At 35.2% G+C, this 111,718-nt stretch overlaps 8 protein-coding genes and 5 long non-coding RNA genes across 17 annotated transcripts; 6 read left to right on the forward strand and 7 right to left on the reverse strand.

Annotated features, from left to right (window-relative positions):
- Positions 1 to 324: 324 nt before the first annotated feature.
- On the reverse strand, positions 325 to 27,533 carry LOC124448432. 3 transcript variants are annotated; one of them, XR_006949059.1, is made up of 3 exons: positions 27,523 to 27,533; positions 24,470 to 24,473; positions 325 to 561 (listed from the first exon to the last, which is right to left on the reverse strand). It is a non-coding gene; the product is annotated as an uncharacterized LOC124448432 (long non-coding RNA). The 3 variants fall into 3 exon arrangements; XR_006949060.1 differs by lacking the exon at positions 325 to 561 and adding an exon at positions 7,391 to 7,493; XR_006949058.1 differs by lacking the exons at positions 24,470 to 24,473; positions 27,523 to 27,533 and adding an exon at positions 727 to 1,072.
- LOC124448433 lies at positions 2,837 to 3,275 on the reverse strand. Its single transcript, XR_006949061.1, has 2 exons — positions 3,236 to 3,275; positions 2,837 to 3,073 (listed from the first exon to the last, which is right to left on the reverse strand). It is a non-coding gene; the product is annotated as an uncharacterized LOC124448433 (long non-coding RNA).
- On the forward strand, positions 4,250 to 6,172 carry LOC124448431. The gene is made up of 2 exons (XR_006949057.1): positions 4,250 to 4,443; positions 5,746 to 6,172. It is a non-coding gene; the product is annotated as an uncharacterized LOC124448431 (long non-coding RNA).
- LOC124448430 (U3 small nucleolar ribonucleoprotein protein MPP10-like) lies at positions 21,739 to 30,079 on the forward strand. Of its 3 annotated transcripts, XR_006949056.1 has the most exons (8): positions 21,739 to 22,430; positions 23,587 to 23,800; positions 24,573 to 24,714; positions 26,213 to 26,280; positions 27,043 to 27,174; positions 27,278 to 27,388; positions 28,745 to 28,993; positions 29,541 to 30,079. XR_006949056.1 is itself a non-coding variant. In XM_046999445.1 (7 exons), exons 1-7 carry the CDS (start codon positions 21,742 to 21,744, stop codon positions 28,817 to 28,819), a joined length of 1,431 nt encoding a protein of 476 aa, XP_046855401.1. In that variant the 5' UTR covers positions 21,739 to 21,741; the 3' UTR covers positions 28,820 to 28,995. The 3 variants fall into 3 exon arrangements, 2 of the variants coding, with proteins under 2 accessions (XP_046855401.1, XP_046855402.1); XM_046999445.1 differs by lacking the exon at positions 29,541 to 30,079 and having other exon boundaries at positions 28,745 to 28,995; XM_046999446.1 differs by lacking the exons at positions 27,278 to 27,388; positions 28,745 to 28,993; positions 29,541 to 30,079 and having other exon boundaries at positions 26,976 to 27,114.
- A 7,138-nt stretch (positions 30,080 to 37,217) lies between these two features.
- On the reverse strand, positions 37,218 to 38,669 carry LOC124449078 (ribonuclease P protein subunit p21-like). The gene is given in 6 exon segments (XM_047000020.1): positions 37,218 to 37,322; positions 37,325 to 37,381; positions 37,931 to 38,012; positions 38,251 to 38,266; positions 38,349 to 38,449; positions 38,558 to 38,669. Coding segments are annotated over 6 exon segments (429 nt in total). The 5' UTR covers positions 38,648 to 38,669; the 3' UTR covers positions 37,218 to 37,239.
- A 74-nt stretch (positions 38,670 to 38,743) lies between these two features.
- LOC124448423 (protoheme IX farnesyltransferase, mitochondrial-like) lies at positions 38,744 to 55,915 on the forward strand. The gene is made up of 7 exons (XM_046999441.1): positions 38,744 to 38,992; positions 40,146 to 40,368; positions 42,172 to 42,296; positions 44,271 to 44,341; positions 45,504 to 45,595; positions 47,035 to 47,265; positions 53,772 to 55,915. Exons 1-7 carry the CDS (start codon positions 38,843 to 38,845, stop codon positions 54,113 to 54,115), a joined length of 1,236 nt encoding a protein of 411 aa, XP_046855397.1. The 5' UTR covers positions 38,744 to 38,842; the 3' UTR covers positions 54,116 to 55,915.
- On the reverse strand, positions 55,755 to 63,222 carry LOC124448424. Its single transcript, XR_006949054.1, has 2 exons — positions 62,990 to 63,222; positions 55,755 to 58,261 (listed from the first exon to the last, which is right to left on the reverse strand). It is a non-coding gene; the product is annotated as an uncharacterized LOC124448424 (long non-coding RNA).
- On the forward strand, positions 60,045 to 60,940 carry LOC124448425. Its single transcript, XR_006949055.1, has 2 exons — positions 60,045 to 60,223; positions 60,443 to 60,940. It is a non-coding gene; the product is annotated as an uncharacterized LOC124448425 (long non-coding RNA).
- Positions 63,223 to 75,394: 12,172 nt separating the features above from the next.
- On the reverse strand, positions 75,395 to 76,291 carry LOC124449079. The gene has a single exon (XM_047000021.1). It carries the CDS (start codon positions 76,289 to 76,291, stop codon positions 75,395 to 75,397), a length of 897 nt encoding a protein of 298 aa, XP_046855977.1.
- Positions 76,292 to 77,757: 1,466 nt separating this feature from the next.
- On the reverse strand, positions 77,758 to 81,212 carry LOC124449080. Its single transcript, XM_047000024.1, has 2 exons — positions 81,042 to 81,212; positions 77,758 to 80,976 (listed from the first exon to the last, which is right to left on the reverse strand). Exon 2 carries the CDS (start codon positions 80,818 to 80,820, stop codon positions 77,758 to 77,760), a length of 3,063 nt encoding a protein of 1,020 aa, XP_046855980.1. The 5' UTR covers positions 80,821 to 80,976; positions 81,042 to 81,212.
- Positions 81,213 to 81,902: 690 nt separating this feature from the next.
- LOC124448237 (galanin receptor type 1-like) lies at positions 81,903 to 83,951 on the forward strand. The gene is made up of 2 exons (XM_046999234.1): positions 81,903 to 82,161; positions 82,503 to 83,951. Exon 2 carries the CDS (start codon positions 82,579 to 82,581, stop codon positions 83,689 to 83,691), a length of 1,113 nt encoding a protein of 370 aa, XP_046855190.1. The 5' UTR covers positions 81,903 to 82,161; positions 82,503 to 82,578; the 3' UTR covers positions 83,692 to 83,951.
- Positions 83,952 to 84,297: 346 nt separating this feature from the next.
- LOC124448238 (neuropeptide FF receptor 2-like) lies at positions 84,298 to 86,082 on the forward strand. The gene has a single exon (XM_046999235.1). It carries the CDS (start codon positions 84,576 to 84,578, stop codon positions 85,605 to 85,607), a length of 1,032 nt encoding a protein of 343 aa, XP_046855191.1. The 5' UTR covers positions 84,298 to 84,575; the 3' UTR covers positions 85,608 to 86,082.
- Positions 86,083 to 96,348: 10,266 nt separating this feature from the next.
- Positions 96,349 to 101,030, reverse strand: LOC124448899. Its single transcript, XM_046999849.1, has 7 exons — positions 100,747 to 101,030; positions 100,227 to 100,286; positions 99,727 to 100,034; positions 99,476 to 99,630; positions 98,745 to 98,926; positions 97,557 to 97,802; positions 96,349 to 97,027 (listed from the first exon to the last, which is right to left on the reverse strand). The coding sequence occupies exons 1-7, from the start codon at positions 100,820 to 100,822 to the stop codon at positions 96,618 to 96,620; spliced, it is 1,437 nt and encodes a 478-aa protein (XP_046855805.1). The 5' UTR covers positions 100,823 to 101,030; the 3' UTR covers positions 96,349 to 96,617.
- Positions 101,031 to 111,718: the final 10,688 nt, after the last annotated feature.

The following is a 111,718-nucleotide window of genomic DNA, read 5'->3' on the forward strand; positions in this document are numbered from 1 at the left end:
ATGTTTTTGCAAATAGGTCGTTATCCGCAACAAAAGCTTGGAACCTTGTCGTCATCGCAAAACGATAACATTTTATAACAATTTTGGCAAACTGTTGTTTTAAACGTGAATTATTAGTAAAATAGCATTCTCGTGCAATACTATTCCATATTGATTTTGTGAAAGTATCTTGCTTGAAAGTCACGCATTCGTAGTGAAAAAAGACGCCACGATTTTAGCCGAGTGGGCCTTCTGTTAGATGTCTATTCTGTGCTTAAGACTTAAGTTCATTTCCATTACACCGTGGCGTTAATATATTCACAGGCAGTCAAAGAGAACAACTTGTTGTTATGAAAATATTTTAATTAGGTAATATTAATACGAAGTGCTAAAGCATTGAATGCAACAGCAAGAAATAATCATACATTTAATAACTAGTCATGGATTTTTCTTTTGCTTTGATTAGAGGTTTGAATTGTTTACACATGCTGTCTAGCAGTTAATGAATCTTTGCGTGCATTATAATAACCGCTATACAATATGACTTTGTTCACAACATGATAAGTCCTTGTATTTTCCTGTCTAAAATTAAAATTAAAGGTCATTAAATGCTAAGTATTGGCATTGGGTCAACTTATAACGTTCATCATGAATGCTTTTAGGGGAATTTTCTTCCTTCGCCCAATTCAAATAGGTCTTTTTCTCCTTAAAAACGATTTATGTAACTGAACATTGTTTATAACTAACCATCTTTTCTAAGAATGTAGATTCTGTTGTACTAAGTTTTTGCTATTAAGTCAAATGATCTTGTTACTGTTGTATCATCGTGAATATCTATTTGGAAAAATCAATCATGTTACACAACTCGTAGTGAAGTTTAACTGGTTTAAGTAATAGGTTTTAAACGAAAAAGATCTCTCTTTACATCTTCAGTCTTTATCTCATATGTTTATCAAGTTTATCTCCTTGCACGTAAACACATCACGTTTTGAATTGTATATAATTCCTTCTATTATTCGGGGATTGAATAATGCAATAATTATTAGCGCGTTTCAAACGGTCATTACTATAATTGATGATCAAGGTCACTGCAAACTCTGGTCTAAAACAAACTGCTTCTTCGATTTATAAAATAGGATGTCTTCTTTCAATCCATCTCTCACATACTTGTATTTACAACGTTTGAACAGAAAGTTTAAATATATGTGTAGTATATAAAAGATATAGGATTTTATCTCCTTTTACCAAGTAAAATAGTTAAAGAAATATAACTCTGTCATACTTCTATTCCAAGTGTTGGCACTGCATGAATTACGGCGTTGAGTCGATATATGGTTGCCGTTGTGTTTCATTTCATTATTAAACTCAAATTGTTAGTTTTATTTTTAAAAGTAAAAGTACACAGCAGTTGAAATTGTTAGCTCTTATTCAACACATCTTTTATTGTAGTTGTTGCTCTATTTAACGAGGGTAAGCCCAAGTTTAAAATTCTGATTTTCTTCATCTGTCGCGAAAATACAGTACCCCATGACTAACACGAAGTCATTGAACTAATCAAAATCTTTTTTGGGTCTTTCCACGCATGGGTGTTACTAATGACACGTATAATGAAATAAGACATGATTTACTTGCATAATATACTGCCACATTAGAAATTGAATTGCTGTGAGTTCCATGGCAGCTATTATAAAATGCAAATATAAGCAAACACTGTTCACGAGTAGCACGAGTGAACACGTGATAGAACTCATGGTATTCTTGTTATTGTTTATTCTGTAATGGAAATATCTTGTGTCGAATGCCTTGGTTTAATACAAAAACCATGATTGTTTATAGTGATAAGCACTGGTGAGAGTAGCTTCGTGTGATGTTGTGTCGAGATTTTGGATGAAAAATATATTTTACCAAAGTCTTGAGCAAATCAACTGTATCTTCTTACAAAAGTTCACAGATCACTGGTTCGTTATGAAATAATTCTATATGTAGAAAAATATTATAATTTATACGTTGTTCAATTAACTCTTCTAATGATCCATTTCCAATTTTGTGTTTAAAATTTCATGTAGTTACCTAACCCATATCATTCTTTATTAGTTTATGATGAAGAATCGTTCAAAAGGATAACGCGTTTAATTTATATCTGTTTTAAATCATTATCTCTTAATTTAGAGACGTCGCAAAATTTTTCGTAACATTATAAAGTGTCTTTTTATTTGATATGTCAAAGTCGAAATAAGATACAGCATTTGCCTGCCTTCTGCATATTATTATAGACTTGGCATAAAACTTTTCATGTTATTATCCCATGACAAACAGTTTCTAATAATGAACAATAATACGTAAATTCGAAATACTACCCGATCAATTTATATACACGAGATTATGTTTAACTTAAGACACAGAAGAGATATGTTAACAGAAAGTCCAATCGTATCGGAATTTTTGATGTTAGTGTTCCCTACTCTTCTGAAGCAAGTTCTAAGGAGACACGCCTTCCAGCAAGATAATTCCGCTAGATCGCAATAGAAAATATAGATGTTTTTGCAAATAGGTCGTTATCCCCAACAAAGCTTGAACCTTGTCGTCATCGCAAAACGATAACATTTTATAACAATTTTGGCAAACTGTTGTTTTAAACGTGAATTATTAGTAAAATAGCATTCTCGTGCAATACTATTCCATATTGATTTTGTGAAAGTATCTTGCTTGAAAGTCACGCATTCGTAGTGAAAAAAGACGCCACGATTTTAGCCGAGTGGGCCTTCTGTTAGATGTCTATTCTGTGCTTAAGACTTAAGTTCATTTCCATTACAGCGTGGCGTTAATATATTCACAGGCAATCAAAGAGAACAACTTGTTGTTATGAAAATATTTTAATTAGGTAATATTAATACGAAGTGCTAAAGCATTGAATGCAACAGCAAGAAATAATCATACATTTAATAACTAGTCATGGATTTTTCTTTTGCTTTGATTAGAGGTTTGAATTGTTTACACATGCTGTCTAGCAGTTAATGAATCTTTGCGTGCATTATAATAACCGCTATACAATATGACTTTGTTCACAACATGATACGTCCTTGTATTTTCCTGTCTAAAATTAAAATTAAAGGTCATTAAATGCTAAGTATTGGCATTGGGTCAACTTATAACGTTCATCATGAATGCTTTTAGGGGAATTTTCTTCTTCGCCCAATTCAAATAGGTCTTTTCTCCTTAAAACGATTTATGTAACTGAACATTGTTTATAACTAACCATCTTTTCTAAGAATGTAGATTCTGTTGTACTAAGTTTTGCTATTAAGTCAAATGATCTTGTTACTGTTGTATCATCGTGAATATCTATTTGGAAAATCAATCATGTTACACAACTCGTAGTGAAGTTTAACTGGTTTAAGTAATAGGTTTTAAACGAAAAAGATCTCTCTTTACATCTTCAGTCTTTATCTCATATGTTTATCAAGTTTATCTCCTTGCACGTAAACACATCACGTTTTGAATTGTATATAATTCCTTCTATTATTCAGGGATTGAATAATGCAATAATTATTAGCGCGTTTCAAACGGTCATTACTATAATTGATGATCAAGGTCACTGCAAACTCTGGTCTAAAACAAACTGCTTCTTCGAATTTATAAAATAGGATGTCTTCTTTCAATCCATCTCTCGCATACTTGTATTTACAACGTTTGAACAGAAAGTTTAAATATATGTAGTATATAAAATATAGGATTTTATCTCCTTTTACCAAGTAAAATAGTTAAAGAAATATAACTCTGTCATACTTCTATTCCAAGTGTTGGCACTGCATGAATTACGGCGTTGAGTCGATATATGGTTGCCGTTGTGTTTCATTACATTATTAAACTCAAATTGTTGGTTTTATTTTTAAAAGTAAAAGTACACAGCAGTTGAAATTGTTAGCTCTTATTCAACACATCTTTTATTGTAGTTGTTGCTCTATTTAACGAGGGTAAGCCCAAGTTTAAAATTCTGATTTTCTTCATCTGTCGCGAAAATACAGTACCCCATGACTAACACGAAGTCATTGAACTAATCAAAATCTTTTTTGGGTCTTTCCACGCATGGGTGTTACTAATGACACGTATAATGAAATAAGACATGATTTACTTGCATAATATACTGCCACATTAGAAATTGAATTGCTGTGAGTTCCATGGCAGCTATTATAAAATGCAAATATAAGCAAACACTGTTCACGAGTAGCACGAGTGAACACGTGATAGAACTCATGGTAGTCTTGTTATTGTTTATTCTGTAATGGAAATATCTTGTGTCGAATACCTTGGTTAAATACAAAAACCATGATTGTTTATAGTGATAAGCACTGGTGAGAGTAGCTTCGTGTGATGTTGTGTCGAGATTTTGGATGAAAAAAATATATTTTACCAAAGTCTTGAGCAAATCAACTGTATCTTCTTACAAAAGTTCACAGATCACTGGTTCGTTATGAAATAATTCTATATGTAGAAAAATATTATAATTTATACGTTGTTCAATTAACTCTTCTAATGATCCATTTCAATTTTGTGTTTAAAATTTCATGTAGTTACCCTAACCCATATCATTCTTTATTAGTTTATGATGAAGAATCGTTCAAAAGGATAACGCGTTTAATTTATATCTGTTTTAAATCATTATCTCTTAATTTAGAGACGTCAAAAATTTTTAACATTATAAAGTGTCTTTTATTTGATATGTCAAAGTCGAAATAAGATACAGCATTTGCCTGACTTCTGCATATTATTATAGACTTGGCATAAAACTTCATGTTATTATCCATGACAAACAGTTTCTAATAATGAACAATAATACGTAAATTCGAAGAGACTACCCGATCAATTTATATGCACGAGATTATGTTTAACAAGACACAGAAGAGATATGTTAACAGAAAGTCCAATCGTATCGGAATTTTGATGTTAGTGTTCCTACTCTTCTGAAACAAGTTCTAAGGAGACACGCCTTCCAGCAAGATAATTCCGCTAGATCGCAATAGAAAATATAGATGTTTTTGCAAATAGGTCGTTATCCCCAACAAAAGCTTGGAACCTTGTCGTCATCGCAAAACGATAACATTTTATAACAATTTTGGCAAACTGTTGTTTTAAACGTGAATTATTAGTAAAATAGCATTCTCGTGCAATACTATTCCATATTGATTTTGTGAAAGTATCTTGCTTGAAAGTCACGCATTCGTAGTGAAAAGACGCCACGATTTTAGCCGAGTGGGCCTTCTGTTAGATGTCTATTCTGTGCTTAAGACTTAAGTTCATTTCCATTACACCGTGGCGTTAATATATTCACAGGCAGTCAAAGAGAACAACTTGTTGTTATGAAAATATTTTAATTAGGTAATATTAATACAGTGCTAAAGCATTGAATGCAACAGCAAGAAATAATCATACATTTAATAACTAGTCATGGATTTTTCTCTTGCTTTGATTACAGGTTTGAATTGTTTACACATGCTGTCTAGAAAGTTAATAAATCTTTGCGTGCATTATAATAACCGCTATACAATATGACTTTGTTCACAACATGATACGTCCTTGTATTTTCCTGTCTAAAATTAAAATTAAAGGTCATTAAATGCTAAGTATTGGCATTGGGTCAACTTATACCGTTCATCATGAATGCTTTTAAGGGAATTTTGTTTCTTCGCCCAATTCAAATAAGTCTTTTTCTCATTAAAAACGATGTATGTAACTGAACATTGTTTATAACTAATCATCTTTTCTAAGGATGTATATCATGCTGTCATTGGCCAATTGTTGAACAACTGGTAACAGCATTCCATTTTGGACCATTGTAAAGCTTCGGCAAGTTGGTGGTGGAGCCATATTCATGACCTTGCTGAATTTGACCATTGCAGCTTGCCCTCGACCAATTTCTCGAAATGCTAGGACTACTTGGACATTAACTTTGTGTGAACAGCCTTGCTTTTTAGATGTGTTGAAACTATGCTTCCTCACATTCTTTATTCTTACATTGAAGGACAATATAATGTGTATAGCCTTTCCTTTTCCTCAAGTCAACATGGGATTCCACACTGCTTTCGCAATCAGGGCATTTTAAAATTTCATCAAAAACATCAAACAGCAAAGACAAGTCCATAAACACGGTACCTTCTTTTGCAGTGTGTAGATTATTAAAAGTTTCGCCAATGCTCCTCGTTTGATGACTTATTTTCTTTCCAGAAGGTCCAGGGTTTGCGTCATCGTTTCCGCCATGTTTTGACTTCTTTGCCATTTTTCATGGCAGAGTTCTAACAGCTTTTCTCTTTCTATTTCGACTATTCCTTATTATTTTTCACTCCTGGCCCAGGGATTATTATCGGAATAACAAAAGGAAAGGTCCGAAATACTAACAAAAAGACTTTTCTCCTTAGAGATACAAAATATAATGTTTTTTGAATAGCAACTTTTCGAACAATGCGAGCACGCGATCAGCTCATTGAGTTCTATAATAACTGGAGGGGAAAAGGGGCCTGGACCCCGTGGTCAAAAATATGGCGGTAATGGCGGATTTGGTCATAGATATAGTAGGTCTAGATTACTGACGAGCCGCCGTATTGCGTGACATCCATTAAAAATCCAAGATGGCGTGGGAACCGGGCAAAAAACATAGAGTCACTAAAGGGCAATTGATGTTTTTCGCAATTTACTTCTTCTCATTGTTTTCAAACTCTTCCGATGAAGTTTTATTGGAAAAAAATCTTTATTTCAAGTGTTTTGAAACCATTTTGGACAGTTATAATTGAAATACGGGTGAAAATATCGCTTTCGAATATTGTGTAAATTGGTCGTTTGGTTGTCTCGAGTCGTTCGTCCACTAAAATAAACAGATTTTGTCAGCTTTAGCTCCCATACTGGTTTGTTACGCCTTGAAAAATATCATATTGACAATTTATAGAAAGTTGGGAAAATCAATCTGAACATTTATGACAAAAAAACAATTTATTTACGAAGGTACTCCCACTGTACTCGTACTGATATGTGAGATTCATCCACAGTTTAGCGAGGCCATTCGACTTTGAATGAATGGAGAGAGGAGCAAGGAGATACATAACACTGCAGCACTATTGTTTACTGACTAGTTGTTAGAAAAGCTGTTAATGTTGGGAAACGTAACTGAAGGAAACTTGCCTCATTTCATTGGCTATACTTATGAGATCTTACAGCTAAGTTGTTATACGAAAGAGAAGGAAACATATGTTCAGTAGCTTGTTATATTACTGTTTATTTCAAAATCTGACATAGTAACATTCAAACGCATAACTCAAGATACTGTTACAATACAATTTTTGGAAAGAGTTATAAAGCTCTGGATAAAGTAATTATTTTTTTTACCAGAGCTAAGGTGTTTATTGAATTTATATATTATCTTATGAAATATTTGATATAGATATCATTGGTGGTATAGCCAGACTGAACATTTTACTGTTGCTATGTAAATTTCACTGCATCATTGTTCATTTCATTAAGAATCTCTTGTTTTGCAGTCAGTGAACACAGTGACATTAGGATAGCATGACCAAATAAAATGCTGGCTATGGCACCCAGTATATTTTATGACACCTATGTACAAAGATAAGTAAAGAAGATAAAAAATTACGGATATTTCACCATTCAATACATGAAATTTTACGTATAAAGAAAATTGCCATACAGTTACAGTTTTCAGTTACATACGTGTGTACAGTAAAATATTTGTACACCAGTTCTCCAAACTCTACTCCGAGAGAATAGTTTGTAAAGGAGCGCCATCTAAGCGACAAAAGCTGACAAAACTCATCCTTTTTGGAAACGATTAAGACTGTGTCTGTTAAGTGCCAACACATATTTGAAGAATGAAAGAACGAATAGCATCTTGAAGTGAAATTTATGTAAAAAATATGAAGATTAATGTTCCCATCTTTTTGTATGTATTCAATATGATGTCTTTCAACGTAGACGAACCAGTACGAGCTAAAGCAGTCGAAATCCGTTTATTTTGGTAGACAAACGCCTCGAGACAACCAAACGACCAATTTACACAACACTTCGCAAGCAATATTTTCGCACGTATTCCAATAATAATTGTCAATATGGCTTCAAAACATTATTAATAACGCTTTGTTTCCAATAAAACTTGATTGCAGGAGTTTGAAAACACTGAAACGAAGTAAACTGCAAAAACAATTGCCTAATAGTAGCCCCAAGTTTTTTGCCCGGTTCCCGCGCCATCTTGGATTTATCATGAATGTCACGCTGCCGTCTTAATAAGTCTTATATTACGTCACACTCGTCAGCGATCTAGACCTACTATATCTATGATTTTGGTTGTCAAAACTTCCACTTTGAGAAAAATTTTAACATTCGCTCCTCCCGAATTCGGAACTCTATTACTGCTATATCAATGACAACCAGCGAAAACAACCAAGATACCGTAAGCATAAAATATTGAAAATAATGCTTCAGGTTTTGTGAAATAGACACACACATTCTAATGAGGTAAATCTACTGTAAAATAACGTATATTTTGTAAAGTAATGCTTTAGCTATGTTAGAAATAAATATCAAACGGCATTCTTTACACTCGCAATACTTGTGTTTTTGACTGTTTGATAACAGCTTGTTGCAACTGTCTTTCTTGAATAGATGGGTAAATCTTAGTTAAAATGTCGAAAAAGGAGTTAGAAAAAGTTAGCTTACCCCTACGACTTAAGTCGACTGGAAATATATTATAAGTAGGTATGTAATTTTTTTGAGTTTTTTTGGTAGGATTGATTCTGGGTGTCTTATAAAGTATTATGATATTCTGATAAATCTGAGAACTTTTGAAGTAAATATCTTGAACTAGAAGAGCAAAACAATGAAATTCAGAAATTCTATAATCATGTTGCTGGTTCTGTTTTGAGCCAAGATATTAGAAACTGGATTGTCATTGACAACCATGGATCTACTACTGAACAGAACTACATTAATTTCCCATTGAAAATACGATTTCTTAAATTAAAGTGCATTGGCTTCTCTGACATAACACTTTTCTTATTGCTGCATGAAGGCAAACCTGTTTAAATAATTTTAATGTAGATGAAGATATTTAGCAGGTTGTATAATTGTTAATGTACAGTCATTATTTATAATGTTATGGCCTCGTGTAATGTATGTCAAGAAGAACATATTAATTCTCAAAAATGCTAACCTTCTTGCACTACTTTTCTCTTGTGTCCTTACAAATTACAGTTACCTATACTAATTTTTTCTAGGTTCAAACAACTTGACACACTTTTGAATTTTACATTATGCCTTTGAATTTTCCTTTTGCCTTTTGGTAAAATATCAGTGAATGACTTAAAATCAAGTTTATCTATAATAATATCTTGTACAAAGAAACTATACATAATTGGAAAAGTCTCATGTTGAAGACAGATGTCACTTCTTTTACTAGATTGCTATTCTTATTCTTTTAAATAATATCGGAATTCTTCATAATACATAAAAAGTTCTTTGCCATCAATTTTTGCTTCTTCCCCATTCAACGTCATTGCAACCAATGCATCTTATGTGAATTTTTAATCACCTGGAATTGAAAAACGTATGGATTTTGTCAGATGATGCAGTACTATACTTAATGTTTCATGCATTTCATTATAAGCTTTTCTTGAGCAAAAATTTCAAGGTAGGAGCATAATTTGGAACATTATTGAACAAAGTAGTTTTTATCTTGGTTTTGATGTACTAACCTGTTTTCTATGACAAACAATTCATTTACAGAGACACCAGATGGCATTTAAAACTGTTAGCATAAAGCAAACCTTTACACACCATCATCATGATTGTCCATAATCCTTCAAATTGTTCAGGATAGCTGTTTAAGACAAGTATATTTTATTGTACGACATGTACCAAAGAGTTCATTAATTAATCCTGCACTGCATTTGATTTCAATACAGTTCTGTTCTTAATATTTGCTTCATATTTTCAGAAAAATATCATGAAAAAATCCTCCATTTCTCGGAGGTAAAGTCAGTTGAAACAAGGAGTTTTAAGACATGCATATCTCGATAGGAATTGGTTGCTTTGCCTCGTCTAGCAAGCGATGAAGTAAAGAACAAATAAGACTGGATAAACATAACTTAAATTATAATTTAGAAGTAAAAACATTCACAAAATATATACCATCACACTTCAAGTATTGACTTAAAACAAAACACTGAACACTTTTAATGGTAAACAATCTGACGTTGCTTTTCTGGCATTACTTCAGCATCCGTATATCAAACAAGTTTGCAGTATGTTTTAAAAATAAAATTTCTAAAAGTTTTTGTGCTTGGCATTGATATTTTATGTAATCGCAATTGTGGTTGTCAAATCCGGGTGGGCGAAAAAATTTTATTTTATGAGCCCGCGTCTTTCTGCTGACTTTGACAACCAAAATCCGCCATGTTTTTGACCACGCGGCCGCGCGCTATAATTTCTACTAATTTTGTTGACGTTTCCTATGGAATGCCATAGCTGTCTTATATGATCAGTTTTCAATATATGATGATGAGACTTCATTATATGATGATGAAACTTCATTATATGATGATCAAACTTCATTATATGGTGATCAAACTTCATTATATGATGATCAAACTTCATTATATGATGATGAAACTTCATTATATGATGATGAAACTTCATTATATGATGATGAAACTTCATTATATGATGATGAAACTTCATTATATGATGATGAAACTTCATTATATGGTGATCAAACTTCATTATATGATGATGAAACTTCATTATATGGTGATGAAACTTCATTATATGATGATGAAACTTCATTATATGGTGATGAAACTTCATTATATGATGATGAAACTTCATTATATGATGATGAAACTTCAATATATGATGATGAAACTTCATTATATGATGATGAAACTTCATTATATGATGATGAAACTTCATTATATGATGATGAAACTTCATTATATAGTGATCAAACTTCATTATATGATGATGAAACTTCATTATATGATGATGAAACTTCATTATATGATGATGAAACTTCATTATATGATGATGAAACTTCATTATATGATGATGAAACTTCATTATATGATGATGAAACTTCATTATATGATGATGAAACTTCATTATATGATGATGAAACTTCATTATATGGTGATCAAACTTCATTATATGATGATGAAACTTCTATATATGATGATGAAGTCCTTTAATTGAGCCCGTAGTTTGTTCGTACGGAAATTTTTATAAACTTTATGTTGTTTATGCGATCTTACGAAAACATAAAAATATTTTACGTTAACGTCACGATGGCCTCCACCTCCACGCCAGCTTTGCAGATGAAGAATATTTTGGAAACTTTAGGACTTGGCTCATTATATGCGAGATTCAAGGAAGAAAAAATCACTCCCGATATTGTTTGTATGCTCTCTCTATACGATTTTCATCAGTTGGGTATGTATTTATCAAGTGAAATAATGACTCTGCGAATTGAATGCACTAAATATGATACAGCAAAGCCAGCTAAGTTGAAACGAGATGCAGAAAGCGCTAAATATGAAATACCAAAAGCATTATTAGAAAGCTACATTGACGAAGGATTTCTTATTAGTGAAATAGCTACATTGCTATCAGTCTCAGAGTCTACAATTTATCGACGTATGCGTGAATATGGACTTAGCAAGTATGAATTTACTGAAATAGATGATGGCATGCTAGATAGCCGTGTACGGGAAATAATTTCGGAGTTTCCCTTTTGCGGAGAAACAATGATAAAACAATTTCTGGTTGGCAAAGGCATCAAGGTGCAGCGAGGACAATTGCGTGACGCCATACATCGCATTGATAGTTATGGTGTGAATGATAGGAAGAAAAGGAGGTTGCATCGTCGAGTTAATAATGTGAAAGGACCAAACCACTTATGGCACGTTGATACGAATCATAAACTTGTAAGATGGCATTTTGTTATTGTTGGTACAATTGATGGTTTCAGTAGATTACCAGTGATGCTTGACTGTACCAATAACAATAGAGCAGATACATCAATGTGACGTCACATATCACATTATGCAAAAACATCAATGTGACGTCACATATTGCATAATATTTGAAACACATTACAAACGCCAGAACGACATTTTAGTAAATAATTGAGTACAGATGAATATGAGCATAGATGCCAAAGTTAAATATTTCACAATACCTTGTCCACACAATTATCATTCTACAAATCTTAATGACGTCTTCTGATGTCACTGATATTTTTGCATAATTAATAAAGTTACATATCCCAAGAAAGAAGTAAAACAAAATATTTCTACTGAGGAAGTCATATTTCTACCGATCTTAGCAATGTAATCACGAAATAATGTAATAAAATTTGTTTTTTTAGCACTTTAAATTGATATTACGTAGGAATATAGGATAAAACATTCCAAGACACGCCTAGCAACAGCGTGTATATAGATACGGTTCAATCACAAGCTAAAAATTCAATTTCAATCTCTTCCATCACCATTTTACTACAATATAAGCTGCACAGTGCGCATGATTTAGTTCAACATTTTTGAGTGTGCTGTTCAAACTACACAATTTTCAGGTGCGCTTTGGAGAGTACAGCGCTGTTACCTGTTGAGTGGAAAGTTTGAGATTGTTTGCACGTAGCTTTACAAAAGGTGTCCCAGAAGAAAGGTAATCCAACTTTAAGTCGCTTGTGTACAAACACGAACGTAAAGTTTTCAATGTCATATATACGAGTGTTTTGCTTCAGTCTGTAATGTTGTTTGTCATATAAGCGAAATTGGATTATTTTTCACCTCTGCGTCAAGTTGGACAAAAGATAAATTCATTAATAAGAAGGACCAAAACCTTAAATTATTCGGCATCAGTCAAAGCGAAAAATTGCGCGCAATATTACCCATGATCAAAACAAAATGGAGTCAACAATACACGAGGATGTCCTCCGATCCGAAGAAGATACAAAAGCATAAAGTGCGATTATAGTCCCAGTAAAGAGATTTTGTTGGGATAACAGCAGGGCGGATCCAGCTCTGACCATGGCCCTGTGCCATTTGAAGCCAGTAGGCGCAAGACAACTAAGGATCTGGAGGCATGTTCTCCCAGAAAATTTTGAAATCTAGACTCTCAAACGAATTCCAGCATTTTAATGTAAAATATAACAATATTTTAGTTATAATCTCATCTAAAAAATTCTAATATCGCTTCGGATGTTTGACTTGATTGTCTTCAGCTTCTTTTGTTTGGCCATTTGTTTCACCAGAAGACTGTCTAAGCTACTTTGCCGTTTTGCAATTTCCGTCTGTTTTTGGTGGATGTAGCTTCCAAGAAGACGGAGCAGAAAAACTTTAGGAGCCAGAACTTTATGATATATTGGCTGCTGACTTTAATAAGGTTGGAAAGTGTGTTTTAAAATAATGGTCTCCAAGCTGAAGTGCAATTGGTTTGCACAAAGTAACAAAATGATTTTGTGGATGGGATTTTTGATCTACCAAATAAGAAGGTGGCAATAACCAAAAATATACATCAATTGCACTCCCGTCAACAAAATCTCTTGATATTTGTACAATTGAACATTTGCCAACTAATCCCAATTTCCTTTCACTTCAGCATCATTAGTAATTTAGTATGACTGAATATGGATTACTGTGGAAGAAGGAAACATACACATCAAGGATGAAAAGGTGTAATTATTCCCTAATTCCACTGTTTCTTATAAAACTGCTGCAATTTCATTCACATTTCTAAAGAGGTTAGAGCTGCATCGGATATACACATGGCAAAGGCATTTTTAAGTGAAGTGAATGCACTATTCTTTATGCTGGGACAATAATCTCAGCTAGAATAGTATTTTGTTACAAACATTTCACAAAGTTAGAAATCTCAAGTAAACAAGTGAGTCTCATTCCCAACTAATGCAATAGAACATGCATTGAACAGACAATTCCCATTGGCTAAAGTGAATTAGTATTTAACTATCAATGGCTTCTTTGTTATACCAAGTTATCAACCTGGAAACAAATCTGCTTTGATGTAAATCTTAGATTAGAATAATCAAGAATTAACCAATGACTGTTAAAGATAGACTAATTCCTTCCATATTGATTATTTTGTCTTTGTGTTAATTTTCAACATCATGATAAAGTCAAAGTCACAGGCAGGTTCTTTAAGATTTGGAACTAGACTAGGCATATCGAACTTCAGCGACTTATTGAATCATCTACTTAGCATCAATGATTCTATATCCCTCACGAAAGAAAATAACAGTTATCGTATATTAGTTTCTTTAACCAGATAAAATAAAATTCCAGGAATACAAGGATAATACATTATTGATTGGTTGTTTTAAAAGGACTAGCTTTGTCTAATATTGGAGTAAAACATTTTTTTAACAGCAGATTAGCAATTAAAATTTTTAGGCCGTACATTGCAGACTGAGTATGCAAAATAATGACAGCTTAGACATATATTTTACATGATACACTAAATTGAATAGCTGAAAATTAACAGATTGATCATATTTTCAGGCCAAGATGCAAACGTAAATAAAATATAAATTAATACCCCAATACATGTAAATTCTTACCTCACAACACCCTGATCTTTCAATTTGACTTTCAGGGAACTGCAGTTTGAAAATGAACAAGTTCGTCGTAATATCGCCAAGACGACGAATTTCCTCGTTGATTATTTTACCACGAGTGTTGTCTCAAGTTAGACTTTCACCAGAAATAATTTCGCGGCGTTACGCGAAGGACCCAGCTTTTCAAGAACATCGAACTTTTAGAAGTTTCCATTGATCCTAATCTTGAGTAGAACCAGAAGTAAGCGTTTTTCATCGACAAATAATCGAGCATTGCAAATGCTTGTATTTTTGCGCAATCAAAATACGAACCGTGCTAAAATGCGAACATGACCAAAACGTTTGTGATGTAACGCGGCACCGTTGTAAAGGAATATTTTAGCAAGGATTTGCGAAGGTTAAAGGTTTATCCGGCTAAGATTACAAGTTTTAAGTTTCATCATCATATAATGAAGTTTGATCACCATATAATGAAGTTTCATTACCATATAATGAAGTTTCATCATCATATAATGAAGTTTCATCATCATATAATGAAGTTTGATCACCATATAATGAAGTTTCATTACCATATAATGAAGTTTCATCATCATATAATGAAGTTTCATCATCATATAATGAAGTTTGATCACCATATAATGAAGTTTCATCATCATATAATGAAGTTTCATCATCATATAATGAAGTTTCATCATCATATAATGAAGTTTCATCACAATATAATGAAGTTTCATCACCATATAATGAAGTTTCATCATCATATAATGAAGTTTGATCACTATATAATGAAGTTTCATCATCATATAATGAAGTTTCATCATCATATAATGAAGTTTCATCATCATATAATGAAGTTTCATCATCATATATTGAAGTTTCATCATCATATAATGAAGTTTCATCATCATATAATGAAGTTTCATCACCATATAATGAAGTTTCATCATCATATAATGAAGTTTCATCACCATATAATGAAGTTTCATCATCATATAATGAAGTTTGATCACCATATAATGAAGTTTCATTATCATATAATGAAGTTTCATCATCATATAATGAAGTTTCATCATCATATAATGAAATTTCATCATCATATAATGAAGTTTGATCACTATATAATGAAGTTTCATCATCATATAATGAAGTTTCATCATCATATAATGAAGTTTCATCATCATATAATGAAGTTTCATCATCATATATTGAAGTTTCATCATCATATAATGAAGTTTCATCATCATATAATGAAGTTTCATCACCATATAATGAAGTTTCATCACCATATAATGAAGTTTCATCATCATATAATGAAGTTTCATCACCATATAATGAAGTTTCATCACCATATAATGAAGTTTCATCATCATATAATGAAGTTTGATCACCATATAATGAAGTTTCATCATCATATAATGAAGTTTCATCATCATATAATGAAGTTTCATCATCATATAATGAAATTTCATCATCATATAATGAAGTTTGATGACCATATAATGAAGTTTGATCATCATATAATGAAGTTTCATCATCATATAATGAAGTTTCATCATCATATAATGAAGTTTCATCATCATATAATGAAGTTTCATCACCATATAATGAAGTTTGATCACCATATAATGAAGTTTGATCATCATATAATGAAGTTTCATCATCATATAATGAGTTTCATCATCATATATTGAAAACTGATCATGTAAGACAGCTATGGCATTCCATAGTTTCCCCTCCAGTTATTATAGAACTCAATGGATCAGCTTTGATATGAAATTCTGAGAGTTACCATGGTGCAAAATTGCAACCAATCACGATGTAACTTAACGAGAAGGCTTTGAATAACATCCACCAAAAGTAGAAATGAAAAATTCGCTTTAGAAGGGGAGTTTTTAGGGTGAAATGTGGGTAAAATCCGTTGCTAAGGCGTTGCTATGAACAAAACTATAAGAAGACAGCTTGGAAAGCATTTTTCGTGGGTAAATGATAGTTTTAACGAAAAACGATTAGAATATTCATAAAAACCACAGCATAAAGTACCGATAATGATCAAAAAAAAATGTTGAGTTTTAGAAAAATAGTGCCTTCAATTTGTATATGACCACCTTAAAGAGGACAATTTGGCCGTGTATGCATAGGCGAAACTAGAACGCTAATTGAGGGTGGTGTAAATATTCATATATTCAGCTCGGCCCCTGCTGCTGATTTCTTTTGTTGGTGATGTTAAATTCAATAGAAATCAGCAGGGCAAAGCTGAATATATGAATATTCACCAATTAGCGTTCTAGTTTCTCCCTGCATGTATTCAGTCATTGTGACAAATCATGCAGACGTTGTGGCCACAAACGAAACATCTAATTCAGCATACAACGTAACATTAAAGTTATCTGTTGCGGAACTTTACGAAACAGCACATTTTGAATTTTGGTTGAATTTGCCTTAGTTTAGAAATTTTAATCTTCACTCCCAAAAGTTTACTCTATATATTTATTGAATTTTGCTTTTACACAAATCAACAGGAAAAATAATGGAATTAAGATCAATGGCAGTTTTATTCTTTGACTTTTTAAGAAACGTTTTTTCTTCCTTCTCTTTTCCAAAAGATGTTGATGTTCCTTGATAGACGTCCTTCTTTCAATTAGTTTTAACCAGTGGTTTTAATGGTTTTGACCCTTGTGAGTACAGTGAGCTCTAAGCGGATGCAATCAATGAGAACGGAAGTGAACAATAAAACTAAGAGGAAATTTGCTATATTAATTTTTATTATTTCAAAAAAGTCGTCGAAATCATTCTTAAATTACGTGCAATTATACAAGGTGTATATAAAGCACACTGTTTTGAAATGGCTCAATATTTTAAATTATCTCTCAATTCTTCCTAAGTAGAATTTGTTTCAGCCAAGGCAGTTACCTCAGACATAATATTTAAACGTGAGAGGGGTGAAGTTTTATCTTTGTTGGAATAAAGAACATCCATCTTTTAGTGTCAATATCTTGATGTGTTAGTTACGTCATGGCCGCCATGTTGGATGATTTTTTCAACAAATTTATTTGCAAAAGATTTAAGGATTTACCAACAAATATAGTATTATTAACAATGCAAATGCTATAAAACATGCCAAAAATTCAATTGGCCACTGCATGTTCCTTCACTCCTAGAGTAGGGGTTGCGCACCACTTACGAGAAATGCAGTGCTGTAGAACTAAATTTATCAGATGGGGGCTCTCTTGATAAAGCTGAAGCTATGAAATTATGAAAAATTAACCATTTCAAAGGTAGAAGGGGGGCTTCACTAAATGTGAAGCAAGTTAAGAAGAGCCTACAGTTAACGATCTTTTCTACCACAGACTCAATATACTCAGTCAATTGTATTGAACGTTGAAACCCAATAAATTTTTTATATACAATGCTTAATTAAAAAATGATATTTGAGCAGTTATTATGATTGCTGCTCTTTGAATACATTATCAACTCTTAACGGTTAGCTTTCGTTATCCTCCCGTAAATACTTGATGAAATCTCTCCTGTCTAAGAGTATAGGCGTTTGCTTGTTGTTGTTGTCTTGTTTGTGTATGTATTACCATTAATTCGAACGAAAACAATTTTAAAACGCTTGGAAATCTTGAGCAAGGTTCCACCATACTACTTTAATACTTTTACGTTTTGTGTCACAATGAAAATTTCTTGAAAGCATAGAAAGCTATCTGTAAAGGCTCTTAGCAAATCACAGTCGAGATTTAACCAACATTTTATAATAAGAACACTTTTTTGTACTACTATAAGTCTATAACACTACAACAAAAGGTTACAATGAATGAAATGCCCAATTTTCCCATTGCCATTTAATTAGCATCTTTTTAAAATCTATTCGCTGATCAAGTCACTGATCTGATAATAGACTGGATATAGCTTCTACAGATAGCAAAAGTGAAGCCTAATTATATATGCAAATTCACTTCCGGGTACCACAGTGAGATACAAATTACTATAGAAATGTATGGGGGATAACGTTTACAAACATGAATTTTTGAATATTTAAGACCTTTCGCGACTCCTTACTAACCTCAAGTATTAGTCATGAATGGATTTGCCATCAAAATGATTCTGATAGCTGTAAAATATCGACTTTAGTGTTGATTTAAAAGTTGTACATGCGAGAATGTATTTTGTCCCATCGGTGCCAATGGAAGATAGTTCACTGCTCGCTTTTCAATTTCTAAGGCATTTATGATCTAATATACATTTCAATTCTTTAGAAATGAGACGAGTTACTTTTTATCATTCTTCTTTATGTCGAGAGATTGTTGACATATTATTTCTGTTTTAACTTCATTTTTTCATGAGCAAAGTACTACTGATGCTTAAACAAGACAAGTTTATTTAGTTTCTTTCGCACTTTACCTTTAGTTTCCATTTTTGTAGTTGTTTTTGTCAAGTGGTATCAAACATGTGGTAGCAAACATGAGTTCGTTACCTAGAGTTCGTTGACGCACATGTTTGCTTAAAGGATATTGTTCCGTTTGGCATAAACTTCAGTTAAACACAAGTGTACCCATATAAGTTCCTAAACATGCTGTACACTCAATTTTACGAAAAATTGACCCAGAAGGAACCTAGGGGAAAAAGGGTCATCGGCTTAAAAGAAGAACTTGCTATAATCCGTCTTAACTACAACGTGATGAATGATGGTGACTAAAACACCACACGAGTACATACGAGCACGTCCGAGTACATACGAGTGACATACGAGTACATACGAGTGACATACGAGTACATACGAGTGACATACGAGTGACATACGAGTACATACGAGTGACATACGAGTGAAATAAGAGTGACATACGACTATATAGGGTTAGGGTTAGGGTTAGGGTTAGGTTTAGGGTTACGGTTAGGGTTATGGTTGGGGTTAGGGTTAGATATATATATATATATATATATATATATATATAAGTTTGAAAATTTGTAATCCAGGCATTTAATACATAAAAGATAAAAGTTTCTCCGGATTTTAAGTGATTTTTTTTTTATTTTTATTTTCATTCTGATGAAGGCTCGAAGCAACGAGTCGAAAGCTCAATAAAAATCACTTAAAATCTGGAGAAACTTTTATCTTTTATAAATACATATATAACTCTAACCCTAACCCTAGCCCTAACCCTAACCCTAACCCTAACCCTATATAGTCGTATGTCACTCGTATGTCAGTCGTATGTCAGTCGTATGTACTCGTATGTCACTCGTAAGTACTCGTATGTACTCGTATGTACTCGTGTGGTGTTTTAGTCACGATCCGTGATGAATACCAGTAACGGTCCAGCAATGCATCTGGCACAACAGCAGTAAAAAAGTGCGACATCCACTTTAAAAATAGAAGCAGTAAAAAAACATGATGTCTGTGCGACATCCACTTTACATCATAGTTGTAGTCAATATTTCGTGTTTTTCGCTCAAAACTGGCCATGAGCCTTTTAATTGTAGCAATGCTAAATGCTTAACATACTGTATTTCATGATGTTTTCTTGAAAACATGCGAATTTCTTCATACTTAAATCCTTCATAGAAATTAAAGAAGATAAGTCTTTCAATGGAAAATTCTTCGTGCAAGTAGTCTGAAAATGTGAAATTTATAATAAATTGGTAAAAAATGCATTAAAAGAGTTCTGAATCCACCGAATCGAATCGTTTGAAGCCACTTTGAAATTAATATTTTGTCGGCATATTGTATATTGTTTTATATTTCACTTCCGCAGTGGAGTTTTGTTTATTGCCGTGAATTTTGTTTATTGACGGGAGTTTCGTTTATTGCTGTGAAGTTTTGTTTATTGCCGTGGAGTTTTCTTTATTGCCGTAGAGTTTTGTTTATACCGTGGAGTTTCGTTTATTGCTGTGAAGTTTTGTTTATTGCCGTGGAGTTTTCTTTCTTGCCGTGGAGTTTCGTTTATTGCCGTGGAGTTTTGTTTATTGTCGTGGAGTTTTGTTTATTGTCGTGGGGTTTGTTTATTGCATTGGAGTTTCGTTTATTGCCGTGGAGTTTTGTTTATTGTCGTGGAGTTTTGTTTATTGTCGTGGGGTTTTGTTTATTGCATTGGAGTTTCGTTTATTGCCGTGAAGTTTTGTTTATTGCCGAAGAGTTTAGTTTATACCGTGGAGTTTCGTTTATTGCTGTGAAGTTTTGTTTATTGCTGTGGAGTTTTGTTTATTGCTGTGGAGTTTGTTTATTGCTGTGGAGTTTTGTTTATTGCTGTGGAGTTTTGTTTATTGCTGTGGAGTTTTGTTTATTGCTGTGGAGTTTTGTTTATTGCCGTGGAGTTTTGTTTATTGTCGTGGAGTTTTGTTTATTGTCGTGGGTTTTGTTTATTGCATTGGAGTTTCGTTTATTGCCGTGAAGTTTTGTTTATTGCCGTAGAGTTTTGTTTATACTGTGGAGTTTCGTTTATTGCTGTGAAGTTTTGTTTATTGCCGTGGAGTTTTGTTTCTTGCCGTGGAGTTTTGTTTATTGCCGTGGAGTTTTGTTTCTTGCCGTGGAGTTTCGTTTATTGCCGTGGAGCTTTGTTTATTGTCGTGGAGTTTGTTTATTGCCGTGGAGTTTTGTTTATTGTCGTGGAGTTTTGTTTATTGCCGTGGAGTTTTTTTTATTGCATTGGAGTTTCGTTTATTGCCGTGACACTTGTGGACCACCGTAAATTTGTATCTCGCCGTGGTACCCGGAAGTAAAATTTGCATATATAATTAGGCTTCACTTTTGCTACCTGTAGAAGCTATATCCATGGCAATAAACAAAACTCCACGCAATAAACAAACTCCACGGCAAAAAACTCCACGGTAATAAACAAAACTCCGGCAATAAACTCTACGGCAAAATGAATGCACAGCATGTTTAGGAACTTATATGGGTACACTTGTGTTTAACTGAAGTTTATGCCAAACGGAACAATATCTTTTGAGCAAACATGTGCGTCAACGAGCTCCTAATTTATCTCTCAAGGTCATCATAGTTGTAGTCAAAATTCGCGTTACTAATAGAGGGTCTGTCTAAAACCAGTTTATTATCAGATCAGTGAGATCAAGTGCGTTGGTCACGTGCATGGGCATTCTTCGCGCGTGGAAAACGACAGCACGTGGGAAAAAAGATGGAGGTCGAAGAAGAAAGTCTTCGTTCTTTAAATTTGTTGATTAAAAACGTGGAGAAAAATGTCGAACACTTTATAACTCACGATGAAAATCAAAGTTCGAAAATTCTTTCTGGCCTACGCGAAATTTACTACCTCACTAAAAAGGAGGAAGCTGTTTGTGGGCGAAGTATCAAAGGATGTCCTTTCGAGAGACTACAACTTGATGATACGAATTTCGATGTAGAAATAATATGGCAGCAAATACAGCTTCAAAATGAGTGCCTTTTACCTAAGTTGAGTGTAGAAGTTAAAACTTTGGTTAATAAACCAGGAACTGTATTTTTAAGGAAAGAAAAACCGAAAATGCTAGCGACCGATTTAAGAACAAATAAAATGGAAAGTGATTCTCAAATATTGGCTCAAAGTGATTCTGAGAAGGGCGATTGTATTATTGATAATGATAGTTTATGTGTTGAGGAAGTCAGACATGAAGGGTTAGAAATCCCAAACATTACAGACAAAGTCCAAGCCAGGATGAACGAAGGCTCAGTGGTGGATGATACATTTTTTAAATTGGATGAGATGGAAAGATTCTTGGAAAGTAAATATGCTGGTGATGGTGAAATGTCAGATGAAGATGATGATGAAGAAAATGTTGATTATTTCATGGATGTTAATGAATCAAAGGGATTGTCTAAGGATAAAAGGTAATAGGTATCACAACATCGTATCATTATGACTGAAGTTGTTCAACATACAAAGTTTTATCTCTTACATCATTTTTTCTTTTGTTTAATTCTCAACATCAAGAAGCATGATGCCTTTTTGCAATAATTTATTACGATGTTAATTCTGAAAATAGTTAGATGTCTACCTGCACACATTGCACTCTTTTTTAAATTTTTGAATTTTAAGAAATGGTGCTCATTGCTGTTGCTTTACTTGAGTTCATATGTATTGATTGAGCTAACTTTTTCGAAGGGCTGTAACCTGTAAAAAGAACATTGTTTTGTATTACATCATTGTGATGTGATTCTTGCATTCTTATCATAAAAGTGGCAAGTTTTTAGTTTTCTTTAGAGCAGGTATAGTTATGTGCAAGAACTTGAGAACTATAGTTATCATCAAAAACTTGACAATTCAACTTGGTATCTAGTATGCATTTCAAGTCTTTTTTACCATGACTTGGTCTTTTTTTACCATGACTTGGTTTTTTTTACCATGACTTGGTCTTTTTTACCATGACTTGGTCTTTTTTACCATGACTTAGTCTTTTTTACCATGACTTGGTCTTTTTACCATGACTTGGTCTTTTTTACCATGACTTGGTCTTTTTACCATGACTTGGTCTTTTACCATGACTTGGTCTTTTTACCATGACTTGGTCTTTTTACCACTTGGTCTTTTTACCATGACTTGGTCTTTTACCATGACTTAGTCTTTTTACCATGACTTGGTCTTTTTACCATGACTTGGTCTTTTTTACCATTACTTGGTCTTTTTTACCATCACTTAGTCTTTTTTACCATGACTTGGTCTTTTTTACCATGACTTGGTCTTTTTACCATGATTTGGTCTTTTTTACCATGACTTGGTCTTTTTACCATGACTTGGTCTTTTTACCATGACTTGGTCTTTTTTACCATGACTTAGTCTTTTTTACCATGACTTGGTCTTTTTTACCATGACTTAGTCTTTTTACCATGACTTGGTCTTTTTTACCATGACTTGGTCTTTTTTACCATGACTTAGTCTTTTTTACCATGACTTGGGCTTTTTTACCATGACTTGGTCTTTTTTTATACAGTCCGTGTACTTTTATGACCAATGTAAAATCTAATTTTCAATCACGATTTCTTTCAGCAATGCCATTGAAAACATCATGTATTCTGACTTATTTGATTATCCTGAGGATCTTAATACCAAACTGGGTGATGATAAAAAGGATGACAATGAAAAACACATTCTTGAAAAAGTGGCAAAGCATAATGATAATGAGCGTGATACAAACAAGCTTAATGAGGACAATTTTAACGATGGCAGATCCAAATCAACTTTGGAGAAACAGCAGGAAAAGGTAAAACTTTATGTAAATCATTGTATATATAAAATGCATATGACCTCATTTTGTGTTTCTATTGATTCTGATGGATCTCAAAAAGCTGTTTGAGAATTTGTAAATTTTTGGGTAAAATGTAGATTTACAAAGTTACAACGGCTCAAATACAGTTTTTGGGAAAAAAAAGGAGCAAACACTGCAGGACTGAAACCCAGGACTACATCCGAGGAAATTATTTCAGTCAATTTTACAATATGCCTTTACTGTACTTGCGTAGTGTTTTCATTGAGTATTTATGGAAAATTTATGACTCTCTTACAAAATAGTAAGAAAGCCTCTTCGATTATAATTGTGCAATAAAACTTTATTGAATTTGGTTTTTGCATGTTATCAAAACTATTTGGAGCTTGATCAATGTTATCTGCCTCAGCTTTGCTTTGACTCAGGTCTGAATAGTCATGCTCAACCTCATTTAATATTTGTTAAAAATGCCTACTGCCATGGCAATTGGGAGTAGTGTTTAGTGGAGCACTTCGAAAATTTCTCAATCATTTTAAAATAGAATTTAAAATCCCATATAATGTGGTTAGAGTTAGCTCCCAAAATCTAATGCAAACTTGTCCACCTCCACCCCCACCCCTACAAAACCATGTTAGATGAAAACTAGTCCACCTCCACCCACCCCACCCCCCTACAAAACCATCTTAGATCACTGCTTGATGATGCAAAGAAATTTTGTGGAGATTTATTAGTTGCTTTATTGAAACATTGCTGCAATGGTATTGTTAAGGTGAAAAAGCAGATTGCGGCATTGGAACAAAGTAATATTGCGACAAAAAGTTGGCAACTATCAGGAGAGACATCGGCATCTGTACGACCGCAAAATAGTCTGCTGGAGGAAGTGTTGCAGTTTGATCACACTATGGCTCCTGGTTAGTGAATAATAGATCTATGGAAACTAAATATCTGAAATTTTTCATGTTGCCCTCTTTGGTATTTAAAGGCTGAAACACACTAGGCAGTCGCTTTAGTCACGCATCTTAAACTACCGCTCTGCGTGGTTACTAAGCTGGTAGCGTAGTCGCGTCAGCTAGTCGCTTTGAAATTCAACATGTTGATTATAAGGTTAAATAGTTGGAGTGTTATTAAACAAAAAAGATTGTAGCATAATGCTTTATCCAACAACTACAAACAATAACGACCTTATCCGACAACATTTGAAAATTAACCTTCCATTCCTCTTCCTTGTAAACGAGACAAATCTACTCAAAAGTAGAGAGCCTTACGCTACAAGTCCCGGGCTTGTGACCGGTATAGCAGAGTAAAAAGGTGAAAGGTTTATTATAGATTAATCAACTGAATATTCCTGTTCATTTTTGTTTGGAAGCATGTTAAACAGTTCACATGGACTAAGCTCGAATTCCATATTAAATATCAGTAACATAATCTGGTGTTAATGTTAGACAATACATCATTGCCCTTCAGTGAAAGCATCCCTCTTTTCACTGGAAAAGAATGAATCTAATATCGATGTTAAACATATTGTAGATTGTCACTAGCATCCCGCTTGCCGACATGAATGAGTATAATTATAAGGTTAAATAGTTGGAATTTTACGTATTAAACAAAAAAAATGGTATCATAATGCTTTATCTATTAGTGGAAGGTTAATTTTCAAATGCCTTAGATAAGGTCGTTATTGTTTATGGTTGTTGAATAAAGCATTATGCTACCATTTTTATGTAGGTAGAGGACAAAATAGGTGAATTTACACTGGAATCATTCAATTTTTATATGACTTATCGAATAGGGACGATAGGAGCTACAAACTAAAACTTATTAACCTCAATGCACAGAATAAGATTGTCCACGATACACGCATAATGGGCTATGATCATATTGGCGTGTTTTAACTGGCTTGTTCTCTTTGTCCACATAGAAGTTTGTACTTAGTAAATATTCATATATTAGTAGCTATAATAAACGCCAAAATAAAGCTTAAGTGATGTCTGTGTCTGTAAGAAACAGAAATCTCTGCCATGTTCAATAGACGCCACGTTGATAGTCGCGATGCTCGCTCACATGTTTGTTTCTGTCGTTCAACCTACTGACGCGTGCGCATTAATTCGCTTTGGACGCGCGACTGAAGCGACTGCTTTGTGTGTTTCAGGCTTAAGAAATGGAAACATTTTCGTGTTTCTTTTGAGTTTCAGTAACACATGGAAAGTTTAGGAGAAACTAAAAGTGTGTTTATGAGCAATTTTGATATTCTCCCAAACTTTTACTATTGTTTCTATAACTCAATAGGAACAAGTAAATAAGAATTTATATGTACGTACGTAACCAAGCCTCTGTAGCGTACGATACTGACTAGTGTGTATCTTGTGCCATTTTAAAAGTGCTTACTTAAAGTGTATTTTCATTATATAGCTCCTGTTATAACAGAAGAAAGAAGCAAAAATTTAGAAGATATTATTACTCAGAGAATTAAAGATAACGTAAGTTGTTCAAGGAATTCTTTGATGATTATCTTTTGGTATATCCAGGAGGTATTTGATGATCACGAAACTCTCCGTTAATGAATGACGCTATCCCGCATCACGTTATTCCTTCTGGGTCACACTTTCCAGTGTTAGTCACGTTATCCTGTATTGGTCACGCTAACCGTCCTATTTCACGCTATCCTGTATTGGTCACGCTAGCCGTCATAGGTCACGCTTTCCTGTATTGGTCACGCTAACCTCCTAGGTCACGCTTTCCTGTATTTTCACGCTAACGTGCATTGGTCACGCCATCCTGCATTGGTCACGCTATCCTGTATTGGTCACGCTATTCTGAATTGGTAACGCTTTTCATTTGGGTCACGCTATCCTGCATTGGTCACGCTTTTTTGCATTGCTCACGCTATTCGGCATTGATCACGCTTTTCATTTGGGTCACGCTATCTTGCTTTAAGCCTGGTATTCATTGGCGACATAAGCTTAAGTACAAGATTATTAAAACTCTCCGTTCATCTAATGCTTATTTATGCTTATTCTTATGCATGCTTTTGCTTATGTCGCTAGTGAAGACCAGGCTTTGTCACGCTATCTTGCATAGGTCATGCGATCCTCAATGACATCTCCTGCATCAGTCATTCTTACTCGTATGTCTCATACTATCCTTCGTGGGTAATGTTATCTTGTTTTTATAGCGCCATCGTGCATGGGTCCTTTTATTCCCTCGGTATCACATGCTATCATACGTGGTCTCTTCTATAGGCATGGGATGACGTGGAGCGAAAAGAAAAGCCAGTAAAGAAAGTTGAATACAAGAAAGCTCACCCAATAAGTCAAGAGAAAAGTAAAATGAGTCTGAGTGAAATATATGAGAGAGAATATCAACAACAACAGGTATGTTTTGACTTAAGAAACGAGCAATTTGTCATAGATTTTCAAATGTGAATCTTGAAATTTTTTATAAAGTTTTTTGTAAGATTTACATGTATTTTCTTAGAATCCAGGGGGAGAAAAGGAAAACAAAGAACATGTTGAAATTAAGAAATTGATGAAATCTCTCTTTTCGAAATTGGATGCTCTAACCAACTTTCATTTTACACCCAAACCGGTGAGGCTTAAACACTTTAAGTACATGTATTCTTACATGTATTCTGCTGCTTGTCTTCTTACATGCATTGTTCCATGTATTTTTTAATGTATTCTTACATGTATTCTTACGTGTATTTTTACATGTATTCTTACATGTATTCTGCTGCTTGTCTTCTTACATGTATTCTCCCGTATATTCTCACATACATACATTCTCCCATATATTCTTACGTAAATGTATTCTCCCATGTATTCTTACATGCATTTTTCCATGTATTTTTACATAGAGATTCTAAATAATACTAGAGGTGGCATCTTAATATCTATAGTTAAAAATATGGTACGCGTTTTTTGGGTGGGCAAAATTCATTCCCGGATGTTAAGCTACCGTGGAAAACTATGATTTTTCACTTTTTTGTATATATTATGCGTAAATACTATAGTGATTACTACCACAGTCTAATTGTTGAACAATTCTTGCCTTTTTATCGTAATTTTAGATGGTTTCAGCCACTCATTCAGTAAATTATAAGTCCGTGAGTCATTGCTTGATAGGAAGACCTTGTTCGTCTTAAATTCAACTGCTAACAGACTTCAAAACATACATTTGTCATCCATACCGAAAAATTATTAAAACGGTTGAACTATGTGATTATGTAGGTTGTAAAAAGAGAAAAACAGAAAAGAATAACATAAGTTTTCATTGCGTATAGTTTAATTAAAACATACAAAGCCTACGGAGATTATAAACAACAGATAATCATAATAACAGCTCGCTAAAACAATTACTAACGCTTTAAACTGACAAATTTTCTTGATGCTCGTACTAAAGAGCAAAAAACTTACTAAATATATTAAGAAAGAATCCAAAACTCGAAGCAAACGGCAAAAAACGTCATTTGTTTACTTCGTGTTTTACCGGGACATAAATTTTCCCCCTAATTCACGCGTCGCCTAAAAACGTCATCAATACCACCTCTAGTCTTATTTATAATCTCTATGTTCTTACATGCATTCTCCCATGCATTTTTATATGTATTCTTACATTAGATCTTATATGTTTTCTTACACATATTCGACATGCATTCTTACATGTATTCTTACATGCATTTTTACATGTATTCTTACATTAGATCTTATATGTTTTCTTACACACATTCGACATGCATTTTTATATGTATTCTTACATGCATTTTTACATGTATTCTTACATTAGATCTTATATGTTTTCTTACACACATTCCACATGCATTTTTACATGTATTACATGCTTCCTTGCTAGTATTTTTCATGCATTCTATTTGCATGATTCAATTCAACGTGAAACGTTTGTAATGTACTTTTTTGGTAAACCATGATTATTTTCAATCTGCAGTTAAAGTCTGAAGTGACGATCGTATCCAACGTGCCGTCAATCAATATGGAGGTACACACCGGTAAACGTGAATGAGGCGGCACTACTCGCTCCAGAAGAAATTTATGACAAACAGAAAACTGAAATAAAGCTCAAACTGAAATGAAAAACAAGACAGAACGCGAAAGCGTCGTTTGAAGAAAGCGAAACAACGTACAGCTGCAAAACATAAAGAGAAAATACAGAAAGTGATCGAGAAAACAAATCCAGGTTTGTAGGAATATCATGATGATAGTGTCATTAACTTTTTTTGGAAATTTTTTTTGTGCTGTTTTTGTGCTCTGGGAAGGAAATAGACAATGGATTGAGTGGAACAGTATCGAGATTAAATTTAAATTTTTTAAAAGTAAAATTTTTGTCGAGCTAACTTTTTTCCAACAAAATTTTCAGTCGATTGTGGTTATTCTCTTTTTTGGTGGTGAACATTTCATTTATTGGAATGTAGCTATAAGCTAAAATGTCTAATCAATGTGTAAAATTTGTATCGAGTTCGCTAGTTTCTCGTGTTTAAGAACTCGCTACACTTGTAAAAATATGGATATTGTCGTAAGAAATCTCCACGACTTCAACGATAATGTAAAGTTGAAATATTTCAAACGCTCTTTTAATTTTGTTGTCTGTGGGATATGTTAAAGGGAGCTCGTTGTTTTGAAGTAAGTCCTGTTGCAATAGTGATTTGTACAACAAAGTTTATTGCTGTGAAGTAGTTAAAGTTGCTACAGTGATTTGTTGAACGAAACTTATTGTGCTTTTTTAGGTCTAGGCAATAAATACAGTAAGAAGAAAGCGCTGGAAACACTAAAGAAAGACAAGTCCAGCATCATCGTCAACGGCAAATCTCGAGATAGCTCGCTGACGTCATCTTCGGGATTCTTTGCTAAGCTTCAAGATAATGTACGAGAGGAAATTGTGAGGAAAAGCGAAGGAGGACGTCAAGTTAAAAAGGCAAAAGTATCGTCCGCTAGTTGTAAGTTTTGATTGAAGTCACTGTTGTAATTAATGCCGAGATGGTTTGTGGTTGTTAGCGAAGGTTTTCCGTTTTGGAGAAAGAAGCTTTACTGAGGCCTTTTTCACTGAAATAATGCTACGCGTCTTTTTGCAAAATTTGTAGGCAAAATTTGTTTCCCCATCCCATGTTTACAATGGAACCTTAACTGTCTTATATTGACGTTGAGTCAAACAATACATCAATTGAATTTTTATTCAAAACCAACAAATATTACTTATATTTGCTCTTATATTGAAGTGACATTTTATAATTTCTAACCGAAAGATTAAAACTGCGAGGAATCTGTACTGTCCTGATTATTATTAAATATTTAAGAAATTGAAAGCATTTTCTGAGTTTCTCTATAGAGTTATAGAAACACGCGGGAAAGTTTGGGAGAAGCAAGAAATTGCGTGGCCCGCACGAACACGAAGTGCGAGTGTTTTCGAACACTTTCGAGTTTTTCCTTTATAATTCCATAGGAACAAGTAAAATGTTTTCTATTTCCTTCATAAAGTAGGCTACTTTAAGTAGCCTTTTAAAAGCAAGATTGCAAAAGTAAATTTATTGATCTTAATTACATTCGTATTGTTTGTATTTTTCTCTTAAATTTTTTCCGCACGAACCACACAACCTACGAGACTGAAATTTCCGTGTTTCTTTCTACAGAGATATAGAAACACGCGGTTTTTTCAGCATTCTACCAATCAGCGCCCTTGCTTTCTTTCAAATTTGCCGCCAAAACCACGCAACCTGCAAGATTTTATCAAAAATGAAATTGCCATGTTTCTCTAGAGTTAGCTACACAAACACCGGGTTTTTTCAGCATATAGCAATGAGTGCCCGTATTTTAAAGGCTATTTTACAAAACGCTCTATGAAATAGTATTATAACCTATTGCTCTCAAATTTTCTCGGGTATTTTTTATGTCTCTAAATTTTCCTAAACTTTCCCACTTGTTTCTATAACGCAATAGAAACACGGAGAATGCTTTTGTTTTGAAACATGGTAGCTATGATGTACGAGTGAACTCGTTTCCTTTAAGCATCATCCTGTAAACTCAAGATTTGAGTTATTTTACCAAGAGATAAGATTTTCAAAAGCAATATTTCAGCTTTACTTCAAAGTCATTATGAAGCAATGTGATTATTTACATCATATGTTGCACTCCGCCCTTAATCAAATACATTGTCGCCTCATATGATCATCTCCAGAAAAAAATTTTAAATTTTAAATAGAGTATGCTGTATAAACACCGCGGTTAGAAAGCTTTTGCTGTATTTTCTTGTGATGTGAACACAAAATTTACTTGGATGAAGTTTATAATTATTTTGAAGGACGGCACGTTGCTGTCCAATTTGACAAACGAAAATTATTCTTTAAAGCAGCTACCTACATACGTACGTCGTTATTGACACAACATATTACGTATTTGCATGTCTGTTTTCACGGCGTGTTTGTCCACAGATGTTCAAGGTCACCCACAGCTTCCTCAGTTTAAATGAACGTAACTGCCTACTAATATGTACGTATTTTAATAAAGTTATTGGCGTTCAGTGCTCATAAATAAACGATGACCCACCGACAATGCATTAAAGTAAAGAACAAATCCCATTTCCCAAATCTATGTATTTTTCATCAAAATGTCTTACTTTATCGGAATTTTACAAATTTAAGTGTTTGTGTTGGTTCTTTTTTATTCGTTTCAAAGTTCCAACTGACTGTTTTCTTGAACAGGATGTTAAAGAATACATCTTTTACGTAAAAGTATTAATTGTTTTTCATTCTAATTTATTCAATAAGCAAATACCACATTGTGCAATTACGATTTTGTCGCATTGTTTCCCACGGAACGGCTTCAAAATTCATAAAATTATCTAAACGGTGTAAGTAATTTCAAAAAGCCATGATACAAACCAATGTTTAAATTAACTGTTTAATAAATAAAAGGTCACTTAATTGCATCAAAGTAAGCCGCTCATTAATTTTTAGACTCTTTTATTTTTGCCGGTCAGTGGCAATTTAGCTAAACAATGACATGTATAGCTATTTTCTATTCGTCCTGAATTTGATTGCTTGCTGATCTATTAGGCAGCCTGGAGGGCATATTTCTTACAATTTAATGGAATATACGTGTTTTTAATTCAACTTCCATGCTATATATATGTCATCCAGTGTTCCTCCCTTCCCTTTGAAATGAGAAATACCTCGGAAATATGGAGTGTGTGTATTGCCCGAAATGTCATCTCGAACAATAACCATCGTGAAACTTGTGACGTCAAACCTCTCACAGTTTCCCAAAAATCATTTTAATTAACGACGGAATTCTGCTTATAAAACAACTGACGTTTTTGCGCCATTCATTGCATTCGTTGTCATTGTGTTGTAATTACAAAGAAAAGAAAAGGTTTAATTCGCTAAATGTCTTCACCATTGGTTTCTTGTGTTTTGGAAAAAACTCTTTTTTTATTGCTGACAAAAGCACGCGATAAATTTGCCAACAATCTTCAGCAAGGTGATGTCGTCGATGATGTTCTTGTTGAAATGCTCGAAAAGAAAGTTGATGAACTCAGTCGTAAGATTGGCGATGATTATCGCAAAGATTTGCTAGTCAGTGTCAGTTGGTTAAAGAAGGCGTCGCCGAGTTATTGAAAGCGTCATCAAAGGCACGAAAAAAGCTCAAATTGAATCTTGTATCGGCGTGTGAATCGCCAAAAACTCCACCGATAACTTGTGACTTATTTTCGCAATTTCACTTTAACGACATAGTAAAGCTATCCAAAGTTGTCGAAAATCTCAAAGTTTATTCGAACAACGAGTATCGCTACGCCAGTGCTCGGTTTACAGACGCACGAAAGAAGTCACACACAGTTTTCTTAAATAGGAGTTTGACAAGCGCCGATCGCGTTTTGGCCGCGCAGGTTCGAATCGTATCGGAATTATTAGAATGCATAGAAACACCGGAAATGGCAATCACATCCTGTCAATTGTTTCTTGAAGAATTTCATAGGGAAAAATTTGTCTCGAAAATTTTTTCGGCCTTCTTCAAGGGTGGTTTTAAATCCCATTTCCGAAGAAAAAAACGCTTCAATTTGGTCGAGTCGGTAATGGTTATGAATTACATATTCTTCAACTATTGTCAGACTTTTTCTAGTGAAATGGGTCAAAGGTTGACTTGGGTTAGTGGAATTATGCTTTCAGACGGACGTGTTTTTCAGCCTATTATCCACTGGCACGAAGTAGTAGCCAAGATGTCATTGTGCAACGACACCTTGAATCAACCTAGAAAATATTTCAGTCTAAAGGAAGCTATACATCCAGTTCTGTCTGCAGTCAATGCTCGCGGAGAAATCGTCACGAAATCGGTCGGTGAAAGTGGGGATGACGAGATGAGCATTATTTTGATTCTTATGAACACGATACAAAGACCGTGCCATTGCCCGAGTACAAAGAAATGGATTCTTGGGAATTCCCAGAGAAATGTCGTATTCGTGGATTAGCTTGTGATAATATTGGCAACGTGTATGTGATTTGCGCCCACTTTATGTGTTGTGATGGTCCGGTCAAGTATAGACTAGTCGTTTTAAGCCCCGACTTTGCGACGGTTCTTCGCGAAAGATGGTTGGAATTCCTGGATTCTGAGCAGGGACTTTTCTTTCGTGTTGCGTTGACCTACAGCAAGAATATTGTTTTCATTCACTGTGATTCTTTGTTCCTATGCAACAATGATGGCGTGTTGCAGAAAAAAGTTAAAATTGATCCCGGACTACTGCCCTGCTTGAATATTTCACATCGCAACGAAATAATGATTTCTTCAAGCGATGGCACAGCAATTGACTTCTACTCGGAAGATGGATGCTTCAAGTGGAGTACAAAGTTGCCTGCGGGCCATTTGGTTTTCAGCATTTCCTTCCATTACACGCTTTCAAAACTTGTCGTTGTATCCTGGTTCAGGAAAGGAAATCTTTCCTTTTGCTTACCTACAATGCGTCGGGTAGGCTGGATTCTTTCACTCGTGTGTCAAGAAGAAATGATTTTGAAGGTGAGCATCCTTGTGTTGCATCTCATCCTAACGGACATGTTGTTTTAATTCGAGCTAACAGTATTTTATATATATGAAGTTTGCTTATGAAAAGTACAGCTTTCACTTGGAGGTTCCAGTGTTCCGCCAAATAATTTTGTAAGTCGAAATACCTTCATAACTGTTGTATTGGTTTGGTGTTTCCATCTAACAGAAATATAAATGGAACTTCGTTTAAGGTGTTTTACGTCGCAATAGCAGATCCAGATTAGTCTAAAAAAATTATAGTTGCTCAATTTTAAATTCACAGTAGCTACTATCGGAAAAACACTATCGGTTTTGAATTTTCAAAGAATATTATTTTACCAATGGATTTGCCTGTAAGGTACTTAGAAATGTAAACATATGCCAAAATGTGCTGTTGTAATTTATTTTGACTTGCCCTAGATCCGCCAATTTTACGTCGTAAATGTTTTATTGAAAAAATTTTCACATAAGCTGGACCGTACATTGATTATTCCCATAAAATACCGATTGAAATTTAAGATATACTTGACAATTTTAAAACTTTTGGGGGTCTGTGGCATGCTCCCCGGACTTTGGGGAAAGAAATTATACTAACCGTAGAATTTCAAAGACGTTTCTCCTACAAAAATTCAAAATTTGACGCCCGTTAGCCATTTCAGCTAAAATTCAACAGCTGGGGATGGGTGTCCCCTCCCCCCTGCCAGCACGCTACTGACTTCCTCTGACATGTTAATATTTATATATTTGATTATTTGTTTATTTATTTATTAATAATTTATTTACTTATTTATATATTTATTGCTTTATGTAAATACGGTAATGTGTTTACCTGGATTCTAATATACTTTCAAAGTAAATAACTCCTCTATACTTATAAAAATACATGAAAAAATCCTGATTGCGTTTTTCCTTATGACAATGCTTGACTAATATAATTACAATTAGCACTGCAATTTGGCATTTGGGAGGATTTAGCTCTTCATACTTTTGCCAATAGTACTTGTAACACTACTCTCTTGTTGGTATGAATAATAACGCTACTTAATGTTTCTCAAATGTGTGATCAATTAAATGGCCGGTGGCCCGATCCAAACACATGGGGATATTGCTCGAATTAAAACCGTAAATAACACTAGCCCTCGGCATATTTTTCCACACTCTTTCATGTTTTGATCGGATGGACAAAGCGAAAATTATTTGATCACCAGAGCACGAGTATACGCCTAAGGAGGCGTCTTGTTTATAATAAAATAACCTTTTACATACATGAGATTGAATAATTGCTCAAAAAACATGTTTTTATCCAACCATAACATTACGAGATTCCATGAAGTTTATTGTTGATGCCTTGATGGAGTCACAATTTTGTCAAATTAGATTCTAATTTTTATAAATTTGTTGCTATTTTCTGTTGATATGACTAACTGTAAGAAGACGATGAATGAGATAATGCATGAAAAAACTATGGCAACATTGTTGCTTGCTAAAATTTCCTTAGAATAATTATTAATTAAGAGACATAAATTATTTTAGGATTGTTTGCGAAGTATTATGAAATTTTAAAATTTTATGATAGAAAATGGTACAACTTTTATAACTACAGCATACAAATATAAAAATGTTAACTAAAATCAATGTTTAAAATATCCATGATCGTTTTCAAATTACTAGCTTGAAAAATAAAAGAAAGAAAAAAAGAAAAGGGAAAGTCAGGTGTAAAATTTTATTGTAATGTTACCCAATTCCTTGATCAACCAATGGACCAAAAAATATTGAAGAGTGTTGCAAATATCTGAAAATTGCGTCAAAAAAAAAACATTTTTCTAAAATAAGAAACGGAAGTTACAATGACAAGACCTGAACTTTTTAGTCTGTTTTAGTCATCCGGAAATCAAAGTAAATTCTGACTAGGGGAATTTTCATAACATTTGTCTTTCAAAGGATTTATATATTATTTTGCGCATTCTTGGGTGAGACATTGATTCAATTTAAAATAATGAGTTTTTGTAGCTGGTCCGGTGGCGAAAAGTACAAGAATCACTTCGAGGAGGGTACGTATGTGATGATATTGATATACGTAACGGTACATCGACATAAAATAAAACTGATTCATTGCTTCATTTCAAAGTTTCCTTGTTTCATGTATCGGCTTAATCTGTTTTAATAATTGCCTAGCATGAAATGTCCGAGTTTCCCTATAACTTCAGCGGTAATTATGAACTTTATAAAATGTATTAATTACGTCATGTCGATGTGAAATTGAGGGAAGGATTTGTTTTATGGATATGGTTTACATTAAAATAATATTTCCATGTTAATCTTCCAGAGTTTGCATACGGTGATGAGAAAATTTTTGGAAGCGTCAAATCATTAATCACGTTGATTCATTTTTAAAGTGCGCATCTCGACAATTTAGTTGCCTTAGGAAGGGTTGTTATTAAACAATACTGATTTTTCTGATTAACTCACCTGCTTACCACAGCTAAAAGTTCTCTTTGACTTAAGCTTTGACATACCAATAATATGATACTTGGGTTGAGTTTGTGTTAGAAGATATTACATAGGTTTTCCCCAACAATCTCTTGGTTTCCATCACCATCTCTAGGGATATATGTTTGCTCAAAGTGTGGACATGAGCTCTTCAGTAGTGTAAAGTATTCACATTCCAGTCCGTGGCCATCATTTACGAGACCATCCATGAAGACAGTGTTGTCAAACGCAAAAGGCTTTAACACATATAAAGTGCGGTGTGGAAAATGCCGAAATGGGCTTGGACATGAGTTTGTAAAAGATGGCCCCTCTCGTGGCCAGTCTAGATTTTGAATATTTTCATCTTCTCTGTCCTTCAGGAAGCAGTCAGTTGCATTAACTAAGGACAAGGGGGCACAACAAAAGAAGTAAGACAATTCTGTAGAAGATACTTACAATGCATGTTAGGAAAAATTGAAATCATCCAGACAAAATCATTATTATTAATGCAAATATTTCTTCACAATCTTATATATCAGCAGTTTTCACAAGTTTGTCGTGAAGGATTGCAATGAAACTTGATAATCAAACATTGTAATGCTGAGGTATTTTGACCAACTTGTATTCTTGTTACTTATACCATACTTAATGCACATGGTAATATCTCCATATTTGGAAGTAAAGCAGTATGTTACATCACTGTCTATTAAACATAAATACACAATATTGCAATTAATTATAATTCAACAGCAACGACCTGTATATCAAGATGCTCATTGTGAAATAGTGCATATCTCACCAGTAGTGTGGTGTATTTTCCAATGTTGATAGTTCAGATATATGGAATGATTTATACTAACTTCACCCATAAGTTCACACAATGTACTTCAATGAAGTGAAACTAACTTCTTTAACAAAACAAAACAAGATGATGATGATGTATTGTTAAATTTATTTCTCATTTGTTCTGATGTTGGATTGAGCATCAACTTTCTGATCTTGCTCACTCCACAGCTGATAATTGGGCGTGCATTGAATCTTTTCAAGGTTCCACAGTCCAAACATTTCATCACAACATGCGTCTCCCTCTTGGCTTAAAGTAAAATCAACGAAAATTTATCTTGACTCTGTTAGCTTAGAAGTTTGTTGATGGCTTGTAGCATCGTGTCTGAGTTTTTTTGCAACTGAATATTACAAGCAACATTTTAAAATAATCTGCAGAGATTCAACGTAAACATTGGAATAGTAGTCTTAATTAGTCCTGCTGTGTAAATTTTTCTGTTCAGTCACTGTGACAACGTGATTTCTAAAGAAATTAATATCATAATAATGATATTTGATAATTTACATAACAGAACTAAAAATTGTGTGCTGGCTATGGCGCCTATATGAAACATGCTAAATTAACTTTTTTTCAAATGTATCTTATCTAACTTAAACTTAAAATTAACTTTTTTTGTCCTAAAGCTTTTCTTCATAATAACATCTCATGCATGAGTATGATCAGTTCAGTCTGAAAATTAGCTACACATGCAAGAAATTTACTTTAAGGGATGCGAGTAAGTGTTATAAATATCTGTATCAAGATTTTTAAGTTGCAAGTAAGGCCAGGTTGTATAAATGTATAATTTGACTTACGTACCTCTCACTCTGACCCTTGAGGTATAACCAGGTATAAGTAATGAATGGCAGTATTTGCAAATTGTTCTTTTATGGAAGGATCTCTATTGAATAGCAATCAAGTAAATTGAGGATGTTTGGGGTAATAATCATGATAATGGTCCAAAACATCAATAATTGGGAGGAGGAGTTATATTCACATATGCATGATATGCAGTGTTGAGTTCTTTAATTGACCATTGTTTTCAACTGATTGTAACAATATAAATGCCCCCATGGTCACAGTTACATAGAATATAAAAAAATTGTACCACATGGAAAGGAAAGAAGATTTTAGTAGACATTGTTGCTCCCCGGCCTGTGTTGCATTCGATAGAAAACACAAGTTACGTTGAGGCGTAAGTCAGTGACTTCTAAGAATATTTTTGCTAAGAACCTACAGCTTCGATAGAAGTTTGAGGCCAATGCCCTTCATTGTGAACGCATAAAATCGTGAAAGCTCTAAATTTTCTGGGTTCTCCAATAGCACTGTCTGAGAAGCCTTAAAAAGATAAATTACGCGTTAACGAGCGGGACTTCCTTGTAATGTGAATAATTTTAAACATTAAAGGACAAAATTATCTTTACAAAACACAGCACATAGCTAAACCTGATATAAAAAATTCATTCTTGAATAGGCTTCCCTATGCGCTAAATATTTTTCCACCTTCAAATCTTTTACTTTTCGTTTCTTACCCATCTCATCAATGTAAAGAAATCTGGCAATAACATTTGGTTACATAATGTAATGTATAACCTATAACCACTGATCTTTAATACAGAAGGCTCAGTATTATAGCAAAGTTTATCATCACCAGAAGAATTTGTCTCTACAAAACCTAATATTTTTTGTAATTTGTCTTGGTTAAGAGAATGGTAGTAAGGAGACCACGTTATGTTAAAGAACCAATGCCGCTTGGCATTTATTCGACGTTTTTTGTGCATCAGAGCGAAAGAAAAAAGGAGTTTGGGCGACATTAGACAGTTATGTACGAAGTCATTGAATAAATCTATTCTTTCTACCAATGCATTTGGAGTTCGTAACGTAAGTTTTATTGCTTTTTGGCTGAGTTTACTTACCATTTGCCTACCCACAACAGCTGGTCTTATCGTCATGTTTGTAGGGATAAATTAGTACAAATTTTAATTCACGTGTTTGTTGCAATCAACTTTATAAATAAAATTTTGTCGTAATTCTTATTTAAGCCGAAAAATAGTTATGCTAGAGTTTTATCCAAGTTGAATGTTTGCACATCAGGGGAATGTGCTTTGAATTTGTTCTACTTAATTTAAAAAGGATTTAAAACTTTTGCTTCCTATTAATATTAGTCCTATCCACCCCATTATAGTCTTAGTAGTTCAGGTTTTAAATTAACTTTTTTAGAAATGAGAAAAAATAGGGTTTTTTTCATAACATTATTTATTCAAATAAAAAGGAATTCAGCTCTACTTGAATATTGTTCCTTTCCTGTGCACAGCATCATAACGTAGATTTTTTTAAAACACTTTGATGGTTTTGTTGTATTTGTAGGCAGTTGAGGGGAGGTTATATGACTGAAACCCAAAACCTGCACTTCTCCCTTTTCTTCATGATGCTGTCTTACAGCAAACTTACAAAATTGTAAAATACAAAGTATAACAGATTCTGCACACAGACATCTTGTTTTCTTGATATTCAAATTTAAAGCAAGAGTTTAGACACAGTGTAATTTATATGTAGTCTTTATTCCATTCTTTATAAAAATGAAAATCACCTATGTTCTCTGTGTTTAAACTTTATCTTCAAGTGAATATCAAGGAAGTGAGTTGTCTGTGTTTGGAATTAAACTCAATTGGTAAGAAATATCTATGCAGAAAATATATCATAAAGTCATCTACCTATATCAACATATCTACATTTGTCTATCAATAAAATCAGTAAATGCCGAGTCATGTGGTGAGCATGCAACATACACACAGAGGTATATAAGGAAAGTTTCTAGTGCTTATGCCATCCACTATGTACAAAATGTGGGTACAAATTAATCAACCCTTTCCGGCATGATGTTGCTTCATAGTGACAATCATGAAACACAGTGAGACTCAGTTGATATCGTATCTTTTATGATACAAAATTTTGCTTGAAAAGATTGATGTGCCTCATTTTAGTATGTTTGGATATGTGTAAGTTAAATCATGATTAACTGTCACCTTTTTAGAGTGTGAAGGGATCATTTTGTAACTTTGTACAATACACAAAAGAAGTTAGATGTGCATCAGAAACATTAAATAAGAGCAGTTCTGGTATAGCACTTGGACTTGATCCTGGTGTTAAGACTGAGCATGTTCAAGAGGATACGTTGTCTGTTGATAGTTCATTGAAATTGTCATGGAAACAGAAATTTGGTTATTACCTTCGACTATCAAAGTATCGTCTTACAGGTATGTAGTTACAATATCAACAACATCTTTTTTATGTTTAAATAGGATTTGTTGTTGACGAAATTCTTGCATCAAACTCCATTATCTTGTTGTTCAAAGTTCAAGATAAGTTTTATACACATGATGTTATATAGAAGTACAATCCTAAAACATCAAGATATGCTTTATACATATGATGTTATATAGAAGTACAATCCTAAAACATCAAGATATGCTTTATACATATGATGTTATATAGCAGTACAATCCAAAACATCAAGATGTGCTTTATACGCATGATGTTATATAGAAGTACAATCCTAAAACATCAAGATATGCTTTATACACTTGATGCTATATAGAAGTACAATCCTAAAACATCAAGATATGCTTTATACGTATGATGTTATATAGTGGTACAATCCTAAAACATCAAGATATGCTTTATACACATGATGTTATATAGAAGTACAATCCTAAAACACCAAGATATGTTTTATACGCATGATGTTATATAGAAGTACAATCCTAAAACATCAAGATATGCTTTATACGTATGATGTTATATAGAAGTACAATCCTAAAACACCAAGATATGTTTTATACGCATGATGTTGTATAGAAGTACAATCCAAAAACATCAAGATATGCTTTATACGTATGATGTTATATAGAAGTACAATCCTAAAACATCAAGATATGCTTTATACGTATGATGTTATATTGAAATACAATCCTAAAACATCAAGATATGTTTTATACACATGATGTTACATAGAAGTACAATCCTAAAACATCAAGATATGCTTTATACATATGATGTTATATAGAAGTACTATCCTAAAACATCAAGATATGCTTTATACATATGATGTTATATAGAAGTACAATCCTAAAACATCAAGATATGCTTTATACATGATGTTATATAGAAGTACAATCCTAAAACATCAAGATATGCTTTATACGTATGATGTTATATAGAAGTACAATCCTAAAACACCAAGATATGCTTTATACGCATGATGTTATATAGAAGTACAATCCTAAAACATCAAGATATGCTTTATAATATGATGTTATATAGAAGTACAATCCTAAAACATAGTCTATAATCAGTTATAAACAATTCATCTTATTCAACATTTCCTTTTTCATATGTACATTAATTTTTTCGTGTGTAGTCATTGTCAATTTCATTCATGTGGTAGGATAATATTCAAGTTATAAAATGATTAGTGTGGGCTTGGTAGCTCAACAGGTAGAGCGGCAGATTGGTATCCCAAAAGTGCAACTTCAAATCTTGTCGAAGTCACACGTTTTTCATGTCCATACAAAAACCGTGTTAGGATTTATATTAAGTATATTCTGTGGTTAAAGATCGAGAGATTTCATCTAACAAGCAATAAAGTTTGCAATTTTTTTCAACAAGGGCATCATTTGATGTGCAAACATAAAGTAGGACATATATTTAGCTTTTCTTATCTATACTAAGGAATTTGCCAAGTCTCAAAAACGGTGTTTACAGTTTAATGTTTAAGGTGTTTACAAAATAGAGGGTTTCCAAAAAAAAGAAAAAAACCTACTAATACCTATTATATATTATTAATATGTGTGAGTTTGGGGTTTTGGGGACACCCCCCTGTACATGTATATATATTCAAACCATGAACAGTTTTGGTTGGCAAAGATATGTCCACTGCCATGTCTTCGGTACTTATTTTACAACAGCAATCCTAAACCATAACTAAAATGAATGCTTAAAAGAACAGACTCCATCCCAATCTTAGTTTTCATCATGGCTTCCTATCCTTTATTCTACAGGCTTAGTAGTAATTACCACAATGGCTGGATACAGTCTGGCACCGGGTGAATTTTCTCCATCAATCTTAGCCTTTGCATCTCTTGGTACTCTGCTGTGTTCATCATCGGCAAACACCATTAACCAGGTAAAGATATCATGATATGACAATTGTTGAGAAACTAGCCATTACTGCGGAAAGACAGTCTTTTGCCGATTTATTTTCACAACCAATATCCATTTGTTAGTTGTTTATATGTCGTGTAGGTACCATATGTCACCCTGACTCACCCACTGGTTTGGTTAGATGACGTGTAGGTACAGTACCGCTCGCGTATTTGTTAACATTCGGTACGCGTATGAAACGCGTATCATACGAAAAACATACGCGTATGATACGAGAACGATACGCGTATGATACGAGAACGATACGCGTATGATACGAGAACGATACGCGTATGATACGAGAACGATACGCGTATGACACGAGAACGATACGCGTACGATACGAGAACGGTACACGTACGATACGAGAACGATACGCGTATGATACGTGACAGTCTTTTGCCGATTTATTTTCACAACCAATATCCATTTGTTAGTTGTTTATATGTCGTGTAGGTACCGTATGTCACCCTGACTCACCCACTGGTTTGGTTAGATGACGTGTAGGTACAGTACCGCTCGCGTATTTGTTAACATACGGTACGCGTATGAAACGCGTATCATACGAAAAACATACGCGTATGATACGAGAACGATACGCGTATGATACGAGAACGATACGCGTATGATACGAGAACGATACGCGTACGATACGAGAACGGTACACGTACGATACGAGAACGATACGCGTATGATACGAGAACGATACGCGTATGATACGAGAACGATACGCGTATGATATGAGAACGATACGCGTATCATACGAGAACGATACGCGTATCATACGAGAACGATACGCGTATCATACGAGAACGATACGCGTATGATACGAGAACGATACGCGTATGATACGAGAACGATACGCGTACGATACGCGTACGATACGAGAACGGTACACGTACGATACGAGAACGATACGCGTATGATACGAGAACGATACGCGTATGATACGAGAGCGATACGCGTATAATACGAGAACGATACGCGTATCATACGAGAGCGATACGCAAAATTATGTTAACAAATACGCGAGCGGTACTGTACCATATGTCACCCTGACTCACCCATACATAGATGTTTGTTTGATTACCTGGTCAAAGCATCCATGAACATCTGTAGCAAAGTAAAGCAAAAAACAAAATCCGAAAAAAGAAATCATCTTGAGATTGCAAATTTTGTATCAACAAAAGATGCAAACAAGACTGTTGATTTTCAACTTTATTTCAAAGCCATCCTCAGACAGAATGATTTTACAACAGTATACACACACATATATATATACAAAGTGTATTACAATATATATATATATATATATAACGCGTGCGGATTAATAAGCGGAAGTACGGAAGCAAAGCAAACGAAATTAAAAAGTGTGATATTTACAAATAAGGAGTTGGAAGATTTGCGTTATTTAGAATAGAAAGCTAATTGTAAAACCAGAGAACCGACTGGTGGAGTGAGTGTGTGTTTATTATTAAGTGAAAAGTTGTAATTCTTTACTAGCTTTTAGTCCTGTCTTAAGAAAAGCTTAGTTATGTTTATTGAGAAGTGCCTCTAGAATGACAAGAATGTGGTAGTTGTTTGATTTAGTTGTGTGAAGTTTTTTATAGTTGTTGAGAATAAGATTTTCTAAAGGTGAAGGAGTTCTAGGAGGTGGAGGGACATCGTTGAGTTGTGGGAATTGGTTTTGTAGAGTGGCTAAGAATTGAGCGTTTTCACACTCAGAAAAATGTAGGTCTACTGTACTAGAATAGATCCTGGTTGCATGATCTTTCACTGTCGGCTGGAAATGTTTTTAGCTGTTGCAAAAATAGACTAGTCGAAATTGATTAAACAATGATTATTTTGTGTGTATTTTTAGTGTGGTTGATCATTATTTCATAGAGATTAGTCAAGGATTAGAAAGGTGACTTTGAAGGTCATTTGTTTAAACTAAACCATTTATTTTTCCACCTAGTGGCTAGAAGTTCCATTCGATTCACAAATGTCACGTACTAAAAATCGAGTTCTGGTCCGTGGACTCATGAGGTAATGGCAATATTTGTTTGTTTGATACTAAACCATGCTTTATATCATACATGTTCTCTTAGCAAAGCTGCAGTTTGTACGAAGATACCATTATTTATTTCAGTGTTACGCGGGCTCATCAAATATAAAATGGCGGTGTCACAGTGATATGAATATCCCCGTGTTTTGGGTATCCCCGTACTTAAATCACTAGGGTTTTGGGCACCCCCACCAAATATGACGGCCGTGTTTTAAGTATCCATACCGGACCACCTAACGTTCACAAATTACTAGTAACATAGGTTTCCCTATTTTTGTTCTATTACTACGCTGATTTCGGGGGTTTCCTTACAATGGATTTTCTCTGACTTAGCAGGAACAACAATAATGTTGTATTTTCAGAGGCGTAAAAAATTCTGAATAATACTGACTAAAATTATGAGTAAAATTAATTATAGATATCCTTCTATATGCTATTTTCAGTTAACCATTATAAATAATCAAGTTGTAATGTTTAATCCGTGGATCGGCTTCCAAATTTGTAATATAAGCTATGTTTGGATGAATTAACACAAGAAAGTTAAAACTTAACACAGTCAAATTACAATTCTATTGAATAATATACGCGTTGAAATTACTTCGCTATACTGCCCATACACGATCGAAATATGGAAATTGCATTAACAAAATCATTTCATTGAAAGTTTCTTTGAAGCAATTCAAAAGATCGCATACGAAATACTAGTTAAGCCAAAAATTCAGCAAGTAACAGTTGCTTGTTAAATTACATTTTGATAATTCTATCAGACTATCACCTTCATATATTTCCGCTTAAGGAATATCGATTTTCCGTTAAAGCTGCTGCAAGCTCAAATATTCTCGGCGTTTTAGGTATTCCCACTGGGAATACCTAAAACCAGTCATTAAGTGCGGGATACCCAAAACACGGGGGATACTCATATCACTGTGACAGCGGCAAATCCAACTCATCCAACTTCATTGAAATACAATTCTGGAGCAATGCTCCGCACTCTTGCATTTCTGCATGGTCTTTCATTTAAATAATCGTAGAGTTGATCGGAATCATGATTATTATTTAGCTCATTTTCTATGCGAGTCCCAAATACTGATTCATTCGAGTCATTTGTATTTGTACGTACAATATATATTTAATATTTTGTAGTTCAACCCATGCGTTGTCGTATGGTTTGGTCGCGGGAGTGGCGGGATTAACTATACTTTCAACGCAAGTCAATGGATTGACTGCTGCCTTAGGTTAGTGTTATTTTTGATTCAGCGGAGTTGTTCGGCTCCAGCGCTCACTTGTGGGCAAATATAGTTTGAAAAGTGGCTAAATTATTTTTTAAAAAAAGAGTTTGAACGTGTTTTTTGAGACTGTATTTTCTATGTGAGTACAAAGGAACAATAACATTTAACATGCACAGCACCCATATAACAATTCCCTAAAAGTACTCGCAACAAATGGCAATATAACACGCAGGGGCTTGAGAAGCCATGGCTGGCCTGTCTGGGTGTCTAGACACCTACAATTTTTAGAGTGTGGATGTAAAAGGACACCCACAAATTTAGCTTATTGCATTTAGGTGTATAGTATATTGAATGCCATGTTTTACTGATGGACCAAATTTTTCAAAGGAAAGATCTACAGAGTGTTTTAATCAGTCGCCATGTTGGGGGAAGATCGCATGCAGTGAAAAGACATTATGTTAATTTCATGCGCTGTTGAGCATCGGCACTTTGATGTACTCCCAAACATGGCCGCTTTGACGTCACATGCAAACACTTCAATACTCTGACATGATGGGGAAAAATCTCGAGTCAAACTTCTATCGTGCTGTTGCGTTACTACATAGACCAACTATTGTGTATGATCACATATTAAGTTTGGAACACCAACAACCGTATAAAACTAACTACTATCAAGGAGTTTCATCACTAGACCAACTATTGTGTATGATCACATATTGAGTTTGGAACACCAACAACTGTATGAAACTAACTACTATCAAGGAGTTTCATCACTAGACCAACTATTGTGTATGATCACATATTGAGTTTGGAACACCAACAACCGTATAAAACTAACTACTATCAAGGAGTTTCATCACTAGACCAACTATTGTGTATGATCACATATTAAGTTTGGAACACCAACAACCGTATAAAACTAACTACTATCAAGGAGTTTCATGACTAGACCAACTATTGTGTATGATAACATATTAAGTTTGGAACACCAACAACCGTATAAAACTAACTACTATCAAGGAGTTTCATCACTAGACCAACTATTGTGTATGATCACTTATTGAGTATGGAACACCCACAACTTTTAAAAGCTTGCAAAGCCACTGATAGCACCATCCCACCATTAAATACTAAATATCATTTAAAAAGTTATGCACTGTATATTATTTCATTTCAATCCATCTAAAGCTGTGTGCGATGTTTAGAAGGGACTGCCGTTTACTAATTTGTATTTCTTTTTCAAACCGAACTTAATTATGTTCGATGACTATGAATGCAAAATAATATGGTCAGCAGTCAGTCGCTGTATTTCATGTAAGAAGAATCAATGCAACGACGATATTGGCGAAAATTGCAATGATCGGAAATCTTAATATTCGATATTACTTTACCCAACACATTCCTTATTCGTGTATTTTTCATCTCCTTTCTTTCTTTCATTTCAGGAGCGTCCACACTTCTCCTTTATACCACAGTTTACACTCCGCTAAAGCGATTGAGTATCGCAAATACATGGGTTGGTTCCGTGGTTGGGGCCTTACCTCCGCTCATGGGATGGAGCGCTTGTACAGGAACGTTACACCCCGGAGCTTTTATCCTTGGCGGCGTTTTGTACTCGTGGCAATTTCCACATTTCAATGCCCTAAGCTGGAATCTTCGCGGCGATTACTCAAGAGGTATTTATAACAAAAGATATTAGTCCTTGCAAACTCATGTTTTTTAAACTTGGGTTTTAATGAATTCGGTTACGGTCAAATTAAGATTCAGCTCTAGCGTAAATTTTCAATCGCCGATAATTTATAAAAATCTGATGACTGTTGCAACAAATGACATCATAATGTAAGGAATGACATAAATACATCCATGTAGAGTGTATTCATCGGTTTCCAGTAGGTAAAAAATCCCATATAGTTAAAAGAATTTACGTTGATTTAATGTCCTATTAAGTATCGGCATTTTGATATAACCCACCGACATGCTCGCTTTGGTGTCAGATGAAATTACTTAAGGCTCTTTTCCATTCATCGCAAAATGCTCTTGCTGCGAGCTTGCGAGTCTGTTCGCGCGATCAAAAAATTTTGTTAAAATAATTTAACTATGCTTCAGATCATGGTGAGCTCGCTGCGAGTACGTTTTGCGATGAGTGGAAAAGAGCCTTTATACTGCCCAATTGAAAGACTTATCATGTTGAAAGGGTCGACGTGGCCATCTAAACTGGCAGACAACTAATCTCTTTTTGAACACCACGATTCTTGAAAGTTTAATTTCAGTAGAGTAAGTGTAAGAGGCGACAGCCGCTCGCTTTGTTATCTCAAAGTTAATAATCTTGACAGTACCTCTGCCATAAGCATGTTTGCTACGTACCTACGCTCTTTACCGATGCAGTCGGCTGAGCTTTGTTAATATCGTTATTCGTGAGATTGCAAAGAATAGAAACTATTAGAAAGACTTGCTTGGTATTATACACTCCAAGCGATCAATTGCAAATTAACGAACAGCATGAGCAACAATCACGTCCTGCCGACAATTTTAAAAAATATATTAAAAAAAGTAGATTCGGAAGAAAATAGTCATCTCAAAATTCAGTATTTGAATTAGAACAAAAGATGTAAAATTGAGTGTAAATCTTCAACTTTATTTCAAAGCCTTTATCACACTCAAAGTTTGTGTTTGATTGTCAATGAGCAACGTCGTGCACTCATGCTATTGAGCGGCAGCATGATATTGTCAGCTCATTTTAGCCAATAAGAAGCTCCAAATTATCCAAAGGGATACGCTGAAGCTCAGAGCATGACTCAGGCGAGGGGCTCCATAGTCCATGATCATAATCTTTATTCGTGTTAACTATACCACCAGGACAGTCCCTAGAACTCTAATTGGTGAGTAGGGGGGGTTATATCTCAATTCAGTTGTGCTTGACTTTTTTCTTTGGAAAGCAATTCACTTAAGGACTTGAACAAATTACTTTCAAAGGAAGTCAGTCGGACACAACTTAATATATGAATGACCACCCGTTCAGACTTAGAAATGTTTTGCATGATTTCTAACCCTCGTGCTATTGTAATTTGTTGATAAACTAATGACGAATACAGTGTATTTCATAAATAGTTTTATTTATTTAAGCTAACAACTATTTTTACAGCTTATTTATTTATTTTGTTCATATTAATAACCATCCATAAAAAATATTTCTTTGCACAGTTTTTGTACCATAAATCTTTGTTGATATCACACTTTTATCGTCATTGAAATCATATATGTACGTATGAATATAATTTATTTATGTATGTCTGAACCGGAATTATATATATTAATGTATAATTATAAACATACATATATATATATATATATATATATATATATATATATATATGAAAGTAAATTATTAATGTCTGAATGAATATAAGCTTATATCTATGTGTATATATGTACCATAGTGGACATGTCAACTATTTCGAAAATTTACCAACTATTAGTGAAGGCAAAATGATTGCTCCTGCAAAGATGGCAACTGACGATACATGATTCTTTACTCGCTGCTCCATCGTTCCTGGTTCAAATCTTTGATCGTTTATAAGTGGAAGTTCGGACGTTTGCAATTCAACATTTTCCATTTCTTCTACGTCATCAAAGTTTACATCCTCTTCGATCTCGTGATCTTGATTGTCCGTTAAATTTCTTTTGCAGTCTTGCGCGGAATCTTCCGCAATATGGGCATTATGGGAAAAAACTTGGTCTTCGCTGAAACCTGACAAAGTGATCAAACCTTGTTGAGGATGTCAAAAAATCATTGTCATCCTAAAAATAGTTTTATTGTGCTCACCTTCATTTTAAATAATAAATTCATCTCATCTTCCCAATGAGGAACTGGTCCTTCATCTTTTTAAGACAACAAAACCTTTTGTTCTGCTCTCCGTCATCAAAACTTTCATTATCAAAATATTCTAAATCGTTATCGAACTTATCCGACGACATCATCGCCGAAGAATGATCACTACTGCCTTCCATTTCTATATGTTGTGCGATGTTGTCGTTCAAAATGTCCATATCATCGTCGTGTACATCCTCTTTGATCACGTGATCTTGATTCTCCTTCAAATGTTCTTGTGCAGTTTCTTGTGCAATTTCTTCTGCAATACACACAATGCAATTAAAAAAGAAACTGAACAGGAAAACTTAAACAGAAAACTTAAACGTTGTTGAAGATTTCAAAAGAGATTGCCAATGTCTTAAAAAATTCTTTCATTGTGCTCACCTTCATTATGAAAAATAAATCCATCTCGTCTTTACAATCACGAACTGTGTCTTTGCCATTTTCACGACGACGACGACGACATTTTTTGTGGAGCTCTTCGTCATTAAGACTTTCATCGACAAAAGAATTATCACCGTTATGGAACTTATCACTCGACATCATTGCTAAAGGATGGTCACTATCGCCTTCCACTTTATGTTGTGTGATGTTGTTGTTGAAGATGAATGCGTCATCGACGTTTACATCTTCTTCCATCACGTGATCTTGGTGGTCCATGATATTTTTTTGGAAATCCTGTGCGGTTTCCTCTGCAATACAAGCATTGTATAAAAGGATTTGGTCTTCAATAAAGTAATCAAACGTTGAGGATGTCAAAAGAGATTGTCAATATCCTAAAAAAATGCTTTTATTGTGCTCACCTTCATTATGAAAAAATGAATCCAGCTCGTCTTTACAGTCAAGAAATGGGTCTTCACCATGTTCTAGAAGACTACATGTTTTGTTTAGCTTTTCGTCATCAAAACTTTCACCATCGTAATATTTATTAGTGTTATCGAACTCATAACTCGACATCATTGCTGAAGAATGGTCACTACTGCCTTCAACTTCTTTAATTTGAACAATGTTTTCGTTCAAGATGTTCTTGTCATCGACGTTTACATCCTCGTCGATCACGTGATCTTGATTGTCCAGCAATATTTTTAGGCAATCCTGTACGGCTTCCTCGGCAATACCAGCATTTTGTGCATGGTCTTCATTAATACCTGACAATAAAGTGATCAAATGTTGAGGATTTCAGAAGAGATTGCCAATATCTTGCATTGTGTTCACCTTCATTGTGAAAAATTAAATCCATCTTGTCTTTACAGTCAGCAACTGGGTCTTTGCCATGCTCATGACGACGACATTTGTTGTGGAGCTCTTCGTCCTCAAGACTTTCATCGAAAAAATAATTATAATGGTTATTAAAATTATCACTCAACATCATTGCTAAGGACTTCTCATTGCTTCCTGCAACATCTGTCTGTTGTACGCTGTTCACGTTCAACGGGTGCAAACTGAAGAAGTTACAGGCAGCAGTGCGAGCAAAGCGAAAATAAAAATTGCTGTAGCTTCTCTGCATCTACGTTTATGGAGCGATGGCAAAAAATCACTTGAAGAGCTAGCTGTAGCTATATGAAGTAGTAATCACATGTGATTAAAACTTCTTGCACGTGAAAAAAATGCTTTAAAATTCAGTCGTCTCTTTGAGAGATTGTTGATCACGTGCATTTTCATCCAGTCAGTGTTGGGCTCTATTTATTGATTTACCTCGGTCGATTGCTTTCCAATTTGTCGAAACAAATTTTCAAACTAGTTGAAATGTGGAGTGATTCCTTTTGTGAAGGCCTGGGACCAACAATAGGTTCTTCCTCTATATCACTGAGTTGTTCCATGCTTTTGGTGCTTTGTCTTTGATGGTTGATAACAAATGATTGATCATGGTCAATTTTTGTCCCCGATGTTTCAAAGTTGCTTGTGTTGGTGGTGGACTGATGTATGAAGAAACGAGGTTTTCTTTGGGATTCAGTAGATAAAAAGCATTCCAGATCTTGACACGATTCTTCGTCATCAGCATCGTTGCTGCTATCACTGAACGTTAAAAGGCTTATGTGAAAAAATTCGAACGATGAGTCGGAAACTCCCTCGTCACTGCTCCACCTTTGGCTGTCACTGCTTGCTGTATCGTCTAAGTCTCTGCTTGTTGTAGCATGCAGGTATCTCAACCTTCTGGCTGATCTGCTGGTTTTGAAGACCTTCGTGAGTAAAATCGTTCTTCTCTTTTGTTTGTGAATGAAGTTGTTGGCTACGATGAACAACCTGTGAAAACAGATTACAAATTCAATAACGTTGTGTTACTGGTGTGACGTACTTCTGTTTTCTCTTTTTTGTGAATTTTCCAGCGCGAAAAGGTCAAGTAAATCTTCCCTGCTTGTTCAATACTCAAGAAAGAAATGTCATCTTCTTTAATGCTGCTCAAATTTGCAAACGAGTTGTGGTTTATCTTACCAAACTTTAAGTCCATATCGTGTAGCCAGATAGAAAAAGTATAACAAGCCAGTGAAGAGTTTTTGATATGTTGTCAAGTACAGCATGCGGTTGATTGTATCTATAAATTAAGATATTTAGTAAATGATTTTACAACTAAAATTTGACAACTGTATATATCGCATTTACATAATTTTATTGGCTGCATATTTTATCGTTATGCAGTGTTATTTCTGTTAGAGAAGACTGTACTAGAAAAGAAAGCCGTCCAATGTTCAGCAACCGGACCAACTATCAAATTGTTATTTTCCCTGTACCTTGTTTTCCTATTGTACCTTACGTACTCTACTGGTACTTAACTGTGTCCCTGATAGTTGATCAAAGCCACGTAGTAGAAAATAAAGCTAACTTCGCTAGACTTGACTTAAAGCGCGTCATAGCAAAACTATGTCTTAAAAAATGAGCCTGGGTAAATAATTTGATTGGGCCGTGCGCAAAATTAAATTTGCGATATGATTGGATGTCAATTAATGACGACATTTTCAACCAACCAAGCGCTTTATCAGCTTTTCCGTGCACGTTCAGTAAAAACTAGCAATAGCCAAATGACTTGTTGTTGTGATAACAGTCACAACATTTATGGGTAAAATATCTTTGTAGGAAAACGCTTGCTTTTTTTGTGTGTTTTCCTCTTCCTCCGGACTAATCTTCCACGCCAATTCATCTAAAGTATTTTAAGAAAAATTTGCATCCGTCGTTTTGCTGTTTTTAGCTATTTGCTTTAATTTCTGACATTTTTACAAATTTTATAACAGTTGTAATTTCAACGGTTTTCAAATATCATTGAAGGAAAAGCGATAATTTTATAACCAGTTCAACTTATTTGCTGTAGCTACGAAGGATTATTATCTTAAGCACATACGCTTCCTACTTCCGAGCAAAGTAGCGCGTAAAAGTTTCACACGCAAGTTGACTAAGTCTGAGAGAAAAAAATCTATACAACTCGGGTTAGCAAGATAATTATTGATAAAGCACTCACCAAGAAGAATACATTTTTCTTGACTTGCAGTTAATGTATCATTGGTTTTCTTCTTGTCATCGAAAAAACCGTAAGAATCTTGATTACTTGTTGTTGAAAAACACTTTATGTAAAAAGCGTTTTTGTTTAAAGGACATTTAGCGTATCGATCAATTTGATCTTTTCGTTTGCAGACTTCCTCAAAGTCATCCACGACAATGTTGCTACTTGTCATGGCAGAATTCTCGAACCCATGTTCGGAGTTTGTCGAGTTGATAACGTTGCCCATTGAATGTATGTAAAAAATGAAAAATAGCAGTTGAACGAAAATATTAACAAAAAACATTTTTCAAAAGCGTCAAAATGTAAAACCTTGCATCGATTATACCGCTTGCGAAATGATTAATCTACAATGATTAATCTAATCTAATTGCAATCATGACGTCACGTAATCGCCTTCTTCGTGATTACGTCACATATCTACGTTCATGTTTAACCGTTGCTCATGTTTGTTCTTCTCAGAGATTCGATTGCTCAATGAAAAGTTTCAGCGCGTTTTTATCACCAATTTTTTTACAAACAGTGGTTATTGTGAAATATTTGTTCGAATCCGTTTTCCTTCTTACGACGCTTTACTTTTTTGGTATTCTCTTCCAAGTTTATTTTCACAAAATTAATGAGATGATATATCTTTTATGATTTGTAGCATAAATTTTCTTTATAGCAAAGCATCAAATTTCACAGTATTTAATATAAAACAACTGGGTCGAAGCTAGCAAAATGAAAATAATCGAAATTCGACCTACGTTTTCATTGATAAATTAAACTGTTGTGTTGTTTTCGGTAATTGAAAACTACAAATTATGTTGTTTTTTTTGTAGCTGGCTATCGAATGATGTCAGTTCTTAATCCTGAACTTTGTCGTAAGGTAACATTACGTCATTGTATTTCGCTCATAGCTTTGTCAACGTTACTTCCGATGAGTGATGTCACAACATGGTGGCTTGCAGTGGATTCGCTTCCGTTAAATGCATGGTTTACCTTGTTAGCTTGGAGATTTTATAAGCGCTCGGACAATAAGTCGGCGCGCAAATTATTTCGTTTCAGTCTCATTCATTTACCTTTGTTGATGGGTCTGATACTTTTTCACAAGAAATGTAGCAATGAAAGAGGTAATGACTTCGAGGACATTGCAGAAGAAAAGAATATTTTAAGTGCATTTTAATAAAACAATGTGTCGCAATATGTCTCTCGGAAGTGAACAACATTTAACTTGGTTTTGATATCGTTACCAGTTAGGGAGTGGTCATGATTAAAACTAGGGGTTGGACTAAAGAGAAAGGAGTTACAAAAAAATCGGTTTAGGATGTGGTTGAAGAAAATGAAATACCACTACATGACTGATGAAACTAACGTCTAATATAAAATAGCATTTTCCCCACGCGGGCGCTCATTGGTTAAATGCTCGAAAAACTCGTATTCCTACTCTATAGAAACACGGGAATCTCAGTCTCGCAAAAGTCTCGCAGGTTGCCTGGTTTGCGCGAAAAAGGCTAAATATGAGCAAGATGTCATTAAAGAATGTGTGTCAACCAAGATGCATTGCGCGTTAATCACGGCGTGGCGGCCTTTTTCTGAGACGCGAAAATGGCGGCTTGCGTTATTATTTGTTGTCCATGGAACTTAGACCAACCGACAACTTTAAAATAGAATTTTTAAGTAATTTAAAAGTTTTTATTTGAAATGGCTTCGTTTCCTAATCGTGGAAGGCCAAAACGGAAAGTTGAACAACACCACGAGTGGATAAGACAAAACGAGTTAAATAGAATGGCACAACAGGCAATAGTGAATTTGCTGCTTATTTTCTTCAAATTTTGAATAAAAAGAAAAACGTAGCTATAGTCCTACATCTATAATTTACCACTACAAAACGAATAAATCGCTATTAAAAAATAACAACGTGGAATTTTAAATACAATAACTGTATTTTTTAAGTATTTTAACAAAAATATGTTCTAATAAAAAAGTGAAATTTACTTGTACCTGTGTCCGTTTCGAAGTTTGTACTAACTCAGTAATTACAGTCAAAATTTTTAAATAATGTTTTTTTGCTGAATTTTTCAGCTAAATTAGATGACGTATATTCGAGGAACTAGGATTCAGTGTACCGATGGCTCAAAAATTAACGATGTAAACAAAAGCAAAAGCGCGCAATGCATCGTGGTTGACACACATTCTTTAAAATCGATAATGTCTTTTGACTCTTTTCAATATTGTTTTTAAAAGTCTATTTTACAATGGAAATAGAAAACATATTTACCTGTTCCTATTAAGTTATAGAAACATTTGCGAAAGTTTAAGAGAAACCAGAAATTGCTGAATACACTTGTGCTTGTGCTTGCCACGCAATTTCTCCTTTGTCTCAAATCTTCTTGCGTGTTTCTATAACTCTTTAGAAACTCGGAAAATGCTTTATATTTCTTAAATTATGTAGCGTACAAGAAACTAATACCTCTTTTATCGATACCAATTCACTAGTGATTATATCTCTCGTGTATTTTATACCACCGAAGAAAAACAAGTATTTTAAGTGGTTTGTTGGTAAGGTGTTAATTTTTAAGATGATTAAATGCTAAGAATTTCTCTTAAGTCTCACCCCTTACGTTAATTGACCGATCTTCTATTGCGTCCAAACCTTGCATACAAGTATCGTTTAAAAAACTACTTTTTAAATATGTAATGGAAGAAACCAAGCATTTGGCGAAGCCAGCCAAAAATGTTTTCTAACGATGCAAATTTTTCTACAAAATGATTTTTAACTTTCGAAAGTCAATTCTATTCATTGTTTTTTCATTGGATGTACACGAATTTATTTGCATCGTAGAAATATAAACGGGCTTGGCTTTGCTGCTACATCTGAGTAGTTTTTAATCTGTGCTTATTCATTTGATTAATCAAACAGTTATTTATTAAATGACATCTATTTACTGTGATAAAGAATTATATGAATTTTACACCGGTTTTATTGAAGTATTCATGTGCACTTTCTCAATTCTTACTTTATGAGCGTAATAACTCATGGTTTGGTTTAACTGGAAGTCAGGCTTTGATAGGTGCTTCAGCATATTGGTGCGAGTAATTGTTACTTTTAGCTTTGAAGCTTTATTGCTGGTATTTCACAAAGAAATAAAAGCTAGGCTTATAGTGACTTTTACGGTTAAGGGTCGAGGTGTATTGGAGAGTACAACGTTAGGGAAAATATATTAAAATTATAAGTAAGATTATAATTATACTGGGGCCGGGGTCACGAAGCCTGGATAGGGTTATCCATCGCATTGCAAGTTTTTTTAAACTTTTAAAAAACCTTATATAAAAAGCTAAAAGTATAAGATTCGAACTGAACAATCACTGGAATAAAACATTGTTTCGAAGATACGAAATTTCTTTGTCGCAAGAATAGTATAAACACCTTTTTTACAAATTTGAAAATTTTTGCTTTCCAATGAATAAAGTTATCCAGACTTCATGCATGCAACCGGCCCCTGCTTGGTAAGATCATATTGCTTGGAGATTTATAACAATGGCATTATCGCGGGTAAAAAGTTATTTTGAATTTCAAATTAGCGGCTCTAAATCGTCTCTCTCACAACATTTCTTGTTTCTTTTATGACTGGACTTCCTTTGTATAGTAGCGATGGTGCTTGAATTACACCTATAAAAACAAGGCGACAAGCTAAGATTAGCATTAGGATATTGTTAAAGGAAATGTTAAGCAATCCAATTATCAAGTAGCTATCTACATCAAACTGTAACTGCCAGAATCTCATCTCCTTCGTCATTTCTTTTCTACATCAAACTGTAACTGCCAGAATCTCATCTCCTTCTTCATTTCTTTTCTACATCAAACTGTAACTGCCCGAATCTCATCTCCTTCGTCATTTCTTTTCTGCATCAAACTGTAACTGGCCGAATCTCGTCTCCTTCGTCATTTCTTTTCTACATCAAACTGTAACTGCCCGAATCTCATCTCCTTCTTCATTTTTTCTACATCAAACTGTAACTGCCCGAATCTCCTCTCCTTCGTCATTTCTTTTCTACATCAAACTGTAACTGGCCGAATCTCGTCTCCTTCGTCATTTCTTTCTACATCAAACTGTAACTGGCCGATCTCCTCTCCTTCGTCATTTCTTTTCTACATCAAACTGTAACTGCCCGAATCTCCTCTCCTTCGTCATTTCTTTTCTACATCAAACTGTAAGTGGCCGAATCTCGTCTCCTTCGTCATTTCTTTTCTACATCAAACTGTAACTGGCCGAATCTCATCTCCTTCGTCATTTCTTTTCTACATCAAACTGTAACTGGCCAAATCTCCTCTCCTTCGTCATTTCTTTTCTACATCAAACTGTAACTACCCGAGTCTCATCTCCGTCTTCATTTCTTTTCTACATCAAACTGTAACTGCCCGAATCTCATCTCCTTCGTCATTTCTTTTCTACATCAAACTGTAACTGGCCGAATCTCATCTCCTTCGTCATTTCTTTTCTACATCAAACTGTAACTACCCGAGTCTCATCTCCGTCTTCATTTCTTTTCTATATCAAACTGTAACTGCCCGAATCACCTCTCTCTCTTCATTTCTTTTCTACATCACAACGCTAGACTTTGGTGGTAACCTCTTTTCATTCCATCATGACAAAAATGGCGATATTGTAAATTTGTAATGTCTTCGACCAAAATTACAGTAATATGTGTGCAAGAAAAGTGTAAAATCATGATGATTTAACTGTATTTAAAATCTTTGTGACAAATGCATCCTCTAGAGTATCGCCTTTGCGCCAATCCCGTAAAAATGCTGAGGAGTGCACGAAACCGTAAGTAGAACGTTAATTGGGCGGGGGGGGGGTTGACTATTCATACGTTCACTTTTGAATATTCATGTCTTCACTTGTGCTTGACTGACATCTTTCAAATCTTTAGGTGGCGAAGATTTTCAAAACTTTGTTTTCCACTTCGTTTGGTGATCGTTGCTGATCTGCTACACTGCCACAGAATGGGTTGGTTGTACAAACTTGGCCACAAAAATGTACAGTGTTTTGCAGACATGTCAGCACAATACATTATTTATGAGCTTTCCTAATTGAGGTTTATCATAACCAATTACAAACTAAAACAAGGTTATTACAATATTAGTTGACTGATATAGTTGCAGTTTCATTGTTTCTAGAAAATTGATTTGTATGAAATACTTTGCATTGTCTTTTCACCATCGTTTTGTCGGTGTTTTAAAAAATCGTTGTTCAGCTGCACTTCTGAAAATGGAAATTTTCATGACGCGTGACTATATAGACAGGAAACGAGTAAAATATCGTACCTAAGACATGAAAGAAACGAAATTGCCGTTAAGAATTCTTCCGCAAGGCCACTTTCAATTGTCGAACTTTACATTCACCAATTGCATTTCAATCAAAGGATAAGGAAGTTAATTTCTTTGTGTTTTATCTTCGATACATTAAGTGCATGTAAAGTGCGACGTCTTAAACATTATATTATCGAAATAAATAATATAGTATGATATGTTTGTTTCTTCTTTATGGCACTCTCAAAAAACGTTTGCTTTCGCAACTTTTCCGTTAGTGACCTGTAATGTCTGACGTCATTATGTGTGTTTAGATTTTTTAAAAACAGTGTATTGGTCATTCTTATTTTCATTGGGGAATCATTTATGCATATATGGCCTAGTCAAGAATAGGGAAGTTAAATTAGGGACTTATTGACATTTATATTTACAATCATTGAATCACATGGCAGAGTCAGGGATGTGTAGGTAGACTTAGGGTTTTTTGCTCGTGCTTGAGAACACGGAATTATTAAGACTTGTGATATTTTAGTCCGGCAGTTCGCGTGTCTTACGTCACTAATATAGCACTTTGAATAAATTAGATAGCACTTTTTATGTAAATCTGCAGTCGTATGATATTATCATTATATGAATTGACACGATAAAAAATTATTGTATATGTACGACTTTCGCATGATAAGAACAATTCAGACTTCGTTCAACGTTAACCGCCTCAGCTTCGCTTCGGCAGATGACATTGAACGCGGTCTGAATCATTTGTGATATCATGCTATTGTGAAATATTTGCTTGTTTTGCATCAGAAGATGAGACGGAAATATCTTTGTTTATTATTTTACCTTTGATATTCTTCAAATGTGTGAATGAAATGATATTGCACCGACATGCAATCTACTTCAAACCAGTCGGGGTTTTATATTTAATGGAGACAAAACGGAATTAAATTTTGCGCTATTCTAGAATTGCGTTAAACCTTTTGGCCTTGTCGATCAAAGTGAGAAAATAAAAGAAAATAGCCCAAACAGAAAAAAAACTGTATCGAAATCATAACCGAATTTAATCGCCAATGACTTCAAATACTTGATCTTGTAACGTGCTGTCTAACTTTATGTTCACCTCGCAAATTACATGCGAATCAAAAATAAATGGTTTCATCTCTTTAAGCAAAAATTATTTATCCGTATTTTCTTTGGTGTTGTAATGCAGTAACTTACTAAAATCAGATACATCTTCATAATCTTTTGAATTTGAATTAAGTCAAAAGTGTTTTCAACCAATTGGTAAACTGACTTTAGAATGCAAACTAGACAGCCGTGTTTTTTTATTATCACAAGCTCCGACCCACTAATATTTGATAATGGGATGTGACGTTTTTGATTCATCCAATCAAAAGTATTTGCAAATTTATTAACGGTATTTTACAAAGTGACAAATAACATGTATAATATTACATATATTGTATTTGGCCCACAGTGTAATTATGGAAACGACAGACTTACAGGACCATAAATTTTCTAAAACTTCAGGCTAGCTTTGTATCATAACAGTTATTCGTTGGGGGTACTGCCGGGAGTCATTTGAGAGTTTGGGATCATAAAAATTTCCCTAATCATTGGGAAGCAAACCCCATCTGTCTGGATTTTATCGCTCTGAGTTTTAATTTAGTGAGAGAGCAGTGCATAGCAGTCATTAGGTAGCGTGAGCAATTATGAAGTATTTTCACTTCTGACAGGTAGTCGTAATTGCTCTGTTTCAGACGGCGAACTTTTCAAGCACCATACTTAATTGTATTCACTGCTACACAGGCGTGAGACAAAGACATCAGTCGTCAAACACTAAACTTATTAAAATATTAGTTATTCACGACGAACGATCGAGTGCCTGCACGTGTAGGAAGGCAAAACAGCAAATATTTCAGGATGGTAATCGACCTATTCACAAGCAATGTGCACTGTGAATCAACGTCACTCCAAAACGTAAGATAACTGAGTGCAACGGTATTTTTATGCATATTCTGCAATCAGCGGCAAAAGGTTTGTACGGTCACGTGGATTTCCCTAAAAATAGCTGGGACACATTCTGATTGGTCGTTTATAATCATGCCGAACTTTTCTTTAAGTGAATACAACTCGGACATGGCCGACAAATTTGCCTTGAAACAATTTGAACGATAAATTTAAAATCTTTTATTTCAGCCGATGGCACACTTCCCTTCGACAAGATTTACGTTACGTTTGCTTTCGAGAAAGAGAGAAACAGTCACGCATATCAACGACGCCACGTTTTTCGCATTATTGTTATTTCATAAAAGAAACAAAAGATGTTTTTCGTGTTTTCACTGGCTTATGCAAACCTGGGAGACGTTTGTGAGAACTCTCGAGCATGTGCAGCCCTCGACCGTCGGTCTCAGCGATGATCTTGTGAAAACCTCTCAAATACGTCGTGTAAAAATCTTCAAGGAGATATGCTATAAGCCCTATGGCCCTGGATGTTTTCTATTTATAATCGATATATGAACATCATTTTTAGTGTTATAAGTTGGTTTCAAACGGAGAATTTCTTTATGTTTGAAGTTTCATTCAAAAAATCTTTCTTGTTTAATATTGGTTTTTCTAAATGTCCTCGGGAGATATTTGAACGCCGTCACATATATATATATGTGAAACAGTGATTAATAAAATATATCAATCTTGTGAGTGTGTTGGCCATCAACTGAGCTTCTTTAGGGTTCCCAACAGCGAACTAGGGATTCATTTAATATTGGTGATTGGACATGAATACGATGTCATGACAGAATAAAGACTCTTACCCTCTTCTGTCATTGCATGCAATTTTTTCCTTTTCGTCCGTCTTATAAATACGTTAAGAAAAACTTAAAAGTGTATGTGGAAAAGTTTTCATCGCATCATATATCATGTTAAATGTTTTGCGTTAAACTTAGAAGATAAAATCGGTAAATTATTATTCTTTACTTTAGTAATCAAACTGATAGACACGCCTCTTATTCGAGCTCTTTCACTGTAGTATATTGCAACTGTACTTCACTCATTTTTTCCTCGTAACGCATGCTGCCATATACATTGATGTGTTTCTCTGACAACTTTTATGTTCGACTCAATGTAATCAATGTTTTGCTGCAGCATGGTGTCCAACATTGAATTAACTTATGCTGATTTGTTTGAAGGTTAGTGAAAACTTTTTTCTCCGCATTCATTATTATTAATCATTATTATTAATCATTATTATTCTTTATTATAAAATACTGAGAGTTTAATGCCCCGTTTACACTATACCGGATTGCTATCGTAGCAGGTTGAATATTCTTTGTACTAAAAAGCAGTGCAATTGTTCAACGTCAGAAACACGATCAAATAGACTAAATCTATCAGCTTAATATGCTTTTACTCCGAACATTTAACCCTTTTAAAGCGAATCCACCTTGTCGAGAATAGCCGTCTCGTGTTGTTCATGCAAATCCTGGCCAATTTTTTTTCAGGAAAAAATTTCTGTACATTTACATTATTTCCAGCGACACTTTCGGCAAAATCTCTTTGAAATGGTGAATACCATTTGCAAGCGACACTTTCGGCAAAATCTCTTTGAAATGGTGAATACCATTTGCAAGTGCCTCGTCTATATCATTTTAACTTCAGCACACCTCGCACATTTCTACTTTTTAGGAAACGTATTTTGAAATTTTGAACTGAGATTAGCATAACAATGCATCATCGTTTAAATATGAAAGCACGTATTACATACCATAACATGCTACATTAGCCAACCTCGCGGAACGTTTAACTCGCACTATTCAAATCTTTTTGTGATGAGTTAAATAACTGATTTTGCTTAGAAACGCCTGCATATTCTAGAATTTAATATGTTGTTTCATACCAGTAATCTTCAGTTTTTAGTAAGTTTGTCATCTTAATTACTTTCATGTCGAGGCGTGCTTTAGTGTTAGCATTTTCATGGGGCAAATTACAGCATTTTATTTAATGAGGATGTTATAGGAAGTCGATTTTCTTATGCTATATATCCAGTATCTTAGCTTACATTTTACTCGTGAAATAACTCTTGTCGAAATTCGTACACTCGCTCGGTTCATACTGTTCTACTTGATTGGAAATTTTTCAATTTTGCTTGACTCAGTTGACTGAACATTAACAGCTAATAACATTGAATCAAAGAAAGCAACAAAACCCTTCGGTTTATAAATTTATTTTAGATGTCTTAATTGTTCGGTCGTTCTGTTGTGAAGTCATGATTAAGATCAAGTATTATTTCAATCGTTACACAACTATAAAGTAGTGAATCATTTTATATACTATAAACAAAGTTTGACTATATAATACAAACTTCAACATATTAATTTTTAGCATGTTAAATACAACGTTGCAAAGTTCGGTCGCGAAATACAATGAAATGTACGACCGTTTATCATATTTTATGTAAGGTCAGGTTGATTTCTTTTGAAAACAAAACTATTTTGAAAAGAAATTAGCAAGGCATAGCAGAATATATGTAGTGATATTTCCCCCCAGTTAACATAGGATTGATGCCAATGTAACATATATTGGCTTGAAAATATCAACCAAGACAGAGTAACGCAAAGATAGAACTTTCGTATGAGTCTCTGGTCGCCGAGTGTAAAACGTTGTTGGTACAAGATACAATTCCTTTATGATAAATCCATATTTTAAAGAGAATTAATTGTTATTGTAATCAAAATGGAATTTACGCACTTGTCAAAGAACGATAAATCCGAGTATGTCTTTATCATCGCCATTATCTCTAACAGTATTATCAACCAATTCGTATGGAACGGGCCTATCTGGCGCACCGGTTCCTTCAAATGGAATCTTGTATAAACGCACTTTCAAAAACATTTTTAAATGATATGTGGTGATATCCTCACCAAGCTAACTAAACCATTGTACTAAAATACAAGGAAGCAAATAATTGAGCCAAATCTTACATCCAGACACTCGAGATTTTACCCAGACACGTGTGTATGTAGTGTTTCGAGATTCTCTCGCGGAGCATGAAAACTGATTGACTACACGCACGTGTCTGGGGTAAAATCACGGCTTCAAAAAATTATTAGGGTTTTGTATTACAGGTAATGTTCCATGTATTTTAGTTCAATCAGCTAAACAGGCGTTTCATATGAACAAACTAAAGACCTTTTCATATTTTTCACATCAAAGTTTGCAGACAAGGAAACCAATAGATTAGCCTACATCAAAGACGCATTAATCATCAAACACTATCCAATCACCATCGTTTTCATTAATGGAAAATCGCGTTCCAGAATAAGAATTCTGCTTCTAATTAGCAAAGGTTTTTCTTACCATATCATAAATTTGTGGCACATGTCTGCCATGCATGCTAACTACCGACTGGCTAATTGAATACCTTTATCTACCATGTTTCACTTATATACCTGCTCTGGACCCAGTTCCCCGGTTACAATGTTGCGATAATCATCTTATGCCTGGACTTTCTTAGCTATAAATTTCTAAAGATTTTTTTGACCAATCACGTTTTATTGGCAACTAAGATATTTCGAAAAGTAAATACATTAAAAAGTAAATACAGAAAAAATAGCAGTCGTAAATTTTAACTATCCACAAATCGGTCTAGCATCAATGTAATTTTGAGGAAAGGACAGAATGAATATGTACAGATTTTGTTGTCAAGCTCAACGAGAAAAGACAAGCCTTGCAGTTTAGATTGCTACATTTCATCCAATGTACGTTGTTGATGGGGCCTAAAGCAATCGAGGCATCGCAAGTTAGCAATGTCCGTCCAGCAAATAACAGAAAATAAGAATTCTGAAAACAAAATTTATTGCTTACATTTGTGATAGTCCTGTTTATTAAACTTCGTTAATTGTTTTAACATTGTTCATTTTTTGTTGTAGTAATTTTGAGCTGCTGTAAAATGTCATTAAATGCACGCTTGAATTTTCACTTTGAAAATGGCGACATAGTTATCGTTTGCCCGTTTGATTCGTTTTCCATGGCATTAACATGATTATTATTAATTTAGTCAACATAGCTACAGACAAAAGCGCTAATATGTCAACAATTATTTGAAAACTTAACATAAGATCTTTAAGAAATCGATACTAACTTTAACTAACTAACACCTGTTTTTTTATTGTTGGCAATGAAGTGCCAGGCGAGAAAACGGATTCTCAAGATAAATATTAGAGCCCAACAAATAATTTTGAACATAATCATGTACAATTTGGTTTTGTGAAAGTTATTAAAATAGTGACGTTTCGTCTTGACACAAGACATCTTCAGACTAATAAGGAAGTTAACAAGAATTATAGATATATATATATGGAGTTATTTACATAGTTTGAGGTATTAGATTACTGTGGCTGTGTAAGTGTGATGTTTATGGGTAAATTTTTCATGACAATGTTCAAAATTATTTGTTGGGCTCTAATATTTATTTTGAGAACCTGTTTCTTTTTCGGACAGTCGAAAAGCAGTTTTAGCGTATGTAATCCTCGAAAATCTTTCCTTCTTAGAACGTACGATTACAAGAACCCTTAAAAATAAGGGAAAAAAAGGGTGTTTTACCGAGTTCCGATAGTTTCAACTTCCCGCTTGTAGTATTTACAATAGATTGCCGCGTGAGCAAAACATGTAATCGGAGAACATAATATTACATTTATACTTCACTTGTGGTCATGTGACGGGAATCTGCTGCCAATCAACTTTAACTTCCCGCCTGTAGCTTTTATGGCAGTTACTTCCTCACTTCACCTGCAGCGAATGCGAATCAGAAAAATTTAACTTTATTTTGTCAACAATTATAGTACGGATTGATACAATAAAAGATATGGCGTACAATTTTTAAATCACGGTAATGCTTTGGTTGTGTCTTTGAAGATTAGTGCTTCTAAGGTATTCAAAATCGTTTGCTATAATTCATGGCTTTTAGAGAGATTTGGTCAGTACATCCGACAGATAAGTTTTATATAAAGCCAATATATTTAAGATCGTGTCTTGTGATAGTTGGTTCGATGCTTTAGTTGAGTCCCATTAACTTGATCATTTTTATTTATTCTTATATTTCACATAAGTGGCAAGTGTTCATTTCTTTAGCAATCAGTAATATACACAAAGCTATAAAACTGCAATCCAAATTCGTGATCTTGCAAGTTTTTAGGAGTACTTCATTTCTTACAAACGCCGTTATTTTCACAAACTGTTCGAATTGAAAAAAGACGCTATATAGCCATATAACTACAAGACTTTTGACCAACATGGCGTCGAATTTAATCACATTGACGAACCAGTGTTTACCAAAGAAACAGTATTTGTACAAATTTTTTATTTCTTAAACATGGACTGAAACGAAATGCCAGTAAGCTGTAATGTGGTAAACGTTTTGAATTTTAACTACAGTCTAATAGCTAATGCTTTGAGTTAGTGTACCCTGTTTTAACAAACAAATCTCCAGTAAACGGTATTTTCTTGTATACTATTATTTTATGTGGGTTTATCCTATCCGTAATTCGTCCTAATCTTTTGGAAAGTGTTTTTTTTTTGTAAAATTCCGGGCTTAGTTCGTCAGTACAACGTTTTCCATATCACAAGAGGGGTTCGTTAAAAGATTGTCGTACATTCAAACTCAAAATTGTTCATCAATTTGAAATTCAATTTTCGGCTTGTAAACAGATAAAAGCTAAGACACTATATAACTTCCCTCCCATAAGTCATGAGCGTGCGTTTGAAACATAAATTTGAACGTAATACATCTGAGTGCTCTACATGTTCAGTTCTTAAAAATGCATATCGTGGCTACAATACGGCGTTTTTTTATAACTGTCTCATCAGTAGCGAAGAGAAATTGAGCCTCTCAGAAGTTCGATATCATACTTCTATTTGCATTTCGATAAACACTTACAACAAAATCTCAGCATGTAATGTAAAAGTGACAATCATGTAACTCATCAAAATTACAACTGAGCGATAAATTTGGAAAAATATTGGAGTTGTTGCTACTTGTTTAGGAATAATTGTATGTTATAGTGTAGCAAGCGCCTTGTAGACTTTGTTACTCGAAATTTCTTTTATTATCTAATCGAGCATGTAGAATTTAATTGTAAAGCTTGTTGTATTTTTAATATATATTGTTTTATTGTCTAGAAACAAACAAAACGCTTTGTCTTTATCAACGTATTTTATCATAGCTTGCTGAGTGTGAGCCAATATATATCTATAATATCATCTTATCTGTGATAACTAACATCGACTAAACGTTCGAGTGTCTGGATATCTTTTCAAAAAGCTTTTTTCATTCTCAGATTTATGAGATATCAAACTGTAGAAGTCTGTGTCAAATTTAGCCACTGTTTGTTTAGTTACAAAGTGTATAACAATGTGCCCTCCCGGTTATCACCATTGTGCAGTGGTGACTCCTGCACTTGTGACACAGGATGTACGGTTACATATTGTATGGATTGTTTTGTAGAGTCATTTGGCATTTGAAACATTCAACACCAAATCATTTACTTAAAAAATCATACATTACATAAAGTATCAAACAGTAGAAGTCTGTGTCAAATGTACGGTTTGCTTAGTTATGTGGATTTGGCATTTGACAAATTTAACACCAAATAATTTTACCTTAAAGGCACACATTACATAAGTGTGGAACATTTACATCGAATTTTTTGAGAAACTGTACTGAAACTTAGTGTAACTAACTAAAAATAAAAATCAAGCTAAAGAATTGTCACTATTGTCTTGTTATAATTTCATAATTTTCCCACGATTTTTCCGTATAATCTCAGTTGACATTTTTACATGATGGTGATAGCACTTAGCTTGTCGGCAAATTCCGCAGTAGTTCTTATTGCGTGCAGGATATGTCATCTTCAATTAAGTAAAACATTATTAAAACACATTGTTGTAGAATATATTTTCTTTCTTATGATCTTGTGACATAGTATTGGTCTTTTATCAAATTCAAACTGTAAAGAAAACCGCTATAAATGTATATTGAAAGAGTCGTGTTTCAAGTCCGTGCACTTAGAAAGTCGAATTTAAGCTCTTGGGGATTTTTTAACAGATATATATTGTGTTTAATCCGTGTAATTAGCTAATATTGATTTTGTTTTGTTAATAACGACAGTTTTGAACGAGGATTTTTGTCACAAAAAGTGATTGTCTCGAATGTCGTACTTACCCCGAATTGTAAAACTTTAATTCCAACAATATACCGGTGAAATACTAAAGGTGTATTCAAAACAACATAAAAGTCAAGGGAATTAGAAATTAATATTGTAGATACTTTGTGTGTTTCGCTTTCAAATTATTCCAATCTTTGACACGTTATTATAATCTACCGCATTCATATGATTTATATATGTCACAGGTCATGCATATGAACAATATTCGAAATTTCATAAACGTCACAACATGGAGTTCAAACAAAAAGTGAAGAGGAATCAGATGAAATGATTTCTTTGATTTTTCGCCCTAGGAAAAGAACGCCTAGCTTTTTAACTTTTCGACATTTTTTGTGTACATTCATATGTGTTTTCATGTTTAGTTATTCCAGAACTTTACAGCGAGATGCACCAATCGGTGGCAGAGAAGGGCTCTCTTTCTGAAGGTGATTTGATCATGTGACATAGTAAAACACTATTCTTATCAGCAGATAACATTTTCGGAATTTTTTTAATATCTCTGGTTATCGAGAAATTTTTTACATTCGCACATGAAGATTGTTGGACGTCTCAGGAAAAGAGGGAGTAGCCGGTACTTGTTAATGATTTGAAATAGACTGAAATCAAGCTTTGTGTAAAATGTAACTTTTGGTGACGTTCATGAAATTTAGTGTTTTATCTTATTTTTATCGACAACGGAAATAAAATAAAAAGCGGTTAAGAAAGTTTCTATGTTATTTGAATTTTGAAAATTTATTGACGTTTTCTCTTTGCACAACTCTTTTGCACAACTCTTCCAAAAAAAATACTTTAATGACACGTTGTTCACGAGTTTTCCACGCAAAGCACGCAACCTGCAGGACTTTTGCGAGACTGAAATTCCCTTGTTTCTACCAGTGAACTGTATAGCAACTGGAAGGCTAACTTGGCCGCCATCTTTGAAGCCTGTATGATTGCCATATTTGAGGGTACGGAGGCGAAATAAATCACTTCGTAATTGCCGGATTTTTTGCAAAAAAACAGTGGTCTTCGAGCCAGCTTAATGTCTAAAAACCTTAAACAATGTTTGGACTTGAATAAAAAACAAGTGTAGGCATGTGTATATTGAGTTAGCCTTCCAGTTGTATAAGAGTTCATTGGTTTCTACAGAGTTATTAGAAATGCAGGTTTTTGAGCAATCGACCAAATCAATGCTTGTGTTTTTAAAACAGGCTATTTTTTATAATGTGTCTAATTTTTACTCTTTGAGCTTTCAAATATTAAAATAATTTCCAGTGTTTATGTGCGAATGGTTTCATTGGCCTGATCCAAACACGGGAGACGACGAATCAGAACATCTCTTCCCACATATATCCATAATAAATGTTTGTAACAAAAAATTTGTAAATCTGCAACAACATATTGATTACTTTCAAACTGAGCATGGCTGATCCAGTCACAAATGGACAAAATTGTTGTGCGATGTACATGTTTTTGTTTGTTATTACTAAATTCAAATTTTTGATGAATTCAACTCCTATGATCCGCCAATCCCTCTGATGATATATATTGCACTTTTCAAATGTATAATTTCGAATGCATACTTTGCTGCAGGCTCATTTTCGGATTGCTCTGTCATAAATCAAATGAAATCTGCTTCCAATGTGCCAGAAGCGGGAAAAGAAAGATTCTATGTCGGTCAGACTCCCACACAATGGATGTGGAATACAGACGGGACTGGTTTTTCTAGAAATGATAATTTAATATACGACAGTCCCCCGAGCTTATGCACAAAAATTGATCAAAGAATTCCATGGCTCGCCAAACAATCGCCAGATAGTAAGTGAAAAGGTTAACATGTGTATATGTGTGTAGTATAGTTTAGACGTATCTGTTCAAAAAATGAAAGCACCTAATGGACTGATGGCGAGTCTACGACAAAGCAAACAGGGATTGGTTTCTGTATTGTGATTAAATAAATAATCTGGAACTATTTTAAAGTAAAAAATCTTTCAATTATGGTATGACTTCGTTTAAAATTAATTCCTCTCAAGATTTACTTACATTTGTGTCAACCCAAATGTTAATAGAACGGACAAATAACTCATAAAATATATCTCATTTTATACAAAATTGAAGTGCTTTCCGTATGTTTCGTGCTTGAAAACAGTGAGTCAATAACTGATGATGATCTCGAGCTCAGGTCCATGTTTAATCGATTACTTTATTTTATACACGCCAAACAAAACTAAACTTAACAGAACACTTTATGTATTTAAAACTACTATAATTTCAGGGGAAAAGATCCTGTATTGAACACATTAGCTAAACTACGTATTATGAAGGGGTCGTGGGGCAGACTATATGTTGTTGGTAAAACGACGATTGCAAATCTTTGCTTTTTTTCAGGTAAGATAGAAATCACGCAAAGCTCTCTCGGATGTCCCCAGGCATGCTCCTCAGGAGAAATTAAAACTTCTGCTTGTGCATTTCAGTCTAATAATGACTATTTAAAGAGCAGTGGAAGGTATATATTGCATCGACGATTTGTAGTTGCTTTGGTCTGTGCAAAAATTTTTTTTAACTTTGAAATAAATACAAACACTTGATTCATATATTTCTTACGATTGACAGTTGAGTTTGAGCTTTGTTATGTCTTACAGTTCATCGAATCAAAACTCACTGCAGATGTACGGTGGAGAGATAAACTTAACGCAACAAAATCAAATCAGCATTTTCTTTCCTCCACAATCCTACAATCTCCATCATCATGCTCAATCTGTCCAAACTCCATCTTATGTGACTCCGTTCACACCTCAGCCCAGTGGATGTTCAGACAAATCTGCAAACATGGCATCATCCACGACCACAAACTTCTTAAATAACAATATTACTGATCTCGTGATCAATCAGGACTGCGCACATGCTTGCTGCGATAAGTCGATTGAGAAAAATGGCAACCAGATAATTGAACATTGTAAATATTCAAAATCTGCAAACTCAGCGGAAACGAAAAAACACAAAAATGGGACAAAAGCAGCCCGGGGTCGTTCTAAAAAACCGCGTTTGTGCCATTTTTTATTGGAGTTACTAGACAAACCTGACCTCTACTCGAACATTATTGTGTGGATTGATCGTAAAGATGGAGTTTTCAAGTTTGTCAACTCATCAGCGGTTGCCTCTCAGTGGGGCAGGCGTCGTGACAAGCCAAACATGAAATACGAAAACTTTGCTCGTTCTTTGAGAACATACATTTCAAAAGGATTCATGGCAAAGCCGCCAACTCGCCTCGTGTACAAGTTTACGAGTAAGGCTTTTAGTCATTCGCATTGAAAGAAAAGTGCCTCATGGTGGTACCTTCAGAGATTTGGCTTTCCTAGTTATAGAAACGTTATGACCGACGCCCTTGTTGTGATAGAGCTGATATAGATATTTTTAAAGTTGTGTGTGATATACAGTTATTTATATTATAAGAAATAAATTACGGTTAGAATGTTTAGATTATGATTGTTGTCCTAGTCATACAGACTAGGACAAATTTTATTTTTGCTATAGCAAAAATTAGAATAGGATAATTGTCAAACCGTGTGACAATTTGAAACTTTTCTCACTTTTACGGTTCTGTTGACATTTTTCATGAAGTCATATTACAGGGTGTCTCAAAACAGCAGCGATCTTGCTATTTATTACATTTTTACTGACCCATGCATCTTTCGTATATTCAACTATCTTAGAACGCTTTGAATTTCAAGATATTGTTTTTGTTTCGTGCTTATTTCTTGAATACCCTGTCTTGTACTTCATTTGATTTGATGAGTTGCTTTTTTAAGGTTTTGTTAAGAAGTTGTGTCATGTAGAAACACCTCTTGCGAACTATTGTTTGGAAACTTATAGCTAGCGCATTCAAGAAAGTTTATAAGACAAAAAACATGACGTATGATTTGTTATAAATTTCAGTTGCTTCATGTTCTTAAAAGTTTATCAGAGTTGTAAATAACATATTTTTTTAAGAACTTTTATTATGTTGTATTTAATCGAAAGACATCAAAGCAAAGTGTCGTAAAACCTACTTTGTTGTTATGTATTGCATTAACAGAAAAAATTCATATGTTTTTTGTTTGTATTAGTTTACTTTGGTTAGTGATTCGTACAAAAAGAAAATGCACTTTGAAAGCGTTTAGACAATAGCATGGAAAGGGGAGAGGGGCGTTTTTCTCCATTGCTTTCTTCTAACCACGCTCCTAACTACCTAAAAGAAAGATATATTTCTCTTTAAAGGAACACTTGCTTCGTCAAAAGTTTTGAACTTTTTTCCTTCATTTTTTTTACCTGCTTTCATGAATCAAAGAAAAACATGCGTATTTAAAAATCGTATATCCACATGTTGTCTGCAAATCATACTATCATATTTCGCGGCTGGCACATATGCTTATCACTTTTAGTTCGCCGATTATAATTCCCCACCACTTGCGGTAAAAAGTTTCAACATCATTGCCAAGTAAGTTTTGAGTGTTCTCAAATGAATGTAAGCACTTATTTAAAGTAACAGTAGGCAGTATCGCGGCCTGGCTATTTATTCCTAAATAAAAATACTTTTGTACGGAAAAAGTAGTGAATGAACTTTATAAAAAATATACGGCTTACATTAGAAAGTTGGTATACCAACTTGGAACAAACCCCCCTGAACAGATCACAGCAATTACCGGCACCTTACAAATGACTTATTCACAATACAAAAAACGATCAGCTAAAAACATTACACTTCACACTAATTCACAATGACAATACACAATTGACACCCACACATTACAACTAAAAACATCACACCTAAATCACACATCACAACTAAAAATAAATCATTTAACTTCACCCTAATTCACAATGACAATACACAATTCCTGTACACACGATACAATGACGTAAGAACCAGATAACAAATACGGCTAACTTGACGTTTACTCCTTTTATTTGACTCTGAAGATGACTACCGCTAAGGTTGTCGAAACGTCAGTCAACAACAACAAAAACAGTCCTTCTCAGGACTTTACCAACCTGGACGATCGACATTTACAAACATGTTACATTAGAAAGTTGGTATACCAACTTGGAACAAACCCCCTGAACAGATCACAGCAATTACCGGCACCTTACAAACGACTTATTCACAATACAAAACAAACGATCAACTAAAAACATTACACTTCACACTAATCCACAATGACAATACACAATTGACACCCACACATTTCCTGTGCACACAATACAATGATGTAAGAACTAGATATCAAATACGGCTAACCTGACGTAACTCCTCATTTGACTCTAAAGATGACTACCGCTAGGGTTGTCGAAACGTCAGTTAACAACAACAAAAACAGTCCTTCTCAGGATTATATTAACCTGGACGATCTACTTCTACAAACATGTAATTCTATATTACAAACTAACTGCTATTGTTTAGTATAGAATGGCAACCTCATGACTTCAACAAATTTATCTATATCATCATATAACAAAATTATTACCTAGCCTGCAATTGCATCACCAATTATATGGGCAATGTATAAACAAATATTTATAGACAAATATATATATATATAACTAGAATGAATGATAGTATGAACTTTACACATATTTACTTTAAGAGCCTTGTCCTGGTCGTCAAGAGCGTGATTCTACCACGTACTTAATACTTCACCAAAATTCAGCTAAAAGCGTGAGGTGGCTTAAATAATACACAACAGCGGTTATAATAATCCGTTTATGCACACGAAAGCGCATTTTGTGAAAGCAGTAATCATGTGTAAATTTCAAAAAGTATATACGATTCACACTTGCCTATAATACCTATAATGCCTAATGTGCCTATAAATTAATCCTTAACAACTGCCATGATTGGCTCATTTGACTCAAGTTAGGCAAAATATATAGTCCAATGAACACACACAATTTGTAAATCTCACCCAATCAAAAAGCTTCCAGATGATGTCAAGTTAGGCAAAATTCATCAAGGTTAGGCAAAATAATATCTACCAGTCAAATGGCTGGATTGCCCACTGAAGTTAAGCAAAATGGTGCTTTTGCCTAACAACCACAGAGCTATGAATAAATCAGTACTAACTGCACTGATAATTGCAAATTATTAATAGATTAATTTACAATTTTGCCGCGCTAGTATCTCGATCGAATAAAATTAAAATCAGACTGCTTTAGGATTTTTACCATAGGCAATTGCCTTAGGTGCCTACCCCTAGATCCACCTCTGGTAACTGTAAGCTTCACTTATAGACTATAATCCTTAACTGTCCAACAAAATATTGCGCGTCAAATTACGCGTCAATCAAAGTCAATAAATCATGCATAAATTAATGTCTTTTACTAAATATTTATAATCTGTGCAGATTGTCAACAATCCAATGTATATTGTTGAGACATCCGTCGATTTCACTCATGTATATCCTCAGTTCCTCACCCATTTCCACAAACCTTTTGATGCGTCCTACAGTAAGGATAACGTCACTTAAGTAATCAGTGCGCAAGCTTTTTAAGAAACCTGTTGGTGGAAATATAGTTAGTTGGACTTCGAATGATTCATCTGACAGTAAAATTACCGTAAATAAACATTTTTAGGGAGAAAGATATAATTGTGTTACCAAGAAGCAGCCGCGGGCACAGGGTCTTCATCAACTGGGGGGGGGGGCAATTAAGGGGCAAAGGGATGTTTGGGGGGGCAAGAATATAAAATTGACTGTATCCGATTTCGTAGATTTAAGTTCACTACACGAATATTGTTAAATGTCTTATGAATGAATGGTTTAAGTTTTAACGTCAAATTTTTAAAGTGTGGTATAAGCTTCAACAATTCCAGGCTTATGTGACCAGCAAGATACTCGTACATAAACTACTATTAAAACGACGACCGGTATACAGATAAGTCTTTATTTCAATGCAATGCGTCAAACGTACGGTTCTAAACGACAGAGTATAGATATTAACATAACCGACAAGGAGGCCTAAAGCCGTAATCATCGTTACCTCGTAATTTGGCCACTAAATATAAACATCCATGTACAAAAAATACACCACTATACATGAATTGTGCTCAATCTCAAAAGACCCCAAAACCATGCTTTTATACGGGTCCCTTTTGTTTTTCATAATAATTAGCATAATAATTAGCATAACCTAAGCTCTATGCATCTCGATCCTACATACCAGCCCCGAACGACCTACTATACGTCGTTCAATAATTCAAAAAGGATCGAGAGCTACAATACAAATGTTTTCAATGTTAACTTGCGCAAGTTTTAAACAATGTGTCCACCAATCTTGTCGAATAACCAAACATAAACCAATAGATACCGTCGTTTAACGTAAACAAAATAATAATAACAGTTAAGTGACAACAACAATAACGTTCGTTTTCTGAAGAATTTCTCGCTTTACTTCGCAGTCTCCAATAGGCACAACTTCCTGACATCTCGACGATAACGACTTTGATTCGCCGTGCGGATCTCTACTTGCCGAACATGTCCGTTGCTATCGGGAAATGTTTCTTCAACTATTGCTAGAGGCCATTCACCTCTGGGAGTATCTTCCATCACCATCAAAACGACATCACCTTTGATTAAGTTTCGTTTTGGGTGTAGCCATTTCTGTCGTTCTTGCAAACTTGGCAGGTATTCTTTTAACCACCTTGCCCAAAATTGGTCAGCTAACTTCTGCGCTCGTTTCCATATTTCTCGGGGGTTATTTGCCGTAGGTGAAGAACTTGCACTTGTGCTTATGTTTCGATAACGCAGGAGTAGAGTGTTTGGTGTAAGAGTTGATAAATCTCGAGGGTCATCACACTGCCGTACAAGAGGCCGATCATTCACTATTTTCTCGACTTCGCACATTACTGTAAGGAGTGTTTCATCATCAACAACTCGGTCTCCTATTATAACACGCATTTGCTTCCTGATTGTTCTGATCATGCGCTCCCAAACTCCCCCGCTATGGCTTGCTTTCGGAGCAGAGAAATGCCATTGAATTCCCTTTCTCTTAGACGATCTAATATTCTAGCTTGATTCCAATTTTGCAACATTTGCTTAACTTCAGATTCCGCTCCTCTAAAATTCGTCCCGTTGTCACTGAACAACTCATTCGGCGGTCCGCGTCGACTGACGAACCTACATACGGCTTGAATGAAGGAATCTGTCGATAGGTCATGTGCAATCTCAATGTGTATGGCCCTTATGGCTAAGCAAGTGAATACACAGCCATATCGTTTTTCAGTTCCTCTTTTATATTTGACTTTAAGAGGTCCAAAATAATCGACTCCCACAGATGAAAACGGGTACTCACCAGATTTCACACGAGCTTTTGGCAGTGGGGCCATTATCTGCTTCCCTGGAGACTGGTTTCGGCGACGACACGGAACACAATTATTGACTATACTCTTCACAGTGCTAGGTCCCTTTATTATCCAGAAGCGTTGCCGTATTGCTGCTAGAGTTTGACTGGTTCCAGCGTGACCTTCCTTTGCATGGTAATACCGGACAATGAGCTTTGTAACGTGATGACTGGAATCAAGAATTGCGGGATGTTTAGATTCTTCCGGCAGCGATGATTTATCCAAACGTCCACCAACTCTCACAATTCCTCCGGCGATGACTGGACATAGTTTAGCGTATCTCTCTCTCATAGTTTTCTCGTTGATAGATGAACTTCGTTGGGTAAGTTTAATTATTTCCTGGGTTGCCGATTCAATCTCTTTACCTTTAGAGGACCACGTTGTACTTCTAATCCTGGACCGTTTGGATAACGGCTTAAGATGTACTGTTTGAATCTTAGCAGCCATGCAACCGACTTCTGCAATCTGTACCATTCGGATGTTCGATGGATAAGTTGTATTAGCGAATCAGGGTGCATCCTTTGAGTTGATGACGGCACCAACTCTTGCTTTAGGTTTCTTTACTTCCACATCTGTGTCTTCTACGTCTGGTATGTCATCTAGCTGCGTTGGCCATAATTTGGGATCTTTCCAAAGGAAATCGGGTCCGTTCAACCAAAACTGCAAGTCCCGTTGGTCTTGGCCTGTTGCGCGACCAAGACTTATACCTCTTGATGCAAGGTCGGCTGGGTTGAGCTTGGTTGGCACATGTCTCCATTGATTCGGAGTAGAAGCATCGTGAATAACTTGTAATCGATTCGCTACAAAGGTTTGAAACCTTTTGTTCTCGCTCTTAATGTAACGCAGCACTATCATTGAATCGCTCCAGAAAACAATTTGACTTATTGACAGATCCAACTCATCACAAATTTGTTTATTCAGCTTCACGGCCAATGTTGCAGCGGTTAGTTCCAATCTGGGTACCGTGACTGTTTTAAGAGGTGCAACTCTTGATTTGCCCATAACTAAGGTACAATGAATCCTTCCTTGGGTATCTTCCAGCCGAAGGTACGTTGCTACCCCATATCCTTCAGTCGATGCGTCAGCAAAATAGTGGAGTTCCGCATTCCTTGTCTTGTTAAATTCGTGCGGTTTATAGCATCGAGGTATTTCTAATTTCACAAGGGAATGGAATTCGTTTTGCCAATCATGCCATATTTCGCTTGTCTCGATTGGGAGATCTTCGTCCCAGCCGTGATTTACTCGACACAGGTTTTGCATTATGCGTTTGGCTGGTAAAACGACAGGAGCGACTAGACCAAGGGATCGTAGACCGAAGCTATGAACGATAGAATCCCTCTTCTTGACTCTGCTTTCAATTTGCTTCCCGGAATCCCAACGTGTCCCTTTCCGTATTCCACTGAACGCCCAATGCTTTCTCCATCGGCAACTTCTCCAACTGAAGGCTGACGCATGGCGCTCTTTCTTTGTTAGGTACGTGAGATAAGACTTCTCGATCATTTGACACCCACTTTGTGAGATGGAATCCACCGCGAGACAGCAAAACTGGTAGTTCGTCTACCAACTTCATTGCTTCTTTCCTTTCTGGTAAAGACTTGAGACAGTCATCTACATAAAAGTTACGATCAACTGTGTCGACAACTTGTTTGCTGAATTCTTCCCGATTATCTGAAGCTGTTCTTTTTAACGCGTAAGAACAACAACTTGGGGAAGAGGTTGCTCGAATAAATGAACAGTCATTTGATGCTCTACTGGTTCTTTGGATAGATCTCCCTCTGGCCACCATAGAAATCTCAGTGCATTACAGTCTTCTGGCTTAACCTTCACCTGATGGAACATCTTCTCAATATCTGCCATTACCGCTATCTTTTCCTGCCTGAACCGCAACAATACACCAACTAATGAATTGGTATAATCTGGTCCTTGAAGAAGCTGATTATTTAGGGATGCGTTGTGGAACTTCGCAGCACAGTCAAAACGATTCTTGTCTTTTCTGGTTTTTGCGGGTGTGTCACAGGGTGATGAGGCAGATACCAAACCAGTTTTTTGAGTGACTCGTCCTGTGTATTTTGTTTATCCACTTGAACTACTTTAGCGTGCCCTTTTGAGATGTATTCCTTCATCGTTGCCTTATAATTTGCGTGAAGTATGGGGTCCCTCTCAAGTCGTTTCTTCAAATAAGCAAGTCTCCTTTCAGCCATAGACTTATTGTACGGGAGGAGTGGGTCATCGTATTTCCAAGGAAGACCAATTTCATATTGATGATTTTCTAGCTTGACAGTTCTATCCATTATTGCCTTTGCGCGACGATCCTCGACCGACAGACATTCTTTAACGTCAGCAGCCGACTCGCTAAACTCTGAATTGTAGAGATTTTGCAATTGCTGACGAATGGAACTCATACCATCTTCCCTTTCCATACACCCAAGAGCTTGATCAACATGAATGAAGTTCATCTGAGCTTCTTGATAAGGTTTTCCCTTCAGAGGTCCCATCACCGTCCAACCGAGGATTGTCCGTATTGCGTAGGGTTGATTTCTTTTCCCAGAACGCACTTCAAGGGGGCAAAGAGCTTCGGGAACGTCACTTCCAATAAGGATAGTGACTTTCTTATCCACTAAATCGGTTAGATTAACGCCTTTAAGGTGAGACCACCCTTTTACATCAGTGTTCGTGGGAATACTTTCTAGAGCAACAGGAAGAGTGTTGGTCGTCCAAACTTTATCTAGTCTGACACCTTTGCCCGTGGATACTCCAACCACATCGAGAGATAACTGTTGACCCTTACTTTTGTGGCTGCCTGAAACAGTCGCTAACGTGAATTCGATGGGTGAGCAATCGGCTCCAAGATCTTCAGCTAAACTGGTTAAGCACATGGTTGTGTTGGAGCCACTGTCTAAGAACGCATAAGTTTCTATCACACGACTACCATAGGGTGCGCTGACCTTAACTGGAATAACTTGCAAACCTATACGACAACTGCTATATGATGAATTTGTCGCGCCAACTCCAGACGTTGGGAGTGCTTTGGATTGGCTGTCGCTTTCAGATGGTTCAGGATTTGAATTACTCCTTTCACTTGATTTAGAATCCTTAGCCTTTATTTCGGATGAGTGTAACAAAGGATGGTGCCTTCTCTGACAACCTTCAACACCGCATATGCGGGCACCTCTGCAGTCTTTCACGAAATGTCCTGGGCTCAAGCAAGCATGACAAACTTTGTGCGTCTTTACTAGGTCTTGTCGTTGCTGAAGATTTTGAGCCCTGAACTTGTGACAGCGTTCAAGATGGTGTGTGCCTTTGCATAGTACGCAGGATAAATTTCTTCCCTTTGATTCACTACTGTCAAATATTCTCTGGCTGTGAGTTGCTAAGTTTGTGCTATTCCCACTAAACAAGAAGGATTTCTTCTTCAATCTGTCAGTTCCATCCTTTCGGGTTTCATTTTTCGAGGTAATCATTTGACCAAAGTACGTACTAGCCACGGCTGCGCGGGATTGTATGAATTCAGTTAAATGAGAGAAATCTGGTGTGATGTGATTGTCGTACATATGGCTTGCTTTATCAGCCCATTTTGACTTGAGATGCATTGGAAGGCGGCTAACTACCCTTCCCAGAGTGTCCATCGAATTGATACTTGCCCGATTTCCTAACTGAATAGAACCAAGGAGACACGTTTCCATATCTCTTGCTAGCTGCGACAATTTCTCGGCTTCGTTTACTCTAATTGGCGGTCCATTCAAGACTTTCTCAAGGAATGCTTGGGTTACGATGTGATTTCGACCAAAGTTTTTTCTCAGGATTTCCTTAGCACGCTTGTATCCTTGATCCGGAGGCATAATGATGCAATGCTCTATCGCTTGTCTTGCTGTTCCTTTACAATACTGAATAAGGTAATTCAGTCGATCTGCATCATTACTTTCTTTACTCTCGACATTCACTTCAAAATTCTTCATGAACAACGGAAAGTTGCGAGGTTCGCCATCAAAACTCATGTATTCCCTTTGAGGCATTCTTAATCCCTTCACTACTTCGTCCATCGTAATCTGCTGCTTCTCTAATAGATATTGTAACTGCGACGAATTGTCTCGTTGCAAGCTTTGCTGAGTTTGACATCCAGTTCCACTGGTTATTATACTTTCTTGGGGTACACAATTTCCGGTAGGAGGTATCGCCAAGCGCTGACTTAAACTGCTTCTGTCGATTGGAGTTGAAGGTTGCTGGACTGGGTTTTTATCTGGTTCACGAGCGTTACTACTTTCCCTGTCCGACAGTTGATGTTCAATATCATTACCAAAAACTTCTTCTTCAAGCTTCCGAAGCTCATCTCGACGTCGTTGTATTTCCCGTTTCTTCATAGCCATCTCATGCTCAATTCTCGCCTGATGCATTTCTTTCTCTAGTTTAAGCCTTGCCTCCCTCATCTGCTTGTTCAGCTCTTCTCTTCTATTAATTTCCAATTCTTCAAGTTCACGAAACCGTTCTGCCCATTTTGAATCAAGCGCGCTCGTTACTCCAGCCCCGTTGTCTTCAAAATTTGTTGTTTGCGTCGGCTTTTCCCACGCACGAGCAGTCCGCGTGACGTTCACGTGAGAAGCTGCTTGTTTACCGATATTAGAATTGGACTGGAATACAGGAGCAAGAGGCGATAAAACCGAATTATCCTTCAAAAATGAAGCGACCTGACTTAGACCAAGTTCAAGCTCCTGTTCCTGTTCGTCTGCTACTCGCTCCGGCGAACCCAAACTCGTCGAAGCCTCGTCAGAAACGACAACTTGCTTGTTTTGTACGACGACGTTCGGTCCGCTTTCAGCTCGCTCGCTACCGTCATCTTCAGCGGATTCAATCATGTCTTGATTCGTATTGTTAAGCGAATTCTCTCCAGATTTAGCTCGACTCACTTGACCTGGAGGACTTAACTGTTCGCCAGACGGCTGAAGTACGCGTTTTGATAAGCCTTTAATTTTCGACTTTTTACCTTGACCCTTTCGTTTCTGAGTCATTGCTGATCGATTAAACAACAATTACGAGAACTATATAAGCTTCAACAATTCCAGGCTTATGTGACCAGCAAGATACTCGTACATAAACTACTATTAAAACGACGACCGGTATACAGATAAGTCTTTATTTCAATGCAATGCGTCAAACGTACGGTTCTAAACGACAGAGTATAGATATTAACATAACCGACAAGGAGGCCTAAAGCCGTAATCATCGTTACCTCGTAATTTGGCCACTAAATATAAACATCCATGTACAAAAAATACACCACTATACATGAATCGTGCTCAATCTCAAAAGACCCCAAAAACCATGCTTTTATACGGGTCCCTTTTGTTTTTCATAATAATTAGCATAATAATTAGCATAACCTAAGCTCTATGCATCTCGATCCTACATGTGGTTTAACATCAAACATACAATCTCAAAGTTTTCTACTAACGGTTTGAAATGGAACTTTAAAACAATGCACCTATTTGGAAATTTTTGAATAAACCTGTCAACAACTAGTTCTAAGTCAGTGTTCATCATTGCTCGTTTCCTGAGAATTCTGATAACTGACAAATGTTTAAGTCTTGAATTTGTCATGGTCGTTCTGTGATAATTCTTTCTCAGTTTCAACTTGGCAAACGACCTTTCGCAGCTCTGCAGTACTTACTGGTGGACTGATGGCAATTCTAATGACCTTAAGAAGTTCAAAAAATGAAATTTTATTTCGAAATTTTGTGCTCCGTTTTACTCTCAGAGATTGAAAGTGAAAACGCAAAACTGACCCTCTGGAAAGCGTAATTCAAATGCAATGCGCACGAATGAACTCTAATATCAAATGAGCTCTAATATCAACTATAATATCATTTGCGGTATAAAAAATCAAAGTATTATTATAAGCTAAATGCGAAATACAATTATCTTGACCTTTTTGACAGAGTGTAGTGGCATAACATTTGATTTTTACCTACAAACACGTGACTTAAGTACGTCCTGTTGATAAAATTTACATCAAAATAATGCATATATATTTAAGTAAAGACAATATACGACATCAAGAGCACCCCCTTTCTAATGCCTATTTCCTTTTTGCTTAATTAGTCTTTGATCGTGCTCAGAGAATTCCAAGGAAATCAAAGAGTACATCGCCAGTACGTATTATAGCACTAACACGTTTCCATTCAGGATTTCATAGATGCTGATGTGAAATTGAAACTGCAGCGACTGCTCGCGTATTTGATTTAAAGTTTTGATAGCATATGAAAGTCATCATTTAACACAGCTCAATACAAACGTCTCTACAATGCTGGACCGAACAATTTAGTAAGCAAGAAAAGGGTTCTGTTATCAAGGTATATTAACAGTGTAGTCTATATTCATTGTGTCAGTGTGTTGCGCAATGATTGCTACGTAAAATTTATGCATGTTGACTTGTTTCAAATCGATTAACTGGCAATCGATAGCGTCTCCGGGTAGATCTCTGATTTTGAATTTTAGTGTATACATCGTTCATTATAGCATTATGCGATCAAAAGAATGATATAACCAACAACTACAAACAATAACGACCTTATCTAACAACATATCATTCTTTTTGTTTAATAACATTCCAACTATTTAATCTTGTGATTATAACTTATCGCTTTTAACTTATAATATATTGCATAATACGTTAATTATACTTTATTGGCAGACACCTGGTGTTTACAGACAGGAACTGATCGAATTTCAAGTGCGTATTGTTTGACCTTATTTTTCATCTGGAGAAAATGACAGGCTTTGATTTACGAGCATGGGAGCTCGTTTGCTACACTTTTATATTTATTTTTGGTGTGGTCGGGAACTTCATTGTCATTTTGGTAATAAGAAAGAGCCGTCGGCTACCTAAGCATCGCTTCCGCCATGTACCATTTAATGTATACTTGATGAATTTGGCTATAGTTGATTTAGCGTTGTGTGCTATTTGTCTGCCAGTTTATATAATGGGTACTAGTTCGTTCCCACATCCTACAGGCGTAAATGGCGACGTTTTGTGTAAACTGGTGACAGGAAATTTACCTCAGTTCTGGCTTGCTGGAGTGTCTATTTACATTCTTGTGATAATTAGTTTCGAGAGGCATTATAGTATCACTAGACCTTTCCAATCGCGCATGCGCGTAGCGACATGGAAGACCTACGTGTATATTGGAATAGCGTGGTTTTTTGGCTTCTTGAGGGAGATACCTGTTCTTGTTGGGATTCGTTACACGGCAATCAACGCAACCATTGGAACTAGCTGCTACTACTGGCCAAGCAAAACGACAAATATTTTTGTATTTTCGATTCTTTTCCTCACGCAATACGTCTTCCCGTCGATTGTTTTTCTTGTGAATTTCTCCCGTACGACAAAACACATACGTCGATTGGACAAAACACTCAAGCTTGGTATTCAAGATGAACGAGAGCGAATAAAAACGGTGAAAGGGAAAAAACGATCGATTCGTATCGTTTTGATAGTATTGTTAGTATTTTTGCTGTTTTGGACACCGAATAACATTATGTACTTTTTACTTCAAATTGGAAAGAATTCGGATGTCGTATGGAGTTCGGACGTATACCAAATGGGTATAATTTTAGGATTTTCCTCGTCAAGTATGAATCCAATCATATATGCTTTTCAAAGTAAGGAATTTAGGAAGAATTGCGCCAATGTTTTTCGACAATTTATACATTTTGACAAAGATCGACGGAAACAGACTGATAAACGAAGAATGAATTTTAAGGTCATCGAGAAAAAGGCAAACAAGAGGCGATTTCAAGAGTTTGTGACGTCATTTGAAACTGAGATAAATTCGGACGTGGACTTCGAAGTTGGGCCAAGGAGGGAAAATGTTGTAATCTGAAACAGATCATTCGAAAGAGGGAGACTAGGCCGGCTTCACCCCTCCCTCCTCCCCCTAAATATTTTCTCAAATTGTTAGAAAAATTTCACATATTTTAGTTTCGTTTTTTTAAATGTTGAATGACATATTCAACCCACCCACCCCCCATTTTTTTTAATGTAATTTTTTAACGATGGTCATTTGATGTAAAATATCTCTGTATTAAATAATGAAAATTCTATGTTTCTGGCACCACCAGAATAAATAAGATCTCTTTCAATATATTTAAGCTGCAAATAAATTCAACGACGTGACAAGCAGCAGCGCATATGTTGTGAGTGCTGGTAGAGGTGCTTCAGACCCTCCAAAATACTGAGGGCCTGAAGTTATATGAGTGCGTTAGAGAGAAAGATGAAAGAAATATTTGAGTTCATATGTTAAATATGAAAGCAACAAAACACGCCTTACATCTATAATCAGAGTAGGTAGATGTTGATGTACAATAACACTGATCGCCCTGGTCCCTGCAACTATAATGTCCGGATGACCTCACTTCGAAACCAAAATACTGAGAGTGTGCTAAGTTCTTAGACTGACTTTGTTGTATTTGTATTGAAAGTCCACAATTTTAGCCGGATCAATTTTTCGTCTTTTGTCAGTTTCTTCAAACACTTTTTACGTATATTTCACAGAAGCTTGGGGTGTTGCACTCTCCATAGTCTACATGCGCTCCGCTAATATGTTCCCCTAGGCCTAAGTGACTAGGTCCAGTCCTCCAGGTCTATGCTGAGCTGATAAAATGCTGTAGTTAAAAGCTGACGTTGACGGAAGTTTGTAAAATAGAATTCGAAATTGATCCATCTACTTGTAATATAAGAATTTGAATTTGTGAAATTTAAGACGAAATGACAAAATTTGATTTGCAAATATGGGAGCTTGTCTGTTATTGTTTGATATGTCTCTTTGGCCTGCTGGGAAACTCCATTGTCATTTATGTAATAAGAAAGAGCGGTATGTCACCAAAACATCGCTTCCGCCATGTACCATTTAATGTATACTTGATGAATTTGGCTATAGTTGATTTAGCGTTGAGTGTTATTTGCCTGCCAGTGTACGTAATGAGTACTAGCGCTTTCCCACATCCTACTGGCGTAAATGGCGACGTTTTCTGTAAACTGGTCACAGGAAATTTACCTCAATTCTGGCTCGCTGGAGTGTCTATTTACATTCTTGTAATAATCAGTTTCGAGAGGCTTAATGCAATAGCAAAACCTTTTCAAATACGCGTCACCACATCAAGGAAAACTATCATACACATTGCTTTAGCTTGGTTCTTTGCCCTATTGAGGGAGCTTCCCGTTTTAGTAGGGATTCGCTACACAGCAACTAACGCCACAGTCGGAGCAAGTTGCTATTATTGGCCGAGTTACGAGGTTAACGCGTTCATATTTTCATGTTTATTCGTGAGTGAATACTTGGCTCCAGCGATTATATTTTTTATAAACTTCTACAGGATCCGTAAGCGAATGATTTGTTTGAATGGTACGCTTAAATTCGCTCTGGTCAACGAGAGACAGCGCGTCAAAATTATGCAAAGCAAAGAAAAAACAATACGGGTTGTTCTATTGGTTCTCGTGTCATTTTTAATTCTTTGGACTCCGAACAACATCATGTACTTTTTGTTTCAATTCGCCAATGTTTCCAAGGTTACGTGGAGCTCCAACTACTATCAGCTTGGAATTATTCTTGGATTTTCTTCGTCCTGTTTGAATCCGTTTCTTTACGCGTTTCAAAGTCGAAAATTTCGAAATCAATGCAAAGCAGTGTTCTTGGAAACCTTCAGTTGTCGGCGTGAAGCCTGGCAGAGAATTCACACAAGCACATTTACGTCATCAAACGAAACTGGAGAACTGATCAAGAGTCTCAAAAAAATATAATAATAGTGCGCCTGTGCAGACATAAGGTCTGGGGTAAACAAGTAACAATTAACAACTCGACTTCTCATAACAAAAACACTTTGCAATTTGCACCTTTTGCCTTCTTGATTCCTTCATGACAAGTGCATCGTAGTATTGGTATTGGCATCGGTTCTACTGGTATTCATGACAAGTACATCATTGCTTTGTAGTAATTGGTCATCCTTAGGGATTCTCGCATGTAATGCCAACAGGTTGACCACTTGGCACAGGAAAATCAATAAACAAGTTAAATAACTTAAATGTTACATTTAACATAATTAAATTTGCAATAAACCGCAATATGTTTCAATTCGCACAACAAATAGCCAATCTCAAACCATGTTTTCTAAGTTTAATCTTGTAATTACTATACTGTATGCATGTAAATATTAGACCTTAAATCGAAAAATAGTTATGATTTTTTTTGTTGTTGCGTACTGCACAAACATAAAGACTTTGAGAAGTTTGTTTTATATGCTGCCGGTATTTTTTTGATGCTATTCCCAACCGCTCTCAGTCGTTTAAAAATAATTAACTTGGAACTTTGGGCCTTGCAAATGTTGACGAAAAAGGTCAATAAAGGTCACTTATATTATTCATATTATGAAATTTTGTGGACAATGCCACCTTTTAAAAGGAAAATTCGCTCCTAAATACAGGTTTCACCGTGGCTGTACGTTAATCGTAAGCTCAGTCCTGCTTTGTAAATTTCCTAACATCATAATTATTCACTTCTTTTTTTAGAAATGTACTTTGAGCGCAGAATAAATTACGTAGCAGGATTAAATATGCGTGCTTGCTATGCTATTTCTGGCCATGCCATTGTATCATCAAGTGATGCTCCATCATATTAAGGCCTGCTACGATAGAACATTTGATAGAACACCACTTAAGAAACAAAAAATATTCAATTTGTTTTCACAGGCATGTGCAAACCGAGGAGATCTTTGGGAGAACTCAAGAGCAGATCAGTGCAAGCCCGAGACCGAAGGTCGTGAGTTGTACCTGCTCGAGAGTTCTCACAAACATCTCCGAGCTTTGCATAAGCCTGTGCCAACACGGAAAACATCATTTATTTCTTTTATAAACTAAAAATAATGCGGAAAACGCATATTTAATATAAGCGTTTTAGTATTCTTTTAACGTGTATTCATTATTGATTTGCAAATTCTCTTTGATGGATGGATTGATTTGACTGGTTGAGCTCTGATCGTTTTGCACAGGCTAATTCAAACTCAGCTATAGACCAATCGGTGCACGCGTTTCATTGTGTTTCTTTTATGATAACTGATGTTTGATATGTGGTTTTGCTATGTTCTGCCAAAATCAAATTACGATTCTCACAGATCATTGGAGTATTGACGAAGTACAGGGTATCAAAAAAACTGACCTTTAAGACTAAAGAACAAATTTCTTTATTGCAAAGACACACATATGCCCATTTTTAAAATACAAACAATTAAATGCGTGCTGTGATTGGTCTATAACTGTGTTTTCGTCCATTTGGGCAAAGTGATTTCAGCTCAAGCAATCAAATCAAATCAAATCAATCGCTATCAGTATATCAAAGAGAATTTGTAAATTAATCATGAATACATATTAGAGGAAATATTACAGCGTTTGTTTTGAATTTGTCTGTTTGGCATTATTTTTATTTTATAAAATAAATTTGCACTGATCTGCGCTTAAGTTGTCGCAAAGGTCTCCTTGGTTTGCATAAGCCTGTGCAAACATAGTAAAAATCTTTTATTTCATAGGGCCCATTCACACTAACTTTTTAAATCGATTCAAAATCGATTCGAGTCCGTATGAACAGAAGGCTAATGTGAACTGCGGTGGCCCACAAGTACAATACACGAAGTTACACGAACACAAATAAAAGTACACGAACACAAACAGAAGTACACGAACACAAATGGAAGATGGAAGTATTCAAACACACATGGAAGAACACCAGTCACTGACATTGAGTTCAAAGAGAAAAGGGGTTTGGAGCCGGGTGTCAAAAACATGGATGCCAGAAGGAAATTTTGGGGTAAAATCTTCCACTTGAAAATTTATTTTTATCATTTAGTCCACCTGAAAATCAGTGAAAACAACTACGAATAACGTTTTAGATTGAAAGATATGCTTTAGCGTTTTATCGAATACACAATCAAGAATTAAAAAAATCTACGGTGAAGAAACTTCTGTTATATTTAAATAACAATTTAAATTCAAAATAACTCTAAACGCGGCATTTTTTTGTGGGACCGCGAATATCTTCAAATGTACATGGAAATAAACACTCGCACAGTCGTGAACAGTCTTGCACAGTCGTGAACAGTCTTGCACAGTCGTGAACAGTCTTGCACAGTCGTGAACAGTCTTGCACAGTCGTGAACAGTCTTGCACAGTCGTGAACAGTCTTGTACAATCGTGAACAGTCTTGTGAACAATTATCTTTATCGAATCTTTATCTTTATTAAGTGTTGGGTGAAAATCCGGGTGGGCTGAAAAATTATTTTTTTTCATTCTGATGACGTTTTCTCCCAAAATTAGCCATATTTAGTATGAGGGCTTCCATGTTTTTGATACCCTGCCGCGCGTTGATAAAATATAATAATTTGGATGTGGATTTCCAGTCCAGGAAATTAGTATACACGTCAGTGGTCACTGACAGTGCTCACGAATGGTCAAGAACACAGGATAATGATTATACAGAATTCAAGTATATTTTGACTTAAAAAATGACTTCGGATCATTTTAAAGGTTGGGAAAAAGTCAAAAACCCTAATCCTCTGGCTGGAATAATGGCGGCCACCATGCGCAGTAAGTCATGCGCGAGGACAAAAACATCAAATGTTCCGACACGAGTGACTCTTCTGTATATTCTTATTCTGTGGTCAAGAACCTCACCATCACGATTCATGATGCATATTCATCAAATTCTTAATATTTTGTCTTCAGACTTGTGAAATTTAATCAAATTTTGCTTTGAACGAGATCCGAGAGGGTTTTGTTTGATTTTATTCGCTAAAACATAGTTGTCAATAGACAAATTTTTAGATGTTTTGAGTGACATGTGGCACAGTCATTAACCATAAACAAGCCAATTTTTGTGGAAACTGCGTAGCAGAAATGACTGAAAAATGCAGAGAAAGAAACTCCTCCACTGCCGACGATTTTGAAAGTTTATCTCACAGTTCATCTTATAGCATGGTTCTACTAGCACTAAGGAGCCTCTAAGCTTCTGTAAGTTTATGGAAAGAAGACAAAAAAATCAGGCTCAAGAAGAAGAGATTAACTCCATTCAAAAACGAAAAAAAATGAACGTGTATTTCACATGTCAAAAAAGAAAATGGACAAAGATGAACTTGTAAAAGTGAGTGCCATACATCAGATAAATGTCATCATGTCAAATGTCTACTTACACAGTTTTAGTTGTACTATCAAACCCTAAATCTGTCCATTTCTTATTTATTAATTTTTATTTTTTTACAGATCAATGTAGGAGTTGCAGAGGTTGATGGTGACGGTAGAAAATTGAAAATTAGAAGAAGTTCTCTTCTTCTAGTTGAAGAAGTGCGAAAAAATTATTCTCATCTTGCTGTTAAAGACAAGGAAATTGCAAAACAATTGGCACACAACAAACATCTGAGAGAAATTAGTTATTGTGGTTGGATTCTTTTGTATCCAGATTTTGATCAGGTGCTTTATCTCCCTGGTATAGAAAGTCCATTTTCAATGGAAAAGTACAAAGAATCCATAGGAAGAGCATACTCAAGTGTCAACTTATATTTATGCAGATTAAATGACTACGAATGTAAGCATTGCACCTATGTTTGATAGTAGAAATTTAGCTATGAATGTTCTGTACATAATATTTAACATTATGTACAGAACTCATTATATCAGTTGTTCAGAGTGCAACAATAAATGTGTGCACAAGTTGCTGAAGCAAAATGTTCAGAGGTAGTGATTTTAATGTGAGTGAGCAGCTGAGATGTGATTTTTGCTTTCTTATAACAAAGTTATGGGCATTTCTGACAAATATGTTAATGTAAAACTTTAATGTTATAGTTGCTAATGACCTAGATGATAAGGAAGTATAGACATTTATATATGCTGGGAGTGAGAGCAAACAAACACCTTCATCAATACATGTAGTTCGAGATGATGCATTCCAAATAAACAGCAATGTTAGTGAGATGCCTGATATTTTAAATGCATTAATAGTGATGATGTTCCAGATTCCTTTCTGGAAGAAACACCCTCCCTCGATTTGAAAAATAGTTTTCAAGGGTATGAACAGTCAGGAGTTCATGAAGGTCTGTTGTGACAAACGTAAAATAATACACTATAATTCTGTTTATTTTTTATGGCAACTGGATTTGAAAATTCTAAATTGAAATTTCGTTGTTACATAAACAATTGCAAGGATCATTTGTAACATTTTAAAACACAAATGAAGTTTGCATGGAACAAATAATTTAATTTTATTACATATCTTTAATCAAGGCCAGCTGTGTGAGAAGTTTGGAGGGATGTGCATGGAGGTCCGGTTATTAGCCTTTGTATGGGTGAAGAGCCCAAACCTTAATACAATTTTAATATAGCTAACATTTGATTGTTTTGCATGTTTTGCTAATGTTTCAAAGTAATTTTCATTTTCAGGGGGTGTGGATTGATTTTTAGGGGTGGCGCAAACATGTCAGAGTATGAGTTATTATTGACATACTAAGAAGCGATAATAATTTTGGACAATCTATAACTGGATCCTCAGGTTAGCAGTCCGATAGATACGTGAGTCGGAATCGTATAGATTATATGTAAATAATTTTTATTCGATCTAGTAAATAATGATAGAGTATGAATAACATATGTGCTCTGTTTAATAGTATACCAAAAGTAAATACATAAACTCACTTCTTTGCCAGGTCCTCACGATCTACATTAATTTTACTTCAGGTTAGCAGATATAATCAAAGCAATACAATGATTAAGCTTTCGCTCAGGTTAGCATGCGGTAACTGTAAGCTGCACTTAAAGGCTAAAATCCTTTGTGTCTCAATGAATATTACGCGTCAATTAAATCAATAAATCATGCATAAATTATTCTCTAGTGCTAAATAATTATAATCCGTGCAGTTTGTCAACAATCCAATAACAAATTTTAGCTTTGGACAAAACCGACCAACACCTTTATTTTTTGTTTGTTATATTAAAATAGGATATGATAAAAACTTTATTGTCTTAGGCATATGAGACTGGCGAATTTGAAATTTATTATGAATGTCAAGCAGTATTTCTACAGCAACGGTGCTTTTATACACAATGCAGTGCAAAACGTTTTACAAATTTATTACGTTTTACAAGTTTAAGTTAGCCTACGTCGTTTTTTGTAGATCAGAGCAATTCGCTAAATCATGCCGACATAATGGATCATGTAACAAACTCAAACGTGTTACAGTTTGAAGGAAGCCAGCCTGAAGTCCCTCTGGACGAGATTGAAATACTTGTTCATCGATCAACACTTATGAAAGATCTCATCGCAGCGTTTTCTGAACCCAAAGTGTCGACTTCAATTTTGTATTTTAAAGTTGTCGATACACGAGGTGTTGAAGAGAGAGGTAGAGGAAGGGGGGTCACTAGAGATGTCCTTACAAAATTTTGGTGTCTTTTCTTCCAGTCTCCATCTATAGGAGCGGCGGCTTAAGTTCCAGTAATAAGGCATAATTATCAGAGAGATCAGTGGGAAGCAATAGCCAGAATATTGGTGAACGGATACAGCAAAGAAGGAATTTTCCCATTTCCTTGTCAGTCGTTTTTGTCGGTAGTTGTATTCTAGGCGATGACAACATTTCTGATGATTTGCTGTTACAAGCATTTAAGCTGTATAAAAAAGATGTAATCGATGATTGCTTGAAAAATCGTGAGAATCTTGTGCAAAATATATACTTATTGGACATTTTGAGCAGCTTCAACTGTTACAGATAGCCAAACGGCGAAAACATCGAAAGTATTATTTCACAACTTGCCCATTAAAGAACTTATTCAGAAACCGCGTTACGTGAGGAACTGCTGGAATCCAATGCTTTAATCGTTGAAGAGCGAAGGTAGAGAATTCCAGATTATCTCCAACATGCATTGTCTTATTTCATGATGAAAAAAAGCCTACCCCGAAGAAAGTCATTAAAATGCTTGATGCATTTCCGCAAAATGACAACGAGCACGTAACGTTAGACCACTTGACCAAATTCATTAAGTCTCTAGGAAGTAACGTCATCGCATTTCTTCAGTTCGCTACTGGAGCCAATATGGTTCTGCCAGAAATGAAGTTGAAGGTCGCATATTTACTGACTTAAATGGCTTAGCCCGCCGGCCTGTTGCACATACTTGTGGTCCTTTACTTGAAGTTCTGAGCACCTATCAGTGTTACAATGAACTAGTAGAAGAGTTTTCATTAATGCTTCGCGAGAAAAGTTCTTGGACTTTTGATATTGTCTGGTGAGGACGTTAAAGTCATATTTACACATCTAAATATAATGATATTCCAGTTTTGCTAGCTATTTATATGTTATGAAACGAGTTATGAAATGGGAAGTTTTGTTGTTTGTGGTGAATCCATAATATACAGTTGAAACAATTATTTCACCACCTGATTGGTGTATTAATTGCATTATGTAGAAACTGTATAAAAGTTTGTATGCATTTCATTTACCGGAAGTTATCTCAACTGTTTTTGGGTAAAATGATCATGACGAACAACATGACATATGTGCCATTTGCTAAATCTGGAACGAACGTCCTGAAATTGAGATCCCCCTAAAACGGCAATGTCGACATAGCTCTAACTTCCAGAAAAAAATAGCAATAACAATTCTGTAGTGCTTAAGGTGCTTAGAAGGTTCACTTTTAGGGGTCGTCATGGGAGGAAATATTTACAAAAGTTTAATATTTACTGAGAAAATTGCCATACACCAGCTATGGTCAAATGCCAATTTTGCATAAATTAACAAATATTCTTGGCAAAGATTGAATTTTCATATTTTCAAAGAAAAAATCATATATGATGAAAAATCACTCTCAACTCACTCTAATTATTCGTTATTTCAAGCGTTTGACGTTGTTTTTGCTGGCATACGATAGAATATATTTCGCATACCTTTCTCCAAAAACTCGCTTTCAGCCATATTTTGCCGTCTTGTGTACTTTTTATCGCCGAATCTTGAAAGTATTAGGCAAATCTTGTACATTTTCAGGATCACTGATGACAAAATAAGATCTTAACCCCAGGTTTATCAAGTTTGGACGCTGTGTAGTGGCTTTTATCTTAGATATTTCGTACACGGACATTCTGTTAATATGATAATATCTAGTGCCATTGCGAAGTGTTGTCGCTTTTCTGCTCGATAAGTCCCGCTTCATAGACTTCGTAAGTATCGTGAATGCAGTATCGTAACAAAATACATTGTATTTTACTACAAATCGAAAAATGTCAATGATTTGTACATAATAGTCATAAAGCCAAATTAAATATGTTTTGTTCAAATGAACTCAGTACAATTGCTATAGTAACATCCTGTTATGATAATGACACCAGACAAAATGAACTCAACATTAAATTTTCCAGATGTAAATTGTGTATTTAATTTAAAAAGATAATTGGACGAAGCCTTTTACTAAAATGTGTAGTTTACTTAAGGAGAGTTCATAACCTTCATGTAAAATTTTGATATTTTCATCAAAATGTTCGCCAGTTTTGAATAATTACAGCGTAAACACACTTATATGAGGAAATCGCAAAAATGACGACATTTCATAGCGATGTGAAAATAATCAAAGTTTCTTTATTGTACATTTTCTTCGTATAATTGCGTGTTTGTCCAATTCAATTCCATATATGAGAACAATTATTTGAATAAAAAAATTCATTCTTTTTTGCCTTATTACTGTATTTGGTTGTGTGCATTTATTTGAAATTTTGCAATTTGCACTGATTAAATGATTGTGATGAAATCAAGGGGAGTGAATAATAAAAATAATTTTTCATGTGGAAGTTTTTCATTCAAAATTTCCTATTCACCGCCATGTTTTTGATAACCGGTCCCAGACCCCTTTTCCCTTTCAGGTAATTTAATAGAACTCAATGGTCGAGACGATTTCAACTTCGAAGCGCATACGCGCGCTTCGATCGCTATTCCAACATTTTGGCTACACGCATGCTTCATTCAGGCTATATTTGCCCGATCGAACAATTTCGCTTTGATGGAAATCGACCTTTAGGAGATGCTGAGCGAAAGGAATTTCTGGAAAAGTTATTTTGTGAGAAACCTTGACATGGGTCAGCCAAAGAAAGGAACTTGGGGCCTATGTTCTCACAAGCAATGAGTGCCAATATGAAGATGAGAACTGATATATATAATAAGCACTTATTAACCGAGCTCGAGGTCTTTCAGGAAATATATTGCACCGATTTTTTTTTTTTGTAGAAACTTGGCCCGTAGGGCGAGGCTTGTACAAAAAGAAAGAGAGGTCCGATATTTCTCAGTAAAGGCCGAGCAAATGAGGTTAATAAAAGGTTTATTATTTATGGCATTGACTAGAAACAAAGCTTGCTCCTTTCTCTTCCTTGCTGTCTTGTACGGGTTGGCTTTCACTTTTCTAGTTTTCGTTAGTAAAAAACAAATCGTTTCAAATTATATCGTCTGGATAGTTAAAATGTTTTACGAGTGTTTTCCTTCGACTCACATTCGTAAACAATTTTGTTTTTTTTTGCGTTTTGCAGTTAGCTTTATGAAGTTTGTTTACATTTTACTGTAAAATTACACGTTTTAAGTTAATGGACCAGCAAAAACGTTTGAAAGAGTGCCAATTTTGTGGAAGTAACGTTTGACAAAAATGGCAGCCGCCTGGCTTCAAGTCAAGCCATTGAACTATAATAGATAGAAGGCTACCTGTGATAAAAAAGCCTAATAATTTTATGAAGCCAAACTTCCACACGCGTGTCTGGAGGTCAATTTACGTGTATTGCACTCGCGAAACTACACGTTACGCGAGATTTGTCAAAGATACATTGTTTTTATTTTTTACCGAAGCCTTTGTCTGATTTTATTCAAAGAATAAACGCAAAAAAGTATTGTGGCATAAAAGGTAATGGGGGCTTAATCTTTATTCAGTCAATATTCTGTAATGGAGAATAATCTTCATTCAGAAAATATCAAAGTGTGGAAATTGTGAAAAACAATAACATCGTTGATCGTTCAATTTATACAAATCGGAACATTTTAGCAAGTACTTTTCTATTTTGAAAGGATTCAACTGGATGTATTCAATAATATACATGCTTCTCTATGAAACTTTTTGTACGTTCACATATTTATAGAAGCCTTTAGTTTGGGCGTATATGACAAGTATTATCATATATTATCTAATTTATCTTATAAAACCAAATCTCGTATAAGTTTGAAATAAAATTGTGTTTTTCTGTAAATTTGTAAGTCCACGGAAAAACATTAATAATAATTGTTTTGGGCAAAAATGCATTTACAAAACTGATGTTTGCTAAGAATTTATGAGCATATTTATGCTACTTTGAAACAAAAACGCTTTAGTTTTTGGCACATTTGGAGACATACCAAAACAAATAACAGCAGCAAAATTCCTTGTAGTTGTGGCTTGGCTTCCAAGGCCAATTCCTTATAGTTGTGGCTATGACTTCCTTTTCAAAAATGTAACTGTCAAAAAAGTGGTGTATACTTAGCGTGAAGTCTCATTTGTCAAGTTAAGTTTTGCCAAAGTTTGTTTCTGGAAATTTGTAGTTTATACAAGTTATTCTACGCTTCTGTCTATTGGCCGTGTGATTACAAATGCGTGGAGAAACTCGGCTCTACTGGCTTCAAAATATCGACTGACGTAGCCTTTCATCTATTTAGTTCAATGAGTCAAGCACTAAGTTGCGTTATCCAGTTTTATACATATCAGTGAGATAGACTAGTTAGTCCAATTTTACTATATTTTGATTGTTTAGCTATTGTGTTTGGTTTAATCCCCTGAAGAATGTAGAAAAGCACAGGAATAGACACCACATTCGAAAAAAACTCAAAGAATATTTTTTTTAATAACTCACTTAATTCCTATTTACACGAGCCCGGGTTGACAGCAAGCCAGGGTTGGTGTGCCAACCCGAATTTCCCCGTCTATATACAATTTTTTATTAACGTTTAGACGAGAGCCGGGTCAATTAACCAACCCGTGGCACTCTTCTCAAGATCTGGGTGGACCCGGGTTAGGTAGGTGTTAAAGCGTCAAATTTAGCTCATTTCTTCATGAAAAACCGGGTTGGCTTGTTTTGGCTTTATTTTCGAGCCAGTCCTGGCTGAGAATTGCTAACCCGGGTTGAGAATCAGTTCTAACCCGCGTTCGCGTAAACATAACCACATATTGCAGTCTGACTCGTGTTGAATATCAACCCGGGCTCGTGTAAACGGCGCCTTAGAGGGATGTCATTGCATGTTACATGAAATCAAAGGGGGATAAAGTGCGAAAAGTCATAATCGAGTAAAATTTTGGTACATTTAGTAAAATTTGAGCAAAGGTTTAGTAAAACTTGCTAACAAACATATGGTCACACTGAATTTGTTGTTAAAATGATATGTCAAGGGTAAACAAAAACTTTGCACTTTCCTTTTTCATCACGCCCTGACTATCTTATGAAAATTAAAATACAACGACCTCATATCGAAATAAAGATTTGCATATTTATGAAGTTTGAATTGTCTATAAAAAAAGCTCAAAAACCTGCATTTGATAGTACAATCATCAATAACGAAGATATAATTATACTTAAATGTTGATACACATACTACATAGTACATACTTATACTTGGAATAAAATCAACAAATCGTCATAGTGTGTTTGATATATCATATGCAAATGAAAAAAATGGAAACTAAAAGTACTGCTTAAGCTTATTTGAACTTTGACCAATGTTTCTAAGAGAACTTTCATGGCGATAAATCTACCAATGTGTTGGAATCATGAAAGCATTTCTTGTTACTTTTATCGTAGTACTGGTATCCACAACACTCGTGGTTTGGTTTACTGTCATAAGCCTTACCACAACAACAGACTTGCGCAGAATACATACCAACTCCACCACACACTTTTCCGCCAACATTGATCCTCAATTTGCATTTAAGAGGAGGGCTTTTTGGTGCATTTTTGATGTTGCAACTATAGGTGATGACATGTTCCCCAAACCCAAAATTCATTTTACCTGACTTTGCTTCTGATGGTGATACGCTACTCAGTGTATGTGGACACTTCGGCTCTGGTTTTCTCCATTCAACTGTCACCGTGGTTTTTCCTGGTGCAAGATCCTTGATTATTGGTGCCGTATTTGGGCATTTACATGCTGTGAAAGAGAGCAAGAAAATTTTTTACCAACACTATGAATAAGCAGCAGAGAATTAGAACAATCTTTAACTGCATCAAATATATGAAAAATAAGACAACGTGTATCAATGTGATAAATGAGCAACACAGGACAAGAACAGTCTTTGTACTAACTGCATAAAATACATAAGAAAAAAGATAACGTGTGTCAACATCAATGTAGTTAGTAATGGACAACCATCAGAGAATGAGAACATTACTTATTGCTCTATAACTAGAACGTAAACTTAGAAAGCGTGTGGCATATAGTAGATAGTAATGAATGAACAATAGAGAATTAGAACATTCCTTATTGCTCTATAACTAGAACGTAAAGTTAGAAAGCGTGTGGCATATAGTAGATAGTGATGAATGAGCAATAGAGAATTAGAACATTCCTTATACTAACTAAAAGCTTTCAGATAACGTATAACAGTGTAGGTAGAGATGAATAAAATCAATGAATTACAGAAAAAGAAAATATTCTTTGAGCTTAAAACAATACTTACATTCAACTGTGATGTTCACGTAACATTTAAGAGATTCACCACTAAATGTGTAAGTATATTCAATAGGATGATGACCAACAGAGAAACTGTGCGGAGCGACGATATTCGGATTAATTGTCCTTGTGTGCTCGGGAATTTGGTTGTTTCCACATTGAAATGTTGGTGTTGGCCAGCTCACGTCAACAGTTGTTGCTGGTGGTACAATGTACTTAGTTTGTGATTGAATGGAGGAGCAGCTACACTGAGCTTTTGGAAGGAAAATATTAATTCAAATTAACATCAGATTAGGAAATAGTAAATTTTCGATATTGCTATATAACCAGTATAAAAATCAAAATTTCACGAAAAAACAATGCAAAAAGCTTGGATACCGTAATCCAACGGATAAATAATTTTTATAACTTGCAAAAAGGTGTCTATGTTTTCGTTACAACGAAGACATTTTGCAATCTTAGAAACAGTATTTTATTTCAATGATTGATCAAATCTTAGATTTTTTCAGAGGTTTTTTAACGATTTCGTATTCTAACAAATTTAAGAGATTTGCTATCCATTTGTTAATGCTATTCAGGCTTCGGCTACCAGCCCCAGATGTACAATTTGTATGAAATCGCCGTTTTTACACTATAGAAAACTAAATGACTTTCATAAATACTACAACAAAAATGAACTTGATAGATTATTTCTTTTTTGCCAAAATCTTTCATGAATAGCTGAAATATTGTTCTAGATACCAGTCTACTTTCACAAGTTATTTTGAATACGCGTAAAAAACGTCTGGCTGCATCAAGAAGCTTGCTCTCTGCTATATATACTGCAAGCATGAGTGACCAAAACATTAGGTCTAGTAGCCAAGATTGTTTGTTAGACTGCAATTTAAGAGTGTCTTCGACGTAAGAACTTCTAAATGCGTTCTCATAAAATTTCCCTATATCTGTTAGAATACTGAAGTGAAGTCACGGATAAATGACCGAATGGTGTGTCAAGTTTATCTATGAGTATTCAGTATTTAGCAATAATATTTTCACTGTAAAAATTACACGCCTCCACCTCTCTCACATTATTGAAAATATCTATATTTCCCAATGAATTAACTGTAAAACTGATTAATGTGTTTACTAACGGCAACAAACAAGAGATCATCAGTTATAAACGACTTTTTTGAGGAAAATTTTAAGCACGACTTGCCTGGTTTAATACAGGAAGCGCTAACAATTTGGTCTAGTATCTTGTCCAGACTATCAATGTCGCTGTCAAATGTTGTCTTGTTAGAAGTTGACAATCTTTCAATTTCTGGCAGGAAATTCCTCACAATTCCTTTCTGGCCAAAAGCAACACCAACAATGAGAACATTTTTCTCTTTTAAGGAGCTGAAATTATTGCATGTAAATAGCTTTATTTCATACAGTTATGGAATATACTAATGTGAATATTTTACCGTAGAAAAACTGGTGAATGACTGATGACGGGAAATTCAAAATGCTTACGAAGCTAAATTTTCGAACCCTTTTTTTTGGCTTAAAGACATACGTTAAATAGAATTTTCTCAATCTGACAATGTAACGAGTCGGGAAATCACAAGGCTTATGGGAATTTTTATTGCCATATTTGGAGTGTATGGCATGTTCTCGCTATGACGTAAGATTGAGAATGTATTGCGGCCAAAGAAGTTTGTTGAAGAACCAAAGAAGTGCTAAAAAAGCAATTTCTGACAGTCATAAAAGAACGGTTTTAAAACTGTTTACAGCGAACAAAAAGAGTAAGACTCGTTTCACTTGGTTAGCGCATTATAAGCATTTCGTACAATACAAATCTATATAAAACTATGAGCTATATATTATTGTAACGCACCATGAAAATGTAGGTCGTTTTCATAATTTAGCCATAGAATGCTTTCTCTTAAAATTTAAATTCCTTACTTTGAATGATTTCGGGCATCGACCATTTCGGAATTCAAATTTTTTTCTTTATCACTGGTAACTGCATGCCCTCCATTGGGTTTACCATCCGTTAGCAACAAGACAACGTCATCAATCTTTGGTCGGATGTTTTCAGGACTGCTCGTTTTGAAGATCTTGTTAAAAAAAAGTAAGTATGTTATTCGATTCTGTCAATGTAACTATACAAAACTTATTAGATATACGGTTATAGGACTACAAAACAAGATTACCTCTTTGTCCACAATCCCTAGAGCCTTTCCCGTATATGTTTGACCACCAAGACGATCGCTATAAGTCAATGTATTGTTTATAAAAGTTTTGTATTCTTCTTGTGTTCTAGCATCGAAATTTAGAAGATATTTTGTGTCATCTTTGTCCCTGAATATAACAAAAGCAATTTGGGTTCCATCAGGACCGACATTAAGCTGAGGATTGGAAATCAAATTCCTCAAAAATGCTTTGACTTTTGAATTAAAAATTCGTCCAGTAATTGACCGTGATGCATCAACGAGAATAACCAAGTCTTTTATACATTTGCCTAAATTGAAGAAAGAAAACCATGTTTCAACCATGAAGAAATTAGTAAAGTACTTTTAAACAAACAGTAATTAATTTTATCTGTTGTATACACAGAGAGTAGGATGATCACTTTTGAATTTTTTCCTTGCCATCTACAATAAATCTATAAAAAGATTGCAACACAAATACATTTCATATAGCTTTTCCTTACCAGTACTAGTTTCTTTTGATGATGCCGGTGCAGGAACTCCACGACGCCATTCTTTATACTCTAAATACATAGATACAACAAGTTAAATAGCCTGGTAACTTATAAATAATGAAGCAAGGCCGAATTTCTTATATTGGTCGGAAAATTAGAAATCCAGCCCTCTACCTCAACTGCAACTCATTTGCAGCGACCCTGAAACATGTCTAGATACTTTGCAAAAAACCTGTATAGTTTTTAGTTGTTACCTGTCTTAAATATATTTAACGAATTTTTGTACGTACTGAAAGTTGTGTGCATAACACATGAAAATTAACGGTCAACATTGAATTAGATTGAACTCAAAACAAATGTCAGCCTCCGTATACAAAGTTACTTAATTCTTCACGTATTTGTCACACTGCATGCATTGGTAATAATGATAATATAAACAGCACTGTGCCAGGGATGAAGGCCAAATCGTTTGCTAAAATTGTGTTATGCATCTTATGCAACCTACAATTTCGCGTATAAAATTCTATACCTTCAGAGTCCAAGTTCACTTTGTAAGAAATGACGTTGCAGAAACAAAGTGCGAACAAAAAGCCCAATGTATACATCTTTTTGATAGTCCAACTTCGTGTTTTCAGTGTTATCTTTAATGCTTCCTCAGATCTCTATTTTTCATAAACAATGATTTTCAACTAACTGATTCTCGTCTTTATATACTTTACATACGTGTTGACCGTTGAGTTTGGTGCTTTTCATTTAGGCATGCTGGATGATTTTGAAGTATTTGTATGACGTCTCGATGAGGTTCAACGACTAGCGACCAACAGCTGTATCATAACTGTCTATCAACAAATCAAAAAAATATAATGATTACCGACTAAATAAATTTGATGGCTAGCAACAGTTGCTTGAATTGAAGTCCTTAGCAGCATTTGAAAGATCCTATAAATACATTTTCTATATGCCTATAACGGTAATTTAAAAATAGAAATTATTTTATGTAAAAAACTTTGGCATTATTGAATAGCCTAGCTGCACCCAGATGCTTCAAACCTTAACCCTTGCGAGACGGACTTTTCAAAGTTCATACGCATTTCGTTTAAGGATTCGTGCAGCACGGCACGATCCGTCCCAAAGGGTTAACGGTTAATTTATTCAAAACTAATTTGTTTTGTTACCTTCGTGTGCGTGTGTGTGTGTTTATTGTTTGTCAGCACGATTACTCTTGTTAGATTAATTCACAAAATTTTGTGAAAGAGTTTCCCATTCACCAACAGAGTGGGTCATTAAAATTTCGGAGGAATTATAAAACTTAAATTATTGCTTGGACCACGTTAACTTAGGAGTTTCATTTATAGTTTGCGCTGTGGAGGTAAGAGGTCTCTGAGTACCTTCTAGGTTTGGCAGCTTGGAAAAGGGCGCCCAATATTAATTGTGTATTGACAACGACACGTTTACACAAAAAATGTAGCCAATATATTCTTGAATAAATTAACCGTTATTGTCGATTTCAGTTAAATTTTCAAATGGCGGTTGCCAAGATACTTTCTAATGTTGCCAATTACATTTCCAAATGTGGAATATTCGATATGAACTTGTCAACTTAAGTTCACAAGTTGTGTACCTAAGTACTGAAGTTGTGAACTAAAGTTGCGAAGTACTAGCAAACGCTAAAGGTCTTCGTACTCTGTAGACATTTGGCAATGAATCCGTTCAGTAAGCAAGGAAAAGCTTTAGCAATTCTAATCCGTTTGACGGCCCTCTGACAGTGTTATAATGCGATACGCCGTTTACATTATGTAATAAATTTACAGTAAATGTGGCACTAGAAGCGTATCGTTGGGTTTCAAATGCAGGAGTACCCTGCATACTGTGCCCTCGACGTCTGTTACCACTCGTAACAACTACAGACGACTCGTCAAAGAAATGCATACGGCTGCAATCAATCAATGAAATAAATGCTACGTAAGCTTCTAACTTCTCCATAACGCCGTTGTGTCTCTCGAGTAATTTGACTTATTATCTTGTAAGTGTAACCAAGATCTTTATTCAAAATTCTACTAATGGATGACCAGCTACGTATGTTTGCTGGAAGGCAAACTTTGTTATTTTCTAGGTGTTGCTGAATCTCTTTTGCGTAAATAGATGGTTTATTCATTTTTAGATATTCAGTGTAGGCAATGTCATCTGTACCCGTGGTTCGAACATCACGTTCGCCCTGGCGAGGTGCAATAGAACCAGTGTTTACCCATAGATCTATTACATTCGATATAGATCTATTATATTTGATATCTTATACGGTAGGTTTAGTTGCATCGAAATGTTTGCCAAAAGCTCGTTATTTAACCACATTTCAATTATTTCATTTCTTACTTCTATTTGGTAAAGCTTCGTCAAATGAAGGGTACAAAGACCTTTCGCGTTTGCTAGTACTTTGCAACTTTAGTTCACATTTTCAGTACTCAAGTACACAACTTGTGAACTTAAGTTGACACATTCAATCGAACATTCCATATGTGGAAATGTAATTGGCAACATTTGAAAGTAACTTGGCAACCGCCATTTGAAAAGTTAACTGAAATCGACAATAAGCACACCATCCAATCACATAAGATCGCGTAGTCTCGACTGGTGTTAGTGTTTTCAGGTTGTATGAGTGAAGCCAGAAGAGTCGAAGTAATAGAATTTTGAGATTGAAGAATAGAAGCAAGTGTCCTTTCACCTTTTAACTCTGCTATACCGGTCACAAGCCCGGGACTTGTAGCGTAAGGCTCTCTGCTTTTGAGCAGACTTGTCTCGTTTGCAAGGAAGAGGAGTGGAAGGATTCTCTTACTATATTATGATGCTTTAGTGTACGAAAGGTGTTTCGCAAATTACTATTAGCATTAAGTTTGGTCAGTTTAACTTTTCATATAGTTTCTGTAAGAGCAAGTGTATACTGAATTAATACATTTGATTCCGATAATAGGGCCTGTTCATTTGAGCCCGCATAGCGAGACATCCCAATGACCAAGTCAAATTTTACCTCGCTTTCATATGAAAAATTCAATCCCGCCTGCCGAGACGAAATAACAAAACAACATTCCCAAGTGGCGCGAGTTAAAAAAGAAATGGCACATCAAACACTGGAAACTTTAGCATTGTATGGGGTTTTTAGATCGTTTACAGTCTGTGTTTACCTATTGAATACTACTGTTCCCCTACAGTCGAGATCTCGGCAAGGCGAGATCATATGTTGGAGGGATGAAAATTTTCCATATAAACTCGCTGGCATGCTTTCCGAGATGACATGCTACTAAAACATGGCAACCAACGGAGTGAAACCGGGATTAAAGCAGAAATAAACTAATTATACGCTGGAATAAGGGCATAAGTTTAATTCATTATTTGAATACAAAAACTGGTATTCAGTATAACGGCTATAGCAAGTTCATATGGAAAATTTTCATCCTGCCTACTTATGATCTCGTCTACCAAAGTCGAGCTCTCGGCAAGGGATGAAAATTTTCCATATGAACTCGCTGGCACGCTTTCCGAAACTCTGAGATGAAATTATGATATTAAAAACATTGCAACCCCACGAAGTGGAACCGGGATTTAAGCCAAAATAAACCAAATATACACAGGAAATTTGAATACAAGAGTAGTTTCAATATAAAAACATAGACTTTAAACGGCATAAACCCACGCAATATACTAAAAATTCCAGTCTACGATGAGCCATGTTGATTTTTAACCGCGGCATTTGGGAAAATGTTTTCTTTGGCTATTTCGTCTCGTCGGGCGGGATTGAATTTCTCTTATGAAAGCAAGGTAATGTTTGGCTCGCTCAGAGGGATGTCTCACTAATATAACCGGGCTCATATGAACAGGCCGTTAGAATATAATTTGTCAGCACAATACTAGGAAGACATTTTAAATAAACAGCAAAACTTTTAATGGCAAATAAATTTCTTCAGCGATCTTTATTCTTCAGCGCAAAAGAATACATTGTTTATAGTGTGGATTATATATGATACAAGAGAGGTAATACTAAGTAAACATAATTATTTTTGCTATGGCTTATGGTCAGCCATAACTCGAAACATGTTCGCGCTTAAAAATAAGAAAAATTTTGTTGTTTGTTTAAAATGTTTAATTCCCATATAATTGAAAAATATCGAGCCATTTGCGACAAACGATAAACACATTAAGAATTCATTGATTTTTGAATTGAAAAACTTGGTGCCTGAATACGTCTGTGGCTGGTATTGATCGTAAGTATTGCAGACATTTGATTTTTTCCCAGTATACTTTTCGGGAAACGAACGTGATCGGAAGATGGACTTCAACGGTTAATTTATTCAAAAATAAGTTTGTTTTGTTACTTTGCCAGAAGCTTGCGTGCGTACGTGCATGTGTTTAATGTTTGTGAGCACCATAACACTTGACGCAGTAATACACAAAGTATTGTAAATGATTTTCCCATTTGGCAGCAGAGTAAGTGATTATAATTCAGGAGGAATTCACAAGCTCAAACTAATCTATTTCTCTTTGGAAGTTTGGATCTGTCTGCGTGCTGGTCTGTAAGGTCTTGTTTAACTCCTCATTTGCCAACGAGTGCATGTAAGATCTGGTTCTAAGTTTGCCAACTTGGAAAAATGGTCTGGCTAATATTGATCGCCGAATGATAACGACATGTTTACACAAAAAACATATAAAAAATATACCTTGAATAAATCATCCCTTAAACACACCATCTACTCACATTTGTTTGATTATCATAATTTTGGGGAAATATCGAAACCATTAGCAGTAAACGATAAAAACAAACGATAAACTGATTTTTGGTGTGACGAACTTGGTGCCTATCGATGTTTGTGATCCTCGTAAACATCTCAGAAGGGAACGCGAGAATTTGCACATGTTGACGTTTTAGCTCGATGCTTTCAACTTGACTTTATGGATGATTTTGAAGTACGTCTCGATGAGAAGTATGAGTTCTTTGAGTGCCTTTCGTTTTACCGGAAAAAGAAATTAATCGTCAACTGATTACGACATGTTTACATAAAAAAATATAACGAATCTATTCTTAAAAAAATTAACCCTTGTACACACACCATCCAATCACAATTGATTTTCATTTTATTGGGAAAACATCGAAACCATTTGCAATGAGTTAACACGTATTGAAATAATTTGTTCAGTTTGCAAATGATACATTAGGTTTTGAAACGATTTGTTGCGATCGAAATTTGTTCATGCATAAGCATGTGAAATGATTCGATTTGCTTTACAATAATTCAATGACATTGCAAACAATTGAACGTTGTTTAAAAAATGATTTGCCGAAATTTGAAACGATCCGAGCTGTAGTGAATTGATTCAACATGTTTTGGAATGACGTAATTAATGTGGTCTTGTCGCGAGCTGTGGAGAAACAATTCAACTGTCAACAAGATGTAAAATAAAATGTGAAATGACTCGATGCAATGTGAAATGATTTATAATATTCCGAAATGATTCACCCTGACGTGAAGAGGTTCAACCCGATACGATAGTGTTTTTCCACATTGTTTTTTAAAAATTCAGATCTTACAAACAGCTCCATCCCAACACAAACGAATTTGTCACAAACATCTCGAACAAACCACTAACCGAACAGCAAACTAAAATTTTAAACAAAGGATTAAATTACAACTTTAAAGACGCGAACAAACTTGACTACGTTGCCGACCTGGAATCCGCTTTAAAATACACCAACTTAACAGACCAAACGAAAGAAGACATTCGTCACAAAATCACAAATAACCTCTGCCACAAACCACCTGTCACCCTAAACTACGAAGAACTACGAGCAATTAAAAACCTACAAAACGACGACCAAATAATCATATTACGAGCTGACAAAGGACGCAAAACAGTTATCATGGACAGATCAGAATACATCGACAAAGCCAAAACCCTACAAGACACCACCACCTACAAACTTCTCCACACAGACCCCAGCAAAACGACCACCAACCGCATCAACCAGAAACTGAAACAACTAAAAGACAAAAAGAAACTAAACGAAAACGACTACAGAAGAATCCGACCCAATGACGCATCCACCGCCAAATTCTACGGACTACCAAAAATCCATAAAGAAAACAACCCACTTCGACCTATCGTATCGCTTCCAGGATCACCTACGTATGAACTTTCAAAATATCTTTATAACATTCATTTATAACATTGACATTAGTCAAAAATTCACCTCACACCATCCGAAATGCCACCACTTTCCTCGCCAGTATTGAAAACATTAAACTACGACCAGACGATATCATGATATCCTACGATGTGACATCACTCTTCACATCCATACCACTAGACATTGCCAAACAAATTACAAACGAACTACTCACAAACGACAAAACTTGGCAAGCTACAACACACCTAGACAAAAATGACATCCTAGACTTACTCAACCTTTGCCTCTCCACTGAATTCACCTTCCAAAACACATACTACAGACAAATTTCAGGCACACCAATGGGATCACCACTATCCACCTTCCTCGCAGAAGCTGTCATGCAACACCTCGAAACACAATCAGTCACAAACAACACAAACATCAGACTATGGAAAAGATATGTCGACGACATCTTTGCCATAGTCAAGAAAGACAAAACTGAACAAATCCTACACACCATAAACAATACCACAAAGAACATTACCTTTACTAAAGACGAAGAACACGACAAACAACTTACCTTCCTCGACATCCTACTAACCAGAACAGATGACGGTACACTAAACACACAAGTATACCGCAAAACCACCCACACAGACCAAATACTCGATTTCAACAGCAATCATTCAACACAACACAAAATAAGCTGCATTCGAACACTTTTCAACAGGATAAACACTCATTGTAATACGGAAGAAGCCAAAAAAAAACAGAACGCAACTACTTATACTCCACATTTATTAAAAACAATTACCCTAGAAACTTCATAAACAAAACTATATACAAAATACAAAACAAAACACAAACCGACAAAAGCAACAAAAAACCGGACGAAACAGTAAAAATCGTCACATTACCATACATAAACGGAACATCAGAAATGACTGCCAGACTTCTTCGACCATTTAATATTAACGTCGCCCACAAACCTACACAAAAACTCAAATAATGCTTCACCAAACATAAAGACAAAACACCAATTCATGATACAACTGACGCGATCTACATGATACCATGCAAAGACTGTTCAAAGCAATACATAGGACAAACATCTAAGAAAATTGAAACAAGACTAACAGAACACAAAAACGCCATAAAACGACGAGATCCGAACTCACTACCGGCAGAATATACCCACGGAAACAACCACACATTCGACTGGACAGAAACTAAAGTACTCGGACGCGCACAGACTAAACACGCACGCGAATTTAAAGAAGCTTGGTACAGTGAAGACAACGACACAATAAACAGACATATCGACATACCCATCATATACTCACAACTAAAGAAAAAGGACAAAAAAACTACAAACAACACCAAAACTAAAACACTGCACTCTAATATTACTAACACCAATCATATTAACAGCACACCAAAACCCATGGCAACGCATTTCACCCCATCCAATCACATTAATCCACTCACTAATCCAATTAGACGCTCTAAACGTCTCCAAGCTAAAAGCACGTGTAAATAAATATCCTCATTCTGATGAAGGCTCGAAGCAACGAGTCGAAAGCTCAATAAAAAATCATTTAAAAATCCGGGGAAACGTTTATTTTTATGTATATATATATATATATATATATATATATATATATATAGTGTTGAAAAAATCCTACAGATTCATCCCGACAAGCCTGTTTCACGAAACAGGCTTGTTGGGATGAATCTGTAGTTTTGTGATTTTTTTCAACACCACTACACATATATACAAAGTGTATATACAAAGAGTGACATATCATATGTCACTCTTCGACTGGCTAGTATAATGCAAAACAGGTGGAATAAGGAACTTGCATCTGAAAAACTCACATCGATAAAAGAGAAGTATAAACGTCCTACAAACTGTCCGCAAGTATGCTCAATGACAGTCAGCCCTGAGATCTGGTGCAAGCTTCCACATTACCAAAAGAGGGCAGATCCGAATGTTTCTCAAATTCAAGAATCAATTATAGAAAAACTGCCCTGATTTCTATGGAAACAGCTCAATCCTTAACTACTAGAAAGCTCAATGAGCTAGATGTGAAGCAACTGCTTACACAACAAGTTGATTTTATTGCCCTACTAGGGTACATTACGCACGAGTTGGCGTGCCTCCGTCGATATATTAAATCAAATAGGTTTTGAAACCGGAATATTCTTCGATATATACTGATGCCCAAAGTAAATACTTATTTTGAGATGATTTACCCAAAAGGTTAAAGGACGCAAAAAGGCGAGTAATGTAGGACTTGCCGTTACAACTACCTTCGCTCATAAACGAAACTACTGGGAGAGTAAACATCAGGACAAACGAAATTGGCGCAGTGATAACGACACTGGAAGTCATTACAATGATACTGGCTCACCCTCGGATTATTTTGGTGGGAAAACTTTTATCCAGCAAAAAAAAGGAGTGAAACACCAACATCAATCTTACAAGAAAAAATTGCTAAACTGAAGACAATACGGTCTTCTATATTAGTGAACAGGGTATAGGAAGCTTTTAGTTCTTCTTAAGCCGTTTTCCACTTGCAAAGCTTTTCACGCAAAGCTATAAATTTCGAATCTAGGCATGCGCAAACGTTCAACATCCATATACAGACGTCCATATACAGAGCGATGAAATTCGCATAAACTGTTCGCCCCGACGAAAATTTGAGTTTGATTGATTATGCTCGTGAAAGACTTTCCACACCATCTAACCTCTCTATTCTACAGAAAACTGACAATTTTGACTAAGGAATTTCTTACACGAAATATGAAACAAACGATGCTCATGGAAACATATTTCTGGTTGTAAATACTAAGCTCTTTTACGAGCAGACGAAATTCTCATTTTAAGTGCCAGTTCAATTTACAAATGAGTCTAACGACGTATGAAAAACCGTCTCTTGTACTTTCTTGGGCGTTCTGGCTGTCATTGCAGCAATAACAATCATAACATGTTATTTCAAAGCAGTACCTGTCATCTAGCTAATGTTTGATTCGGCCATTTTGTATTAACATGTTTTGTATTTCGCGGCTTTATAATTACAAGTAGTAATCATTTACCCATTCGCACGAAATTTTTCGCCTCGAACTTTATCACTTCGCGCGAAAAATTTGCAAGTGGAAAACCGGCTTAAAAGTTCCTATGGCACAAAAATTTTGCTATCTGAGTTGTACTTTTATTAAAAAGATCTTTAGCTTTAGCAACATCCTGTTATGATAATGACACCAGACAAAATGAACTCAACATTAAATTATTTATATTTATTTTTACTATTCGTGTATGCAATTAAGAAAGATAATTAGACGAAGCTTTTTACTAAGATGTGTAGTTTACTTAAGGAGAGTTCATAACCTTCAAGTAAAATTTTGATATTTTCATTAAAATGTTCGCCAGTTTTGAATAATTACAGCGTAAACACACTTACATGAGGAAATCGCAAACATGACGACATTTCATATTGCGATGTAAAAATAATCAAAGTTTCTTTATTGTACATTTTCTTCGTATAACTGCGTGTTTGTCCAATTCAATTCCATATATGAAAACAATTATTTGAATAAAAAAATTCATTCTCTTTTGCCTTATTACTGTATTTGCTTGTGTGCATTTGTTTGAAATTTTGCAATTTGCACTGATTAAATGATTGTGGTAAATCAAGGGGAGTGAATAATGAAAATAATTTTTCAAGTTTTTCATTCAAAATTATATTTCCTATTCACCGCCATGTTTTTGATAACCGGTTCCAGACCCCTTTTCCCCTCCAGATAATTTAATAGAACTCAAAGGTTGTCACTTGCAAAGCTTCCACTAAATTAGTTAGCGGATGTATCACACTATACCTACACATAAAACACCGATTTAATAGATCTAACTGTTTCATCAATCAGTTGAAGACCATCAAGGATATTGAGCTCTGGCTTCTGCATCTGTACTGTCAGGATCTTGGTCTTTCTCATGATAAACCCTCATAAACATAACTGCAATGGCTTCAAAAGATCTCCATACCGCTTCAATTGATTCACTTCTATACACCCATTTCGTCTTTGAGTGATTGTGCAATTTAAGAGCATTTTCAATTTTTTCCATATGTTTTTGCAACATAGAATCTCGTTTTCAACTTCTGCTGAAAAAAAACATACAGATCTTCGAGCAAGCTATACATCTCAACAAATGTAGAGGCCTTTCAGCAATGTTCGTTGAAAGTCTAAAAATATGAAATTAAAAAATTAGTCAACGCAGAGACTAGTCTTAAAAATACATAAAAAGATATAGTTAATGCCTAAGTAATTTGTACGGCAATGTTTAATACTGTGCATTTGACACATGCCTATGGCCTTGACATGGGATGTATGGAATGTTGCGTCCAACCATTTCCTGCAAATGTTGTTGAACTCCATTAAAAGTCCCAGACATTGAAGCTGTGTAGTCGTAAGACTGATACACTAACCCATCGTGACAAATCGGTTAAATTGATTTAAGGGGATCAAGAATCTCTTTTGCTTGGCCTTCACCTGTTTTATTCCTTGTTTCTTTCATCTCCAGTAATTCTCTCGTTTGGCACGTTGTTTTCGTCAACGTAGCGCACTGCCACTACGAGGCGGTCCGTATTTGAAGTGTCAGGAGACTTTTCGGCCATGACTGAGTATATTTCAGATGAAACGATATCTTTTACGATGCGATTCCTTACATCTTCAGTCAAAAGGCTAATAAACTCATTCTGTGAAATAGGTGATAGGTATTTTACTGAATAAGGTTTCATGTTCTTGTCTGACAACCATGACTGAAGTCTACAGTTATGCCAGGCAACAAGATTTGTTATTTGGATAAAGTTTCCCTCGTGCTTTTCATCATGCCCTCTGAAAGCTAGCTGTTCTCGTGACAATGTTCTTGCGATGTCTAAAAGGATCTTTATGGCTTCTTTGTTTCGCAAATTGTTTTCTTCTTTTTGTATTCTTACTTCTCTCACCTTCTTTTCCAACATTACATCGACGTTTTTCATATTGCAGGCAAAATGTGCAAACCGTGTAAAAAATGAAGGTTTGTTATTTCTACTTAGTAATAATTTAGTTGTTTTTGATGGTGTGGCAATTTTTCCACTTCCTGAACACTGCCCTGCCACTTGACGGCAATATGCCCTGCAAAAACACTGTTTTCAGCAATTGGGGGGGGTGTCACAACCCCCAACCCCCCCAACAGTTACGCCCCTGTTGGTGCCTTTAGATGTGTGTGATCATCGTCAATATCACAGACAGGAACGTGAGAATATCGCACATGTTGACTCGGTGGCTTAACTTGACTTGCTGGATG

The sequence above is a fragment of the Xenia sp. Carnegie-2017 genome, unplaced genomic scaffold, assembly GCF_021976095.1.
Source record: "Xenia sp. Carnegie-2017 unplaced genomic scaffold, XeniaSp_v1 HiC_scaffold_23, whole genome shotgun sequence".
NCBI classification, from domain to species: Eukaryota; Metazoa; Cnidaria; class Anthozoa; order Malacalcyonacea; family Xeniidae; genus Xenia; species Xenia sp. Carnegie-2017.

What these genes read in the sequence shown, in the direction of transcription:
- LOC124448430 (XM_046999445.1), top strand. Translation starts at nt 21,742, where the DNA reads ATGGAGGTCGAAGAAGAAAGTCTTCGTTCTTTAAATTTGTTGATTAAA. An exon ending in TGGAGAAACAGCAGGAAAAG is followed by an intron (nt 23,801 to 24,572) that starts GTAAAACTTTAT and finishes GGTATTGTTAAG; the next exon opens with GTGAAAAAGCAGATTGCGGC. An exon ending in TGATCACACTATGGCTCCTG is followed by an intron (nt 24,715 to 26,212) that starts GTTAGTGAATAA and finishes TTCATTATATAG; the next exon opens with CTCCTGTTATAACAGAAGAA.
- LOC124449079 (XM_047000021.1), bottom strand. Translation starts at nt 76,291, where the DNA reads ATGGTACAGATTGCAGAAGTCGGTTGCATGGCTGCTAAGATTCAAACA.
- LOC124448423 (XM_046999441.1), top strand. Translation starts at nt 38,843, where the DNA reads ATGTTAAAGAACCAATGCCGCTTGGCATTTATTCGACGTTTTTTGTGC. An exon ending in TGGATTGACTGCTGCCTTAG is followed by an intron (nt 45,596 to 47,034) that starts GTTAGTGTTATT and finishes CTTTCATTTCAG; the next exon opens with GAGCGTCCACACTTCTCCTT. An exon ending in TCGCGGCGATTACTCAAGAG is followed by an intron (nt 47,266 to 53,771) that starts GTATTTATAACA and finishes TTTTTTTTGTAG; the next exon opens with CTGGCTATCGAATGATGTCA.
- LOC124448238 (XM_046999235.1), top strand. Translation starts at nt 84,576, where the DNA reads ATGACAAAATTTGATTTGCAAATATGGGAGCTTGTCTGTTATTGTTTG.
- LOC124449080 (XM_047000024.1), bottom strand. Translation starts at nt 80,820, where the DNA reads ATGACTCAGAAACGAAAGGGTCAAGGTAAAAAGTCGAAAATTAAAGGC.
- LOC124448899 (XM_046999849.1), bottom strand. Translation starts at nt 100,822, where the DNA reads ATGTATACATTGGGCTTTTTGTTCGCACTTTGTTTCTGCAACGTCATT. An exon ending in ATCAAAAGAAACTAGTACTG is followed by an intron (nt 100,035 to 100,226) that starts GTAAGGAAAAGC and finishes TCTTCAATTTAG; the next exon opens with GCAAATGTATAAAAGACTTG. An exon ending in TAGGGATTGTGGACAAAGAG is followed by an intron (nt 99,631 to 99,726) that starts GTAATCTTGTTT and finishes TTTTTTAACAAG; the next exon opens with ATCTTCAAAACGAGCAGTCC.
- LOC124448237 (XM_046999234.1), top strand. Translation starts at nt 82,579, where the DNA reads ATGACAGGCTTTGATTTACGAGCATGGGAGCTCGTTTGCTACACTTTT.